This window comes from Lissotriton vulgaris, chromosome 4_1, assembly GCF_964263255.1.
Source record: "Lissotriton vulgaris chromosome 4_1, aLisVul1.2, whole genome shotgun sequence".
NCBI classification, from domain to species: domain Eukaryota; kingdom Metazoa; phylum Chordata; class Amphibia; order Caudata; family Salamandridae; genus Lissotriton; species Lissotriton vulgaris.
The window spans coordinates 1,502,848,280-1,502,992,458 of record NC_141691.1 but is presented as its reverse complement, the minus strand read 5'-3'; the positions used below and the strand labels follow the sequence as shown (position 1 = coordinate 1,502,992,458).

The 144,179-nt window shown below is 45.0% G+C and overlaps 1 pseudogene; it reads right to left on the bottom strand.

Annotated features, from left to right (window-relative positions):
• Window positions 1–42,339: 42,339 nt before the first annotated feature.
• Window positions 42,340–133,087, bottom strand: LOC147724153 (uncharacterized; annotated as a pseudogene).
• Window positions 133,088–144,179: the final 11,092 nt, after the last annotated feature.

Sequence of the window (144,179 nt, the reverse complement as noted above, 5' to 3'; positions counted from 1 at the left end):
TATGTTAAAAGCACATAAACAGGCTGCTTAAAACTACTTGAAGGCAGCAGTGCAAAGTTAACGTAAAAGAAACGACTTCAGGCATAAATTTAGATTGAATAAAATCGTTTTCCCCTTAATTTATTCACTAAGAACCCCACCCTCTCCGCCCAAACAACACTCCCCACCCCTCTCTACAAATAAAACTGACCCAAGCCCCAAAACTCAAAATGTCCTAGAAAAAGTCCCTCCAGTCCCAACTCCCTTCCCACCCTCTCCACTCAGACCCAACAAACAACAAACCCCTCCCATCAGTAATTAAGTACATTTTATTTGCATAGATGATTAAAACTGTTGCAATAAAGAAAAGAAAATATATATATATACATATTCATTAAAAGATCTGTCATGTACATACATAAAACTTGTTCCTTCATAATGGTATGTCTTTAAAACCATGTTAATAAACTTGCTAATTTTGAAAGACTATTGCAGCATGTCAAAAAATAAAAATTGAGCGAAAGGAGGGCATTATGGATGTCGGTCCCGAGTTAGTCCAAGCTCTGCTTCAATCGTGGAGAGCTGGCCCTCAATGGTGTCCTGCCGCTGCAGGATGTGGCGTAGCAGTGGCCTGTTTTCAGTGTGGTGGAGGTGGCTATCCCATGCCTGGTGGGTGGTCTGGGTGGTCTGGCTGGACCACCAGAAGCAGATGTATTGATAAAAAACAAAAAAAGACAAATTGTAAATAATGCTTTGTGCAGCCAATTGTTTTAAATTACTTTGTTGCACCGTCGCAGTACATTTCTGGTCCCCTACGGCCATTAGAATTTATTTAAAGTGATTATGATTAGGAGAGTAGAAGAGTCACAAGGCCAATTTTATGTTTTACCCACACATGTTTCCAAACATAAAAAGACACTGACTGTGCAGCAAAAAAGTATTTACCAGCAGAGAATAACATCACAGGATTAAAAAAACTGTGATTTGAATAATTTTTTCTTCTAAAGGCTTTTCGAGTAACTATTAACAGAGTAAGACACTGTACATTGAAAAATAAATGACTTCTTATTAATGAGTATGGCATTATGCACTATATTGAGTACCAGTTGTGTGTAGTGCTAAAATATTGAAGCCATGCTCATTGCTAGCCAGCGCCTCGGCTAGTTTGCTACTGTGTGCAGCTGTAGTTGACAATTATCAATCTTTAATTCCAATGGTCCTCTTCGCCAAATGCATTTCTCCTTCTGCCCTGTCTGCAAAGAGGCGGATGAATAATAAGATACTACATCACACACCTCACATGTGAAATGCGGATATTAATATATTATCCTGTCTGCCGAAAGTAGATGTTGAGGAAAATGAATCTAATGGACTGCACTACAAGTAAAGGAACGGGCTGTATACATGTTTTTGGGCACGTTTGTCACTGTGTATCCCATTCTTAACATCAATCATGCACTTACTCCTACTTTACTTTGTGGCCTCGCCGGCTACCACGTATTTCATAAATATTCATTTGCTGGGCACTAACCAAGGAAAGGAAACTTGATTTTCTCTGCTGCAGGAGGTAGGGTAGAAGGATTAGACATGTAGGGTAGAGCTTTTTTTATATATATAATGGAGGGGCCACTACACTGATCATCAACTGTAGGAAGACCTTCGACCCTGGTCCCAGGCCTTTTCTCTCCCCACGGCTCTGCTCCTCCTGTGCTGCCGCTGAGCCCTCCTTCCCCTCCAGGAAGGTGTGCGAGCCACTGCCAGCTCTTCATCCTGTGGGTTCTGTGCCCTGCCTCCTCACTGCGCCCATAATAATTGTCACAGTTTTTTACTTTTGTGTCGTTATTTTACCATTATTGTGGTTACTATCTGCACTGTATTTTTCCACTCCCTCCATTTCTGTGTAGATTATTGTCTCCCCGCTGCGCCCCTATTATGCTTACTGTCTGCTGTGTTTTCTTCCGCTTCTTGTTTCCTCATTTTGTCACGCTCGATTGCTACTAAGCTACGTTGTAGCTGTGTTGCACTTTGTGGAGCTCCTGCCGCTGCTGCCCCTGAGGCCCTGCACCCCTGTTCGCGCTCACTCGCTCCCCGCCTCCCAGTTGCCGTCCCTCCCCTACTTAATGGCAGCTCCTGCGCGGTCGCACCGATCGCAAGGCAAGCCTGTCCGCGACCAGCACCAGGAACCCTGGATCCTTAACCATCCATCGCTGCAACACCAACTTCCTCCTCGCACTGAACCCTGGAAAGACACACAGACTGCAAACAGGCCTCACCGAACACGACCCACGGCCATTTCTCCTGCCTCTGCTGCCACCGGACCTTCACCACCACTCCGAAGCCCAACACCACCAGCACTAACACCGGCCACATCCTCAGATACATCCTCCTGAACGTGCTTTCCGCACACAAGCACGCAGTGATAATCTGCAACCTAATTGACTCCCTTTCACCTACCGTTGCCTTCTTCACGGAGACCTGGATCAACACCGCCTCCGCCCCGGACATCAACACTGCCATCCCGGACAGTTACAAGATCCAGAGGAAGGAACGGCCCAACCATCCGGGAGGAGGCCTCACCATAGTCCACAAAAACACTCTCCGCCTGACCACCTTCAGCAAGATCTTCCCCTCCGCCGAGCACCTGCACTTCCAGATCAAGACCAAGACCATACTCTGTGGGACACTCATCTACAGACCCCTCAACCCCGGACACCTTTACCACCACCATCACCGACTTCATCACTCCCCATGTCATAGCATCAACAAACTACATACTCATCAGAGACCTCAACTTCCACCTCAACAACCCCAATGACCCCAACTCCACCATCCTCCCCGACAACCTCGCCAACATCGAACTCAACAACACTCCAACACACAGGGCAGGGCACACCCTCCACCCCATCTTCGCCGCAGGAAACAGCGTCCACTTCAGCCACACAACAAAACCACCCTGGACCAACCACCACTGCGTCCATTTCACCATTGAGAAACCCAAAACACCTAAAACAGCCCTGCGCCTGCCACAACGGAACTGGAACAAGATCACCAACAAGCAACTGAACTCCACCCTCTCCCGAGACAACCACACCTGAGCATCAGACGCAAACACAGCAGCCAGAGAACTCCACACGTGGATCTCCATCTGCTTGCCCCGATTTGCAACCTCGCCAAACAACGCACCAGGAAAGCCGTCTGGTTCGCCACCAACCTCCAAGAAGCCAGACACACCTGTAGACACCTGGCAAAGAACTGGAGGAATGCCAAGACAACCTACAGCTACTCCACCTACAAGAATGCTATGATGGACTACCACAGCCAAATCAGAACAACCAAAAGAAAGTTCATCCACAACAAGATCCTCACCAACTCCACCAACTCCAGGGAACTCTTCAACGTCATCCAGGAATTCACCAACTCACGCAGCGAAGCCACAGACATCACCCCATACCAGGACCTCTGCGACATATTCGGAACCTTCTTCCACCTCCAAATCAAAACACTCTACGACAATTTCACTGACCACCCACAAGGCACCTCAGCCAGCCATTCACTTCAACAAGACACCAGCCAGCCCACCATATCCAAATGGATGCCAATCACGACCAATGACACCGCCACAACCATGAAAGGCATCCGCTCAGGGACCCCCACCGACCCCTGCCCCCCACACATCTACCACAAAGCCACGGACACCATCACACCCAACTACAGCACACCATCAGCACTGCCTTCAAAACGGGCACTTTCCCAGATGACTGGAAGCATGCTGAAGACAGGCCACTGCTCAAGAAACCCACGGCAGACCCCACCGACCTCAAAAACCACCTGCCTATCTCGCTTATCCCCTTCGCAGCCAAAGTGGCAGAAAATGCAGTCAACAGGGAACTGACACAATTCATCGAAGAACACACTATCCTTGACCAATGCCAATCCGGATACTGAGCCAACCACAGCACCGAAACCGCCCTACTCGCCGCCACTGATGACATACGCACCCTCTTGGACTAGGGCCACTCCATGGCCCTCATCCTTCTCAACCTGTCTGCAACCTTCGACACCGTCTCCCATCGCACACTAATCACCAGACTACGCGAGGCCGGCATACAAGGAACTGCCATAGACTGGATCTGCTAGTTCCTCACCAGAAGAAGCCAAAGGATCAGACTACCGCCCTTCCTCTCTGCCCCCACCGACATTACCTGTGGAGTGCCACAGAGGTCATCTCTGGCCAACCTCGCAGACATCATCAGACAACACGGTCTCAACATTGTATCCTACGTCGACGACACCCAGTTCATCCTCTCCCTCACCAAAGACCCCACCACTACAAAACTCAACTTCCAGAGAGGAATGCAAGAAGTGGCAGTTTGGATGACCAACAGCTGCCTAAAACTCAACGCAGAGAAAACAGAAGTCCTCGTCCTCTGTACCACCCCTTCAGCATGGGACAACACCTGGTGGGCCACTGCCCTCGGAAGCCCCACCTACCCCCCTCAGACCACGCCAAGAACCTCTGCATCGTACTCACTGCAACAATCACCATGAACCGACAGGTCAACCCCGTCACATCTAGCTGCTTCAACACCCTCCGCACCCTCCAAAAGACCTTCAAATGGATCCCCCCAAAAACAAGAAAAACTGTCACCCACCCATTCATCACCAGCAAACTAGACTACGGCAACACACTCTACGCCTGAATCAACAAGTCCCTACTCTACAAACTGCAAACAATACAGAACACAGCAGCCTTGTCCTTGGCATCCCCCGGCACAAACACATCAGACAAACACCTACGGTAACTCCACTGGCTCCCCGTGGAGAAGAGAGTCACCTTCAAAATCCTAACTGGCACCATCAAGTGCCTACACAACAGTGGACCCAAATGCCTCAATGACAGAATAACCTTCTACGTACCCAAAAGAAACCTTCGATCAGCCAAACTCGCACTGGCTGAAACCTTGCGAATTCACAGAGCCAGAGCAGGTGGCAGATCATTTTCCCTCATCGTAGCCAAGACCAGGAACGAGCTACCGGCAGACATCAGATGAACCCCCTCCCTGAACACCTTCAGGAAATCCTTCAAGACCTGTCTCTTTAGCTGAACAGAGCAGCACACCAATCCCCCCCCAGCGCCTTGAGACCATCCATGGGTGATTAGCACGTTTACAAAAACCTGATTGATTGATCAACCCATCATCTTTGGCTTATTCAGTTAGGGTACATTCAAAAAGGGAAAAATCCGCCACCCCCTTTTGTACCGCTTTTGGCCGCCATAAGTGTGGCAGGGTATGCTCAGACGTGAGTCCCTTGCTCACTTTGCCACTGGATTCAAGCAAGCCGGGCTGAAGACGGCTGGAATGCCAGAAACCAGTCCTCGGAAGCTTGTTTCCGGTCCAGGGAAGACATGGCTTGGCAGTTCAGGCAGCACTGTTCCCATGAGGCACAGGGTCAGACTGATTTGCATATAGCCATGTCTGAACTGGGGTGGCAGAGTGGGCTAAAGAACGGTGATGGATTAAACCCAGATCTTTTGACTGGGTGTGAGTGTTTGATTGATTCAGATGCTCCGTCCATCACCATTCCCTTTTGTACCGCTTTTGGCTGCCATAAGTGTGGCAGGGTATGCTCAGACATGAGTCCCTTGCTCACTTTGCCACTGGATTTAAGCAAGCCGGGCTGAAGACAGCTGGAATGCCAGAAACCGGTCCTCAGAAGCTTGTTTCCGGTCCAGGGAAGACATGGCTTGGCAGTTCGGGCTGCACTGTTCCCATGAGGCACAGGGTCAGTCTGATTTGCATATAGCCATGTCTGAACTGGGGTGGCAGAGTGGGCTAAAGAACGGTGATGGATTTAACCCAGATCTTTTGACTGGGTGTGAGTGTTTGATTGATTCAGATGCTCCGTCCATCACCACCCCCTTTTGTACCACTTTTGGCTGCCATAAGTATGGCAGGGTATGCTCAGACATGAGTCCCTTGCTCACTTTGCCACTGGATTCAAGCAAGCCGGGCTGAAGACGGCTGGAATGCCAGAAACCGGTCCTCTGAAGCTTGTTTCTGGTCCAGGGAAGACATGGCTTGGCAGTTCGGCTGCACTGTTCCCATGAGGCACAGGGTCAGACTGATTTGAATATAGCCATGTGTGAACTGGGGTGGCCGAGTGGGCTAAAGAACGGTGATGGATTAAACCCAGATTTTTTGACTGGGTGTGAGTGTTTGATTGATTCAGATGCTCCTTCCATCACCACCCCCTTTTGTACGGCTCTCAAAGTTAGACAAGCCAGGCATGGAATAATGGTCAATAAAAGACATATGGTGTTGGTTGGCAAATGCAATGGGAGTGGGACCTCATACTTTTTTTTCCAGCCTTGCTGCACTGTCATGGGAAACTGATGGTATACTGTGACTATAAATGAATGAGTCTGCAGCACACTACATTGATGGGGGTGGGGGTAAACTATGATGACCATGGCCACTCTCTTGTGAACTAAACTGTGTTAGAGCATAAGCAGGAAAAGGAAAGCCTTCTCAACAAACATACATGGTGATTTTTATTTATAATACTACTTTACTGGGGCCGGCTATATGAATCTTCACGATAGACACCACCAACATTCCAATCACCCAAGATTCTACGCTAAGACGTCTACAACTATCATTAAATGTCTTACTGGGATCAGCAGAGCCCTCAGCAGTGGCGCTGGCGGTCAGCGCCGGCTGACCACCTTTTCCCGGGTCCTCAGAAACGTCCTTCTTCTTGCACCTGGGTGCTGATGAAAGAAATTAAGAAGATAAAATAGATTAGTGAATTAGTTAATAATCTTCACAAAATGTTTTATGAAAAGCAAACACAGTCACATACTTCACTAAAACAGATCACCTATAATACTACTAGTTTCGACTTGAGTCTATTGACTGTCTTTAAATCCATATTCCAAATCACCTTAACAAAAACTACATTTGGAACTAATGTACTGCAGTGAATGATCTTTGATTCTCTCCCATTTATCAATACCCTTGATGGACCATCTCATTTTTTTTTTTTTGCAATGCATAGATGCATACTTCACATCACTGTGAATTCAATTAAATAACCTGGAACTGTACAAGCTGCATAAACAAGTCACAGAGAGAACGCGCTATTCACTGATTCACTATAGTTACAGGAGAACAGTCTGCAACGGCTTCTTAATTAATCAACAAAGACAGCGCCTGATGAGTGTGATTAAGTAGCGCTGAGCACCTACCTAGCAGAAACTAGAAACTGGATCACACAATAATATATCAGCGTAAACTAAATATAACTTACCTCTGAGTGTAAGCAGCATGCTATTCTGAAACAATGTTAGCATTGTAGAACACAAACACAGCAAATACTTAATACTCACTTAGCCCCGGAATCTCAATGCCTAGCAGGTTGAGCAGATCCTGCTCCCAGTCCAGAATGTTCACCCAGTGGTGTGTCAGCTGGTGGGGGGGTCGTTGAACCTGGCTGATGCACCACACACACCGACAAACCTTCCCCGAGCGCCACCGATTCTCCAGCGGGGGGAAACGGCTACCGGGCCTGCTTCCTGCTGGCAGCGTAGAGGGGAGGTGGAGCTGCACAAAAAACCTAGTGCCGCCACCTCCTCCTCTCCAAAGATCGCTCTGGGCTGCACACCTGGGAGGTGGCGCTGCCTGCAAGGAAGTTGTCCCTCTACCATGGTGCTGGGGAGGGGGGTAGAAATAAGAAGGAAAAGGAAGGGAAAGTAAAGAAGAAAGAAATAAGGAAAGAAGGGGAAATAAAGTCAAAAAATCATGAAAACATGAAAAAATGTACCCAAAAACCTAAAATACACATAGACACACACTACTATAAAAATAATAATTAGGGGTAGAAAAATATAAAGGAGGAGGATTAGAATAATGAAAGACAGATAACCTTTAGACCCAGCATCATAACAGTGAGCAGAAAAGCAAGATGGCCATACCCATGCGGACTGCATGGTGCTGTTCGCGTGCAATTTAAAATGCGAGAACACACTTGAGAACCACGTAGTACCGCTCATGCATGATTTTGGAGCATGTGGACATACTCCACATTCATAAACTCAGCCCGTATGTGGAACTCAGCATAGCGCGGTAGAGTTTTTTTTTTAATTTGCAGAATTCTGCATAATAGGACTCTGCAGACTCTACCCACCCCTAGTCAGGAATTTGCTGAAGGCAGGTCCAGACGATGTAGGGGAACCTTTTATGTCCTTGAGGTTCAGATCAGGGGACCAGCAACCTAGGCCTTTGTGTCACTCTAGAACTCTAGGTACAAGATGAATTTGCAGGTCCAATTCTTCTTCCTAAAGCAAAAGGACAGCAGGGCAGCAGTCCCTTTAGAGCAGCAGTCTAGCATAATGTCAGTCCTGTAGCAGCACAGCAGTCCTTCCTGACAAAGTAGCCACAGGTCCAGAAGTGTACTGAAGAGTACCTCTTTTATATCCTCGTGTCCTGGAAGGTGGGAGAAGCTTCTAGACCAGGGGTCTCCAACCTTTTTTGTAACTAGAGCTACTTATGTTCTTTGCAAATGCTCCTGAGCCACTAATATTATTAGTATTGTAATAGAGACCACGTCAGACAAAATTATGATAGTGGCCACCCTATTCAGGATTACCAACAGTGATTACTTCAGTGCATCATGATGAGTTGCCAGCACTAGTGTAAAAAGGTTTTTTCATTTTGGAATGCCTCCACATGGGTATTACCCAGCAGCTTTAGCTGCAATGTGCCAGGACCCAGCGTAATATTACATGATTTTTCATTCAAATATAAGCTTTAAATACATTTTGGAAAATTCATTTTTCTTTAAACATCAGCTTACGAGTCCTGAAAACACTCACAATTTCATTGGGAAGACACACCTTTCAATTTTGGGATTCATATTTCAATTCAACCAAACAAAAGCTTGTAATTTAGTATGGTTTGCTTCACACTGCAGAGCTACTTGCAGGTAGCTGGAGAGCTACATGTAGCTCACGAGCTACTTATTTGAGAGGCCTGCACTAGACAGTGGCTTTGAAGTGCATGGAATCTGCTGCCTCACTCGCCCTGGCTCCAAGCTGGCTGAAGTGACAGTGCATGGTTGTTAGGACCTTTGTGTGAATTCTGATCACAGGTATTCAGGTGTAAGTGGGGCCCTGCTCAGTTCCTCTTCCCCATCTTGCTAGCAGATGTCCCTCACAGATACACCTAATCCCCATTGTGTGGCTGTCTGGTAGGAATTTACAAAGTCGGTCAGTTACACCCAGTCATGTGACCTAGGCTAGGCCATGGGCACAAAGGGGCTAAGGGCAGAAAAATGCCACATTTCAAATGTGCCATTTTTTAAATTTTGGTAAAAAAATCGGCTTCACCACTAAATAGGGCTTTTCATCCCAATTCTAAAGGCACCAACATGAACTGGTTTTCTCTTCCCATTTGGAAATCACACTTATACAATGTAATAATTCAACTTGTTAGTACTGTGGTTAATTATAGGTTATCCGGCACTCAGGATTCAGATTCGCACTCTATATCAATAGTTATGTATTTGTACGGTGCTCAAAGGTATGGAAAACCACATAAATTCCATAAACCGAGAGACGAGTCCCTCACCACAAGAATTATCTAACTCCCAAGCACACGTAATTATGTCAGCTTATTACAACCTATTCAGACCAAAATATGTAAATTTTTAGACACAAAAGCACACGTAAGTCAATAAATTTAAATTCCAGGTCAACTTCTTGCTTTGTTTTTAATTTTGATTTTTCTTCAAACAGCACCACTGCCAACGTGTTTCGTCGCTACAAGTAGTGGCTCCTGCGACTTTCTCAAGGCTGCATAGAATAAACATACAAAAGGGCTATATATTATTTCATCAACTTCTCTGGACAATTAGTGTCCCCAACCACAATAGTGAATGCCGGTTCACCAGGACCATTCACCAGTTGTGACATATCAAATTAGTTAAACATCATTCAAATTTTCTTTAAGGTGGCAATAAGTGATTCCAGTATGGTTCAGGATATCTCAATCTTATTCCCCTAAAAAAGAGCCAAGGAGACCAGTAGTGAAAGCGACTAGGTCAGAGTGTGAATACAGAGTGACTCGTAATAAAGTAATTCTAATTAGTAAGCAAGTATTTCATGCATGTTAGAGGAAAGGAGAGCATGAGGTGTTATAGGTTTAAAACTAATGGTATTGATTATTATTTATCCATAAAATAACGAGAGATACCTAGTTGTTTCCGTTTGCGTGCTCTGTGGAGAACAAAATTCCACATTACAGATGATACAATTATATGAAGCTTATCTATTATCTATAGATATTGGTCATTGTCAAGGCACCTACTTTAAGTGTGGTGATAATTCCAACCCACACGTGGGTTCCAAGTATCCAAAATCGTGTCCGTATTGGTGTTCTTACACTCCGTGTTAGGTTTTCATCGAGAATTTCTGTAGTATAAAACGTCGTTTTTAATTATTTTATATCTAAAGCGTCCCAAGTTAGTTATTAATATTATAGAGCATCTGCAATAGTTTTCTCTATACAACGTAAATAAAGAGACAATGACGACAAGGCATCAAATATAGTGCTAAATTCTAGCGTTCGCAAACCAAATAGAGAATGAACCCATAACGTTCTGGGGATTATACCATAATTATGGCTTTAAATAATTATGTCGCCATATAATCTAAACTACGTATATACCATATAGCCTCAACGTTCCACAATTGTTTCTATTAAATATTACGTGAACGCCCCTTTACCATAGTATTGAGGGCAACATTTATTTTAGTTCAAAACCAAACAAATTGGTATATCGGAATTAACTTGTTAGGTGCCGAGAAAGGAACAAAAGAATTTTAACATGAGTTCTTTTACCTTTCAATTCAGCTAGAGTAACGCTATCTCCGTGTATTCCCTCGCCATATCTGTTCCGCGTACGCGGTAGACCGAGTCCATCCGTCTCTAAATCCTATTGGCTCTCCTATAAAACCATCTCTGATTGGTTAAATCTTACGTGAAAATTAAGAAAGGACTGTGTATAAAGATATCATGCTGCCATCTTAGTGGCTTCTGAATTGAACCTGGCAGTTGTACGATGGAGCCCTTACTGAACTGGTTTCAAACCGAAGAATAGGAGACAGTGCGGCGTAATCTGGATACCGCTGTATCTTGGTGGAGGAATTGACAGCAGCTTGATCGCGACCCCGAGACGCGCAAGCAAAGATCGGCCAGCGTGCTTGAGACCTGAGACCGTGTGAGAAAACGTTGTGTCTCCAGGTGAAATAAGGAGCCATAGGATATCTGAATTAGAGAGGGACAGGGAGAAACACTTGCTACTGTCCGAGATAACAAGGTCCCGCTACAAGTATTGGTGCTAACAGATCCCCGAGATAAGGCCTTCGGAGTCACTGTCAGAACTAGATTGATTGAGCCCTGATGAGAGTCCGTCAACTCTGCTCACGGACTCGAAATGCGTCGGCATCAATGAAAGAATATATGAAGGATACAGAATTCATGTCTGAGTCTTACTGATTAATTTGTTTATATTCTTCAATTGTTTTCCTTGAACGTGTCTCTTTCATTGAGTTGAAATATTGATTATGGTTTATTGAGTGTTGTTCCAATATGTGCAGAGATTTATCGTTTGCTATCACTCAATATCCGAAAGGTGTATTATATAATTGTGTGTTTGTAACTTATCTTGTGATTTATATTCCCTTGTTGTATTACTGTATAGTAGTTGTTACATGTTGAGTGTCTTTCTCAGGCAATCCGTCTGATCTTATGTGTCAAAATTTCTAAAGTAAAAGGTAAAAATAAATATACCGAACAAATCTGAAATTCAATTTTGATTTGTTTGCTCGCAGTATAGAGCATTTGAGAAGTGGTGGGGTTGGCATCTGTTTTTTCTAAAAAATTGTGTATGGTCCAGCCGACCCTACGTCCCGGGACCTATCTCCTTAACTATACAAAGCCATCTTAGTGGTGTCACCTAGATGGCAGAAAATATTCCCTCGCATGTGTTGCATTTAGTTAGTAAGAGTTGAATTCAATATCGTGATTTGTGAAATCGTAAGTACGTTTTACATATGAATTTGGCAAACGATTAAAGACAAGTCTCAGTATTTCCAATACTTATTATACAGTGTGTATAAACGCTACTGGGTGAATATGTATTGTCAATAAAGAGTCATTTTGATAGAGCAAGGGAAATATCTAGAACCAAAACAACTTTTCCTCCGCAATACAGTTAAAACTATACATTTACAGAGAGATAGGCCATTTTTTACAGATGTTGCATACAGTGTTCTTAATATTACCAATATTCATTTATACACTCCGTAAAATACAAATGCCTATTTACATCATTGTGACAACATTTATTGCAACAATATTCATCTGTTGTCACCCAAAAAATAATGTAGCTCATGATCAATATTTAAAATGCATTCTATGCTACGCCTTTTCAATATCCACATTGCTTCTCTTCTGCGTAGCATAATTTCCCTATTTCCCCCTCTTGGGTGTCTTTGTATATGATCTATCCCATAGTATTCAAAACGTCTATTAGATGTTTGTAGTGTACAGATCGACATGTGTGCAGCTAGGAGATATCTCATGTCCCCAAATTTTACTTCCCTGATGTGTTCACAAATTCTTTCCCGTAGGGTCCTGATTGCACTGCCAATGTACGTTTTCTTACACTTACATTCCACAGCATAGACAACATATTTGGTGAGACAGTTAATATTGTGTCTGATCTCATATCTCTTCATATTGGGGCCTTCAAAATGAGTAATTTTGTGTTTGGCCCATTTGCAAGCTGTACATTGTCTACAGCTAAGAAAGCCTTTACCATGTTCTGTTAACCAGTTAGTATTACCAGATGAAATTGGATAACTAGGACTTAAAAAGTCCCTAAGTGTGCGACCCCTCTTATAGGTTATTGCTGGCTTATTGGTTATGAATTTATCCAAATATTTATCTGCCCGGAGTATATGCCAGTGTTTCTTAAGAATCTTAAGCACAACTTTCGACAAATCATTGTATCCAGTGATTAGCCTAATTTGATTCACCTCCTTGTCTTTTTTAGGTGGATCCTTCAGGGTTTCCTCCCGTCTGATCTTATCAATCTTGGATTCAGCTTTCTTTAGTCCAGTTATATTATAACCCCTATTAAGAAATCTTCTTAGGGTTCCTTTTTTCTGGTCTATAAAGTCTATTTCTGTGCTGCAATTACCCCTTATTCTCATCAATTCCCCATAAGGGATGGCATTTATCTGATGCGGTGGATGTGCGCTGGTCGCATGCAGCAAAGAATTACACGCCGTTTCTTTTCTAAAAGTCCTGCTCTCAATTTTGTTCCTTTTTATGAAGAATTCAACGTCCAGAAAGGAAATTTTGTCTCTACTGTGGCAAGAAGTGAAGGAAATGTCTAAATCATTTGTATTCATGTATTCAATAAAACCTACAAGTTTATCTTGAGAACCCGTCCATATCATTATGCAGTCGTCTATATATCTTCCCCAATACAAGATTGAGTCATTCCATGGTTGGCCCTCCAGACCCCAGATCCTTCTCTCCTCCAGCCAACCCATAAACAGATTAGCATACGAGGGAGAAAACCTGGAGCCCATCGCCACTCCTTGTCTTTGTCTGTACCATTTCTCTTTGAAGAGGAAAACATTATCATCTAGAATGACTTCCACCATCTCAATCAGCATTTCTGAGTGTTTTAGTGCACCAGCTGCTCTCTTGTTAAGCATACTGCTCAATGCTCGTAGTCCATGTTCTCTTTTTATACTTGTGTACAAAGATGTCACATCTAGTGTGACAAGATACATATTTTCATCCCAAACCAAATCAGATAATATACTCAAAATGTGTTTAGTATTGCATTCACTACTGGTCTCCTTGGCTCTTTTAGGTGAGTAAAGTTGAGATATCCTGAACTATACTGGAATCACTTATTTCCACCTTAAAGAAAATTTGAATGATGTTTAACTAATTTGATATGTCACAACTGGTGAATGGTCCTGGTGAACCGGCATTCTCTATTGTGGTTGGGGACACTAATTGTCCGGAGAAGTTGATGAAATATTATATAGCCTTTTGTATGTTTATTCTATGCAGCCTTGAGAAAGTCGCAGGAGCCACTACTTGTAGCGACGAAATGCGTTGGCTGTGGTGCTGTTTGAAGAAAAATCAAAATTAAAAACAAGACAAGAAGTTGACCTGGAATTTAAATTTATTGACTTTCTTGTGCTTTTGTGTCTAAAAATTTAATTATTTTGGTCTGAATAAGTTGTAATAAGCTGACATAATTACGTGTGCTTGGGAGTTAGATAATTCTTGTGGTGAGGGACTCGTCTCTCGGTTTATGGAATTTATGTGGTTTTCCATACCTTTAAGCACCGTACAAATACATAACTTGTACTAATTCTTGACATAGGGGGCAGCTAGGCAGGCACGATGGCTACTTCAGAGATAGACAAGGTAAATAGAGATAAGGAAGCTGAGGATCTTTTCAGTCATATTTCAAGCAATAAACCTTTAAGCGCAATCCCACAAGCTGGTCAAAGCTCAAAAGTAGAAGGCATGAAGGATAAATTTATTAAATTGGAAAGATTGAGAAAGAGTGAACAATCTAGGTGGTGGGATGCGGCCACCTTAAAACAATACATCAAAGTAAAGAAAATCCCCAGGGGACTCAGATCCCAATTAATTCCAACTTATGAAGACCAGGAGGAGGACTTACTCCTCGCATGGGAGAGGGAACTGACGTATAACTCTAATAGACTAATGGGGATCTTAAAAGAGAACTGTGAGAGAAAGGTCAAACAATTACAGATGGAGATAACAATAGTTGAAGGAGAGATTACTAACCTGAATTTACCGGAGGTAGCGGACAAGAACTATGCCCTTTTGAATAAAATTATCTTTCACCATGTCACAGACATTAAAATTCTTAAAGCTAGGAAACTAAGAAGAGATGAATTAGACTACACAAATGGAAGGGTCTTCACATTTGCACGGAAATATGACCATATGGTACCTAGAACCAAACAACAAGGTGTAACTGACAGTAGATCTGCCAGTTCTAGCTCCACTTCCCTTGATACGGCACACACTGAAGGTAGCGAACACAAGACTAATACCAATGTAAACAGTAACAACAGTTTTTTAGTGGAAGTGAAACGAATCAAGAGAGGGAACAGAGAAATCAAACGACCAGTGTTGGCAGGAAAACAAGGAGGGGCACAAGAGGTGGACGCAGGGGAAGAAAGACAGGGTGTCAGGACCAGATCGTGGACCCAAAAGAAATAAATGATGTAGACATTATAAATTTATCTGATGTAAGTTTGTCTAATGACGCTTGTACTGTGCTCAGAAAAGGGATGAGCTTCTGTCCGAATTCGTTTGGAGATATTTGTGAACTTAAAGTGGACTTATTTAAGTTTGTACGACGTTTGAAGTTGAAAAAACATTTTGAATCTGTGACAACTAGCAATAAAGAGATGCATAAGAATTTGGGTCTAATAGTGCCTGATGAAATGACTATACAGAACATTTTGGATACTAAATTGTTACTATCAGTAACTGAATGTGAGGATAAAGCTATAACCACTGAAATAGTTATGAGAGACTTAGACATTAATGATGATTATGGTATATCTAGTAAGTTAAAAGGGAAATTCAAGTGGTCCCCTACACTGACATCTGGCAATAACTTAGAAGTATTTCACAAATTGGTACTAGCGGATTTAGACAAATATGAAGATAAACACAAGATAACAAGACACAAACAGGATAACTTGACATGGAAAGAGAGACAAGCACTTAAAGATCTGTGTAACAATGAGAATCTAATTATAAGAGAGGCAGATAAGGGGGGCAATATGGTAGTAATGAATGTTAAGGACTATGATGCTGAGCTACTTGCCCAACTCAACAACCCGTTATGTTATGAACCTTTGACAGGTAATCCGATATGGGCCCTAACGGAATATATAACAACACAGCTTAAGCGGTGGCATGGCTTGTGCCTATTGGATGATGATGAACTGAACTACTTAAAACCCAATAAGCCAAAATATCCATGTATCTATACGCTACCAAAGGTACATAAGGCTATGACATTTCCCCCTGGCTGACCGATCATTTCTGGCACGGGGGACCCTACAGAAGGACTTTCAGAATATGTAGATGTGTTCATTAATCCTCTAGTTAAAAACTTACCTTCATATATAAGGGATACTAAACACATTTTGAGTATATTATCTGATTTGGTTTAGGATGAAAATATGTATCTTGTCACACTAGATGTGACATCTTTGTACACAAGTATAAAAAGAGAACATGGACTACAAGCATTAGCAGTATGCTTAACAAGAGAGCAGCTGGTGCACTAAAACACTCAGAAATGCTGATTGAGATGGTCGAAGTCATTCTAGATAATAATGTTTTCCTCTTCAAAGAGAAATGGTACAGACAAAGACAAGGAGTGGCGATGGGCTCCAGGTTTTCTCCCTCATATGCCAATCTGTTTATGGGTTGGCTGGAGGAGAGAAGGATCTGGGGTCTGGAGGGCCAACCATGGAATGACTCAATCTTGTATTGGGGAAGATATATAGACGACTGCATAATGATATGGACGGGTTCTCAAGATAAACTTGTAGGTTTTATTGAATACATGAATACAAATGATTTAGACATTTCCTTCACTTCTTGCCACAGTAGAGACAAAATTTCCTTTCTGGACGTTGAATTCTTCATAAAAGGGAACAAAACTGAGAGCAGGACTTTTAGAAAAGAAACGGCCTGTAATTCTTTGCTGCATGCGACCAGCGCACATCCACCGCATCAGATAAATGCCATCCCTTATGGGGAATTGATGAGAATAAGGCGTAATTGCAGCACAGAAATAGACTTTATAGACCAGAAAAAAGGAACCCTACGAAGATTTCTTAATAGGGGTTATAATATCACTGGACTAAAGAAAGCTGAATCCAAGATTGATAAGATCAGACGGGAGGAAACCCTGAAGGATCCTCCTAAAAAAGACAAGGAGGTGAATCAAATTAGGCTAATCACTGGATACAATGATTTGTCGAAAGTTGTGCTTAAGATTCTTAAGAAACACTGGCATATACTCCGGGCAGATAAATATTTGGATAAATTCATAACCAATAAGCCAGCAATAACCTATAAGAGGGGTCGCACACTTAGGGACTTTTTAAGTCCTAGTTATTCAATTTCATCTGGTAATGCTAACTGGTTAACAGAACATGGTAAAGGCTTTCATAGCTGTAGACAATGTACCACCTGCAAATGGGCCAAACACAAAATTACTCATTTTGAAGGCCCCAATATGAAGAGATATGAGATCAGACACAATATTAACTGTCTCATCAAATATGTTGTCTATGCTGTGGAATGTAAGTGTAAGAAAACGTACATTGGCAGTACAATCAGGACCCTACGGGAAATAATTTGTGAACACATCAGGGCAGTAAAATTTGGGGACATGAGATATCCCCTAGCTGCACACATATCGATCTGTACACTACAAACATCTAATAGACATTTTGAATACTATGGGATAGATCATACACAAAGACACCCAAGAGGGGGAAATAGGGAACTTATGCTACGCAGAAGAGGAGCAATGTGGATATTGAAAATGCGTAGCATAGAATGCGGTTTAAATATTGATCATGAGCTATATTATTTTTTGGGTGACAACAGATGAATATTGTTGCAATAAATGTTGTCACAATGATGTAAATAGGCATTTGTATTTTACGGAGTGTATAAATGAATATTGGTAATATTAAGAACACTGTATGCAACATCTGTAAAGAATGGCCTATCTCTCTGTAAATGTATAGTTTTAACTGTATTGTGGAGGAAAAGTTGTTTTGGTTCTAGATATTTCCCTTGCTCTCTTAAAATTACTCTTTATTGACAATACAAATTCACCCAGTAGCGTTTATACACACTGTATAATAAGTATTGGAAATACTGAGACTTGTCTTTAATCGTTCGCCAAATTCATATGTAAAACATACTTACGATTTCACAAATCACGATATTGATTTCAACCCTTACTAACTAAATGCAACACATACGAAGGAATATTTTCTGCCATCTAGGTGACACCACCAAGATGGCAGCATGATATCTTTATGCACAGTCCTTTCTTAATTTTCACGTAAGATTTAACCAATCAGAGACGGTTTTATAGGAGAGCCAATAGGATTTAGAGACGGATGGACTCGGTCTACCGCGTACGCGGAACAGATATGGCGAGGGAATACACGGAGACAGCGTTACTCTAGCTGAATTGAAAGGTAAAAGAACTCATGTTAAAATTCTTTTGTTCCTTTCTCGGCACCTAACAAGTTAATTCCGATATACCAATTTGTTTGGTTTTGAACTAAAATACATGTTGCCCTCAATACTATGGAAAAGGGGCTTTCACGTAATATTTAATAGAAACAATTGTGGAACATTGAGGCTATATGGTATATACGTAGTTTAGATTATATGGAGACGCAATTATTTAAAGCCATAATTATGGTATAATCCACAGAACGTTATGGGTTCATTCTCTATTTGGTTTGCGAACACTAGAATTTATCACTATATTTGATGCCTTGTCGTCATTGTATCTTTATTTACGTTGTATAGAGACAACTATTGCAGATGCTCTATAATATTAATAACTAACTTGGGACGCTTTAGATATAAAATAATTAAAAACAACGTTTTATACTACAGAAATACTCGATGAAAACCTAACACGGAGTGTAAGAACACCAATACGGACACGATTTTGGATACTTGGAACCCACGTGTGGGTTGGAATTATCACCACACTTAAAGTAGGTGCCTTGACAATGACCAATATCTATAGATAATAATTAAGCTTCATATAATTGTATCATCTGTAATGTGGAATTTTGTTCTCCACAGAGCACGCAAACGGAAACAACTAGGTATCTCTCGTTATTTTATGGATAAATAATAATCAATACCATTAGTTTTAAACCTATAACACTTCATGCTCTCCTTTCCTCTAACATGCATGAAATACTTGCTTACTAATTAGGATTACTTTATTACGAGTCACTCTGTATTCACACTTTGACCTAGTCGCTTTCACTACTGGTCTCCTTGGCTCTTTTAGGGGAGTAAGGTTGAGATATCCTGTACCATACTGGAATCTCTTATTTCCACCTTAAAGAAAATTTGAATGATGTTTAACTAATTTGATATGTCACAACTGGTGAATGGTCCTGGTGAACCGGCATTCACTATTGTGGTTGGGGACACTAATTGTCCGGAGAAGTTGATGAAATATTATATAGCCCTTTTGTATGTTTATTCTATGCAGCCTTGAGAAATTCGCAGGAGCCACTACTTGTACTGACGAAACGCGTTGGCTGGGGTGCTGTTTGAAGAAAAATCAAAATTGAAAACAAAACAAGAAGTTGACCTGGAATTTAAATTTATTGACTTACTTGTGCTTTTGTGTCTAAAAATTTACATATTTTGGTCTGTATAAGTTGTAATAAGCTGACATAATTACGTGTGCTTGGAAGTTAGATAATAATTCAACTTCTATGTTATCCTATGGGAGGGATAGGCCTTGCAGCAGTGTCACATGAATTTAATAGTTTTTTTCTACAAGGACATGTAAAACTTAAAAAAACGTCCCACTTTTTAAATACACTACAGGGAATATCATAGAGGTGACCTAAAAAGGAAGATTTGGGTCTGGCAAAAAGGTTACTTTGCCAGGCAGACATGGCAGTTTAAAACTGCACACACACAGTCTGCAATGGCAGGCCTGAGACATGTTTAAAGGGCTACTTAAGTGGGTGGCATAATCAAGGCTGGAGGCCCACTAGTAGAATATAATTTTACAGTCCCTGGGTACATGTAGTCCCACTTTTCCAGAAACATGTAAGTAAATTAAATATGCCAATTGGGTATAAACCAATCTAACAAGTTTTAAGGAGGGAACACAAACACGTTAGTGCTTGTTAGCTGTGGTAAAGTGCACAGAGTCCTAAAGCCAGCAAAAACGCACAGGTGCAAGGGCAATGCAAAATCTAGATAAGATATACCAAACCTTGCATGGCTCGGTATATCCGAAGTAATGCAAGACAGCTCAAGAAACTGCCTTGCATTACTCTGCCCATGGAGGCGTTCCATGAGTGGAGTGAGTGTAGGTGTACCTATACATCCACCCATGGATTCTCAAGTCAAAATTCTACGCCTCCCCAGGGAGGCTTAACAAGCCTACATATGTTTATTTCTCCTTGTTATTTCCTCTTTCTACATGTGCTGTATTGTGCAGCACACATGGAAAAAGGGTAATGCTTCATAGAATTGTTTTTGTGCAGAAAGGTGTACCTTCCTGCACAAAAAATCCTACCTACAATGCAGGCAACCTTGCACCATGGTGCAAGGGTGTCTGCATTGGGGCTGGACAGCAGCTTGTGCACCAGCGCAGTCAGAGAGTCGGAATGTCCGTATAATGTTAAATACGGCGCATTCCTTTCCTCTCCTTTTCACAAAGCGCAGTAAAGTGGCTTGCTGAGTTGCATGAATATTTGATGAATATGCCCATAAACATGAGCATGTTAGGGGTCCCTACTAATCAAGAATCGGATACTCATTCATGTAATGGAAAGACCTCACAAAGCCTCCTTAACTCTAGGGCAGATGTGGCAAGCAGTCAATGCCTAAAGCAGGGGAGGTGGTGCAGGGTGATTCCAGGAATCACTGCTGAAAAAAGATGTCAATGTCCAGACAGAGTTAAGGATAAACAACACTTTAGTAATAATTCATGAATGTATAAATATATTTACAATAAAAATGAGAATTCATATGGAAGAAAGTAGGCAAAGCCCAAGAATCGATTAAATGATAATGCAGCACAATTTATTAACCCCTTGCATGCTGGTGACGGCTCCCGTCCGTCATGGTACACAGTGCTCGTGTGCTGATGACGGCCGGGAGCCGTCACGACCACGCCCCCGATCGGAATGTGCTGCACAGGAGCGGAATTCCGGCCGCGGGCAAGGGATTAAAACCAAAGCCTAAGCGTTGCCCTTTGCATATAGTTCTTGATCATAACACGATTAAGACCCTGGCCACAATCCTGAATGCAAAAACCAACATACTGCAACAATGCAGTACATAACATACTGTAAAGGTTCCCAATGTTCCGAAATATTTAGTGGTCGTAATCAAAAACTAACTGCAATCAACTTTCCTCAAAATGATACAAGTCAATTGTTGATACTGTTCAGGAGCCTAGGGGCTTATTTACAAGGTGATGCAAACGTGGCAGGGGCCTTGGAAATCTGCCCCCTAGAGTTCACTAACACCTACAACAATAAATAAAGCAAACGAGGGCGAACCATTGACAGTGTACCTGATAACCTGCAAAAGAACGGGCAGTGTCTTAAAGTTTGGAGAATGCATTTAACAAACACAAAGAGGCAAGACTATCTCCTAGATTTATGGTTAGCAATATCAGTTGCCCATAATGGGGATAGTTTACTACCAATGAACCCCAGGGGCTCTGGGTCAGCCACCACTCACTCAGTTGGGACCACCGTGAGAGACGAAATGGGCTGGCTCTTATTTCAGTATCAGAAATTATCCCCCGGGTGGAGTTACTGCATTCCCAAATTTATAATCATGATGCCAATAGACCAGGCTTATGCAGATGGGTATAAGGTGGGTCTACACTCATAAGAATAGAAGTATACATTGTTTTGCTGGACAGAAGGGTCACCAATTCACTGGTGAAGATCACCGGAGTATTATATAGATCAAAAGCAGATATTCCCACACTTTACAATTGTACATACAAAGCACGCATTCAACACAAGAAGCATTTTGGTGATGAATAATTGTAGTCATTTTACCTTGGAAGGATGAGCGACTGAGTGGTCCAGCTAGGATTCTAACCTGTGATTCATGAGGTCCTTCCGGGGATGCACTAGTCAACTGAGCCACCATACCCACCTTTGTGCACATTCACCATCACCAAAGTCTTCTGGAAAGATCTTCTAGTAGCCATCAAATGCAGATTGAGCAACTGAACTATATTGGCTGGTAATAATGGAACCCATCTGGAACTTGACTGAATTGCTCTCATCTTAGGACCAAACCTACACAATCATTCAAAAGGCGCATATTGCAACCAAATGCAATGCAGCTTAAATAACATCAGTCTTGAATGGCAATTGTGAATCTTGGGAAGTCTCACCACTGACTGATCAAAAAACATGACTGTAGCTTTTTTGTCAGGAAAAGCATACACACTTAAAGCCAAGACACCATGCTTCAAATGGACACAAATCGCATGGAATATAAATAAGTAAGCATCATTCTGTTTTTCACCAGGATACAAGAGACAAGATGTTGTTTTTTTAAACGTTTTTTTTTCAAAGAAAGCGCGGATCATTTCCACCATCTTCATTCTCAGCTTACCTGGGGCCTTTGACTAAAGCAGGAATATACCTGCTTTGGAATAACTGACGGCAGTCAGACCATCGTCAACATTCAAATCAAACAGACGTTTGCGGATTGCGTCGGCCAAAATAAGCTTGGCATCTTTGATGCCCAGAAAAGCAGAACATTCTGACTGTAAACCAGAGCAAGAAGGCGGTAAGCCTGTAACAGTAGTAATCTATTCACATCTGCCGAATTCACAACACGAACACATATGAAACTTATTTCTCACACTCTAAAGCAAAAAGAGAGGACAGCAGATCAAACAAGTAAAAAAAAAACCTGACGGATAAAACAAGCAGCTTTGCTTCTATGAACAGTGAGACGTCTAAAACCCGTTTTCTGTTTGTTTCTTCACTGACGTCGTGAAAGGAAGCAATTACTTCACGGCCTATCCCCTGTGTGTCTTGTGGTTACTCCTCGTCTTCCTGCATGGATTGTCAGATCATTTGCCATGGTTGGGGAACTTTCTCCTACTTTATAGGAGTTGCATAGAACGGTGCACAGACAAAATATCGACTCCAAAATATCGACTGGACATAATATCGACTTTTAAATATCGACTGGACAAAATATCGACTGGACATAATATCGACTACAAAAATATTGTTTTTAAGGTAAGTGAAGTAATATCGACTGTATAAAATATAGATAGCAAAAATATCGAATTTTTATAATATATCATATTTTATAGTGTATTTTTATGTAATAATATGTGTGAAAAGTGTGTATTAATGTTATAAATAATTTTATTAAAAGAATTTTGTTTTTATAATAATTGCGTAATGTAATTCTGTAGCGGGTTGTGGGTTTATAGGGGAATAGGATGGGAAGTAATTTAATTATAAATAATTAAATATGTAAATTAATTAATTGATATTAATTTAAAATTAATTGTAAATTAATTTATATGTGTTCATTAATTTAATAGTAATTGCTAATTAATTAATAATAATAGATTAATTGGTAAATATGTAAATTTTACTAATTTAATGCAGTAGCGGGTTGTGGGATTATAGGGGAATAGGGTGGGAAGTAATTTAATTTATAATAATTAAATATGTTAATATATTTATTGATAGTAATTAGTAAATAATTGATAATTAATTTATATGTGTTAATTAATTAAATAGTAAATGTTAATAATTTTATATTAATTGATTAATTTGTTAATATGTGATTTTTACAAATTTAATTATTACAACTACGCTTTCCAACGCTTTCCCTACTGTTGCACCCACTGGAGTGGAAATAGTAATTTTAACCCCTACGCTATTCAAAACTTTCCCTACTGTTGCACCCACTGGAGTGGGAATAGTAATTTTTACCCCTACGCTATCCAACGCTTTCCCTACTGTTGCACCCACTGGAGTTGGAATAGTAATTTTAACCCCTACGCTATCCAACGCTTTCCCTACTGTTGCACCCACTGGAGTGGGAATAGTAATTTTAACCCCTACGCTATCCAACGCTTTCCCTACTGTTGCACCCACTGGAGTTGGAATAGTAATTTTAACCCCTACGCTATCCAACGCTTTCCCTACTGTTGCACCCACTGGAGTTGGAATAGTAATTTTAACCCCTACGCTATCCAACGCTTTCCCTACTGTTGCACCCACTGGAGTTGGAATAGTAATTTTAACCCCTACGCTATCCAACACTTTCCCTACTGTTGCACCCACTGGAGTGGGAATAGTAATTTTAACCCCTACGCTATCCAACGCTTTCCCTACTGTTGCACCCACTGGAGTTGGAATAGTAATTTTAACCCCTACGCTATCCAACGCTTTCCCTACTGTTGCATCCACTGGAGTTGGAATAGTAATTTTAACCCCTACGCTATCCAACGCTTTCCCTACTGTTGAACCCACTGGAGTTGAAATAGTAATTTTAACCCCTACGCTGTCCAACGCTTTCCCTACGCTTGCACTCTTTGGAGTGGGAATAGTATTTTTTAAATTTCTGGTATTGTACGGTAATATAATAGTGTCTTATTTAATTATAGTATGTTACTATATATATATGTTTTAACAAATATGATTGTAAAAAATTATTTTTATTAATTTTATTTATTATTTAATTATTATAAGTTAATTTAAGTATTTTTAAGTATATTTTAGTAATTAAAATTTAATATTAATTTAATTTAACACTGTTTTTAATAAAGTCGATATTTTTTACAACTATATTATTGTAAACGATATTTTGTACTCAATATTTTTGTACTTACCTGTTTGTAGATACAAACTCGATATTTTGACTGTCGATATTTTGTCCACGCAAATTTTTGCAAGTCGATATTTTGTCCCTCGATATTATTTCAGTGATCCGAATAGAACCTCTACCATGCCTGCCTGTATCCAGTACGTACTGGCGAGCACCTCTCTTTTACTCAGGTGTACATTTCGGATGCAACGGCTGTCATTCTGCTTCCTCCCAATACACACAGTGGCGCATAACGGCCACACTGCACCCATTTCCGGTACCGTACCATACCTTTATACATGTATTACTACACACAGCCAACCGACATTGTTTTTGTGGTGGTTGTTTGCCGCAGTTTTATTACTCATGCCATACGTCATATTTGTACAACGCCCCTTGATACCTTCTCAGGCAAGGGTCATAAATCATTATCATACATTATCACAATTAGTTATCGCTACGGGTCATCTGGACATCCATAAATCGTGGGTCATAAATCATCGGGTATCATAAATCATTCTGTCACACATCGGTCATCAACTTGTCATAAATCGCTCTGCCTGATCGTCATCATTGGTCTGTCATAAAACATTTGGTCACAAAGCTGTCATCATTTTGCTATCACAAATCATTCTGCATGGGCATCATAAATCATCAGCCATGAATCATTGGTTAGTCTTTTGCTCATTTGCATATCATAGGGTCGTAAATCAGCCTGACAGCTTGTAGATTGTTCTTTGTTGTTTTCCACGCCCCTTTGTGTGTGGGGATAGCCTTTTCCCAGAGCCAGGCCCAACTCGTTACATTGCTAGTCTCTCCTGCGCCCTGCCGTCTGGCGGTTGTTGGGCTAAGAGTGCCGTCTCTGTTTGCTACCCTGATTTTTCGTCAGGCGTACTCACCCAGCCGTGAGGCATCTGAGAGTGAGGGGCCCTCCTTCTACACACTGCCCTACCGGTGTGTTTCCTTAACCAAACCAATGCACCTATTGTTTCTGCCACGCTGCCAGGGAGGCTTCAGTCTTTCTGCGGCTACCCCTACCCTGTGTCATCTCTTCGAGCCTCTGTTCCTCTTTCTGTAGACCTGCAATGCTTTTGCACCACTCGAGCGCTGGGGTATCCACCTCTAGCTGTATCTCCGGGAGGCTGACGTCTGGTAAGCTCTGATGTCAATCTTCCCCACAAATGCTATGGTGTGCTCTGCTCCGTCCTTGTCATTCTGCGTGGCACTCTTGTGTCCTGATTGGAGTCTTACAGCACCGTCTCCTCTTGCCATGGGTCATACATGAAATTAGAATTTGGGACACAGTCAGATGCCGCTTGTGGAGGCGTGATACACCATGTTACTTACATGACCTCCACCATTAGTATCACATTATCCCTGACACATTCTTTTACCACATAACTGTGCATTTTTCTTGTGGCACTTTCGCATTGGATATTTTATTTTCATACCATCCACTGCACTGTCATTATACCTTACTGGGGGAGGAGGAAATTCCAAATAGGCACCGCCGGGAGGAGCGGGGACCTAACCTTCGTATTGCTATGGGCTCCTCTGTGTGGTATGATGGAGCTTGAGGGCGCGCCCGAGCCCCGTGCTTGTCCAGCCGCCAGTGCAGGTGGGGGTGTGTAACTACTGCCTGCGTTGTAATTTATTTCTCCTCTGTTGGAACCATCTCACCCTATGCTGCTTGTGCGGTCCCTCCGCTGTGCCCGGTTCAGGTGCATGCTCCTCCTTTCTTACTCACCCCACACAGCGCACGCCACTTTACTACTTGTTTCTTATCTTAGAAGGATGAAATCCTGAGTAGACACTGCCGGGGTGCAGAGAGCCACATATATGTGTTTGTAAAGTGCGCTTATGCCGGGGGAGGGGGGGGGTCCTAGCACTGAATGGCAGCTGTTTATTGTCACCCCGTCTCCAAGGTACTGATTTTTCATACTGCTGTGTCCCCTCACTATGTTTACCACAAACCATCTGCAACACCGTGGACTGGTCGCCCAGGGACCCGCTCGAGACATCTGCCTCCTTGTTAGCTACAGGTCTTGGAAGCTGCTCTAGGTTGTGTTAGTACATTCTAGTACTAAAATGTTAGACTCTTTCGTATACATGTAACCCCGCTGAAATGTGCATGTTTCTATTTTTTACGAGTTGGCCCAGCCGGTATCCCAGGGAACAGAATCCCGCCTATTTGTAGAGTGCATGTCCACCCCCATCTAGGCACTGGTTACAGGTGTTTATTGTCGCCCTCCTCCATGGTACTGATTTAGTATCAGCCTGCATAATATCCCTGCATGTTACCTGTTCTGTGCAGCTGGCCTCCTAACCCTCAGTGCTGCATGCCCTGAATAGACTGAGACCCCTTTCGCTCCGATCGGCCTAAGAACACTTTATCTGTGACTTGAAACACATGCTCTAGGACTGTAGGCTGCTTTAAGGCTAGATTTGCCACAGCACCGTTAGGGTTTCACTATTGTGGTAGCGCGCTTGTATTTAGAACTGTTCCTGGGCCTCAAAGGGTGCCAGCCCTTAATCAGTGCTTGTTGCAGCGGTGTTCCCCACCGTTACCCAGCCTTGGTGCAAATACCTTGCACAAGGAAAATCGTAGGTCCCCAGGACCTGACTAGAATTCGTCTGTCACTGGACGCCCTATGGTGACCTGCCCCCTGCGTGGTCCTATTCAACCATTAGATTAGTGCGTTCGACTGCAGGAACAGCAGGAGGGGCTATTATTCTTATTTCTTACTAGCAGTTCAGTGTTTCTATCAACCTCCTCGCCTAATTGTGGGTGGAATATATTCCAGCCATAGCCCCTCGTGTTACCGAGAACAGGAAATGTCAGACATACTTAATTAGCTGTTAACTCTCTCGGATGTCACCAAAGGGGAGGCTTCTATTAGCGCTGGATGCCTGCTCCGCAGAATAACTCACTTTAATATCAAAAACCCAGAAAAAAATTCAAGCACACAGCAACTGGAGGTCTCCCATCCAAGTACTAACCAGGCCCAACACTGCTTAGCTTCTGAAAACGGGCGAATTCAGGGTGGTAAGACCCTAGGCTTTACAGCTAATGCTTTACTTGATTTGGCATCTATAGGCACCGAGCCCTGAGCCTTCAGGCGCTACGTGGTTGCTAGTACCTTCCTTCCCTGACTGCATCAGTCTGCTTACAGAATTAGACATGTTCTGGTGTTCTATACTAGACCCACTGCAGCCCAAATGTTTACTTTCCCTATACCATGTTGCTACTTAGGCACCAGCAGGTCGAACAGTATTGTACAGCACACTGACACCTTCGGTGAAAATCCGCGCTATGTCAAAATGCACAAATAAATAGCAGCTCAACTTCAAGGAAGCTCGTATTTCGGGTTTGTATAAAGCAAAGGCCGAGCGCTTCACCTGGGCACCAGTTACATTACACATGATATCTTCCTTTTCAAAATGAATACTATATATGCATATTTTAAATCCAAGACTCGTTTCTGCCTGGGAAGTACCGGGGCATCTTCATTGTAGTGAAACTAATATTCCAACTTAGACAACGATCCCTTTTCAAATTAAATACTATATATATATATATATATATATATATATATATATATATATATTTTCCAAACCCAAACTCGTTTATGCCTGGAAAAAACCTGGGCATCTTCATCTGCTATTGAGGCTCAGCCTTTCTAACGCTAAAGTACTGCGACTAAACTTGCTAAGCTGCGACACGACGCTGCGTGCATGCCTCATTTAATAGCTCTCCTTCATTCAGACCATGATAGCTATCGAAAATGCATTTTTACAGTACTTGAACATTATCCTGCACTAATTGCCCATACCGTAAAAGTTTATATTCATAGTCGTACGATCCACTTCTTATCCCCATTCTGCTTACAAAGTGTTTTCGAAATGTGCTCAATCCCCGCTCCCGTTTCCCAGCGAGTGTTGATGGTCTATGCCTCTGGTGGATGAGGTTGCAGTCCTATTTTGATTCAAACTTACGACCTTTGGTTCACTGAGTTCCCGCTTTAACCCATTGTGGCCACCGGGGTCCCTTTATCTGTTAGTTGGGCCTGCACTTTCAAAACAGCTGGGTACCCCAACCCTCTACCAGTGGCGGCTGGTGACATTTGAAAGTGGTAGGGCATAAAATTATTGTCCTAATGCGCCACAGCGAGCGAGCGAGCCGGAACAACCTACAGAGGGTTCCTTGTATTCAAACACACAACGATCAATCCACTCATACATGCATTTAAACAACTTCATTCCTGGGTCTGCGCGGGGGTCCAAATACGTAGAGTATATCGCATGCATTGCAGTGTGGTTTTTGTGCTTGAAGGCCCCGTGTGGTTGTGTTTTCTGTCTCCACATCAAAATATAGCACATAACAACATAAGTCTATTACAAAATCAAGCACTGGCAAAGCCATTAGGTCTGCCATTTAATGGTGTCCCTTATCCGTTAAAAATTTGGCACAACTATTGGTTTCACAAGGGATTCAACAATTAAGTTCCTAGCAGCTGCACGGCCATGGGGTGGTCATGAGAGCAGTCCACTAAGTCACAGGTGTGACTAGTTTTCAGCACTTTCGCAGACCTAAAGATGGGGAGAGGTATTTGGAACTCTGTGTGCTGTTGTTTTCAAATCCAGGCGTCTGGGAAATGTAGTCATTGGAAACAAACACTTCCTCTTTACTATGGCTTCGTCGGCAGCAGTAAAGCTAAATCTGCTTGTTCTGCTTACACTTTGATTTTGAGGTTTAAACCTTAATACAGGATTATGTACATTGGCAGGTGGAAACTCCGTAGTACAGGATTATGTACATTGGCAGGTGGAAACTTTCATTGACAAGAAACCCTTCGTTTAAAGATCTTAGGTCTTATAATTAATCAGGGTCACTACACCGTAAACTGTCATACTTAAAACGTCATGCATTTCATACAGAAAATTAAAACTAGCAGTTGCTGTTAATTGCTACGGAGTGCCGTACAGACTGTTACTTTTCACACCTATTTCTTTTTCAGTCACGCAGAACATATTGCACAACCTTATGTATATCTTGTTAGCACTCGTATGACACTTTCTCTTGTACATATAAATCAACCAGGCCGAAACAGTACTGATTGGTACGGGACAGCCAATGCCAGCCTTTTCCACCGCCCGTCGCTCGACGTGCAGAGAAGCCTGAGTGAGGTTCCCAGGCCTGGTCTAAGTGTGATTAGCGCAGACTTGTTAATTCAACCCCTGGCCCTGGGCCATTTGTGCAAAAACGTTGTGTTACTCTCTACACACTCCATGGGCTGAAACCTTTCTGTTGGCTATTTCGACGAATAGGTTTCAGCCCAGACAAGAACCATCAGTTTTTGACGGGCGGGAGAACCAATAGAATCAGAAGGCTGTCCTGTTAGATTGAATCCACTGGGGGTGGCGAGGGCAGACTATTGGAAGGTGGGGGGAGGAAGGTGTTCCCAGAAAGTGAAGTGAGCACTGAAGGGGGGGGGGGGGTGGGTTAGGCCACAAACATCTGAGCCCTGGAGGAAATTCCTGTTATCCAATCACAGCCTGATCTAATTACTCAGTATGGATAATAAAATGTACGTGCCATGTGGTCAGTGAGAAAAACAGCACGTGTAATGAAACCGACTGGGGCCAAAAATGCCAATGCACTGAATGTTTAATTTGCTTGCAGACCAGTACTCTTCTTGTTAAAAGCTGCTCATGATTTGCACATGGGGGTCTCTGCCTGACAGGTCCTGGTTGGTGAGAGACACTGAACCGGAATACAGCCTCGAATGGCTGAGACTTTTGAAAAGATTACACCCATCACTTCGGAGTTTTCCTCCAAACACCATGTTTTAAGCGGGGTGGGCCCTGTAGGGTTTCATTCCTGGCAATAAGTAACAAGCATTAAGCACGGACAGCGGGGGGGGTTTAAAGGCACACGGACAGCGGGAGGGGGGCGGGTTAACGGGCACACGGACAGCGGGAGGGGGGGCGGGAACGGGCACAAGTTACAAGCATACCGTGCAAAGCGAAACATTCACAACAAGAGGCAGCAACGAGACACACAAAGACTTAAAACAAACAGGGAGAAATATAAACAAAATGCTGCTTACCTGATCGCAAATAAAAACACCACCACTCCGGCTAAAGGCACTTCGAAAAACTCGAAAACAACATGGTTAAAAAAAAAAAAACACCGCCCACCGCCGCAATGACGTGCTAAAAGGGGCTGGATGAGAAAAAATCGCCAGAACACCCACGAGTCGCCTCGCAGAATGACGGACGCCTCTCTCTTCCAATGGCTAGCCTCCATTTATGGAGCTAGCCAATGGAAGACAGAGGCGGGACAAAGCCCACATGCTTGTAAACAAAAGATTTCACCTGCGCGAAACGCTGCTTGCGCAGCTTTTGACAGGTGAAACCTAAAAACCGCCTGCAGTTGCTTCCCGTGCACACGCCCTGTGGGAGCCAGAGTGCTTTGTCTGGGCACCTGCCGCCCCACCGACGGGCGTCCAGCCTGGGGAGTTGCGCAAGTATATCCATCTGTGTGGCCTGTGCGAGCACAACAGCACAACCCGGTCCACTGCACACGCCCCATTCTCTCCGTTGCAGGGTCTGCCTGCCTGCCGGCTAGAGGTTGCCCACTACAAAATGCCCTTTTAGAAGCCAGCGGGTCAACAAAGTCAATCATTTGCCATCTGCCTTGCCCCCTGCCACTGCTGCCCTGTTCCAACTGGTTCGTCAGCTGTGTGGGAAAACATAACTAGTGTGCTTGTTGACAGTTGTGGGGAATTGACCACGTTTTCTCACAACATTGTGAAGCGGCAGTTAAGGGATTTGAACTTTCAACATGCTAAACTAATGATTCAAGCAGTACACTTTCACCAAGTGGGCTAGGCTAATTCAGACAGGGGCAGATTATTATTCCAAGGGGCCGGGCCCGCTGTACCGCAGTGTGCTCCGCTGCTGTTTGCAGTTCAACACAGTTCTAGGGGAAAGTGGCATGCAGCGCCGCCACTCCTCGCTCTTTCAGCCCGTACCTTGCCACTGTGGTGGCACCGGCTGCTGATAGCCTCTTCCTTCAACTGCTGCCTGGGGAGCTGGGGGTCATGCCTGCCTCTCTCGACCTCGGGCCTCAGTCCATTCCGCTCCGACTTTCCATGCCCCAGCGGGGGTCGGCAGTCCTCTGATGATCACTCCTCGACGGCAGCACGACAGCAGATGGGGGAAAAACGGCATCCTTACACAATCTAGCACTCAAAATTCTTTGATGCCGCTCCCCCAGCTCCCTGATGAAAATGGTGAGCTGCCCAGGGGGAGCGTCGCCTTATATCCCTGCTCCCCTCCCTTCTTCCCTTTGTTCTTGGGGAGGGGGAGGCCCTCTGGCACTTTTTCGCTGTGCGGCAATTCGTTGTGGCGCTAACCTGCGCAAACCGGATTTGGTGCTTGTGGGCTCGGGCGGCCGTTAAGGCGTCGGCCCTTGAGGCCCCCTTCAGGGGCAGCCTCTGCTAGCAACCTCGGAATAGGACGAGATAAGAAGAGCTCCGCTCTAGTCTCTCATCCACATCTCTCAGCTAGCTACTCGTCCGCTGGTGCACTTTGGCGCATCATCAGGCGCATGAAGCATTATATAAATGCAGTTACAATCCAGTTGACACAAGCAGCAATAGCATAACACCACAAACAGGGTGTTTCAACTTACATTCAATTGACCATTCCTCCTTTTATTTTGAACTTCTTTTCTTTTAAGCGCGATGCAGTAGCTAGGCAACCTTTTAAGTGATTTGTATAACCCCAGGTCTTTTCAATGGGAAAAAAACTAGGGGTGCTCTAAAAGGGGCATGGAAAACCTCTTAAATTAGTGCGGCTATCCAATTAGGGGCGTGGGCTAAATCATGGCTAAAGCACATTGCCAAATCCAATAGCTCTAGCACCAGGTGTTTTGGACTATGCTCGTGTGTACAGTAAGCTTGCATGCTTATTTTGGACTCGTTCTTGGAAGATACTAATCCTCAGTGGCAGTGGGACGGTGGACGCTGTTGCGGCGCTTGGGGTCTTGCTAATTTTAAAACTGTGTTGTGTTTTCTAACTGTGTGCACTCTTTACTTGGCTTACCTGCTGCCTTCTTCCTATTCCATCTGCCTGCACCCCTAGCCCCGGTCCGGATCGGCAGTGTGCCGTTACTCTGAGGGCTGACGGGGTCAGCAGGCCGCCATCTTGGGAGGGCAGTCTAGGCTGGGTCAGCACTCCTGACATCATGCTCGAGACCCCACTTAAGCCCAGCCTCATGCGCACGCACAGCGGACACTAATCCTCAGTGGCAGTGGGACGGTGGACGCTGTTGCGGCACTTGGGCTCTTGCTAATTTTAAAACTGTGTTGTGTTTTTTAACTGTGTGCACTCTTTACTTGGCTTACCTGCTGCCTTCTTCCTATTCCATCTGCCTGCACCCCTAGGCCCGGTCCGGATCGGCAGTGTGCCGTTACTCGGAGGGCTGACGGGGTCAGCAGGCCGCCATCTTGGGAGGGCAGTCTAGGCTGGGTCAGCGCTCCTGACATCGCGCTCGAGACCCCCCTTAAGCCCAGCCCCATGCGCACGCGCAGCGGACGTGCGCAGCAGGCGCGACAAAAGCGTGCCGAAGTTGCGCCTAAGTTAAGCCCGTCTGCGCCCGTCCACGGCCGGCTGGGGCAAGGGGCACCCCACTATGCCCGTCTCCTCTCCTACTCTGCTACACAGCTCTGTTCGTATCAGGATTCTTGGCCACTCCACCCCGCCACTCTCACATGGGTTAAGGAACTTGGTGTGGCCCGTGCTATGCCCTCTTCCTCCCTCCCTGCTACCCTGCCTTCCTTGTTTTCCTCCCCCTCTACCCCCTCCCAACCCCTTTCCCTTCCCAGCTCTACTCTCACCTCTACCATCTCGGCCTTCCTTCTGAACACTAGGTCAGCGGTAAAACATCAATTGGAGTTATATAACCTCTTGGACTCCTGCAAGCCGGATCTTCTGTTTTTAACAGAAACCTGGTTTCGGTCGGACTCCTTACCAAACGTGCTGGCAGCTCTTCCCCCCCTACTTTGTCCTCTGTGCCGATCGGCCGGAGGGGAAGATGGGAGGGGGGGTGGCCTTGATTGCTCGAGCTGGTCTTCATTTTCAGGAATAATTCTTACGGGGTAACCCAGTATCCCTGAGAACCTGGGCGATAAAATAGTAGTTTCAACAATGGTTCCTTCGGGTTTACCAACAATTGCTTTAGATCATGCAAGCATCTACCATATTGGTCAATACATAACTTTGTTAATTATTATGCACGTTAATTACCTTTAGAATGCAAAACCAAACCAAGAAAAAGGGTCAGGGTGTTTTTAATTATTCAGTTATTTTTCATTTTTTGTTTTTTGACTGACACCTTAGATATAAGCATAAAATACTTTTTCACACGGTACAAAATAAGGCGCAACAATTCTGATCAGTGTGCAAAGTGACATAACGTGAAATATTGTGACATTGTGACATATAAGTGAAGTTCTATATACAAGTGAATGAATAGGTATGAAAAAAGAACAATTATCAAAGGACAATTCCTGTTTTTTGATACTAGAGTCCAACACGCTATTTTAATTAGCTTTGGTGTATTGGGCACGGTAAATAGGTCCTTGTGATGATTGTGTCGACGTTTCGACCCTATGGACACCTTATTTGTGGGTCTCTAGCGGGTCTTCTTCAGGACGGGGACTGGGAAGGGATTATTGCGCCAGGTCTTCTTCACACGGGCATCCCAATATTCTACTTTTTAGGGGTGTCCTCTGTGATCTTGAATCTATAATGAAGATCTTGTACTTAGTCAGGGTTATTCTTATTTGTTGGTTGCTTTTTCTTTAATTGCAACAGTCGCTATTGTATCAACATTCATTCGTCTATGCGTATGTCCACTAAGTCCTTAGACAGAGGCGATGTTGCTGTCTATTTCAATCATGACGCCTCATATTCATTACGGGGTTTCATCCACGTACTGTTTGCGTTCCTCCGATGGGGGTCAAACCGGTCCGCTCGGCTAAACAGTTTCGAGTGGCTGAACGCGTCTTCATTTTCAGGTCCTCTCCTCCCCTCCCACATTAGCAGTTGACTGCTTAGTAGTGTGCTCCGCTTTCTTTCAGGTTCCTATCACGTGTGTGTTGGTCTATCACCCACCCCAGCCTATCCCCGGTTTTATTTCCTGCCTTTCATGACTTACTGGCCACATTCGTAGTTAATAATGCATCGGTCCTAGTTTTAGGGGATTTCAATATCTGGGCCAACGACCCGGCGGAGGACGCCTTGTCTAGAGACTACTCTCATCTTTTACTTAGCCTTAACTTTGTCTCACAGGTCCATACCCCCACCATTCTCATGGCCACACTCTGGACCAAATCTGGACTATTAATGTCCCGATCACCGCCCCCTCCGTTACTCCGTGTGCATAGTCTGACCATTTTCTGATCTATTTTTTCTTAGACCTCAGCCTAGCAAAAAAACCTTCCTTCCCCAGAAATACCTGGGCTAGGAATTGGAGTAGAGTGGATATCCTTTCCCTCTGTGCCTCTTTGTCAACCTCGTGCCCGGATCTAGCTGGCCTTGCCCCTCTGCCTCAAGTAGCCACGCTCAACAGTTGGCTTTCGATGGCTTGCGACCAAGTGGCCCCCATGAAGCGCGTCACGGTTAGACGCGCCCATGATGCCAATAAGTGGTTCTCCCCTGGCCTTAAAGCAAAAAAATTGGAGGTGCGCCAAGCAGAGTGCGCTTGGAGGCTTGCCTATTGTTCCACTCTTAAAGCACGTTACACGGCTGTCCTTAATGAATATAAAAGGGACATCCTCCACGCTAAGACCGAATACTTCTCGGGGAGGATCCTTGCAGCAGAGGACCAGCCAAGAGAAATCTTTGCCACTGTGCTTGAGCTGGCCTCCTCTGATAGGATATCCCTCAAACCCCCCCCCTCTCAGTTTCTGTGCGACTCCCTCAAAAAAATTTTCGTTGAGAAAGTCGCATTGATCAAGGCCAACATACCCCCTCCGTCCCCTTCCTTCTGTGATCCCCAGCCTCCCCCGAATAGATCTACCCTTACCCATATACAGCCGTTGACCAAAGAAACCCTTCTTCCTCTCCAGGCTCGTGTTAAGTCAGGATCCCCTGCTGATATTTGTCCAGCTCACGTCCTGAGTAAAAAAACTTCTGATTCGTTTTTGCCCCCACTCACCTTTATGAATGATTCCCTCAGACAAGGTATAGTCCCTACCCCTCATAAAGCGGCCACCATCATCCCCATCTTAAAGAAGCCTGGGGCCGACCCCTCCCTCCCCGCAAATTATCGGCCAATTTCCCTCCTCCCTTTTCTGGGCAAGGTCCTTGAGTACTACGTCACCCAGGTACTCAGCTCCTTTGTGGAGGACAGTGGGTATCTTGCCTCTTGCCAGTCAGGCTTTCGCCCTCGACATTCGACCGAGAAGGTCGTCATCTCGGTTCTGGACCAGCTCAGGGAGGGGTTGGATACAAACACCCCTCAGGCCCTCGTCCTTCTAGATCTGTCCGCCGCCTTTGACATGGTTGACCATTCAATTTTTTTGTCCCGGGTCAAGGCGGCGGGCTTGGGGTGCTCGATACTGGCCTGGCTTAGCTCCTTCCTGAGCGACCGGACCCAGTCCGTCCATCTGGCTGACTTTTCTGCTCTTCCTTGCAAAGTGCAGTACGGTGTCCCCCAAGGGTCCTCCCTTTTCCCTTTATTGTTTAATTTGAATATCTTTTCTCCTGTTTTTGCATTACAACAGATGGAGGTCACGTGTATAACTACGCTGATGACCTCCAGCTTATTTTTAATCTTTCCTCCTCATCAGCCGGTATCCACAGTTTCCAATCGGTCATGCTGTTTATTCGGGATTGGATGAATTGTAACCAACTCAAACTCAACCCGGATAAGACTGAGTTAGTCTTGACCGTTGGCAGCGGCAGCCCCTGGTCCCCTACCTTTTGGCCCTCCTCTCTCGGTCCCCCTCCTTCTCCCTCAGTCTCAGGCAAAACACTAGGTATCACATTAAACCAACATCTCACACTTCACTCCCAGATCAGTTCTGTTGTTTCCTCTTGTTTCTTCATTCTTCGCACTATCCGGAAGATTTCCAGGTTTTTTCTCTCCCGGTCCTTAAGTTGATCCTTATGGCGATGGCTCTATCGTGGTTGGACTACGAGAACATCGTGTATAACGGTGTTCCCGCTTATGCCCTTCAAAGCCTTCAGTTAGTGCAGAATCAGGCGGCCCGCCTGATCCATGGTTTACCTAAATTTCACCATGCCACCCCTTTACTCAAAGCACTACTCTGGCTGCCTATTAAAGAGCGGGCTCTCTTTAAGATGGGCTGTATGATTTTTCAAGCTCGTGCAGGGACGGCCCCTGCTTTCATCTCCTCTGCAATCCAGGCCTATCACCCTACTAGAGAGCTGCGCTCCTCTTCCAAATGCCTCTCTCAGATCCTCGCTTTAAGAAACGCAGAATGGGAATCTTGAAATTTTCCGTCCTGGCCCCATCATTCTGGAACACACTCCCGCTCACCATGAGATCGGCTACCTCCTACATGGAGTTTCGTAGAGCCCTTAAAACTTTCCTTTTCCGGCAAGCCTTTTCGTCCTAGGCACCCACCTTCCTGCCCTTTGGATTAGCATCCTCCAGCGCCAAGAAACCGCATGGTATACATGTGCTTTATAAATTCTTTTAAATTCAAATTCAAATTCAAATATCATAGCAATCTGGGAGTTCAGCCAAATGGCACATGTCCTTGTATTCCTGGAAATGACAGATATATATTTGCCAGACTTTTATCTCTGCTCTCATCTACGTGAACGTTTTAATTAGTAACCAGGTGTATTGCTGATAAGCAGGTTTGGCAATTGAAGTTTGTAAGTGTGGTATAATTGTGAGGCCCACAGATTTCTTTCAAATATTTGGGGAATGTAATAGTATCGGCGATTTTTTGTTAATGTATTGTCCCACTTCCTGAATGTCTGCACATTCCACAATCCTGAGACTTTGGCGGCAGTATGGTGCCTTTCAGTGCTTGAAATGGAAAAATAGAAGTGCAGGTACTCTGTAGACGAATACCTGCTTGCATCTGAGAAGTGCCGGCACTCTCCAATTAAAAGTATTACTTCGGTCTTGAAGTGCTGGTACTCTCCCTCTCAAAATAAAAAAGTGCTGGTATTCCGTACCGGGCAGTACCAGCCCATTTAAAGCACTGGTGCCATTAGTTCACATGTGTGTAGTGGACTTGTGAAGTGCAGACCTAGTTACAGATCAGAGTAGTGCTGGCCATGAGGAAGGCCCTTGGAGTGAGCTCCTTCACAATGAACGTCGGTACTGAGTGTTAGTTGGCAGAGTGCTAAAGAGCACTAGTGAGAAGCGAGCAAAATGAGTATGCGCACATTGATGTGCATGCTCTCACGGCAGTCTGCAAAAAAATGAACTGCCTGTGCTAGGCCATAAAACAGAGCCCGATAGGAAACTGTTTCGAGGTCCCCTTTTAATATTAGCCAGTGCTCCGCACTCGTGGGACCGTGCCCTCTTTAAGCCCTATATAACCCTAAACTAGCAGCCCGTCCCGACGTTGTCCGGGTATGAATTGCTGCCGACAAGTAGTATATTGTTTTGTAGGATTTCGTTTTGATAGCATTTCTTATCTGTGACAGGCCTGTGAAATGCTCAGATTCACAGTGCACTGCTGATGCCCTTAAGAGTGCGTGTTCAGTAGTGTGTGAACTCAAGTTTCCCTACTTTATTTTTCCTTGCAAAATTATATAGCGCAAACTCGACAACATGGCATGAGCACAATTTACATTACAGAAGAACACATTCATTTGTGGTAGGCACGGGGAGACAAAGCGATTTGCCTACCTTCACAGGATGTTGAGCTGATGCAGAGATTCGAACATAGCTCCCCAGCTCTAAAGTTCGCAATTCTAGAACTTGTGGCGGGAGGTGTGTCTAAAAGTGTATGTCGGTGCTGGCCATCAATGAGAGACTTGTGCATTTTTCAAATCGGTGTTATAAAAATATGAGTATGTTGCTGGTGATGTGGGCCGCCGTGCCACCAATGTACTTACCGGGGGAGGTTAAACACCCATAATTCTGCAACTTTCTTTCCGCATACCATCACTCCGCATACTTTCTTTACGAAAGTACCATGACTCCGCAATGCCATTATAACGCATGGCATTACATTTTATATGCTTTTACCACGCATACATTTACAACGAAATTTGTTGTAAATGCATGAATGGTAAAAGCATGCTTTTTTAAAATGTTTGGATAAGGTAAGTATGGGTATAGGGTATATGTTTTGGGGTACTTAGGTATGTTTTGGGGTGTTTGAGTATAAGGGTTCAGATGTAGTTTTGGGTTATGGGGTACAGGGGTAGTTTTAGGGTTTAGGGATAGGTATGGGTTTTGGGGTACAGGGGTATTTTTAGGGTTCAGGGCTAGGTTTGAGTTTTGGGGTATAGAGGTATTTTTAGGGTTCAAGGGTAGGTTTGGGTTTTGGGGCACAGGGGTATTTAAGGGTTCTGGGCTAGGTTTGGTTTTTGGGGTACAGGGGTATTTATAGGGTTCAGGGCTAGGTTTGGGTTTTGGGGTACAGGGGTATTTTAGGGTTATGGGGTAGGTTTGGATTTTGGGGTACAGGGGTATTTTTATGGTTCGGGGCTAGGTTTGGGGGTACATGTTTATTTTTAGGGTTATGGGGTAGGTTTGGGTTTTGGGGTACAGGGGTATTTTAAGGGTTCAGGGTTAGGCTTAGGTTTTGGGATACAGGGGTATTTTAGGGTTCAGAGGTAGGTTTGGGTTTTGGGGTACAGGGTTATTTTTATGGTTCAGGGCTAGGTTTGGGTTTTGGGGTACATGGGTATTTTTAGGGTTCAGGGGTAGGTTTGGGTTTTGGGGCACAGTGGTATTTTAAGGGTTCAGGGCTGGGTTTTGGTTTTGGGATACAGGGGTATTTTAGGGTTCAGGGGTAGGTTTGTGTTTTGGGGTGCAGGGGTATTTGTAGGGTTCAGGGCTAGGTTTGGGTTTTGGGGTACAGGGATATTTTTAGGGTTCAGGGGTAGGTTTGCGTTTTGAGGTACAAGGGTATTTATAGGGTTCAGGGCTAGGTTTGGGTTTTGGGGTACAGGGTATATTTATAGGGTTAAGATGGGTTGGTGTTTAAGGGTGTTGTGATATTTTAAAGAGTACGGGTGGGTTATAATTATGGGGTGCAGGGGTATTTAAAGGGAGCAGGGTGGACACCTGGTGCTGAAATGTACAGAACCTGGTAAGAAAAAACAATGAAATATTGGGCATACCGCTCGCTTTTTTTTTTTACGTAATCCCGCGCCCCGCACACGCCCCCAGCAAACGCCCACAGCACATGATATGAGACATGGCATGAAGGGCGGAACGTACCACACGCCCCTAGCGTTTGTCACGCCCCCAGCACACACCCACAGCACAACGCAGACACGCCCACAAGGGACTACTTTGCTGGCACGATTCTTTTTCCTTGTAAATGTATATGGTGGGGGTCTGCCTAGCCTATGTTCTTCTGGTGCAACTGCCCTTTCCAACGCTGTATTGGGTGTTGTGATTGGTGCTGTGGTTCCTGAGATTACCCGCCTCAAACGTTTGGGCTCTCTCTTTATTACATTAGTATAGATAAGCTTGCAGGCTTGTTAGATGCTTTTATGTACAATTTAGGAAATTACATGCTTTTTTAATTACTATTGTGTTTTTATAGACTGTTTACCATAAAGTAAAGCAATGCAATTTTTACAGTCTCAAACGTACATGTTGTTTTTATCCTGGTGTGCACATGCTTGTTACCTGGAGTTGCAATCTATTGCCATAGATAGAACAACTATATAAACAAAATGGACTGTCTTCGTGCATAATATCCTGAGGGTTATGCTCGCCACATGGTGTATTTAGCGTGTCCAAGTTCTCAAACTAAGACATGGTCATATCTTCCTACCCTGCTCAAAAAGGAAGATTATCCTGGAGCCATTCTGAAGTCACCTGATGACTTCAGCTGAGCTATTCCTGTAATTATCTGGGGAAGTCATCCCAAACCATCCTGAAGTATGCCTATAGGGCAGAATATTTAAATGAGATGACTCTTACTATAATCACAAAAACTACTCTAAAGATGGTGTTCTGATGACTTCCACTGGCAGAGAGTGATTACCTTTTACATCCATGAATACTAATTAACAACTTCAGGATGAGTGAGAATTACTCCAGAATGGGCTCTAGCAATGTAGGGATGACTGTGGATTACTCCAGGATGAGTCTACAACAATTTCAGGATGACTGTTGATAATTCCTGGATGATCTCATTACTGCTTCAGGATGGAAGTTGTTTACTCTGGGATCATCATGTGACAATTTCAGGATGAGTGTGGATTACTCTAGGATGATTTAATAACAACTCAAAAATGAGCATGGATTACTCAGGATTATGTTAGGACAACTACAGAAAGAGTGTGGATTACTAAACCATGACTACATAAGGACTTTCATATGATTGTGAATTACTCTTGGGGGTTTTTATGCCAACTGCAGATGACTCCCAGATGATTCAATGAATAAATTAGAGCGGCTGCGGATCACTAGTAAATCATTAAGGGTTGGATTACACCTTGACAATTCCATGTTGCTAGCGCATTAGTCGACTGCCAGTATTCCCTTGCAGGGTCTCACTATTAGTTTAGGAATATGGATTTGCTGGTAGGGAAATATGTAGAGGACCACCTTCTCAATTTACATTCCTGTCAAAAACAAGCCACTTGGATGTAATATGCCTTCTTTACACAATACCATAAATTATTTGCAATGCCATGATTTCTAAAGTAAAGCCCAGATTTACAAAAGTGTCACTGACCCTTCCAGTACAAAAAAAACTATGCCTAGACAAACTTGAAAACTTTCCCCATTTTGTGTGAGTGTTGTATTAAATACCAATTTGCGTTGGTTTGTAAATCCTGAAAAGGTTTTTGCGCCAAGACTGCATTATAAAACTTAAGCAACCCAAACACAAAACTTCCATAAATGTGGTTGTAATTATGAGATCAATATTCTCCTGCTTTTGGAAAGATTACTTTTTAAATTATACTCCGAGAGGCGGGCACCTGTATAAAATAAATCTGAGAAACGTTCCATATGGCTAGCTTTGTGCTGTAGAAATACTATATGCATACAAAAGTAGTGGTCTGCAACAATGCTATACTTTGCATCAGATAAGCTTAACAACTTGTGCTGCTACCCCCATACTCCTGACTCACTGGGATTTGCCTTACTTTGAAGTACAGAGCATTATCTGAAGCAGTTTTACATAGTGACCAGCAGCAAAAGACTGAACATTAATGGTTAAAGGAAAAAGCATCAAAAGGGATGTGTCAACAAGTAATATTTATTGATCTAAAGCAAACATTTGGCCCCACGGGGACTAGGATTCCAAACAAGAGAACATAGAGAATGTCCAGGACACAGTACAAGAGGGGGAAAAAGGCCAGAATACTAATAAAAAAAGAACAAATAGTATTAAGGAAAACCCGCAACTTTGTTGTATGTTTCAAGATTCTGAGTTTTCTTTCGTCCACTTCTGGCATTGCAAATCTTTATAGTCAGCTTCCTTCTCATAATTCTGTTGTCGAATGATGAATCGCAGTTGGCCCTGCACACAGAATTCATGAACTCTGGAAAAAAAGAAATTAACATACATCAGTATTATGTTTCCACCACTATTTTAGGTATTTAATAGGGCTAGGCTGCCTTCAAAATGTTCCAATCGCGTTATTTCATATAGTGTGCCCCAGGAGATATGGATAGAAGAGTTCATAAGTTTAATATTAAGGGCACTTGGTCAGAGAGGGTATAGGTGAGAGCAAGGCATTGATGAAGAGGGGGGCAGGAGGTGAAGAAAGAATGTTTCTTTATTAACAAAGGTATTTCAACTTGTATGGAATGAGCTGCCCTGATGTAAAATGTTTTGAAGCTGGGCCTCCTCCAAAACTTTGCTTATGGCGACTTGGGGCTGCAGGAGTGGTCGGGGCTAAGAGCAGAGGTACTTTTCTGTAGCCCAAAATATGCAATAAACTCGAGAATTATGAAAGAGCAAATATGACTAATTGACAGCAGAAATTGAACACAAAACACCACAACATAACCGGGGAGTTTAGCCCCCCATGCTCCTTGTTCCTAATGCAACTGTACCTGTTGCATTAATGATAGTTCCAGCCACAAATAGCAGGCTGTGTTCTGCCTTTTTCGTCCTTTTGAAATACTGAAGTACTTGAAAGAAAGATTGATTCAAGTACTGATGTGGAGGTGTTGAAACAAGCATATATGCCCTAGTCATGTTCACCAGCAGTGGCAGCTGCCAGCTATTGGGAGTGGTGAGTGGGCAAACCACTGCTGGGAACACAAAACAGCAGACTTAGCCAATCCTGGCACTGCTCTCATACTGTGGAGCATCCAGCCAGCCACTACTCCTGTACTCTGTTGCCAATCTGCGGCAGAGGACACACCCTGTATCTCTTTGGGATTGGACAGGCTGGCTGCTGCAGGGCACACAACAGTAAAAAATAAAATGTCAAAGAGAACTTTTTACTGGAATTTTTATTTTTTCCTGCGCAGTTTGCAGCAGGCTGGGGTGTGTGGGCGTTGCTCCACGTCCAAGTGAAAAAACTACAGGTGTTCGCCAGACGCTGTCATGCTTCCTCTGGAAATAGAAAGCATCCAAAACCAGATTCAATTTACAAAACCATTGTGGAGGCAGCCGTGTTCGGCCTGAACTCTACTTGCAATATTCATACTTTAAAAATAGTATAAGAAACAACCATACTGACCAGAAATTCAAATCCGAGCTTAAAACCAAGTGCTAGGAAAAAGGCAACTGATCAAATTATTGAGAGAGTTGATCAGGTCTACATAAAAGCTATGAGCACAGTGTTTTATAAGTGCAGTTTGCCATCACCCATTTATCCAGTTTGAGACCCACACCTGGAACTTCAGATTTCGAAATTAAATCCCAACTCAAGGCCTTGATAGATTTATATGCTATTTGTAGTACAAACTAAGCACAAACTCTTAATAAGTTATGAACCCACCGCTCTTTTGCAAACTGCTGCTAAGCATGATGGAGCCCTTGTACATTAATATGATAAAAGATCACATATGCAAACATATTGAAACACCGAATATAATGTATTTTTGATAGTCCTAGATTAACTGAATGTTAATTTGAACATTTGTAATGTCTTACCTAATACTACATCAACCTTCTCCTCATCAAGAACAGCTGTTCCAGCACAAGCTTTTGTTATGTCTTTTGCGGATGCAAGTTCTTTCATAGAAAAAAGTATTTCTCCAACACCATTTAGAAGAAAACCTGTACTCTCCCGAGCTGACTTGGCTTCCTCCAACAGTTTGTGTAATTCTCTCTGGCAGTTGAACAGTTCTGAACTGTGAAGGATCATTTCAATCCTTCACAAACTGCTGCAGATCAGTCTGCAAAATAACACAACTACTAACTATTTGGCATCATTTTAGATTACATAGTAAAGAAATAAACATAAAAATATTAGAACTCGTGGTTTTTGGATGTTAATTTTGCGTACATAGCTAACAATCTAAGATTTGCTGGATTAGCTCCATAAATATAAAGCAGCCATATAGAAAATCCATTACATGCAGAAAGATTTGAAAGTCTCGTCATGCAGTAAATCTACAAGGTTTGTCCTATATAACCTTTATTTGTGCAGAACGGTTACAAATGACAACACAATTAGTATGTCAAAACAGTGGGAAAGAAAACAAGTACCTTTTGTACCATGAATGATTGACTGCATACTTTTGAGGCCACTGTATATGTTAAGTTCCTTGAAATTGTCAAAGCAGACAGCGCAGCTTGCAATTTCAGTATAGCACATAACACAAGTATTCCTTTTAGCAATACATGTGTTATGGGTGGGAAAAAAAGGAATGTTAATGGAAATTTGCTGCAGTTTACGGGTTTAGGTAGAATATCAATCACTTATCTTTTAAGTGTTTGTTTGCGGCTTGTAAAGCATTCACTACTTCGTGTAACCCTACACACTTGGGAAGGCGGGATGTTTGATCTCTTATCTGATTACTCTAGATCTAAATCCCCACTTAGGTCGCCTGAATCTTTGTTGCCTGTCATAGAGTAAAAAGCAATCCACTACCAGGTTAATCAAACCAATAATTGGCACGACTCTGAAGAACCACTTACCACGGATCAGTTTTAAAGTTTTATTATAAAGCCAAAGTTAACTGGAGATACAAGCATCTCAATAAAAGGTTCATCAGGTATACTGGCACCAAAACAAACATAAATTCTCTGAATGATCTTAAGCGACAGAAAAATATCACTAAGACCAGCTCGAAAATCAACAGGTTTACAAGAATAGACACAAGTTGTAATTTAAGCGTCATTTATAACAAAAGAAAAGAATCAGGTTAGACTGTCCCTACACTAGACTAAGTGACATCCCTACTTAACAAAATCTTGAGCTAAAAGGTGTCAGCCGTGGTGACTTCCAAATAAGTTCACTCACTTTCCCTTAGTCTCTGATGTAATTCTGTGCATTGCAGTCATGCCCTCTCTGCCTACCCATCCGCTCTCTAAGGGTCCTCAGGCCATCTGCTCAAACTCCACCCCAGGGTGCTGTCCCTAATACAAAATCACAAGTATAGTCGAAACGCCCTTCAGAGACGCCCCTCACGTACACATCTCACGTGGTTTCGGGTCTGGCTTTTTCCATACTGATACTCCTCTGGGCCTCTTGTTAGCGTTGACCTTGCTTCCCAGGCTTCTTCTCCGCTCGCCGGTACCCCCCATTAAATTCCAGGAACCTCCTCCAGGCCTGTGCCTGTCTCCCCGGACAGAGCTCTATTCATCACTCTCTTGATTGGAACCCCCTCGCACCTGCAAACAGACACCCATGAATTGGGCCACAAATTCCAACCTTCAGCTATCTATTCAGGTCGTAAAACTTTGAACATAGATGACAATTTATGCCTAACGAGACTCGATTTTAACTAACACGTGCAGATCAAAGAAGCAACTTTATCTTTCCAGGCCTACTAAATTACATTGCAAGAGGCCTGCACTCTGTGAACCTTTATTTCTTAAAACTAAAACAATTCTACTTAATACACTCTGATTATATGAAAACACTTCTACAAACATGATTTTTAACGCATGATCAATAATATTCTAAAATAATAGTAAAAGTAATAATCCATCGGATGTGAACTGCAAAGGCACGTTTTCGTTCTTCATACATTGCCATGAGGCCTGCATATTTCTACGTTTAGCAGCATCACATTTTCATCTGCAGCAGCTACATAACATGGAATCTAATAACATTCTAGCATTTCTAAACATTTCTACAATTAGTTTCACACTCTAAGATATGCATTCTACACTAATTAAACACTCATGAGTATATGTATTTCTATATTTTCAACACTTCTAAATGCTTTACTAAATTCATGCATCTAACTTGTAAATATGGTGCACTTATACATTTTTTCTCAAATTGAGCTCTCTCAGTTCCCCCCTTTGATGACCTTCAGGGGTCATCACCATCACAACACCATCATTGAATTGAATCAGACAGAACTTGTTGCAATGCTTCCTCGTTTTATCATTTCTAGAGCCCTCAGACTCCTGTACTGGTTATCTTGCATCGCAGCCAGTCTCTGCTCCTGTTCTCTCATGGATCTTAGCAACCTATTTGCTCTATACCATTGGTACAGCCTCACTAACCCCACAATATGATTACACAAATCACTATTATGATAATAGGCTTTAAAATGTACCATATAAAGCTTTTCCCTAGGTTGGCGAACCAACCTCCAACTTTACCCATTCCGTGACCCACTTTTTCCCACACATTTACTCTTGTCAGATCTTCTATTTCCCGGTGTATCTCAGTAATATTTCGTATGTACTTCTCAAGAGGTTTTGAATCGTCTGGAATGTAAGTGCAGCATTCCTGGACCTTCAAAGTCTTACAGACTCCGCCCTCTTTTGCTAACAGAACGTCTAGAGCAAGTCGGTTTTGAAGAACCATTGCCATTATCGATTGCATCTCTCCTTCCACCAGCATTAAAGGTCTAGCAGTACTGGCAGATAATCTATCTACAACTGTTGCCAACCTCCTGATCTTGACATCATTCAGTATTAACCCCAGAAGAGGGAACATAGCGCCGAATACATCTCCAACTACCTCGGCATCGCCTACATCCCTTCTCCCTCTGGTCTGAGCTTTTCCCTCTATGATTTCTAAATTCTTAGCATGATATATTTTGGGGAAAACAATTGCCAAATAGCATGAACCGTACCAATTGTCTGGTAGTTTCACATAGGCATTTCTTCCACAGACAAAATACACATTTGGGATCACTTGCATCCCCTTTAAGAAATCCTTCGAGTAGTATTCTAATTGGAAGGCATGTTCACAACTTACTTCTCCCACGAATACATTTTCATAGTAGGTCTTGCCTCTATGTATACATAGCTTCCCTTTTTGTGTTCGATCTAAAGCTATTGGACTGTTACTACCCTTTCTTTTTGTGTGACTTCTCCTCCTCAGTCCAATCGGTTTTCCATTGGCCAGAAGCCTTTAGAATCTTCTGCCTCCTATATCGGTCATCCACCTGCCCTATAAACTTTTTCTCAATTTCTGATACCTTGCAGGTCAAATTATTTCTTCGGGCATGTGAAGTATCTAAAGTTCTCCAAGGAATGAAAAATTTCCCTAATCAATCCTCACTTTTATAATAGTCCCACTTATTTAGGTGCTTATAGTTCGGGACTTCTGGTAATACTGCATCAAAATTTGAAAAATAATATTCAAAGCTATCTCGTCCATAAAATACACTAAGCAACAAACTTCAGGTAATCCCATAAGTCAATGGGAGATGATGATACCTAATACCTTCGTCTACAGAGGCTGGTAACTGCATACAAACGTAACAGTCTTTCGCTTCCATAACATCAATGTATTCATACAACAGTTTGGCATAGGCGTTCGACTTAAAGTTTCCCTGTGACTCATCTACATGTAACCTACGAGCTTCTGCTGTTAGTAAAGCCTTCTCCTGTATTGCATTGTCCTCCTTTTTACTAGCAGTAGTAAGTTTTGATGTTACCACAACCTTTGCTTCTGTAGCTTTCGTCTCGTTCTCATGTCCCACTATATATGATACAGTGACTACTAAAACTATAAGAAGAATAACTTCCGCCAAAAGTGTACCTATTATACATTTCGCTTTGCGGTTCGAGTTGCCGGCCTCCATGTTCTTCAGACAGTGTAGTTTTTATTCTTCTTTCCAATGCAAAGTCCTTTCTTTTATCTCCTCAACAGTCTCTTTTTGTTCATTCAATCTTCCTTGAATTACACCTTGGGAAGCTGGCAATCTCTCTTTGAAATCAGTCTTTTGAACCGCAACAACAGACAACCCTAACCCTTCTCCGTCAACTAAATGGAATGGTCCCTAAATTTTCTCTTCTTCCACTGGGCCCTAGGTTATCTTCTCAATCTTATTTATTTACAAAGTCTTTAGGTGTCTACAATGGTGTGTGTTCCAGCGGCTCTAATAGCGTATTCTAATATTTCTAAGCGAAGAATGGTCTCCTCGATTGCTGATACTGTTGTACCAAACGTCGGAAATTCTACTCTGTTTAAAACCAGTTCTCGTATTCGGCTCAGGTAAGGAGGGTTGGGGATAGTGAGTGTTAGTAACCCTTCAGCTTCAACTCCAGGCACCAACAACGCTACTTTCAACTTGATGATGGGGTCAGTGCTGATCACTGTCACCTCCCTCACCCTCCCGGATATCTGTGCACACGACATCTGCTGCTAGGTAGGTCCACTCAGGAGTGGCGTATCTTCTGCAGGGTACACGCACCCTCCTTGATCTCCTTGGGCCCTCCGCTTCTGAGTTCTGTGCACCTTCCTCCAGGTCTGAGTCTTCGGATATAGGAGCAAGGGTTCTCTCTGGAGTTGACTTTAGGCTCGGCCTCCTTCTCCTTTCAGGCCACCTGGTCTCTCCACGCCTTGTTCTCCTGCCTCTTGTCCTCACACCCGACTCTTGATCACTTGCAGCTTGATCAGGGTCTGTTTCGTACTCACAGCTGCTTTCTCCTTCTGTGGCAACGTCAGTTTCACTGTCGTCTTGTCCTTCCTCCACTTGGTCTGACACGCTCCCAGCTTCCTCCGACATCCCCACAGCTTGGCTGGTCCCCTCTATCGATTCTTCGTCCACACTTGGATTTTCATCCGAGAGAGGAGTTGTTTCTTCCAGGGGTGCTGGAACTCTCCGCGTATGGGAGGCGTGAATCCAGTTGGGCAGCCCTCCGACCTTAACAGCAGTATTCGATGTTAAGATGATCTGGTAGGGTCCTCGCCAACGCACGTCTAAGCAATTCTTTCAGACGTGCTTCTTCACCACGACCCAGTCACCAGGGCACAGATCGTGGCACAGGTCTTGGGATGATGGGATTTCAGCAGCCTGCACCTGAAGAGACACAGAATGAATGGCATCAGAAAGTCCCTTGCAATAATCCAGGATCAGATCATCTGTGATATTCAATAAAGCTGCAGTTGGAACTGATGGCAGTCTCATAGCCCTCCCCATTAACACTTCATGAGGAGAGAGACCGGTTCTCCTGTCTGGTGTGCTACGTATGCTCATAAGTACTAATGACAGTGCATCAGGCCAGCTCAGAGATGTCGATGAACACACTTTAGCAATTCGGGACTTTATCGTCCCATTGATCTGCTCCACAATTCCTGAAGCTTCTGGTCGGTAGCTACAGTGCAGCTTCTGATCAATATTCAATGCTGAGCAGAGCATCTTCACAATTTCGCTGTTGAAATGCGTTCCCCTATCTGATTCCAAAGAGGCCGGCACCCCGAAGCGCGGTATTAACTCCCTAAGCAATAATTTTGCTACTGTGAGTGTGTCACACCTACGTGTAGGATAAGCCTCGACCCATCTGGAAAATATACAGACAACCACCAGAACGTATCGGAGGTGGTTACATTTTGGCATTTCAATGAAGTCTAGTTGCATCCGGTTGAACGGACCCCCAGACCTCCCTATGTGACTCAACGTGACTGGTGTTCTCTTTCCTACGTTCAGCTGTTGGCAAGTTACACATCGCTGGCACACTGCTTCTGCGGCTACTCTAAACTTGGGGTTATACCATGTTTGTCTAAATACCCGAAGCATAGCATCTCTACCTAGATGTACCGGGCCATGTATCTGTCTTGCCATAGGACTCACTAACTCATTTGGTAACACTGCCCTTCCGTCTGCTGAAACCCAAAAGTCCATTTCACTTTTTACACAGCCTGCAGTTTCCCATGTCTTTTTCTCAAAATCTGTTGCATTCTCTTGTATGCCCTTTAAATCGTCCCAGGTGTCTACAGTTTCCAACATCATAGTTAACTCTGTCTTTTCCTGTGTCCCTCCTACTTCTACCTCTGTAAAAGAGTATCCTTGCTCTGCACAATAACGTGCAACCTCGTCTGCGTATCTGTTTCCCTGGGACACAAAATCAGTACCTTTGGTATGGGCTGAACATTTAACAATGGCAATAGCTGCCGGACCTTGTAATGCTTCTAACAACAATCGTACAAATTCCCCATTTCGAATAGGTGATCCTGAAGAACTCATGTAACCTCTTTGAGACCACAATTGCCCATAGTCATGAACTACCCCGAAACCATATTGGCTGTCGGTGTAAATGGTGACTCGAATTTTGCTGCCTGCTATACAGGCGCGGGTCAATGCAATGATTTCAGCTACCTGAGCGGAGTGTACTCCTTCCAGGCAAGCGGCTTCCACAACTCCAGTAATGGTGCAAACAGCATAAGCTGCTCTCAACTGACCGATATTGTCTCTTACACATGAGCCATCAACAAAAAAAATTTCATCTGGGTCGGTCAATGGCTCATCTACAATATCTGGTCTTGGTTTGGTGCATAGTTCAGTCACATCAAGGCAATCGTGATCTTCACATTCTTCATCTTCTATATCATTTGGAAGTGGCATCAAAGTAGCAGGATTCAAGACAGAGCATCCCTTAAGGGTCACGTTCTCTGCAGCAAGAATAACTCATAGCGCGTGAGCCTGTTATTGGTCAAATGCTGTGTCTTGGTCCTGGTCATTAACAGTTCCACAGAATGAGGTACATACACCACTAACTGGTGTCCCATTACAATACTTTCGCACCTCTCAATGCTGACACCCGTTGCAGCAGCGGATTTGAGACATCCGGGCAACGCTGCGGCTACTGGATCTAAGGTAGCCGAGAAGTATGCAACTGGTCTACGGGCATTTCCATGAATTTGGGCTAGAACCGACAAAGCACAACCTTCTCTTTCGCAGCAGTAAAGCAAGAACGGCTTTTCGTAATCTGGCATTCCCAGAGCAGGAGCACGACACAAGTCCTCTCTCAGCTGCAAGAATGCCATCAAACAGTCCTTGTCCCCTGGTACCGGATCACTCACCTCCTTGTGCGTCAGTTTTTGCAAGGGTTTTGCTTTCAGGGAAAAGTTAGCTATCCACTGTCGGCAATACCCAACCATTCCTAGAAACATCCTGACCTCTCTTTGTGTCGTTGGCGAATTCATTTTCATGATCGCCTCTATCCTGTCTGGTGACACTTTCCGTTTCCCTTTTTCAATCCTGTGACCAAAATACTGTACTTCCGTCAAACAGTACTGTAACTTGCTCGGTGACACCTTGTGTCCGTTCTCAGCTAAGTGATTCAGCAAGGTGATGGTGTCTATTTTACAAGCTTCCTCGGTTTCTGACGCAACAAGTAGGTCGTCTATGTACTGGACTAGAACCGAGTTCTGTGGCAGTACTAGACTTTCAAGATTTTTCTTCAGCAGCTGGTTGAAAATCGATGGGCTTTCTGTATACCCCTGTGGGATAAGACACCATGTTAATACGTGATTTTCCAGCTTAAATGCGAAAAGAAATTCTCTTCTTCTAATGGGATAGAAAAGAAGGCCTGGCAAAGGTCTATCACTGTGAACCACTCAGCTTGGAATGATATCTGAAACAATATCACTGATGGATTCGGTACCACTGGACAGCACAAAACAACTATGTTATTAATCTTTCGGAGGTCCTGCACTATTCTGAATTTCCCACTAGGTTTCTGCAAACCCATAATCGGGGAGTTACATGGACTACCCACGATTTCCTTCAGTATTCCCTGCTTAATCATGGAGTCAATCACGGGTTTTATTCCTGCAATCGTCTCCGGGGTCAATTTGTATTGTGGCGTTCTTGGATATTCAACATTTGGTTTTACCATGATTTTCACTGGTTCCACCCCTTTGATTAGTCCTATCTCTTCCCCAGTGAAATCCCACACTTCAGATGACACTGTATCTCTTAAGTCCCATGGAAGCTCTTCCACTGTCAAGGTAGGATACAGCTCTACGCATACCCTTGAGTTCGCAACCTTAAAATCGGCATCGTCGTCGTTAGTCTGTACTTCCACTCATTGAGGTGTGCAATATATCGTACAATTTAGTTTGCACAATAAGTCTCTTCCCAACAGACACACAGGGCTAGAGTCAAAGACCACAAACTGATGCTCATCGCTGTATTTCCCTATTTTCACTAATACTGGCTCCGTCAAAGGACTAGTTATTCTTCTATTTACGACTCCTACCACTTGAATGGTTTCCCCTGACATTGGCAGGTCCGGAACCACTGCTGATCTCAGAGTGGATCGAGTGGCCCCCGTGTCCACCAAGAAGGTCGTAGGACACCCTGCTACTTCGGCTTCTACATACGGTCCCCTTTGGTCCTCCTCTAGAACTGCCCCGAGGGTACAGTCCTCTGTTCTACTCACACGCTGTCCAGTCAACGGATCAACATAATAACACTCCTCTCCTCCTACAAAAAGTGGCATCTGTCTATAGGTCTTTCCCCCTGTCGCTATTCTGGGTGGTTGAGGGAACTGGGCCCCCTTTGACCACCTTTCCCTTGGGTATTGTTCTCCCTTTCCCCGTGCTGCTCTGAGCTTCCTCGTCCTCTAATTCTAATTCTCCATTTTCAGGGTTATAGGGACACTCGCGTTTCCAATGTCCCACCTGGTGACACTGGTGACACTTTGTCGTCTTTTTCAAGGTAGCCAGGTCTACTCTAGTCTTAGGATTTTCCTCATTGTCCCTATTCTGATTATTCGACCTCCTTCCCAGGGTCCCTGTTCCCTGTGGCTGCTGTCCACCCTTTCCAGCCGACTGCATCTGAACCAACATCAGCTTTTCCTTAAGTTTTTTTGCTTTAGAATCAATTTCATCACTACAATACCTTGCATATCTCAGAATTTCATCTAACGGTTTATTTTGCCAACAAATTAAATGTTGCTGTATCATCAAGCAAATATCAGGTCTCAATCCCAAAACAAACTTTGACACAAACTGTCCTATATCCTTGGGATCCATTACATCTAGTCCACTGTATTGTTTGAATGTTTTCAGTAATCTCTCATAGTATTCATGGACTGTCTCCTTGGGTTCCTGCCTAGTTCGGTCTATCTTCACCCAAACTATGTCCTGCGGTGGCACCTTATCTTTCAGCCATGTCATTACCCTTTCGTACTTCTCCATGACTCTTTCAGACGGTCCATTGGTCTGAGCATCCCTCTCTGGTTCAGATGTGGGCCATTCTACACTAACCTTGCATGCAGTCCATAAGTCCCCTGGAACTACGATATCAAATAGGGTGTTCAAATCAATCCACAGTACATTAGAGATTTTTACAAACCTCTCTACCTGCTTGTACCACTCCACGGGGTTCTCTCTCAGTTTAGGAAAGGAATTGGTAAATGCAGCTAAATCTCCCCTACTACATGGCACATGCACATAGCTCCCATTCGCTATTTCTCGCAAAGGGTAAGCTTCCATCCTCTGTAGCCATCCCTCTGGGGACATCACAATTTTGCTCCGCCTGACGGTTCCTTTCTTGGACCACCTTTCTTCCCACTTATCCAAATCTCTCCATGTCCTTATCCCTGTAATCAGTTCTCTGATGTGTGTTTTCAATCCAATTGTTCTCCTCTCTTCGAGGTCCTGATCTGAATAATGCAACCTATGGTTACCCTGTAATGCCTTTGTTCTCGACAAGTCTACCATGTACTTGTCTGCTAATTCAGATAATTTCTCATGTACTGCTCTCGCTTTCCGAGTGATATCCTTTGCTATGAACAGTACCTCATCTTGTTCATACATGTCAATCCTCTCTAAAGGTAATGTACCATCTATTATCTCATCCAAGTCAGATTTTAAACTGGCCACATCTGGCCTTCTGGCTTTTATCTCAGCTGTCAATGAGCGATTTTTAGAGGATCCATTGACATCTCTACCATCCCAGCTCCGAGCCCTACGCCTGGGCTCAGGTGAGTTATGGGGAGTCCTCCCATGTTCCCATCTTTCGAGGTCCCATGCAGTTCCGCCCCCTCTTGGCATGTGATGAAATGATACTCTATTTCCCACAGTCCCACTCTGTCTGTTCTGCTTGGTCTCCCTGAATGCATGATAGGACCTTCCATTGTCCTCCCTGCTTTCACAATTCCCTTGCTGCCTCGTATCACTCAACACATGGTAAGACCCTTCGCAACTCCCCATGTTCCCGCGATCCCAGTGTTGTCTCTTATCGCCAGGTGCATGGTGAGTGCACTTAAAACTATCTCTGTACTCTTATGTCCTTCGGTCTCCCTCACTGTGAATGAGACGAGACCCCCTTCCACATTCTGCACTTCTATCCTCTTGCTCCTGTCCATTTCCATTAAGGGAATGACGTGTAGCCCCTCTATTCTCTTGACTTTTGCCGTCGCACTCCTGGCCGCTTTCGCTAGCCCCACAGTGAGACAATGTTCCATTACCTCGACTTCCCCATTCGGCTTCCGCCCCTGACCTATTACTCTGGGTTCCCTTGTTAGCATCCCACTCTCTCAAGTCAGCCCTCAATTCCTTAAAGGACTTCGGCCGTGGTCCCCTCAGATCCATTGGTCCTCTCAGACCCCCCTGATCTATTATGGGATCCCCTGCTTGATTTAATGGGGTGCGCCAATCTCTTGGTCCTTACAACTGCCTTTGAGAATTAATCATATTGTTCCTGTTTTCCATTTCTGCTCTCTCCCTGTCTAGCCGTACCTGTTCCTCTACTAGTGCTTTCTCTGGGTCATAAATTGATACTATAGGCCCTATAGTAACAGGTACTTGGAGAGCGTCTGGCAATTGGTAGGACTTAGCACGCTCCATTTCTGGCACCTTTTGTACCACGAACCTTCCGACTACCCTCTGTACTGGACTAGGCTGAGATATTTCCTCACCTTTGGCGTATTCTCTATCTGCTATAGGAGGTGGTCTATACTCCCCTGTACCAAACCCATCCCTCCTTTGGAGCTCGGCACCTTCCATCCCTCTATAGTACGGAGGCGGTCTGTCTATCAACAACCTATTTATCAGACTGTCCTCTGTCTCGCTCTCATCATCCTCCTCTGGTGGTTTCTTGTCTCCTGTGACTTCTATCACTGGGTACAGTTTATCTACTTCAATTCTCTGCACTCTCCACTTTTTAGCTTCCTCATCCCATTTGGCATCCTGCACTGCTCTTACCGATCGTCTCACTCTTTCTTGACGCCTGTTCTGGTTCCGGTCGTACGCCACCCTAAACCACGCATTAAGGGCTTCAAGCTGTGTTGGTCTGGGCAGAGGTCTCGTTGAGGTCATAACTGCTTTTAACTGGTGCAATGCTACTAATCTAAACGTTCCATATTTCGGAAACGTCAGTTCCTCGTTCCCCTCTGTAATCTTACTCCACTCAGAAATCCACAGTATAGTATGCAACCCAACATTTGTAGCCATATAATGAGCTGGTGTACCCTCTGGCGGGGCCTCTTCCCCGTCAACCGATTCTCTCTTTTCTCTCTTAAAGATCGCTCTCAAGCGCTTAAAACACTTCATGATCAAATCTACAATTTTCTACTTCGCTGCGTTTGTTTACTTCCCGATGACAATCCACCAATCCTAGCGCGGTTTTTTGCTAACTGGCCTATCACAGCGCGGCTCTTGACGACCGGCCTATCCCAGCGCGGTCTTACACCAACCGGCCTATCACAGCGCGGCTCTCTCTGACGTCACTCGTCTCCCCTTCGCAGCAGTTCCCCTCCTTTCTCAGCTCGTATCCCGGTCATGCATGCGTCCCATTCATACTCTGAAAAATGATTACTTCCGACCAAGCGATCAATTTTCTTGACTGTACGCCCACAGTCTAACTGTAATTGTCACCTCAACTGACGAAATGTCTTTCCGTAGACGTCCAGACAATCGCCTTAACTGATAGGTTACTTACACACAGTAACTTCTGACCAGCGTCCGTTACTCATACAGTCACTCTTGCATTCCCCCTATCACGGTCCAGCGGGCGATCAATGGTACCTCATGACCCCCTTCACAACGGTTGACAATTACTCTGGATGTCCGATACACCCGAACCACTTAAGCTCTTCTCTGAACTTAAGATTTTCACCAGGTTGCGCCCGCTCACAACCCTGCCTCAATCACACTACAGGCATTCAACTCCGCATGACATTACAACACAAATACAACACAAGACACCGCAATCTAACAACACATGACCCTTTATACTCACTCTCGACCGACTCTGCTGCTTTTTTCTCTCTCGCGCCGTCAGCACCTTCTTCGGCAGGTGATTCTTCCTCTGGTCATCTGGATTTCTAGAGGCCTCGGGGTAATGTTAACCTAGTCTAGGTCACCTTCCTCTAGAAGACAACCATCCTATATTGCTACCAACTGGGAAGGCGGGATTTTTGATCTCTTATCTGATTACTCCAGATCTAAATCCCCACTTAGGTCGACTGAATCTTTGTTGCCTATCATAGAGTAAACAGCAATTCACTACCAGGTTAATCAAACCAATAATTGGCACGACTCTGAAGAACCACTTACCACGGATCAGTTTTAAAGTTTTATTATAAAGCCAAAGTTAACTGGAGATACAAGCATCTCAATAAAAGGTTCATCAGGTATACTGGCACCAAAACAAACATAAATTCTCGGAATGATCTTAAACGACAGATGAATATCACTAAGACCAGCTCGAAAATCAACAGGTTTACAAGAATAGACACAAGTTGTAATTTAAGCGTCATTTATAACAAAAGAAAAGAATCAGGTTAGACTGTCCCTACACTAGACTAAGTGACATCCCTACTTAACAAAATCTTGAGCTAAAAGGTGTCAGCCGTGGTGACTTCCAAAGAAGTTCACTCACTTTCCCTTAGTCTCTGATGTAATTCTGTGCATTGCAGTCATGCCCTCTCTGCCTACCCATCCGCTCTCTAAGGGTCCTCAGGCCATCTGCTCTAACTCCACCCCAGGGTGCTGTCCCTAATACAAAATCACAAGTATAGTCGAAACGCCCCTCAGAGTCGCCCTTCACGTACACATCTCACGTGGTTTCGGTTTTGGCTTTTTCCATACTGATACTCCTCTGGGCCTCTTGTTAGCGTTGACCTTGCTTCCCAGGCTTCTTCTCCGCTCGCCGGTACCCCCCATTAAATTCCAGGAACCTCCTCCAGGCCTGTGCCTGTCTCCCCGGACAGAGCTCTATTCATCACTCTCTTGATTGGAACCCCCTCGCACCTGCAAACAGACACCCATGAATTGGGCCCCAAATTCCAACCTTCAGCTATCTATTCAGGTCGTAAAACTTCGAACATAGATGACAATTTATGCCTAACGAGACTCGATGTTAACTAACACGTGCAGATCAAAGAAGCAACTTTATCTTTCCAGGCCTACTAAATTACTTTGCAAGAGGCCTGCACTCTGTGAACCTTTATTTCTTAAAACTAAAACAATTCTACTTAATACACTCTGATTATATGAAAACACTTCTACAAACATGATTTCTAACGCATGATCAATAATATTCTAAAATAATAGTAAAAGTAATAATCCATCGGATGTGAACTGCAAAGGCACGTTTTCGTTCTTCATACATTGCCATGAGGCCTGCATATTTCTACGTTTAGCAGCATCACATTTTCATCTGCAGCAGCTACATAACATGGAATCTAATAACATTCTAGCATTTCTAAACATTTCTACAATTAGTTTCACACTCTAAGATATGCATTCTACACTAATTAAACACTCATGAGTATATGTATTTCTATATTTTCAACACTTCTAAATGCTTTACTAAATTCATGCATCTAACTTGTAAATATGGTGCACTTATACATTTTTTCTCAAATTGCGCTCCCTCACACTCCTTATTCAGACAGGAACCAGGGCCAACAGAATACCTTTCACTTGGTTAATAGTGGACAATGAGTTATATACCATGAACCCCGAACTCATAGCATATAGGGAGAAATTAAAAGAAATACTAAACTTGCAAGGAGCTGCCAAACTCCTGTGGCTAGCCCATATCAAACAATGGCTATTCCGTCTTGGGTTGGATGAGCTTTGGACTCATCCAGAGATCGCAGGAAGTTGTTGAAGGCTAGCTATGAGGAGTATAAACTATCACAACTCCATAGCTGCCCACGAAGAGGTAGACTAACTACTAGCTTTTTAGAAATTAAAGATAGAGTAAGCTTTGAGCCGTTTCTGGACGATATCCAACCGACCGCGGCTAAAAAGCTATACCTGCAGTTCAGGTATGGGACCCTTCCTCTTCGAAGCTTTACATATAAATGGGGTGACATGCAAAGTGTAAACTGTCCGGCGTGTGACTGCATTGAAGAGACAATACCGCATGTCTTTTTTAACTGCCCCGGATACCAAAAGGCTAGGAAACAATGGCTGGTCCAGAGCTGCAGGAATCTTGGAATAAGACATTGTTCCGAGGCGTTTAGGATACTGAAGTATGACACAAGTATTCCGATAGTGTATGCGGTAGCGGGGTTTTTATGCTCAATGTGGTGCACGCGTAGGTCATATTTGAAATTATGAGTGAGGAGCCATAAGCCCTCCCCTCCCCGGAGATGAATTATTCTGTTTTATCAATTAAGTAGTAGTTGGTCTCTGAAAAAAGTAACAAACCCTGACAGTTTTTAAAATAGAGAATTTTGATTTATATAGAAAGAATCAAGTTCTGGTCATCCTTTAAAAAAAAAGCCTATTGGCAAATATTTGTAGGTAATTTATTATATTTATTAGGCTATTTGCACATCCCGTGTATTGAGTATTATAGACTGCTATGTACCAACCCTTGTTTCTTGCATTCCACCATGACAATTGATATCATATGTATTTCTCTTTTTTAAGGTGTTGCATAACATTTTTTTTTAATGTGTTGTTATTGTTACTGCTGTATATCATAAATGTATTTTCTTAATGACTGTGCTTTTGAGGCCATGTTGACCGAAATAAAGTTTTTGAATGAATATATACCATTTCCTTAGAGCGAAAGCAAATCATAAGTAGACCATATAAGTGGAAATGCAATTCCCTATGCATCTTAAAAACATAAAACATTACCCTAGTGTGAAATTATAGACTTTCCTCAGTTATCAAATGAACGGATTCTTCATTGTCCAGAGGACAAAATTAATTTAAAAAAAGAAGACAAAGCAACCATTAGGCCAACATTTATACTGTACAGTTCAAATAGTTGCCAATTTATTTATTCACATTTTAAAAGATAGGTATATGTTCTTTGTTGTTGACTAAATAATGCACTATATTAATTCTGTGTTGTAATAAGAATCAAGTCTGTTTACAGTGAGAACAGGTAGAAGTTATGTAGTTATTAAAAATAGGTTTTGGCAGCAAAAGGCTTGTTACAGTTACCAAGAAAAAAAGTCTGGCGTGTAGGCTTAACCATATTCAATTGTCTATAAAAGGCAGCACTCATCTAGCTCTATTTACATCATGGTCAACCCTTTTGTTGCTTAAAAATGGGTCATGGCAGGGGGTATGGTTCATATCAACATCTGTGACTATTGTTGCAGTTAGAAATTCACTGTAGGCCAGGCTATGTGACTGCAAACCAAAAAACATTGTGGTGTCAAAACATTTGGTGCCAAGTTTACCATCATTTTTTGATCTCCGCTGCAGGATCTAGTAGGTGTTACTCCATTGCTAGAAACAGCTAGCTCTTGTGTAGGAAATAGTTTTTGGGGTATTAACTGGTGAGGTGTTGATGGGAAGGCATGTTTTCATCCTTGATCCTTGAATTTAAGAGAAGACTCTAAGACAGTTTCATTTTCACATTCTACTGCTTCATATTTATTTGTAGATTTTGGCTGAAGAACACTAAACGTCCCTGTTGAAAGTGCCAGGTTTTCAAGTTTCACCAGTTTCATCTATATTTTTGGCCATCCATTTACAAAGAATTTTACTGGGATTGTCCAAAGGTAGAGATTCTCCGTCTTTTCTAAAACAAACTGAACGACCGTGAGCAAAAAATAGGACGTTAAATTAAGCCATGATTATATCCTGCTAGATATAAAAATCGAAAATGAGTTTGCGACTGTTTTAAGTTTTAGAAGTATGGTACAGAGCATGTCACAAACTGATTCACATATTATTTAATTGGAGAAAAGTATCACGGAGGTGGGCAGATACAAACAACCTATCTCTATCACCAGATTTTGGACAGTGGAAAACATGAACTATCAGTAAACCGAGAGGAAAGCCAGTAATGTAAATCCTCATTTTACACCCCCTTCACAAATGGATGAATTTACACCTATATTATGCTGATATTTAAGTGAAATCTTGTGGCATTGGGGAGACTTTTTAGGTTCCACCTCCACAGCGCTTGCACCGCACTTGAGAAATCTCTTGTATTTAATATATCTTAAACGGGGGCTTTTATCAATTCCCGTTGCTTAATTACTGTGTTAATTCGCTTTGGTGTGGAACTTTTTTTTTACCTTCCCCTGGCTGCAGGCATTTACATTACTTCTACTAAAGCTGTTCACCCTGTTTAAGACCTATTCAATAAGATAGATCTCTTCCCACAGAAAAGGCAGACAGCATGCTGCAATGCTTGCTTTTTAATACTTAGTTGTGTAAAGCAGATAGTTTAGCTTTAGAACGTTTGTGGCCTTTCCTATTCATGCTTCAGTACCTTTCTTTGCACTTTATAAGCATTATCAGATTGATTTTTTCAACATAATCTATTTGGTCATAGTGATCAAATTCTAAATGTTGTAATAAACATTGCACATTGCACATTAAAAATAAAGTTAAATATACAAGAGCTATGCTATATTTTACTACTAAACAGGCAGCCACAAGTGCAGTTACCTTGTAGACAACAGGGTCATGATTTGAATGGTGCAGCAGGTGCAGTGGCACCAGTCCCAAAAGTTGTCATACTCCTCTAAACACCTAATATTTCTATATTTGACTACTAAACAAGCAGTCAAAAATGAAGTTACCGGGGAGGAGCCAAGATGGCGGACGGGACGGACGTGTGAGCGCCCGGCTCCCCAAGCCGTCTGCTTCGCATCGATATCCTGGCACTAATCCTTGCCTACACCGCGCTACGACGATGACAAGAACGCGCTGAGGACAGTCGCTTTCATTTGCGGTCCCCGCCGGCCGTTTTGGATGAAGACTCGGGGAGCTAGCCGATCACCGGGGCTGCCCACGAACCCTGTGCCGATTGCCGCCGCTGGACACTGGTGCTCTTTGCCGGGAGGACGGGCTGTGGAGGTACCGGTGTCTGGGACTGACCCGATTGCGGAAGATGGTCGGAGTTTATCCTGTCCCTTGAGGTGCGACTCCAGTTGGCTGAGGAGTGTATGCTTGGGAGACAGGATCCTTTTGTTCCTCACTTTCCACTTCTACGCTGCTCCCGTCCTGGGCGGACTCCATCTTGCGGCGTCCTCTCAGTCGTGCACTACCAGTACCCACGGGAGACGAGAGGGCTCTCGATATGCATGGCCCCCTGCACTGGTAGCCGCGTGCCCTTCCGTGGTGAGACGATGGCTCTTCTATAACGGAGCCGCCCCCCTCCCTCCAGTGTGGATCCGCGGGAGAGATGGCAATGGCGCCTGCCCTCCAGCATGGACAGAGGGCTGTTCCCTTATCCCCAGTTTGCGCGGACCTGCCTGCACTTGACCCGGGCGATGATCCGAATGCGACATTGTGCGGAGCGGATCGGCTGGTGATACAGATTGACCTGACCTGTGGCGATATCCTTGATGCCCTTGCAGACCTACGGGCAACATGGCGGCGCAATGCTCAAGAGCTGGGAGGTAAGATCGATGAAGCTATGCTTTCCATAAAGCGACCGAGGCTGCCTGTTTCCCTGCTGCCTACGTGTGCTTCTACAATGGATACAGTGTTGCTGCATGTGCGAGCGGAAGATCGAGGTGTCCCTTGCTACAATGTTGCGTGCCTCCCCACCGACGCTGCTACTGCTACAAAGTCCCCCCTCACTCCGGGCACTGTGACTCTGCCTGAACAACTGCTATCAGAGCTCCGCTTATCGCCCTCCCAGTTGTTTGCCCCCTTCGAGGGTTTTGCCATCAGAGCCCTCTTTCTACATTGCCGAAGTGAGTGTCATCCTGCATGGCAGGGGGGATTCGTCATTTTGGCTGCTGAATCTGTTGGTGACTGGGAACACTCGTCTTCTTCTCTGCTGCTCCTTCCATGTCGAGAGCGGCCATTTTGCTCCTTTGTTCTGCCGGACATGTATCCGCTGAGATGGTCATGCTTGGAGAGATTTCGTCGTTCTGGCCAGGGTTGATGGGGCCCCTCACTTCGGCTTGCTTGACCGGCTGGCGGAGACCTGGACTGTTCTGTGTTTTGCTATGCTGATTGTTTTGCACTTGCAGCCTTTACCCATTTGAGTTTGCGAATATTCTGTTCTGTTGTGTTTCTTGCGGATGGGAGGGCGGTTCTGTATGGGCCCGGGGTTCTAAGTGTGAATGCTTTACTAATAGTAGCTGACCTTGTCACTCGCCCGCTACCATGCCGGGATTAGGGTAATTCATAACGCTATGGCTTACCGGGTGGGCTGAACAGGGATTGGATCCGCTTTGTATATGTTGTGAGCACACATTGTGAAATGACTTCTTCCATCTACTTTATTGTTGCAATTTACTACAGCACTGCTGCTTTCGGAGTAGGAGGTTTTCAGTGTGGGACGCAGTGGATGGCCGAGGGTCCCGGGCGCTCTGATGCTACGTAGGCTCCTCCCCACCTTATTCTTTTGGGGGGTTTAGATCAGAATAGCTTATTCTTTTCTCACCCCCTATATCATAGGTGTTAACGTTTTTCTTTTCTCCTTTCATTCTTCTCTTGCTCTTCTTTCTCTTCTATATTTCGGGTTTACTGGGCGACAGGCACTATGCTGGGGGGGGGGGGGGCAGGCCATAGCCTCCGCATTGGTGTAGGGTGGGGGGTAATTTAGTACTTCTTATTAGTTCTATGGGCCTTTATTTCTCTCTTGTGTTTCTTGTGCTTTTTCTTTGATTCGATTCTGGGTCCGGGCTTGGGGCTGGCTGAGTGGGGGTGGCGCTGAAGGGGTGCGTGCTTGCCGTGTGATTATCCTACTGTTGATTCGTACCACCTCACTGCCTGAGTTTTTAATTCCATGGTTGCTTTCCGACATGCTGCCGCTTCCCGTGATGTGAAGATATTGTTTGGACTCGAATCTCCTTGGGACTTATTCTTCGCTGCCTTTTTTCCTGATAAAATTATAAAAAACTTTAAAATTAACCTTCATTCCTCCTATCCCCTGGTGTCATGGTTCTCCTCAGTGGAACATCCATCAACTGTTGCTATTTTGCCCGATGACGCCGGGGGGCCGCAATGTTTGTATCAGTGCTCAAAGTATCGTGGCCGGCCTGATGGTTGTAGGCCCATATTTGTTCTTCTTACATGCACGAATAAAGGTTTTCAAAAATTAAAAAAAAAAAAAAAAAAAAAATGAAGTTACCTTGCAGTTAACAGAGACTTTATTTTAAAGGAGCAACAGGTGCGGCACCAGGGCCAAAATGTCTAGGGACCCCACCAACCCCAAATCACTGCTAAATTTTACTTGTAAACAAGGCGGTTACAAATGCATTTATCTTGCACACAATAGGGTCATGATTTGAATGGTGCAGCAGATGCAGTAGCACCAGAACCAAAAGCTCTAGGGACCACGTTAAACACCTAATATTGCTATATTTTACTACTAAACAGGCAGTCACAAGTGCACTCACCTTGCAGACAACAGGGTCATGACTTGAATGGCACCGCAAATGCAGTGGCACAGGGCCCAAAGGCTGTCAGAACGTCTCTAAACACCTAATATTCCCATATTTTACTATAAAAAAGGTACTTGCATTGTAGAAAAAAGGGGCTTGATTTTAATGGTGCAGCAGATGCAGTGGCACTGGGGCCAAAAGTTCTACGGACCCCGATAAACACAGAATACTGCTAAATGTTAGGGACAGTCACAAGTGCAGTTATCTAGCAAGCACTAGGGCCATGATTTAAATGGTGCTGCAGGTGCAGTTGCACCGGGGCCAAATGTTGTCAGAACTCCCCTAAACATATTTTGCTATTAAAAAAATGTACATCCGTATTTGTAAAGCGCGAACTACTCACCCTTACAGGTCTCAAGGTACTGGGGGCTGTGATGGAAATTAAAGCCTACCAGAAAAATTGAGGGGTAAACCCAACGTGTTTGAAGCGCCTGACAGCTTCACTATGGGTGTTTAGTGGCAGCCCTGGGAGTTGAAGGCTGTGTTCTGCCCCAGCTCCAAGGAAGCCAGTGGTTAGGTCTTTTCTTGCTAATTACTGCATGAGGCTGGATCAGAGCCCACTCAATTCAAGTGCTCTGTGAGGGGGAGCAGAGTTTGTCTCTGTGTGCAACTGCGCTGTGACTTTAGCCAGGCCTTTGAGTGGGATGAAAAAACTGTGTGGTTCTCTCAAAGGGGTGTGGCCTAGAACACATTAGGTAAAAACCTGTGCTCAGCATAGTGTGCCACCCATCTTTTGTAGTTTCTGTCATTGCATCCAGATCTATAATAGAGCAAGTAGCATCACACCTACAAGCCAGGACTTTTGGTTTTGCCAATGGTTATTAGTTGCACATGATAAATAAGTAACAACTATGGCTTTGTTGCCAGCACTGCGACGAGCACTGCATCACTTCGCACCACAGCCCTGGTCTCACTGATGCCCCTGGAATACCATCACTGAGCCGCTGCCTGCACCGCGACCTGAGGGCACCACACACCACACTGCTGCACTTTGCACCTCAGCTCCGATGCCTGCGACGCTGGTGCTCCCGAATTCAACTGCTAGGAGTTTGATCTGCAACGCGTGTGACTTCAAAGGCCCTACGACCCCTGCACTGACCTCCTGACCCAATGACAGCGGATGCCAGCCCTATGGGGCTCATCGAGAGGTCGCCGACACCCTACATTCCTAAAGGTACTGTTCTGCAGGTCTTCCCGACACCGTAGCTGGCCCGCAATGCGGCGGTCAGCTAGAATTTTTAGGATTTGTTTTTCACGACGCCATGATAGCCCCAGACAGAACTATTGATTTCAAGGAACCGTATTTCATCTCTGTATGTATTACTGAAGATTTCTGAGAACTGTATGGTGGATTTTTTTCATTTTGGTCTTGTTTTGGATCTTTAAAAATGTTCTATATATTTCTAAACTGGTGTGGTGTCCTTTTGTAGTGTCTTCACTGTATTACTGTTGGTTATGTGAGAATGCTTTACACACTGCCTCTAAGATAATCCTGACTGCTTGTGCCAAGCTACCAAGGGGGTGAGCAGGGGTTATTTTTGGAGTGTAACTCCCTTATCCTGACTAGAAGGAAGGGTCCCTACTTGGAAAAAGGTGCAAACCCTTGCCAACTAGAGAACCCCATTTCTAACATTGGTTGTCAGCGGTGCGGATAGGACTTACGTTTGCACTTGACTTACAGTGGTTGGTGTGCACTACTACCATATTTCCCTGTTTACCTTTGGAATTTGGTTAGTTGTTGCACCTGTGTGGCCTTGGCAAAATGGAAATCAAATTTTGGCACCTGCACATCTACAAGATGAAGGAACTAAAAGTATTTTGCAAATAAAGAGGGCTACCTGTGAAAAGATCCACAGGGCAGGATCTTGAGGCAGCCCTGCATAGCTTTGAGGTGCTATGATGGGTGGCAACACTATCAGATGACTCTGAGGAGGAATCTAATGGAAACATTATGGAAAAGATTGGCTCGGGAGGAGAGGAATCGGATTCATGCTTGTGACTGGAGACTGAGGCAGGTACACAGGGAGTGCGAGGAGATAAAGCGAACCTTAGCTGAAAAGGAAAAGTGTGGAAGTCAGGGAGTGAGATTGGCTGGGCTGGAGGTGGAGTCAAACTAAGATGGTGGCAGCAAATTTGGTATGTCCAGTATTGACAAGGAAGATGTGCACACGCACACAGACTTGGTGCCCTGCTACAAGGAAGGGATTGATATCCTCAAGGGGTTCAGGTGTATGAGGTTACTCCAGTGGTTCCCATAGTCCCTGAGGGGTATTGGGGACCTGACACAGGGGATCATATTCCTGGTGGTGGGAGGGAAACTCTACTGACTCTAGATAAGAGGTGCAGGGAGAGGGGTTCCCCCATGGTAGAAACCCTGGTAAGTGAATATGGAGACCAGCCAGAGGAGTATAGGTGGAGGGACAGCAACAGTCAGACACTGTCTCACCAGTCTGGTGAGAATGATAAAGGCTACTTTTCTGAGGCACTGGATTGTTGGGTGAAGGGTAGTTTGGTTAACACCTGTGTGGGGCTGTATGATTCAGTTGTTGGTGAGCATATTTTAAGTTCCTGTTTTCCAGAGTTATTCCAACAACCTGTGGAGTGTGAGTTCTTTGACCCCAGGGAGCTCACACTGGAGGCAGATCTTTTGGTGGATTCCAGAGAGCCTGAAGAAGCATATGGGGATGATCCTGATGGAGGTGGCTCAGGTGTTCCCCAACCAGGTGAGGTAGGGGAGGTTGGTAGTGACGCAGCTAGGTCCCAGTGTAATGGGATGGGTGAGGGGTCCCATGTCCTGTTTCTGAGGAGGAGTGGGGTGGGCTGAAACCAAAGGTGCCTCAGACCCCATCCCAGAGTCTGGTTGGTTCAATGAGAGAACACCAGGAGGGGGGGGGGGGACTCGTCTGTAATGGGAAGCCAACCACTGAGGGGGAACCTAAGGTGTCAGGTGAGCTGGGGGGCTGCTGTAATCAGCATCCTATCAGTTCTGGTGTCTGGCAGCTCTGCTCCAGTAGGGAGGTTGCCTGAGTCCAGAGAGAGGGTTGAGGGGGATACATTCCCCAGTGGAAGAACCAGTGGGTCAAGGGTTGCCAGCTCTGAGGTCAGAGCACCCCAGGACTGACCCTGGTGAGGCCACCTCTGGCCTGGGGGTCTGCCTGAGGCTGTAGAACTGCACCAGGCAGACTCTGGCACAACTCATGAGGAGTGTTCTTCCCCTCGGTGGTTGGTGTACTTCCCTAGAAGTCCTGAGTTGCCAGACACAGGTCCCGCTTAAGGGTACAGACCCTGGGTTGAAGGACCAGGTTCAGGCTGCCCCCCTGTACTGGAGAAAGGAGCAACTGCAAACAGTGCCCCTACCAGTTTGTCTTCTGGGGGCACCGCTCCAGGTGGGAGGACCGGGTGTGGGAGAGCCCAACTCAGTTCCTTGTCCAGCCACAGGGTACAGACCCTGAGCTGGTATACCAGTTGCAGGATAGCATCTGTGAACTGGTGGAAGAATTGTGCAGAACACCTGCCTCGGGTGCCCTGACAATTCAGGAATTATGGGGGACTGCCCCCGGTGGGGGATGCAGAGACCCAGGGAGTGGGACAGGGTATTGGAGAGCCTTCCCCCATCTCCTGGCCAGCTGCAGGGTACAGACCCAGGGGTGGTGGCCAGTGTCAGGATGACGTACCTGACCTGACACGAGGAAGAGTGAACAAAGGGTGCCAGGCACCTGGGGCTACCGCCCCCCACTCTCTGATGGTACAGAGATTAGAGAGCCCTAAGAGGCATAAAGCCTGGGTCTCATCACTGACATCTGTCAATAGCCACTGGCTTGCTGACCTGGTGGGCAGAGTGGCCCCTGAAGGACCTGAGTCACACCCAAGGGGTGGGCTGGACCACACCACTGTGTTGGCTAAGTGGGTACTGTCAGTCTGTTGGGACACATATGTGAGCACAGTAAATTTAGGTGCTGAACAGGTGAGGTCAACAGGCAAGGAGATGGGTTCTCCATGGGTCAGCTTAGTGGGCCCTGAGAGTATGGATAGAGGGATCCAACTAGGTTCAGGAAGACATAATACGGGAATAAACCCCTGATGTTGCAGGCCAGTTTCCATGTTCTGTTGCCCCAAGCAGGGAAGCCCATCAAGGAATGGATTGGTCTTCCCTGGCTTTAGGCTCGAAAGGGGCTGTGTTGGAAAAGGCCCTTTTTGCAGGGTTATCTCCAAACGTTTTGCTTCTTCCTCCTATTTTTTCCTGACCTGTTGGTTTTTGGACTCTGTGCACTTTACTTCTGCTATTCAGTGCTAAAGTGCATATGCTCTCTTTGAAACATGTATTATGGATTGGTGTTTCCATGATTGGCATATTTGATTTACTGGTAAGTCCCCAGTAAAGTTCACTGAGAGTACCAGGGCCTGTAAATCAAATGCTGCTAGGTGGACAGCAGCACTGATTGTGCCACCCACAGAAGTAGCCCTATAAAGGTAACTCAGACCTGCCACTGCAGTGTCTGTGTGCAGTCTAGTTCTGCCATGTTGACATGAGGCCCTAACCTTCCATTTTCATACATGTGAGTCACCCCTAATGTAGGCCCAAGGTACCCCTGTGGGCAGGGCGCAGTGTATGTGAAAGGTAGGACATTCCCTGATGTGTGTAGCATATCCTGTTAATGACATTCTGATAATTTCGTTTTTCACTATTGAAAGGGTATATGGTCTATAGAAAAGCATGTGAGTTAATTTATAACATCTAATAAATATAACTTTTCTTTGGGCCCAGATAGGAAAATAACGTTTAGTATGCCTGAACTCTAAAGATGCATCTTTTAGTAAAGGTGATTTTTACATTCTGCTTGAAAATACCACTTTTAGAAAGTAGGTATTTTCTTGCTTAGTCATCGTGTGTGCCTCTGCTAGGATGTGTATTGACTGTCTGGCTTTGGAGTGACAGGTGCTGGGGATGTACCGTGGTTCCAGAGAGTCTGGGTGAGTTAGAGCTGGGCTGAATAGACCTGGGCCACATTTAGAGCAGTGGGAGGAGATTTCCTTACACCTGAATGGGCCTGGTCTGCTGTAGACAATGCTGTCTCCGCCTCCTGCTGGGCCAGAGAGGACCAAACTGGTTTGGACTAAGCACAGACACTCTCTGCCTGAGAGGACAAAGGCATTTTGAGAATAAATATTGGGGCCAGACCCCAGAACTTTAGAACTTTTTTGGACCAAGAAAACTGCCAAGAAGAAGAGCTAGAGAAGCTGTGAGGAGGAACTACCACTTTGATGAGTGCCTTGCTGTGTTGGCCTGAAGTGGCTGCGTCTGTCTTGGGCAGTGAAAGGACTGGACTGAACTTTCTGCAACTTCTTTATTGAGTTTCTCAAAGGGCGTGAGGTAGAGCTTGACCCCTGTTCAAAAAGTCTCAGGAACAGCAAAGACTTCAAGTTATTCTACCATCAGCATTCTGAAGCTGTCCTGGATGCCGCTGCCGAACCGTGTTGTGAAGACACCGCAGAGGGCACCACTGCACTCCGTACTGCGACCCTGGTCTCACCAACTCCACCACCCAACGCAGCCACTGAGCTGCAGCTAGCACCCCAACCTGTGGACACCGTACTTCGTACCGCCTCACTTCACGACTCGGCCTTGGTATCCCCGACGGCGCCGCTCGCTTGCACCGTGGTTCAAGGGCACCGCTCATAAGTTACACGACAAACCGTCCTCTTACCGCACCACAGCCTTGGCTCACCGATGCTTGCGCTATTGACTCCAGTTCATCAGTCGACAACAGAGCTTCAGCAATGATGATGATGCTGCTTGCACCATGACCTGCCAGCACCGCTTCAAGTACCGCATCACTTCGCACTGCATCAGTTCCCACCACAGCCCTGAACTCACTGAGTCCGCTGGATTACTGTTACTGAGATGCTGCCTGCACCACGACCTGAGGGTACTGCATGGCGCACGGCTGCACTTCACGCTGCAGCCCCAATGCCTGCTGATGCCGGTACTCCCAACTTCAACCCCAATGAGTTCGATCGGCAACGTGAGAGACTTCAAGGGCCCAATGACTCTTGCACCGACCTCTGGAACTGGCGCCTGCGGACGCCGACCCTACGGGGCTCATCGAAAGGTTACAGATGCCCTACATTTCTAAAGGTACTGTTTTGTGGGTCTTCCCGACACCGTAGCTTGTCCGCAACGACGCAGTCAGCCAGAACTGTTTGGATTTGTTGTTTACAAAATGGGGTGAGCAGTGGTTATTTTAGAAGTGTAACTCCCTTATCCTGACTAGAAGGAAGGGTCCCTACTTGGACAAAGGTGCAAACCCTTGACAACTAGGGACCCCCATTTCTAACATTGGTGTTTAGATTTAGGCAGTTGGTCTTTATCCAGTGGGTGATTTTCAGTCATGCAGGCATTAAGCTTGATCTGAGTGTCTTGTTCATGAGGGAGAGAAAGAGCTGCATGTCGTCGGTGCAGGAGAGGCTGTTGCTTTTGTGAGAGCGGATCATGCATGCATTGAAGAGGATCAGGCTCAGGAAAGATCTTTGTGGAACTCCACATATGAGTTTGCAGGTGATTGAGGTGTACTTTGTCAGGCTGACTGATTGAGTCCTTCCAGTCAGGAAGGAAAAGATCCATCAAATTGTTTGTCCTTGGATTTCAATGTCGTGCAGATGAAGATGCACTAGGATACTAAGTTAAATGCTGCAAAGAGGTCCAAGAGGATAGGGGCCGTCGTGTTTCATCTGTCCAGAGCCATTCAGATATCATGCATGGCTGTGATGAGAGCAGTTTCCATGCTGTGATTGGATCTGAAACAGGCTAAGAGGTGTTGAAGAGTTGGTGGTTGTTGAGGTATTCAGTGTGGTGTCTTTTAAAGACTGTTAATGAAGACCTTGGAGAGGAATGGTAGCAAGGAGATAGGTTGGTAGTTGGCAAAAATTGTAGGGTCCACAAACGTTTTTTTCAGCAATAGGAGTACAGCTGCATGGTTCCAGAAAGAGGTGGAGGCATTCAGAGTCAGTTTGAGCATGGTGCTGATGGGTTTCAGTCCTCTGGGGTTAATTTGGTCCAGCTGTGGGCTGAAGTTGCTGTAAATGGCAGTGATTTTGTTGCTGAAGAATTGTGATAGATTGTTGCATGTGTCCTCTGAAGGGGGTGATCGAGCTGGAGTTGACCGATGGTGAGGCAAAATTATTCACAATGGCGAAGATGTCTTGGCTTCTGATGGTGGTAGCATTGATACGGTGTGCTAGAGCAGCACGTTTGGTAGTCTGGGTCATTTGGTGGTAGCATCTTAGGACAGATTTGAAAGTCCTCTTGTCTGCACTGTTCCATCTCTTTCTCTATTTGCTCGACAGTTATTTGAAGTCATGTTTCATAAGTCTGAGTTCTTCTGTGTATCAACTGGCCTGCGGTCTATATCTTTTTTTTTGCTGCCTTTGAGGGGGCGAGGGATTCAATTCAGGAGGTGATCTAATTGTTGAAATTCGTGATATGCTACAGGGAGGTTGTTGCTGTGTTTGGGTCTGTGGGTGTTGAGCGTGGTGTTCCAGTGCTTGTCAGCAATGCTGTTTCAGTTTCAGCAAGCAGTCTGGCAGTGGTGCATGTGTATTGGACTGGGACGGGCGTGCTGAACTTGACAAGGGTGTGGTCTGTTCAGTGGACTGGCTCATTGCTTTGGATGTTGTCAGAATTTGGTGAAAACGGAGTCCAGGAGATATTCAGCAATGTGGATAGGGTTTCTCATTGGGTGAGGCCTATGGTTCCAATGTCTTCAATGAATGCTCTTTAGTTGGGGTTGGCTTGGTTTTCCACGTTTAGGTCATCAAGTAGGAGCAACTTTTCTTTTGGTCTCGCCGGACAGGATAAATCTAGTGTTTGGCTCCCACCCAGCTGGGAGCAGCTTTTTTTCAATGCTCACACCGGGTGGGAACACTTTATAGTGTTCTTGAGGATAAGGTCCCTGGGACACTAAAACATTGGGCCCCAGGGAACGGGATCCCCTGCGCCGTTCTATGACTTGGGGAGTGGAGCTTCACACCCCGTCCAAAATAACTCATCAGGTCCTGGGCCAGGGGTCCATGCCACCTCCCCAAAAGATGACATTGGTCTGGTCCTCAGGGTCTGTATAGGGCTCTGGGAGGGGACTGCATGGCCCCTCCGCAAAAAATAAACTTTGTGCCGACCCCTCAGGCCATGGCAGACCACAGGGACTTCTATTTCAAAAGGGAGGACTCCTTTAAAACATTTTACTGGAACGGTTAAAAAAATATAGCATTTTGGGTTCCTGCAAAGGTACATATGGGACCCCCAACTACGCCAAAGTTGTCAGATTGTCCCTGCCCTGCCCCGTGTGTTATTTTAATTATTTTTTCTAGATGGGGGACTGAGCCCCTGAGCACCAAAATGGCTGCTGATGTTGACAGTGAATAATTAGATCTAATATTTTATTCTGTCGGGTCCGTGGATCCTCCACCATCTGAAATATGCATACATTTTTAACCTTAATTCATAGAACTAAACAGATTGACACAAAATTACAAAACACACACTTTCTTGGTAAAGATCTAGCTTTCTGTCTAATTTGGTGTAATTGCATCCCACCATTTTTTCTGTAGCACTGTTCAATTTCCTTATAGAAAACTGCTTGGGGAAAACAGATTTTGGGACCACCCCTTTTTCTAGAACTCAAATGATAGATGACTCCAAAACCTTCAAGAACGGAGCTGAGGTGGAAATTCGTAAAACTCAGAAGATTTGTGAAACTGCGCCAAAGTTATTAGAAAAACATAAAAATACATTTTCCATGGAAACGTGTTCCTAACTATAATTTCTCAGTGGTAATAACCAATATGGAAATTACAATATTGCTGAGGTGGCTCTCAAAAAATAGGTCTCCATTCTAAAAAAAAACAGGAAAACTGGATATAGGATCAGGTTGGGTAGGAACACTGATTTCTACCATATTCTGGCTTTTTAAATTAAGCTGACCCCATGCAAATGGTCCGCCAGCTTGGGTTTCAATTAAATTACATAACGGTGCTAATGAAATTTCCACTGGTCATATCATATTTTCTTCAAGGAAAATACATTTTTTGACTTAGTGGATGTTTTGAGCTACTATGTCAAGACACAAAAAGGCACTGAATTAAAATAAACGTTATAGAAGTTATTCCATACATGATGTTGACCACCACTTTCTAAATAACTATGAATTGCTTAGGTGCTCAATCTAGATTAGGCAGTAGTTAGGGTTAAAATGTGGCCAATAGGTTCAGATCAGGAAAGCTTGGATCAGTTTGGAGGCTATGAAGTGGCATTATCAAGTTTTGTGGGTTGATATCAAATTGTTTCAGCATATTTGTGAGACGGTGGCTCTTTTTTCATGGTCACCCCTATTTTATGCTGATTTGCATTGCTGGATTTTGGACTCCGCAAAATGGGGCACTGCTGTCCAGTTCTCAATGCATGTTCTCTGACTCCTAAAACATGGAGACATTGGATAAAATGTAATATTTAATTTCTTATTAAGGTCATATCATCTGCTGCAGGAAAAAACACCAATGGCATGGAAAGTAAAATATCACATGTAGATTGCAGAACTTATTTTGCCATTCACTAAGGTGTCAAAGAAAGCATGGCTTCAGGCCTGCCTGTGTAGCGTGATTCTTCCAGCTGTTAAATCTGCAAGTACAACTGTCAAAACAAGAATTTTTGATAGGACAGGAACCCTACTTTTAAATATTAAATATGTCAGCCCTAATTAAGCCTTGTAGCCCACAAGGTAGGGTGTCTGGTATATAAAAGTGGCACATGCAGGAATTCAATGTCGACATGCACCTAAAGTTATGTTCACTGTAAAGACTATCCCATCAGTAAGATGAAAACTCAGAATAAAACCCTAAACCTGCTACCTTTGGATTTTGAACCACGACAGAGAGGATTTACCCACTATTTGAACAAAATGATTCAAAACATATTCATTAGTGAAGAATGATTTTTAGTCAAATATTAAGGGAAAGTAACTTTTAAAAAGTCACACTTTATCTGGCCTTCCTGTGCCTCCAATGGGATAATTGGCATTAGCTTCCTGGTAGATTTACCTACCAGTGTGACCTTAATGATGTATGAAAATGCTCTCAGAGCAGAAACAGTGGCTTTGGCCTTTTCACAGGAAGAACTGGGTGTGAAGTGTGTGACAGCTATCAGTGCAAGAACTTGAAAAGGACCTAGGTGAGTCCTGTCCAGTGTAAAGGGAGACATGGGAGAAATGGGTACCCAGTTTGGCACAAGCGCAGTGGAAGGGTGAGCTAGTCACAAAACCAGTTTGGTGTTGCTGAGGAGGCAAGAACTGCTTCCCTACACACACCCCTGGTTGGCACACAAGCTCCCTTCAGGGGTAGAAACATTCTGCCATCTTGGATTTACCATAGAATAGTGCACTCTTGGATATGGTGTAGTAAGGCAAACAGGGTGTGCTGTAAATGACCTTGGTAAAGTTTTCCTAATTGGTTAGAGAGTCTTCAGGAGTCACCCCCACCCACCAGATATTAAATCCTACAACAGATGCACCTCCCCTGTAGCTTCTCAGAACCCTCCCTGGACCTTCGGAGGACTATATCAGCTAATTAGAGACTTGTGTAGAGACTTAAAGGCCAGTAACTTCTCCCACCTATACCCAGGAATAAGAAGTAAACTCCAAGGGTCAGTTGCAGCATTTGTTACTGAAGTCCCCAGCTGACCAATAGCAACTATAACCGGACTGTATCCTGCTGGTAGCCTCTGTTAGAGTGAGCCCTGGCACCTAAGTGTCCCTGAGCTCCTGGGTGCCATAGAAGTGACCAAGAGTAGCAGCTCTAGAACCTCTGAAAAGATGGGAACATTTATTGATGGAGTGTTAGAGGGAACTCAGAGCAAAGCTGGACGATTTTGAAGTGACTTTGTCAGATACATGTTCAGATTTGTCCCATTGGAGGATTTTGAGCTCCATAAGAAAGACTATGTCCGAAGGTAGAAACCTTGACCGGGCAAAGGTTCAAAAAGTATCTGCACAACGTGAGGGTGTCTGCAGCTTCAAAATTATAATTTGATTTAAAAAATCTCTCACCAGAGTGAATCTGTTTGGTGTATCTGACCACTGCTCCATCACGGTCTGCCTGATATTACTCCTAGGTTCCTGACAACCATGAACAGTGACTACTGAATAGTGTTTTTTTGGAGTTTTTTGCATGTATCTTATATATCTCTAGCTCACTTTTTGAATTCCTTTCATTTTCGTGCCATTTTACTCACCAAATGTTTCTCTATTTCTATTAACTGATTGAGTTGTGTTTTAACTTTTTTACTGTTGTTTACTTCTAAATACTTCACACATTTTATTACGTTAAGCCTCTCAGCTCTGTGCAGAGCTATCAGGATAATGAGGCCAACTTTAACTTATTGAAACAGTGTTTTACCCCGGCAAGGTGTTGGTTTTGTTCCTTGCAGTGAACCCAAATCCACTTCAATTCATAACTCACTTTCCTACAATATTTAATTAGACTTATTTTACATTGCAAATATCCAACTCGTTCTGAATGTAATGAAAATTAAACTCTAAAAACAGTTAATCTACACCATCATAATCCTTAGAAATGCAATGAAACACTAATTTGATTGAGCACTTTAATTATCTCCTCACACCCCCTGATCTCCTGGGTATCGTAGCGCTACATCGCTGACTGCTGTTTGTGCTTTTAAAAGTATTCATAGCGATCTATCACTTGCTTTGCATTGCTCGACATACAAATTGTTTGTGCTTTAAAAATTTTCATAGCGCTCTATTGCTCGCATTGGAATCAGTGCCTGATTGTGTCGGTGCCACTGCCCATTGCGACGTTACACATTGTGCCCCAATCTCACCCTGTTTGGCTTTGTTGTTGTTGCTGCCATTTTGTTGTTGTGCCGTCCCAGCCCGTCTCTCCACCCCGCTCCCGCCTCCCAGCTGCTCCTCCCTCCCACTGATAGTATAGGTGAATCCCGTTCTCGTGCAGCGCTGTGACCATCCTGTCCCGTGCAGAAGCGGTTGCTCCTCTCACCCCCTGATCTCCTGGGTATCGTAGCGCTACATCGCTGACTGCTGTTTGTGCTTTTAAAAGTATTCATAGCGATCTATCACTCGCTTTGCATTGCTCGACTTACAAATTGTTTGTGCTTTAAATCACTCATAGCGCTCTAATCACTCGCATTGCATTGCTCGACTTTACAAATTGTTTGTGCTTTAAAAAATTTCATAGCGCTCTATCGCTCGCATTGGAATCAGTGTCTGATTGTGTCGGTGCCACTATCCATTGCGACGTTACTTATTGTGCCCCAATCTCACCCTGTTTGGCTTTGTTGTTGTTGCTGCCATTTTGTTCTTGTGCCGTCCCAGCCCGTCTCTCCACCCCGCTCCGGCCTCCCAGCTGCTCCTCCCTCCCACCGCCCCCTCTCCACTATCCACTTATGTCAGATGCACTTGCGCGTAGCGTTCACGCGCAGCGGAAGCGCCCCATGCGCACCGAAGGTACGCCAAAGGTAAGCCCGTCTACGCCCGTCCGCGCCTGGACCGCACCCAGCGCCACACCCCCTGGTCCTCGCAAAACCCACTCCACCCGCATAACGTACGACGCCGCAACCCTCTCAGCATTTAACTCCGGCCGACTCCCAAACTGCTACCAAGCCGCCCCTGGACACATCCATGGACCCTTCACCTGCCACTCTTGCAAGTTCGACTGCATCAAGACCCACACCAAATCCACAAACTCCAAACAGAGCTCTGACTATAACCACTTGAAGTGCATCCTGCTCAACACCCGCTCGGTCCACAGACACGCCATTGACCTTTGGAACCTACTCAACACCACATCGCCGGACGTCGCCTTTCTAACAGAAACCTGGATGAACGCCTCATCAGCACCCGACATCACCATAGCCATCCCGGACGGCTACAAGATCATCCGAAAGGACCCCATCAACCAGACTGGAGGAGGCATCGCCATCATCCACAAGAACACCATCGGCATCACGACCAGTTCCGACGATAACCTCGCTGCCGCCGAACACCTTCACTTCCAGATCCACACCGACCCCAAGACCACACTCAGAGGCACCTTCATCTACAGGCCAACAGGACCCCGCACACAATTCAGCGAAGACATCACTGACTTCATCAGCCCACACGCCCTCCTCTCCGAGGACTACATTCTACTGGGAGACCTCAACTTCCACCTGGAAAAGAACAACAACAGCAACACCACCACCCTTCTGGACAACGTCGCCAATCTCGGACTCAAACAACTTGTTAACACCCCCACCCATTATGCCGGGCACACGCTCGACCCAATCTTCACCTCCAGCAAGCACATCTCCTTCAATCACACCACAGCTCTCCACTGCTGTGTCCACTTCAGCTACAAAAAGACTACGTCCCACAACCCACTCAACCAATTCCCCGCAGAAACTGGAACAAAATTACCACCGACCAACTCTTCACATGGCTTCTCCAAAACCCTCCTGCAAAATCTTCGAACCCAAACCTTGCAGCCACCAACCTCACACAATGTATCAGCCACAGCGCTGACGATTTAGCACCCTTGAAAAAACATCAAATCAAGCAAGGTATCAAAAAAGCCCCCTGGTTCAACGATGACCTTAAGAAATCCAAGAAGTTCTGTCGCACCCTCAAGAAAGCCTGGAGAAAAAACCCAACCACTGACAACCTGACCACCTTCAAGAACGCCACCCGCAAACACCACCAACTGATCCGATCCACCAAGAAATCAGCATTCCAGGATCGACTCGACAACAACGCCCACAACAGCAAGGAACTATTCAACATCGTCAAAGAATTTACCCACCCCACCGCCGGCACCAACGACATCACTCCCTCCCAAGACCTCTGCGACTCCCTAGCCTCATTCTTCCACAACAACATCGCTGACATACATAACAGCTTTGAAGACCAGTCCACCCCACCCACCTCCGAACTAAAACCCCCCTCCAACAACCTTTGCGCCTGGAACCCAATCACCACCAAAGACACCATCCGCCTGATGAACTCCATCCACTCAGGATCGCCACCGGACCCAAGTCCCCACCACATTTTCAACAAAGCAGACTCCATTATCGCACCCCATCTCCGAGACGTCATCAACTGCTCCTTCAACTCCGCTACCTTCCCGGAATGCTGGAAACATGCCGAACTCTGCGCCCTTCTGAAGAACCCCACAGCTGACCCCACTGAACTTAAGAACTACCGCCCCATCTCGCTCCTCCCATTCCCTGCCAAAGTCATTGAGAAAGCCGTCAACAGTCACCTCACCGCCTTCCTCGAATCCAACAAATCCCTCGACCCTTCACAGTCCGGCTTCTGAGCCAAACACAGCACCGAGACCGCCCTCATCGCAGCAACAGACGACATTCGAACTCTACTGGACAACGGAGAAACAGCTGCCCTCATCCTACTTGATCTATCAGCAGCCTTCGACACAGTCTGTCATAGCACCCTCATACAACGCCTCAGCAACGTCGGAATACAAGGAAAAGCATGGGACTGGATCATCTCGTTCCTCGCCGGAAGAACCCAGAGAGTCCGCCTCCCCCCTTTTAGATCAGAGGCCACCGAAGTCATCGGCGGCGTACCACAAGGATCATCACTCAGTCCCACCCTCTTCAACGTATACATGAGTCCCCTCGCATCCATCGCGCGCCAACACAACCTTAACATCATCTCCTACGCAGACGACACCCAGCTGATCCTCTCCCTCACCAAAGACCCAAACATCGCCAAAACCAACCTTTACGAAGGGATGAAAGAAATAGCCGAGTGGATGAAGAACAGCTGTTTAAAACTGAACTCGGACAAAACAGAAGTCCTCATCTTAGGTTCATCCCCTTCCACTTGGGACGACTCATGGTGGCCACCGGCCCTGGGAAACGCACCCATACCTACGGACCACGCACGTAACCTGGGCTTCATCCTGGACTCCTTCCTCTCGATGACCAGACAAGTCAACGCCGTCTCATCACCATGCTTCAACATCCTACGTATGCTCAAAAAAATCTTCCGTTGGATCCCCACCGAAACAAGAAAGACGGTCACCCACGCACTGGTCACAAGCCGACTGGACTACGGAAACACCCTTTACGCCGGAACCACAGCCAAACTACAGAAAAAACTCCAACGCATCCAAAACGCATCAGCCAGACTCATACTAGACATCCCCCGCCAAGCTCACATTTCCCGTCACCTGAAAGACCTCCACTGGCTCCCGTTAACAAGAGAATAACGTTCCGTCTCCTCACCCACGCACACAAAGCCCTCTACGACCTAGGACCCGAATGCCTCAACACGCGCCTGTCCTTTTACCCCCCCCGCCAACTGCGATCGTTAAATCAAGCCCTCGCCGCAATTCCACGCATCCATAGATCCACCATGGGGGGAAGATCCTTCTACTTAGCGGCCAAAACCTGGAATTCTCTCCCGACCCACTTCCGCCTTACACAGAACCACCTCTCCTTCAGAAAACAACTAAAAACTTGGATATTCGATAAGTAAAGTACCCCCCTCCCTCAAGCGCCTTGAGACCTTCTGGGTGAGTAGTGCGCTATACAAATGCTAAACTTGAACTTAAACTTGAACTTGAACAATCTGTTCTTTTATTTTGCTTTGTACATTTTTATGATTAATGTCAACCTTGAATGGTTGATGGAACCCTTAAAGAACTTGAATTGATCCCACCTGTACCCAGATAAAAGAAGTGGACTCGAAGGGTCAATTGTAGGCTTTGTTCCTGAAGTCCTCAGCTAATCACTTCCAACTGGAACTGGACTGTACCCCGCTGGTGGCCTCTGTTGGAGCGAGTCCTTGCCCCTAATTGTTATCTCTAGTCTTAGAAGTGACGAAGAGTAGCTGCACCGGAGGCTCTGAACATTTTGTAAAATGCTTGGATCTCCAAGACCTGCGCAGTGTCACCGGGACTTAACAAAAAAGGTGGATGCTCGTGAAGTAACTTTGTTGAATACACCGTGTCCTGTTGGAGATCAATGAGCTCCATAAAAAGACTACATCTGAAGGTAGAAATCGTGACTGGGCCAAAGTATCTGCCCAAGTGAGGACTTCAGCAGCTTCAAAATTTGATTTTGAAAGTGAAAGGCATGAAGCTTTTCCATAAATTCCACGGCTCAGCAGGATCTCGTCTAGTGATTAGCTGGCTTTGAGAGGACTTGGGCAGATACAGTCTGCAACGTTGCTCCGCTGGATGATTTTGATTTACATTCCAAAGACCAACTCAGAAGGTAAAATCTTTCACCTGGATTGAACCCGCTTGGTGTATCTGACCTGCATTCCATTGGGTTCCGCCTGAAATTGCTTCTAGGTCACAGTCCTTAGTAAACAGTGACTACTACTGTTTGGTGCATTACTTTTCCTTGGAGTCTTTTACCTTAAGCATGATTGTATCTCTGGTTCCCTTAGTTGTATTTTTTTATTTTTTTTTCATTCTACTTACCACATTGTTCTAAATTTGTATTTTGTTGCGTTTTTACCTTTTAACTCTTTTTTTCAGTGGTAAAAGCGTCATGCATTTTACTACGTTAAACCTGTCAGCTCTGTGCCAGAGCAACCAGTGGGATGAACCAGGTTTAAATTATTGAAACTGTGTATTACCCTGACATGTTGGTGATCTTATTCCCCATTGTGCGCCGCATTGTAAATGCGGTGCACCATGGGTGGTGGAGCTGCGGCGCACAATAACTGGCGCATCCGGGGATGCGCCAGTTATTGTGCGCCGCAGCTCCACCACCCATGGTGCACCGCATTTACAATGCGGCGCACAATGGGGCAAAAACGGCACAGAAGCGTGACGCATCTGTGCCGTAAAGGTGGCGCATTGCTGGAGTTGCGTCGCTTCAAACATCAGCTCTCATACGCCTTTACTACTGTTAACAGTCATAATATTGTGTCACCCTAACTTATATCGCTCATCCTCTGACTTTCGACTTGATATTGCCCTGGATCTGTCTCATCATGTATCGCATAAGTAATGGAAACTTACATCTTATCAGCAGTGCCAGGTAATAAATGAACAATCTATAGGCATGAAACTGCAATAGTCTAATTTTTTTCGTTCTTTGGTGCGTTAGAAAACTGTTTGGTGCAGACGGTATCTAAAGACCCACACATACGAGAGTTGTAAGTCAGGGCTAGAGGACAATAGAATCATCACAACAATAGAAAGACACTAAGGCCTTCAGAGAGAGAAAGAAAACAATGCCAATCACGATTAAACAATGGCGAAAACCGGTGAGGGCACTCAAAGGCACTGAATGGCGAGGAATAGACGCATACACTACAAGAAGGAACACGAATTGCTGGAGGAACATGGAAGGGACATGTTTGGAAGGAAAACCTGATCAACCGAGTGGCCTTCAAAAATGCAGACTCTGGCGCTATCCACTGATCTTCAAATCTGGAGCTATGTTACCCGTCCTGAACTTTTTTTTTAACTGTATCTTGGCACAGCAACTCTTCTAAAGATTCAGGCGACATAAATTTCTTTAGTGCTAGTTTACAAGGAGTATACACAATAGCCACTAAAGAACATGAATCTGGCAGAATGTGTTTTGCATATTTTCTACCTGGTACCCAATTTTCTGTCAAGGCATTTCATCCACTTTAATGTTGTATTGTTCTGGTCTGTAGATAATTACAAAGATATATAATTAGCAACATATGATGTAGTTTATATTGTTGCCTTGGGTTCAATTCTACCAGAGTTTAATAACTGTAGATTTGGATGATCAGTATATATGGTCACCGCAAGTAGGACACCTAGCAGGTAATAAAGGTAATTTAGAGCCTAGCAGAAGAGGAGCAACCACCAGAAAAATTGATGCCTTATTCACCACCCTTGGAGTTATTCTGCCTCACTTAGAAGTGGATGAATCTCTAGGTTAGATTCTGTGTCCCTGAAGGTGAAACTCCTTCATACTGTGTAAATCAGCCATTGGGTCACAGTGGTGGAACTCCCACCTTATTTTAAAGTGAGGCACTCACATTGGATTTCATTGCCTGTGACTGCCAGGCCAGGCATGGCAGTCCAGGGCAGGTTTTGGACACAATGCTCCAGATTCTCGAAGGTGCCACAGAACAAAGTGCAGCAGCCAACAAGCATTTACAATGCAATGGTTTTGCCTTTGTTAAAGTTAGAGCTATTGGCATTGCTCTTGACATTATTTTTATTTACGTTTTTTTTAAACATAAATAAATGGCATTGTCATTTACAATGCCACTAGCTTTATCTCTCGCAAATGACACACACAAACACGCACAGAGCCCCCCCACACACACACCCACACAGAGACCCCCACACACACAGCCACACAGAGCCCCCCACACACAGCCACACAAAGCACCCCACACACACAGCCACACAAAGCTCCCCACACACACAGCCACACAGAGCCCTCCACACACCCACACAGAGCCTTCCACAGACACCCACACAGCACAAGCAGGCAACAGGGGCACACGGAGGCACAAGCAGGCAACAGGGGCACACGGAGGCACAAGCAGGCAACAGGGGCACACGGAAGCACAAGCAGGCAACAGGGGCACGAAAACGGAGGCACAAGCAGGCAACAGGGGCACACGGAGGCACAAGCAGGCAACAGGGGCACACGGAGGCACAAGCAGGCAACAGGGGCACACGGAGGCACAAGCAGGCAACAGGGGCACGAAAACTGAGGCACAAGCAGGCGACAGGGGCACGAAAACTGAGGCACAAGCAGGCGACAGGGGCACGAAAACGGAGGCACAAGCAGGCAACAGGGGCACACGGAGGCACAAGCAGGCAACAGGGGCACACGGAGGCACAAGCAGGCAACAGGGGCACACAGAGGCACAAGCAGGCAACAGGGGCACACGGAGGCACAAGCAGGCAACAGGGTCACGAAAACAAGCACAAGCAGGCAAAAGGGTCACAAGCAGGAATTTAGACGGGGCTGAAGTGGAGAACGGTCAGTAGGGAAGTAGTGCGGCTCGTGCAGTGGTACCAGGCCGAAAGGTGAGAGGGGCTGTCTGCACCCCAGTTTGGACAGTTTCCACTACCTAACAGGGATTGGTGGGAGGGGGGCGTACTTCTTGCTTGCTTTAGGGCTGTTACTTCGGGGACGCAGTGCACGCTCTTGCCTGCTGCCTGCTGCCACCAGGACACGACAACAGGCAGGGAGAGGACAGGCTGGGAGAGGGCAGGGAGGGGACAGGCTGGGAGAGGGCAGGGAGGGGACAGGCTGGGAGAGGGCAGGTTGGGAGAGGGCAGGCTGGAAGTGGACAAGCTGGGAGAGGACAGGCTGGTAAAGGTCATGGAGGGGACAGGCTGGGAGAGGGCAGGCTGGAAGTGGACAGGCTGGAAGAGGACAGGCTGGGAAAGGGCAGGGAGGGGACAGGCTGGGAGAGGGCAGGCTGGGAGTGGGCAGGCCGGGAGAGGACAGGCTGCAAGAGGACAGGCTGCGAGAGGACAGGCTGCGAGAGGACAGGCTAGGAGAGGGCAGGCTGAGAGAGGGCAGGCTGGGAGTGGGCAGGCTGCGAGGGTTTAAGTGTGCATGTCATGCTGGATAGAGCAATGCACCAGTCTAACCTGACAAGCACAATTCACCTCAAGGAGCTGGTCAATCATCAAGCTTCCATTCATGACCCCCCTCATGTTTGCCCACTGCAGCAGGCTGCAATAAAGCAGGGAATCGTTGCCAGAGCCATTCCGTGTACACGCAGTTAAAAAAAAAAAGAATTAAAGCAAATGAACTTATTAAAGTAAACTGGTGGCACGGGCACCAATAGAAACTGGGGGTGATGCCCCCACGCCCCAACAAAGAAATCACCCCTGGGTGCACGGCAAGGCAAGCAGATGAAAACAGCTAAGTTAAGTTGAACCATGACAGCCTAGAAACTGGCAACAAACATACTGGTGACCATAGGCCTCTAAGAGGCTGAGTAGATAGTGATGGGGTGTTACGGGCCATATTGGGATTACATGAGACACAGGAATGCTGCTCCCCTGGTGTTTCCTACCCAAACATTTCATAAATGAGAATATGGTGTAGTCATTGTAAATCACCTAACAATTCCTCATTTTAAGGGTACCCACAGTGTCTGACTCTGCTTACTGCCACATTTCTGCATCTGGGAATGTCAAATACCCACGGTGTCAGTAATTCCAGGTGTATATATTCTGATGCAATGAGTTCAACTCCCTTGCAATGAAGGCCCAAGTTTGATATTAATCAATGTTCTCTCTCTTTAACACTATACAAAACTAGGTTAAACCGCCTCACCACATTATTGTCTTTCTGGAATATTGAAAATGTTTTCCTCATTCACTAATTCCTGTCTGATTGATATAAAATGTGGCTTTAAACTTACATATAATATTATGGTTTGTTCGTCTTTCTCATAACCTTATCTTGCAAGTTTTTCATTCCTTTTGATAGATTGTATCCTGTGATTCACTACATTCCCTGTTTTTTCATTCTTTGGGGACAATATTTACACTCTTTTCTAATAATGGTCCACCTATAATTGTTTCTGGTTCAGAAATCTTGTTGGTAGAAAAATAAGAGCAGGATTGATTATGTAAATCCCTCCTCACTTATTAAAAGAAGTTGTCGACACTGCCGCGGAGCAGGTGTAAAGAGGCCCAAGCCACCAAACGAAGGGTGGAATTCCTGTGTGGGAAGTGCAGCTGCTGTCTTAAGCCCTGCCCTGCCATTCCAGGCGCCCACCCTTCGGGCGAACATGCAAGATATCCCTGCACAGAAACCTTCCCATGGTGATATATGTCTGCTCTACTGGAGGCCTCTGAATGCCTTCTTTATTTTCAGCAAAAGACCCGAATAATTTGACAAAATCAACCTCCCTCAAAACAACTACAATTATCACCACAACTCCAGCAAAATGAAAACAAGCGGGTGAGAATCTTAAAGGCTTTAGCTGTCCGTAAAATACAAATATTTTTTGTCTAAGTGTTTCTCGTATTTTCCCTGTGAGGGACTGTTCAGCAATATGGTTTAATAAGAACTGCAGTGATGATAAAATATGAAATGATGAGTCTATAGTACCACAATAAGGCTGTAAAATCCACAAACAAGTTAGAGACAGAAGTCCTAGGCTATTGGCGCCCTGCAATCAGTTACTTTTTTTGTAGCAGATGCAGAAAAGGCAAAGGCAGGATGATCCCTAGAATGTTTCACAGCCATAATTGGAAATGCTTTCATCCGACCCCATGTCGAGATTTAACCCTGGTTCGAGCCTCTATACCGTCTTGCGACAGCACTTGCCTACTAGAATGTCGGGAAGAACTGGACTTTCCAGCAGGGAGGCACCGTACTCAGACTCCCCTGATGAGGAAGTTGTTTTCTAGAGCACTGTCAAAGCCACAAATGTGATTTACCTAGATGCAACTAACTCTAAGATAAATATCTTAACCAGCCCCTGGTAGTGCTGCTCGGCATATCCAGCTCTCTCACTGTGAACCACTCACATAGTTCACAGTTCTCTCTGCAGGAATAGGGAACTGAATCGGCTGGCATAGATTTTCATCTGCTGATTGAAAAAGTCGTTCCTATGAAAATTGCAAAACTGCCACAGGATTCAGATCCACTCATTGTGGATTCAGAACAAGAAAAATGTATCCAGTGTCCTCGGGTCATATGTGGCACCTTCACCCAGCAGCGGTAGGGGGGCGGGAACGGGAGCCGAGGCAGCGGTAGGGGGGCGGGAACGGGGCCGGGGAGACACGGAGAGCGAGGCAGCGGTAAGGGGGCCGGAACGGGAGCCGAGGCAGTGGTAGGGGGGCGGGAACGGGGCCGGGGAGACACGGAGAGTGAGGCAGCGGTAGGGGGGCGGGAACGGGAGCCGAGGCAGCGGTAGGGGGGCGGGAACGGGGCCGGGGAGACACGGAGAACGAGGCAGCGGTAGGGGGGCGGGAATGGGGTCTGGAGACACGGAGAGCGGAAGAGGGGGTGGGAACCGGCAAAAAAAAAAAGCAAGCACTCACCTGGACTTCTTCCGGGTGCCTTCAATGCCGGACCAGATTCGGGGGCGTTCCCGAGAACAGGCTTTCGGCTGACGTAGCCAAAAGCCAAAAATTCTTGGGAACGCCCCCGAGTCTGGTCCTGCATTGACGGACAAACGTGTCTTCCAATGGCTAGCCTCCATTTATGGAGCTAGCCAATGGAAGACGGGGCGAATTCCAAGCCCCATATACTATATCTCATTAGGTTTTTTCCTAGCACATGCGTACTTCGTACGCATTGGCTAGTCAAAACCTAAAAAGGCTGTTCTGCGTTGCATGACAGGGAGAGAGCAGCAGAGCGCAATATTCACAGAGCTCTCTACTCCTCTTTCCCTAGCTGCTGCTGATTTCAGCTGCCATGCGCCAGGCACACACCTTAGTGCCATAGTGCTAGGGTGCGTGCCTGAGTCTACCATGGCTTTTGTACAGGAAGGCTACCCTTCCTGTATACAGTACTATGGCTAGACAAGTGAAAGCCTTTTGCTACTTTGTATGTGTGCTGTGCAGTGAGGCTCACATGCAAAGTCGAAAAGAAAGGAGAAATCAAAACATTTTTCCTTTTAACACCTGTTTTCCAGCTGCATTAATTTTTGGCACTAAACCCTGTTTTCTAATTTTAGTAGATAGGGTTTCATGTAAAAACGCATCAGTGGTTGCATGGGAATGCCCATGTACCACCCATGTAAGGCCCACTTGTGGCAAAGTATTGCAAAGTAGCGTTTCACAATGCTTTGAAGTACATTTGGGTACTGTGCATAACAAGTTTTAGTGACGCTAACCCATCACAGAATGTTTGAGAATCCCCCTTAATGGTTAATACAGAAGTTGAAAATGCCCTGCTTTTGAGGTCCATTTACTTTTGAAATATTGAAATAAGCCCCTGCTTTGTGTGTTTGTCAGAAATGGCAAAAAGACTGCTGAGCAGGCCAAAAAGCATAGTACATGCTCTGTGACATGCCAGCATGTTTATAATTCTTTGCTGCGGAACAAAGCAAGGTTTTTTGGTTTAGGAGGTAAATGAAAATTTGCTGTACAGGAATGAGGAATGTTAATGGCAAGATCCACTGAGGGCGCAGACAAGCACATGATGACCAGAAGCAAGAAATAAAAAGTCAATGCACAGCGGGACAAGGAAGGTACATGCATCAGTGTCAGGGTCTTTAAGAAAATAAGGTATGTTGGTTAATTTTCTTAATTCCCTGCGGAAAAAGCAACTTCACCAAATAGCCACAGTGCTTCCCTAAACACATTAATATGAGGGAAATGTGTCAAGTGACTTCCTATGGAAGTTCCAGTGAGGAGGAAAATCCCAAAAATGGGAAAAACCTTCCTTGACAGTCATATGGCTCTTGTTTGAAAAGACTAGAACTGAAGTAGTCCGCAAGGCACCAAACTCTTCTTGACATCAGGAAAGTGAAAAGAAAGTGAAAGTGAATTTTCTCTTTTTGCCAAGGGCTAAATGATCTAGATGTGCCTGTGATTTGGCATGTACGAGTTTTTAAAACATTATAAATGTGAATAGTGCTGATATCAATCATAGTTTCAGGCACATTGCTTTGTAGCATAGACAACATTGTTAGGGAAGAGAACAGCAAGTTCCTGGGGCAGGTCTTAGTGGATTTGGCTAAGAAGGGACGCTTTGGTGTGGATCTGGAATGTAAGCCACGCCCTACTCCACCTGCCTTGTTTGTGATCCATTTTCCTGGTGAAGAAGGAGGTGTTCAGTTGCTTATGTCTCTTGCTTCCCAGCTCACCTACTCCTTTGTTTGCAGCCATCCCTGAGACTCAGGAGAGCCCATGTGGACACTCAAAGGTGCGCAACTTCCTCAACAGAAGAAAAGGAAGGGTGAAATAAGAATACACCATAAGGAAAACAGAAAGACAAGATAATTAACATTTTGGGCAGAACATATTGGGCCACATGCTCATCTGCAGTAGGCACGCTGGGTTTCGGTTGCTTGTTCAGGATGGGAACCTGTAAAAGAAGAAAGTAAGGAACAGATTAGAAATACATTTCTGAAAAGCACATTTTACAAAGACTTTTGGGTTCAGATTTTATTTAAGACACTGTTTTATTCAGAGCTAGTGCTAGTGATAAAGACATGCTTTGGGAATTTTTGAAGAGATAATAAAACACAGCTGTGGTGAAAGATTGTAAGCGGCCATCTATAACGTGAAAGTTGGACTTCCTCTTTAAGCATGGTGAAGTTAACATTCCATCAGAAATAGGTCCTAACTTTGAAAAGACTATAGAAAGGGTTATTAAAAGAAGAACTAGTGCATGCATTCATTTTTAGGTTAAGCCCTGAGCCAGAAAGCAAGCGCTGCTCTGGGGTTGATCTGTGGTAGTTTACTATGTGAGGGAAGCCTCGCCCACTCCCGCACATCTTTTTCATTGGCTTGCGTCGTTGCCCTTCCTCGACACTGCCCTCCGATTGGTTTATAGACTTGTTAGTCCCTCCTTATGACAGCCATGTTCTCATTTGTATCCTTCCTTGGCTAGTGCCCCTTTACTTCGAGTGTTACACAGTATGTGTTATTTAGATTATGAGGTCTTTTTTCTTTAATGAGGTTCTCTTACTGCCCGTGCCTTCTCCCCCCCCTCCCACAGTAGTCCGTGCCGTTTAGGCCCTCTTCACCCCTCCCACCCGCACTCCAGTTGTTTGTGCCTTCTTGCCCCGCCCACCACCCACACTCCTGTTTGCAATGCAATAGGTCTCGTGTACATGCAAGTCCAATTGCATTGCAAATGCTTGTTCTGATTTGTTTTCCACCGCTGACCTGCTGAGCGCGTGGTGACCCGGGAGCCTGCTTTCTCCCAGGTTCACTTCCATGTCAGCTCTGCTGCTTGCCCCATCGAACGTGCAAAGACCTCCCGCTTCTACCTGCTGGGACATTTCTGCGCCCACCTCACCCTCTCTTCTCACTGGCGAAACAAAACATGAATGGGCCTCCCTGCAAGGTACGTGGCGGGCCTCCTCCGGGCTCAATCAGGAACTCACCAACCAAACGCTGTTCTGAGGGGCCTCCCTGGAGCTTGAGGGCCTGTGCTACGTCCCTGTCTCTTCTGCCATTTGATTATCTGCCGTACTTTCCTAGCCTTATTTACTGCGGAGAGCCACGCCAGTTCATTGAAAGTACAGTGCGAAGTCTGCTGCACCCAGACCGTGCATAAGAACTTTACCAGTAGGTGACCAGATCATTCACCATATGTCGGCAGAAACGGCCTTCTCTAGGATAAGGGATGGGGTAAAAGATGTATTCTGAAAAAGAGGGCTTCAAAATAGTTTCCATTCGGGAAAGACGAAGCAAACTCACTAACGAAATGTAGAAAATCTGTGGACATGCCCAATGCAGGATTTCCAGTGTAATTAAAAGAATGCGGATGCCCGAGGCCACCGTAGGGGGCCACTCAGGAGGGCGGCCCTCTAGTGCCTTTGGGCTCCCCCCCTTTTTCTTCCCCCCTTTTTCCACCAAAGGGGGGTTGGCTAGGGAGGAGTTTCCTTGGGGTCGTGGGCGTGCCACATCACGTCCGGTGCACCAGGCAGGGCGAGGGGTACACAAGTCCCCCTCGCCATGATTTTGGTCTCTTTTGCACCAGACGTGCCGTGACGCCTGGCGGTGGACACGCTGTCTGCCTCGCGATTGTTGGGGCAATTGTGATTGCTGCTGAGGAGCTCGCAGACTGCCGGTGAGTGCGCCATCTCCCTTCCACACCCCCCTGGACCATGCACTCGGGGGGCCCGATCCCGGGCTCACCTTTAGGTAGGAACTTGAGTGGGTAGCAGCCCGGGGTCGGGTTGGGAGTCGAACGGGCGGCTAAAATTGCAGGCTTTCCTATAGGGGATGGTCAGCTCTTTGTGGCTCTTGGCTGGGGGCTACCAGCCCCCAATGGCAAGAGAAACCTTCAGGACTTGGTGGGGGAGGGGGCATTGGTAGTGACCCCCTCCCTAGCATGGCAGAGAACATTCCGGGCGTCCAGGCGGAGGGGCAAGGTGAAGCCTGTACCGGTGAATTCTAGAGTGCATGCAGGAAGGCCTCGGTCGCGATTCAAGGCCACCTTGGTCAGGGCACCTTTAATGCCCCAGCCTCCCCCCCCTTGTGCACATGCGGTCAGGAGCGAGGGGGGGGTCCCTGATGTGTTGTGCTGGCAGGCAGGGCAAGTGGGGGTGAAATTAAAGGTCGCTGGCCCACTCTCCTCCCAGCTTATAAGGAAAAGCAGACTGCCTAGGGAGGGGCGCTCCCGGGCAGGCATGGTGGGGGAGGTCGTGACTAGGGGCCTGAACGCCATTTTGGGCCTGTATGTCGGGGACGCCGTCCGAAGATGGCGGATGGTGCCAATGCTTGGCCACTGGCTGATGGTTTTCATCCCCCTGGCCGGCGAGCGAGTGATTCGCGATGACGTGGGGCATGACACCATGAGGAATATGATGTGGCTAGTGTTGACCTCATCTGACCAGCACCACCCTTCTCCAAGGCCTCCCCACCGCCCCACACCCCAGCTCTCAAAGTGTTTTGTCCTTTCCGGTTGCACCATAGTGCGTTTGACTCATCCTGCCACCCTCCCTTTATGAGAAAATGGCATAATACGGGTAGGAAATGACTTACCAGGCTACTGTTCGAGTTCTCCAAGCGGGGCTGGGATCTCGTGCAACCACTTTCCATGGGTGGTCGGGCGGCAGCATGATGCTAGTTTATCCGCATTCTCATCAGGTGGTAGGGGGCAGGCACCGACAATGTGCCTCGGGCCCCCCGGCGCCACCAAGAGTTACAACTATATCGCGGGCTCTTACTCGCCTCGAGGACTTCCACAACTCAGCAGGCAACTGGAGCACAAGCTACCTCCCACAAACAGCGGCAGCATTGTGCTTCATTCACTTGTGCGACATGCGGCAGGGGGCAGGCACAGAAAATGTGCCCTGGCCCCCTGCACTGCCGAGACACCAACATTACCGTGGGACTCCAACTTGCCTTGGGGAGCTCCGCAACACTCCAGCCACTGGTCCCAGCCCTCGCGGGCCGTACATCCGCTTCCATCTGCAGGCCCCGCCCACAACCAGTCGGGCCGTTGGCCGCGGTAATCTCCGGTAGGTGGCGGCAATGAGGGTTAGGCTCCCTCTGCATACCCTGCCTCTCCAAAATCAAAGTTATCCGCAAGGGTGAATTCCCGCCCCTCTCCCCCTTCTTTTGCCCCAGGCAGCATTCGGCCGCTCATTGTGTGGGGGCTGGGCCCCCCCGCCTCTACCCTCCTCGTACTCCAACTAACACTGGTAAGGAGTTCATCCCGATGCGGGTGCGGGCGTGTCGGAGCTCGGCCCCCCGTTCTTTATTCGATTTGCCCAGTCACAGGCAGCTTGCTCTACCTCCGGACGCTGCTTTGACTGGCGTGAAGGGGAGAGGCTGTGGCTTTACAACCAGTGCTGCCAACTTTTGAGCTGGGGCACCAGGTTGAGGAGCCTCGGTGCTCAGATTCTTGTGGTTTTGGCCCAGAAAAGCGGGTTTTCACTCGTGCAAAGTGCTGCCATGGGATTTGGAGCGGTGGGCGTTACGGGGTCCAACTGCCAATGTGGGTTCTCTGGAGGAATGCTTCGGCGGCTATAGCCGGTCTCCAGGGCAGCAGCTAGGCGGGTGAGGCTATGGGGCTCACCAGGGAGTGCTCAGCCCCTGCAGCCCTACAGACCAGCGTTCTAGGCCCGGAGGTCCAGGGCGTTTCACAGTAGGAACAGTAATGATACATGAGGTGAAACCGATAAGCGAACAAATTACAAAAGCAAACGTTACGTTCAGGAGGCAATAGGGACACAGTGAGCAACCAAAATACAATAGTTAGCAAACCGTGCATTACAGGGGAAAACAGTTACATGTGTGCAAGTGACAAAAGCGTACAAAGACTATTAGAGGTACAATATGGCAATAATGGGTTGTTGGTCGAGCTGGCTCCGTGATCACCGGAGGGCAATCGGGTGGCACAATAAAGGGGCATGATCACCACACCAGCTGTTGATTCTGTGACCCGCTGAGCTCACCCCGTGCGTGCGCCCAATGCGCTGTGCAGCACTCCTCCGCTTGCCCTGCCGAGCAGGGCACAGGCGTGGGGAGGGGAGAACAACATGCTCTGGTGGTGCAGGGCGTAGGAGGCTTACCACAGCATTTAACATGCAAGTAGTAGCGTAGCGGTGGAACACCACCACCACAGTCGCCAGGAAAGGTGGCGGCTGGTGCTCCTCTGCTTGCAGATCGTGTGGGCAGAGTACTGTGTCCGTGGAGAGTACATCACGGAGGGCGACCAATGGGTGCTAATCAATAAATCGAATATCACTTACTTCCCCCAACCTATGTATATGATGTAATTTACCTGTTTTCCATCTGCTGGGGCACGCTTGGATTCTAGCTGAACAAAGCATGGCAGCTTTTAGGCACAAGATCACAAGTGTTAATGATGTTGTGCGAACGGCCAGGGTGACACTGTGCACGGGATGTCAAACACGCTGGTATGAACGTGTGCCCATTTGTGGTGGTGGGCGCGATGCACCCTGGTCATATGGTCGAGGGCCCAGTGTATCACAAAATGCTATGCAAAGGCACAGCCTGCCCGCTGCAGTGCTTGGTAATGTGTGGTACTTGACGTGCTCCTGCTGGCTTAAGGTGCAGACAACATTAATATTCCTTGAGAATGTTACGCCACACAGGAAATGTATTTAGATTGTTGGGGCAACTTGTGGGTCGGTCAAGAATCTCGAGTTTCCTAACCAGGTGGATGTCTTGGCCCCCTGCACTGGCTATAGCAATACATGGAAATGCGAGGGCCATTAGTTGGGAGTACAATAGGCGGAGCATTTAAGCACTTTGCGTGCTGATGACGTGAGTTATTTTGGGCACAACTGGGCTGATGTAGGGCTTATAGATTGGGCTGGCCACGGCCCTTCCTGCCCGGGTATCGAAGTATGGGGACAGCCACAGGGGCAGAGCTCCATGGGAGCCACTTCATGTACCATGGCGTGTTTTGGTAAGGCACAACATAGCACAAGACCTGCAATATTGTACATCCTCCAGTTACCTTCAGTATACCTGCCCGCCATTTCTCACATTATTGATTGCTGGACTTATTGTGCTTGGTAACATTGTTTTTCTTACAGGGGCATCATGTAAAGGTTTCGCGCTTGTAACGATAGGGCTAAACATGTGCAGAACGTGACCGGGGGTCAACGATGACAACACAGCAGTGGTCATTGGGTCAGTAACACAGGGATTGCCCCGGAGCGCATTAAAATGTGTCTTTCTCTTGCAGAAAGAAAAAGTAAATCGCTATTGAGGCAAGGAAGCTGGCGGAAATGCAAATATAGGGATGAACAGCAGGGATTAGTAGCAGGTATGGGTCGGCAGGCGGGGTGTGCAAGGGAGATAGCTTCTGGCCCACAGTTGGGGTACCAGAAGCATAACGAGGAAGTACACTGATGGTTCACGAACCGCACACCATGGTTTCAGCTAAATATTTGTTTTCTCATCCTAGTCCCCCAATCCATCCTCGCACACAGAGGACTAACCGCACCTAATTTTGCACACGTCGCACCGTACGTCCACATATGCGACCACACTTTAAGTAAGTATAAGGGAAGGGGGGGTCACGGAGCCGCTGCAACATCAGGGGACTTAGAGATCTCCCCCCAAGGTGAACAACTCGGTGAATCCATCACGCTGATACAAACATTTTCTCCTCAGATTGGGGTTCCGTGTGGCGGTCGAAGTCAGCATGGACAGCCATTGACCCCCTCCTTTTTCCCGGAGACGTCCCATGTCGAGGGCACGATGCCGGGCACTTCACGAGAAGCGAAATGGGTGGATTCTCTTGTGATAGCCAAGGTTAGAGGCCTGGCATGGGCTAGCAGCATTATGAACGCTCCTGAACGGGAAGATTCGGGGATCGTCAGCGCTTCGTCCACTCCAGAGCAGCAGGCCGGCGCAGAGACTGGCCCCTCTAGACCCCAGCGGGTCCGCAAGCCCACGATCAGGGACTTCCCGCAAGACTCACTGCCGCCACCTTGGAGCTGAACAGTGCTGACCCTCAAGGAGGTCTCGGCACCGTCTGTCGTTCCTTCGCTCCAGGGGCTGCCCACCCCGACGGCCGGTCCCGCTGCCCAAGGTAACCACGCCACTAGGGACCATCTAGCTAAACTCTTGACGCTATGAACAATTTCATGTCACGGTTACAAGCGGACATTGTTGGCACCAGCCCAGCGAAGCTAGGCAACAGCATGAGGGGAAAGGAAGGGGCCCGTTAGCAGCAGCAACGGTAGGGTCAGCATTCGAGCCAGTGGGACAGATGGGGGTCCCTGCGGCTGTGGGCATTGCTGAAACTACTACCTCCGGGGGGGAAACCATTGTGACCGCACCCGTCTCGCTCCTCCCCAATCATCCAGCAAGGTTCTGCTCCCTGTGAACATCAGCGCGGGGGTCACTTCAGTAATGTCCACCATTGTACCCGCTCCCTCACCCTCCATGGTCCAACAAGTTACCACCGCCCACTGCTGTCTGGGCTATGCTCACTGGCCCAGCAGGTGCCCCAGGCAGCCAAAGAAGGGATTTGGAGGAGGGATTTTATAGACATTTTTACCCTGCTCATGTTAGGCCATGAGGGCTGGGACGCAGGGAAGATAGGGGCGAACGAGGACAATAGAGAAGTAAGACACCAGCCTTGGCCAGTAAAGAACATTGTGAACTGGCTTGAGGCTTTTTCCATCCTAGCTTCTGTAACGATGGAGAAATTTCCAGAGCAGGGCCCTGGGTTAATGCAGTATTCCATGTCAATACGGAAATTGGCCATGGAGTTGGGGGGAAATGGCTGGCTGAACTATGATAGGGAGTTCAGGAGGATGATGTCCCAGTGTCCGAGGATGGGTTGGGACCAAAAAGAGGTCCAGCTATGGTGGAACCACATGGGGATCCCGGCACAACAGAATAGGGGCCCCCAGGTGCATACACAAGCAGGCCGGGCTCTACCCAGGGGATCCTCTCTTGCGGGCGCAAGGGGTAAACAGGCATTTCACGGTACACACAAGGGGGGAGACAAAGAGGAGGATTCAGGAGGTCCCCCCAGGTACATGCCACCTTTTAAACTATGGATCATGCTCCTGTGGTAGGAGGTGCAAGTTCAAGCACGCATGTTACACATGTGGTGGGCCTCACCCTGCGTTTTCCTGCCACACTAAGCAGGGCACCCAGCCCGTCGGAAACGGCAGGCAACAAAGTTGAGGCTGTATATTACCAGTACCTCTAGTCCCCCCGCCACCCCTGTTCGCCCGCCCTTGTCCAATATTGTGTCCTAGCAGGGTGCTCAAGAGTGGCCTAACTCCAGGTGTAAGTGCGGCATCACCGCCTAGATCACTGTGCCGATTCTGTTCCTCGTCGTTAGTGCACTCCACCTGTGGCTAGAGATCAGGTCAGTCAGAAAGGTCCCTTTCCCCTGTAGAATCTTGAAGTTGAACAAAAGTTGAGAGCACTGAGGGAACAGTCCCTGGCACCAGGTAATAGGAACACGTTACCTGGACCAGCTGGCCTCAGTCAATAAAGTGGCCGATGCCTTGGGCTTGGCTGGGTTACCCAGGGAGGGCAAAGTTCAGGCTTTTGTGGTTGGGGCCAAGAAACAGGGTAGAGCCACTCCTGGGTATGTGGACCTTTGGCTGTAGCCTGCCACCATGTTAGGTTGTGGAAAGGGCAGGACCCTGCTTAGTACGTAATCATCAGGGCGGCCCTGAGATGGGCCTAGGGTTCCTGGCAGCAGGTCCCCACGCCACTTTACAAGACCACAGGCCTTCTGGATGTCCTATGGGTTGTTACTCACTTGCCCTTTCAGGCTTCCCTTTTGCAGCTGCGCATTTAGTGGTACCGCGCCATTTAATGATTCATGCAGGCAAGGGGCATTTAACCAAGTATAAGATAGAGCGTTTCATAGGGGTGTGCTGGTACAGGGCAGGCCTTCACATTATATATGCCTTTGTAGGCATTTGTGTTGTAGAAAGTAGTTTGCAGTGGGTGTGGTAACAGGGTTTGCTGCGTTTTGCAGTGTTTGAGTGCTGTGGCACAATGGCTTTGAATCATAATAAAATACTGAGTTGAAGCGTGTCCTTTTGTTTATCAGGGTCTGGAGGGGGGGTTATTGGGCACTCAGCCATCTCCAGGTTAGCCCGTTGGGCATCAATCTGGTACTGGGTGCGTGAATTTGCAGAGACAAAGTTGAGTGGTTGGGTTACCCTGGAATGAGAAGGAGCACTCGCGAGCTACGCTGGGGGTCCCACCCAACTGTTTGGTGTCACATTATGGGGGCAACGACTTCACCTCTTCGGGGAGGACTTTACTAGGATAAAACACGACCTGGGGGAGGTCAGCAAGCACATGGGGCAGTGTGAGCTCTGGTGGTCAGAGATTGTGCCACGTAGGGTGTGGCACGGGGCGAAACCTTGCGATGTGGTCGAGCACTCCAGGAGATGCGTCAACAGCTCCATGCACAAGCACAAGTTCACTGGACAGAGGGGCCTGGGATTCATTAGAGACGAGATGATCCAAGAGAGGGTCATTTGATATTTTTTAGCAGATGGGGTACACCTATCACCAGTAGGTATGGACTTGTTCCTTTTAGACTTACAGGAAGCTTTAGCACAGAAGGTTTGCAGGTAAAGACAAGAGCGGTTTAGTGGGGGGCCCTGGCAGTGAGGGTGGCCGCCTCCAGGACTGTGGAGGAGTTACAGGGCGATCTGGAAGCATATGGGTAGAGAAGGGTACCTCAGTTCGGCACATAGGGGTGCCAGAGCCTAACTCCAGGGGCCTCATGGGAGGTTCCTGGAACCTGTGTCGGTACCCCGTTAGTCCTTCGGGCGGTTGTGGGCCTGAGCAACCAGGTGCTTGCCTAGCTACGCTCCGCCCTAAAAGGGGCGTGAGCATAAGAGACCAATGGTCATGTGATCCTGGAAGGGGATTACCAGAAGGCAGTGTGGAGAAGTGTGGCTCACTGGTTAGAGCGGCAGACCCTGATGCAGAGATCTGACCCGGGATCAGGGTTCAATTCCCGTCGCGGCAGGGTCTTGGGCTCAATGTCCGCGGACCCGATAATTCTCGCCACGGTGACTACTCTAATCATGGGTCCTACTCTGCAACTCTGGGCAATAGCTTGCTTAATCTCCACAAAGGCCCTAATCGCTAAGGATGCCTGGCTTCACCTTGGGGTGCCAAGGAGTGGGTGCCTCACAGGAACAGGCCAGGACGGGTTCCTCAGCGGTACAGCGCGGGGACACACTAGCTAGTGTAACCAGGCGCTATATAAGCTCAGTTACTTACTTACTTACTTACATAGGTGGTTCGCCACGGTGCTGCTTGGTTCATCAGGCGGGCAGGTGGCGAGAAGTGAAAAGAAGACGGTTGACTTTAATGTTCTGCACCTCGTGCCAGTTCCAAAATCAGACAGTCCCTCGCCAACAGCCCTGGCAACAACCGTCCTGTGTTGCAACTGTGCACCAGATCCTTCAAGATTAAGTTGTTTTGGGCGTGCGTTGGGAAAATCAAAAAATATAGGGAAAGATAAACGTTGCATAGCGTCCCCGCGTCCCTGTAGGTCAACAAAACCCCGTAATGACAAATAAGCAAAAGCTGAACGTCCAGGATGTAACCCTTACCTATGAAGTGATCCAATTCCGTGCTCCGTGAGCGAACAAGAAAAGAGATTTTAGGTCACATCTGAGAATTTTAGATCATGACAACCTCTTTTGTTGCTCTCGCTTGTAGTTATTTTTATGTCCGTTTGTTTTTTCTTTTCTTGTATTGTGATATGAAGTTTAGTCTACTTATTTATGATTTATATCTATGTACTTTCAGCCCTGATGAAGTTCTCGGCAAGAGAACAAAACGCGTTGGTTGGACTGTAAGGAACTTTTAATCCATGCATATGAAATAAAAGACTAAAAGAATTTAAGAATCAAATCTGGTGATCTACTCGACTTCTTTTTCACGACGCACGCCCAAAACAACTTAATCGGGCAGGTGGCGAGAATGCTGTCTGCCTTAGATCGCCCGTAAGCTAACCCACAAGATTACACAATGTTGTATGTAATAAACCTGAAGCAATTTTTCCCAAGTTAATACTTGTGTGGTGTGTATTTATTTGCGGGATGGGGGGGTCCTGTTGGCATGATGGTACTATGCGGCTGCCCGAGGCCACCATAGGGGGCCGCTGAGGAGGGAGGCCCTCTAGTGCCATTGAGCTTCCCCCCCTTTTTCTCCCCCCCCTTTTTCCACCAAAGGGGAGTTTGGCTAGGGAGGAGTTTCCTCGGGTTCGTGGGCATGCCACGTCATGTCCGGTGCACCAGGCAGGGCGAGGGGTACATAAGTCCCCCTCGCCATGCTTTCGGCCTCTTTTGCACCGGACTCGCCGTGACGCCTGGGGGTGGACACGCTGTCTCCCACCCTACCTCTTACCCAGCGTGTTGGCATAAAGGGACAAGGCATGAACTTTTTAATGTTTTATTTTATTGTTGCAGGAGGAGTTACAGGGCGATCTGGAAGCATATGGGTACAGAAGGGTACCTCAGCGCGGCACATAGGGGTACCAGAGCCTAACCCCAGGGGCCTAATGGGAGGTTCCTGGAACCTGTGTCAGTGCCCGTTAGTCCTTAGGGCGGTTGTGGGTCTGAGCAACCGGGGGCTTGCCTAGCTACGCTCCGCCCCGAAAGGGGCGTGAGTATAAGGGACCAATGGTCATGTGATCCTGGAAGAGGATTACCAGAAGGCAGTACATAGGTGGTTGGCCACAGTGCTGCTTGGCTCATCAGGCGGGCAGGTGGCGAGAATGCTGCCTGCCCTTGGATCGTCCGTCAGCTAACCCACAAGATTACATAACGTTGTATGTAATTAACCTGCAGCAGTTTTTCCCAAGTTAATACTTGTGTAGCGTGTATTTATTTGCGGGATGCATGCTAAGATGGGGGGGGGGGTCCTGTTGCCATGATGGTACTATAGACAAAGCTAGATGTTAATAATTTGGCAGTGGGTACTGAAAAGGTACATTCCGCCCTCCACTGGTGTGAAATGTTGAGGCACTAATTCTGATTCAGGCTTGAAATGGAAACCTCTGAACTGTCTGGAAAGGCACCTGAGTGTCATAGTCTTAAAGTGTACTTAGCGGTATAACAGCTTGGGTTGTTATCGGAACTTGGTAGGTCCCAAAGCGGTGCTGTGCTACACTAATTGCAGAAGGTGCTGCACAATTTGTGATAACACAACAGAGAGACCTACGCTGCTGGGGTTTTCACTCGAGCTCTGAAAATTCTTGCTGGAAGGTGTCAACCCCGACTCTTAGTCCCTGTAACTGAGCTTTGGCCACAGACCTGTCATCAGACAAAGGGAATCTTACAGAGCCCATATTCCTCACGTACCCACACAAGTAAAACGCTTCTGTCTGTAATTCGTCATACACATAAGCGCGCCCTGAATTGACCGTGAGCACATGAGGTGGACACCCATGGAAACCGGTCCCTGCATTCGAAAGTTGTGCTTTTCACAACATCACAAATGCTGGAACTATTCTGCTATGTCCATATATGCTGTTCTTTATCAACAGAAATGGTAAAAAGACAGGGAATGTGCATGCTAGGTGCATAGGCCTTTCCCCTGCACATAGATTTACAGGTGCTCTGTTGTGCTGTTTTGGTGTAAAAATTAGCCTCTTAGAAATAATGGACTATTTATTACAATGTTTTTGTAAAGAGCTTCTTCACATAGATGCATTAAAGCGTTGATCATTATAACAATAATTGCATATTGAGTACGAGAATATGAATAAAGAAAATATGTTACACAGAATATTAACCATAAAGTTGTTAGGTAAGAGGGCAATGAGAGGGGTACGAGAGATTAGGTTTAAAACACATCAATACAATTATTGAATATTTTACATCCAGAATATTATTAGTCAGAACCTGTACCTTTATTTCGTTCTGTGGCTGCAACGCACACCTTGTAACTGTGATCTACCGAATTTTCCCCATAGTTTGTCACTCAATTTGCAGTTTTTCCCCAAAATATTTTGTTTAGATCAAATGGATGAAATTAATTCTGCCAAAGAACGTGCTGCATAATTACGATAACCTTGTTAGATTATTTAGATACATTTACCACATAATTATAGAACCCCTGGCAATGGTTAAGCTGTACAGAGTTGTTTGTGGGCTGTCGTTATTCTGATGTATCTGTATTTTATAAGGAAACAGAGGTTGAGGAATAGCTCACATCTTCCCTTCTTTAATCCATATCAATGAATCTATCCCTTTTGAAACGCTACACTAGAAACCGGCGAGTTCAATAGCACAAACTTACCACAATTAACTCACACAAAAAAATAAAAGCACACATTATAAATTGTGCTACCTATTTAACTCTAACCTTACATTCCAGAATAGCCTGCTTCTTGCTGCAAAGTTCCTCCAGGCTTCATCAGGGGTAGTAAGCGCTACATAAATGTAGTTTACATTCCCTAATATTTTTCATATTTCACAGCTCTTTATGGAATGTGGTTTTCGATAGCACTTGAATTTTGTGCAGTAAAACAGCCAAACATAATGCTCATATTCCATAAAACAGTCCACGTACCTTTGTGTGTAACATGCACATATAGATAGTTACATTAGTGTGCATAAATACTTTTGCAGTTCATTTATATGTACTACGAGAAGTTTTTCAGCCTGTAAGTAGTTCCTTTCTCAATTAAGCCTAGAAGCAAAATGTGATTGAGGCCTCTTTAAATGGGCAGTTCTGCTATGTGTAGGAAGCTCTTAAAAGGGAAGGCTTTCTTTCTCTACATAGTGCAGTGTAGACGGGGCAGAATGCCGGTTGTCTAGTGTGCCTGTCTGCCTCCTCCCAGCAACCAACCCCCAGCACCCTCCACCTACAAGATAGATGGCAAAAGGCAGGTTCTCTGTGAATGCCAAGATCACAGGATTGTCCAGCGCCCCTGGGGGTCTTGCATATGGGAAGTGCAATATGGGCGTGGGGCGGGGTTGAGAAGAATTCCAGGATTGCACTGAGCAGCGCCACCTAACAGCGCGTTCCTCGTATGCAACTGCTAAAGGCAGGCTTTTTTCACTTATCTTGCTGGGCTGTTCACACCTGTGTATGTCCCGAAGCAATGATCAATTTCAAACAAACCAAGGCATGTCTGGTATGTGTTGATTCTCCCCTAGTGTCCGTCCACTGCGCGTGTGGTCCTTCAGGAACCATTTCCCAACCTCCACCCTCCCATTGTTTATGCACTCCCATAACAAAACAAAAAAACTATAACACACAAGCATTAAAACAGGCAGAAACACGTTGTCAGCACTGAAAGGACAAAAAAACAAAAATAAATTTTGAATGGTAGTTAACTTTTCAATTGGTTCGTTCAGTTGTACATAATGTCTTCTTGGTTATATATAAAGTAACAAAAATGCTTAGAACACTTTATTTTAACAACTTTTTAACGTGCTGCACAATAGCAGGCCCGGACTGGCCGTTGAGTGCACCGGGCAATTCCCCGGTGGGCTGCATGGTTGGGGGCCGGTTTTGGGCCCCTGGGGCCGTTTTTGTTACAGGGCCGTTATGCTGCAAAAACGGCCCTGTAACAAAAACGGCCGAAAACCGGCCCTGCATAGAACGCGGTCGCACCTCTCCCCCCTCCCCTCTCCTCCCGGAGGGGGAGAGGGGGGCTGGCCGAGCACTTTGCCAGGGCCGGTTCTGGTTCCCAGTCCGGCCCTGCACAACAGCCATGCTGCTCTACAACATAGATTAAAGACATTAGCAAAGCAAATAGCCACGGCTAAATACTTATAATGTCCCAAAGGCGAGACTTATTGGCTATGTCAATGCATGTTTTATTTTGAATCCCTGGTTAAGGAGTACCAGAATATGCTGTGCTGTTTTTACTTTTTGCTGTATATCTTTTGAAAACCCTAATAAAAATTATTTGAAAAGAAACTTGGCTGTGAATAAAAATGTAAACTGGGAAACAAACCAAGTAAAGGAAGGATTGCAGGTGCCATGCAAAACCACATAATAACCAGAATTTTTTGATTTTATAGCTATAGAGAACATTTCAGATAAATCGAAATTGGAATATCAGGGTGATCAGAGAAACAACAGGTTTGAGAGGGCTGAAGGCTAGTGGGGAAAAGCAAAAGAACAAGAGTTAATAGGGGGAGTAGGGGCTTCCATCGGTGACAAAGGTGCAGTGGAACCAGAGCCTAGAGGTCTAAGGTCTAAGGAGCTCACTGAACCTTGAATATTGATGTGTTTTGCAATTTAAATAGCACACAGGGGGCCAATATCCTGCTTTGCCCAATCACCTATGACACATTGAACAAGCCACTGAGAAGGAGTTAGAGTGATTAGGCACCAATAGTGTTTTTGTTTTGTGAGAAAAACATGTCCCAGAGAGTAGACCTGAGACAGACTGAAGGAGGACAACAGTTTGAAATAGAGGAGAATACTCCATGAAGATCTCTCTCAACTTGTCGCCCTCATATCCCAACCACCTTTCCCCTCTTCAACTGACCACACCCTTTAGTAGACTTCAGTTAGAGAGTGGACTAAGGCACTAGGGCATGACTAGGATTGGCACCACCTTAGTGTTTTAGGTCCTGATAGAGAAAAGCAAAATATTCATACCAATAAATCCAGAAGAAGATCAAGGGGTTGAAAAACATGACGAAAAACCGAGGAAAAATACATTGTGATGCATCTTCCTCGTGTGACAGTCTCACTTATATATGATTAAAACAGGAAATGCCATTCCAGGTAAGCACTCAACTTCATCTTAAAATGGGAATTTCAAGTAATGGTCAGTCCGCAAACTTGGAAAGGTCTGGTTTTAAGGATTGTTCACTCCACTTTTTAGAAAGTCATGGTGTACGCTTGGTGATCGCAGAAAAAGCTCAAATTGGATATCCTCCATTCCACGCTGTATTACAGGACCACACTGTCACCTTTCATGCCTGGTACTCCAAGTGGGTTATGGAACATCCATCTGGGGGAGCACGAGTGAAGAGCTGTCAGAACAGTCTGGCCCCTATATGTGTGTAGCATAATGTTTCAGAAACAAGTGGCCTATAGCACAGGAGTGGTCTTGTTTAGGTCTTGGCTAGGCAGCGTATGCGCTGTCTCGTCGAGAGATGGTGTATAAACTATAGTGGGGGAAGCTCCGCCCACTTTCCAGCCTTATTTCTGATTGGTTTCAATCATAAATGCTGCATTTTGATTCGTTTTCAACTTCTAAGTCCCTCCTCCTGACAGCCATGTTGTCATTCATATCCTTAACTGGCTATTGGCCCCTTTACTCCAAAACTATTTTTGGCCCTGTGTTACCCACGCCCCCTCCTGCAGTCTGTGACTTTTTTTGCCTACCCCCTCATTTCCCCTCACTCCAGTTCGTGCCTTCCTGGACCCCCACCCTCCTGTTTCCAAAGCAATAAGACTCGCGTAAATAAGAGTCCTATTGCATTAAGAAATGCTTGTTTGTTGTGGGATTGGCTGGCTGATTGCACTCTTTTTTGGTGTCCCGCTGCTGACGGCTTATTTTGCCTGTCCAAAACATGGCAGTCTATTTAACACAAGCGCAATACAAGCATGCAAATGCTTCAGTTCCCCAACTTGTTTCTTCCTTCTTTTACCAGTGAATTGGCTGTGTGCAGTTTAGATATAATTATAAGCATTTTAGCGTCTCCATAATTCCTAACGAGGACGATGCCATCATAGTGTGATCTTTCTTCTCATATTAAACATAGCTGTAGGGTAACTTTAAAATAGGCCACGTATAGTGCAGATATAATTGTAATCGCTTTAGCGCACGTTCATCCATCAAAGGTGGCGATGCCATTTGAGTCCTCTCTCTATCTTTCTCTTTACACCCGGCCGTAGGACTCGCACAACGCCACGTTTTGGAAAGTAATCTCTTACGTTATAACACTGTATTTAAAAGGACTCCTAAGACGTGTCTCGAGTTTTCCTGACCGGTAATCCAGAGGCAGACGGACACCAAAAGACGCATAGTAAGTGAGAAGCGTATCGCATTTCGCTAGACATCTATACGTTATCATCAAGCTTTTACATCTGGGGCATTTGTTTTGAATAGAACAGCACGGGTCATTATTCAGAGCGCCGTGACCCCGATTAGCCAAACTGAAGTAGCCACTAAGCTCTAGTAAGTGTACACAACTATGGACAATTTGTAAGGTAAGTACTAAGCCAAATAATACCAGACATGAGGCTATTAGAGCATACAAAATAAACGGCATACCAAACATAAGATCCTAACATACATATTTAATAGTATCGATGATGAACTGTGCTGTATTCTGATACCAGAGCCAACCAAGGTTATTACTGTAATTATTGGCTGTAAGAATTAAAACCCCAATATTTAATTACCATACAACATTAGCAGGTACCACTGTATATCTCCAAATGCCAGCCAACAACATAATATTAAATATCAAGGGCATTTGACTCGAAATGAACAACATGGTGTTTATTGAAATGCATTTATCTTTATTTTATGGGTTTTAGAGTAATAATATCATCATGTGTTCATCTCCTTGATTTAAAAATTATTCTTCTGGCAGGGTCACTTTAAAACTGACACACACACACACACACATGTTACCATCCTTGTGGGGACTATGTGTGAATACCTGCATTGTGGGGACTAACCTTTCCCAATGTTTATACAGCACACTAATAACAGAAAAATGTTTGAAAAAATTCATGATACAGGATCCTGCTTCAAATTTGCAAATATATTGTTATTTACTCGCGCGCACAACACCATCCTTGTGGGGACTTGAACACGTGCTACCATCCTTGTGGGGACCTTGTCTGTAACACTATTTGTGATTGAATACAGTCGAAGGCACATGGCTAAGTGTTTATTTTAGCAACAATATACACAAACAACATTATAATCTATTCATATATGAATTGCTACATATATTCTAGGGGTATACATTAAAGGCAGATTCTGTTAATGTGCCAGTAAATGTCATATCATGCTAAAAGAAAATGACTTAAAGCGGTGTTTAACCTATTTATTCGTGCTCGAAATCTTAGGAGATAAGAGAACTAACACATAAGGAAATTAACATATGGAACCAAGGAATCTGGTCAAGTGTAACCCAGAGCTTGATTAGCTGCTAACATTTTTGCCAAAATAGATGTTCAAGTCCCCACAGAGATAGTGGGTGAAGATCATTGTGTTTAAGTCTCCATTGAAATAGTGTGTACATTCAAAGCTTAAATCCCATTATAAAGCGTGTGAGGCTAATGATGTTCAAGTCCACACAGAGGTTGTGTGTAATTATTGGAAAGCTGAAGCCCCCACAGAGATGGTATGTTATTATAGCGATGTTTAAGTCCCCACAGAGATGGTGTGTTATTATAGTGATGTTCAAGTCCCCACAAAGATAGTGTCTTATTACAGTGTTGGTCAAGTCCCTACAAAGATAGTGTGTTATTACAGTGTTGGTCAAGTCCCCACAAAGATAGTGTGTTATTATACCAATGTTTAAGTCCCCACAGAGATAGTGTGTTATCATAGCGATGTTTAAGTCCCCACAGAGATAGTGCATGAAGTCCTCATTAAAATAGGGCCCGATTCACAAAGGTAAAATTAGACAAAAAGTCTAACAATACAACTTTTTTCAGTATTCACAAAGTTAAATTTAGACCAAAAGTCTAACTTTACTACTTTTCAATATTCACTAAGCCAGATACAGAGAATGTGAAGCTGGTGATGTTCAAGTTAAAGCAAACACAAAGAGATGATGGAGGCAGTGCTGAAACCTTTCAGTCACTCACCCCACTCACAGATCTGAGTTTAATCTATCATCGTTCTTTAGCTCACTTCGCCACCCAAGTTCAGACCCAGCTATATGCAAATCAGTCTTGACCCTGTGCCTCATGGGAACAGTCCACCCCGAACTGCCAAGCCAGGTCTTCCCTGGACCGGAAAGAAGCATCCTCGGACAGGTTTCAGGTAATGCCCCCTCATCTACCAGGCTAGACTGAATCCAGTGGCAAAGTGAGCAATGGACCCACGTCTGGGCATACCCTGCCAACTTAGGGTGAACAAAGCAAACACAAGGAGATTATGGATGGAGTGCTGAAACTTTTCAGCCACTCACCCCCAGTCACAGATCTGGGTTGAATCCATCATCGTTTTTTAGGTCAATTTGCCACCCCAGTTCATACCCAGCTATATGCAAATCAGTCTTAACCCTGTGCCTAATGGCACCCCAGGTGCTTCAAGTCGAAACAGAGATTGCATTTAATTAGAGGAATGCCTAAGTCTCCACAGAGATTATAGGTTTTTATAGGGATGTTCAAGTCCCGACAAAGATAGTGTTTTATTATAGTTTTTTTCAAGCCCCCACAAAGATAGTGTGTTATTATAGCGAAGTTTAAGTCCCACAGATATAGTGCATGAAGATGATTGTGACTATGTCCTCATTAAAATAGGGCCCGATTCACAATGGTAAACTTGGGTGAAATAAAATCTAACTTTTCTACTTTTTAGGTTCAACCATGTAAACTTAGACCAAAAGTCTAACTTTACTACTTATCAGTATTCACAAATCCCCATACAGAGAATGTGAAGCTGATGATGCTCAAGCCAAAACAGAGCTTGTGTGTAATCACTGGAATGCTCAAGTTTCCACAGAGATGGTGTGTGACTATAGTATTACCACAGTTGCCAAATAAAATGTGTGTGATTGTAGACATGCCCAGGTCCCCACAGAGATAGTAAAAGATTATAGACATGCCCAGGTCCCCACAGAGATACTGTGTGATCATAGACATTCCGAGGTCCCCACAGAGATAGTGTGCACATATAAAGATGTTGAGGTCCCCACAGAGATAGTGTGCGATTGTAGACATGACCAGGTCCCCACTGAGATAGTGTGTGATTATAGAGATGTCGATGTCCCCACAGAGATGGTGTGAGACTATAGTATTACCACGATTGACAATGAGAATGTGTGCCATTACAGACATACCCAGGTCCCCAAAGAGATAGAGTATGATTAAAGACATTCCCAGGTCTTCACAGAGATAGTGTGTGATTATAGACATGCCCAGATCCCTACAGAGATAGTGTGTGATCATGGACATTCCAAGGTCCCCAAAGAGATAGTGTGTGATCATAGACTTTCTGAGGTCCTCACAGAGATAGTGTGTGATTATAGAGATGTCGATGTCCCTGTAGAGATGGTGTGTGACTATAGTATTACCACTATTGACAAAGAGAATGTGTGTCATTACAGACATACCTCGGGCCCCAAAGAGATAGAGTATGATTAAAGACATTCCCAGGTCTTTACAGAGATAGTGTGTGATTATAGACATGCCCAGATCCCCACAGAGATAGTGTGTGATCATAGACATTCCGAGGTCCCCACAGAGATAGTGTGTGAGGATCTATGTTGATACAACGCATGTTATTACAACGCATGCTTTTACAACGCATTTTTTACAACGCAAAAACTTTTACAACGCATGTATTTACAACGAATGTTTTTACAACGCAGGTACCTTTACAACGCATACCATTACAACGTAAGTATTGGTAAATATATATTAATTTTATAATCGTAAATTAATTAAAAAATATATAATTTAATGTAATTTAATTTAAATGTAATTTTAATTTATTTTTACCCTGTACCCCTGTACCCCCAAAACCCAAAACTGACCCTGAACCCCAAAAATACCCCTTTACCCAAAAATTAAAAACTGACCCTGAACCCCAAAAATACCCCTTTACCCAAAAACTAAAAACTGACCCTGAACCCCAAAAATACCCCTTTACCCAAAAACTAAAAACTGACCCTGAACCCCAAAAACACCCCTTTACCCAAAAACTAAAAACTGACCCTGAACCCCAAAAATACCCCTTTACCCAAAAACTAAAAACTGACCCTGAACCCCAAAAATACCCCTTTACCCAAAAACTAAAAACTGACCCTGAACCCCAAAAATACCCCTTTACCCAAAAACTAAAAACTGACCCTGAACCCCAAAAATACCCCTTTACCCAAAAACCCAAAACTGACCCTGAACCCTAAAAATACCCCTTTACCCCAAACATATAACATTTAAAATATAATTATATACTTACCAATACTTACGTTGTAATGGTATGCGTTGTAAAGGTACCTGCGTTGTAAAAACATTCGTTGTAAATACATGCGTTGTAAAAGTTTTTGCGTTGTAAAAGTTGCGTTGTAATGGTATGTCGTTGTAAAAGTTGCGTTGTAAGTGATGTTTCCCAGTGTGTGATCATAGACTTTCCGAGGTCCCCACAGAGATAGTGTGTGATTATAGAGATGTTGAGGTCCCCACAGAGATAGTATGTCATTATAGACATGCCCAGGTCCTCACAGAGATAGTGTATGATTATAGACATGCCCAGATCCCCACAGAGATAGTGTGTGATCATAGACATTCCGAGGTCCCCACAGAGATAGTGTGTGATTATAGAGATGTTGAGGTCCCCACAGAGATAGTGTGTGATTATAGGCATGCCCAGGTCCCCACAGAGATAGTGTGTGATTATAGAGATGTCGAGGTCCCCACAGAGATGGTGTGTGACTACAGTATTACCACGATTGACAAAGAGAACGTGTGTCATTACAGACATACCCATGTCCCTAAAGAGATAGAGTATGATTAAATACATGCCCAGGTCCTCACAGAGATAGTGTGTGATTATAGACATGCCCAGATCCCCACAGAGATAGAGTGTGATTAATGGGATGCACAGGGAAAGCACACATTTATAGTGTGTGATTATAGTCGTGTACAAGTCCTCACAGAGATATTGTGCCATTATAGTGATGTTTAAGTGCCCACAGTGATAATGTGTGATTACTGTCATATTCAAGTCTCCACAGTGATGTGTGTAATGGTAGGTATGTTGAAGAACCCATACAGATTGTATTAGTCTGTTGGCTTATTAAATGAATTAATCCACTAGAGGGAATTGTGTTTGACCACTCTCTCACATGTGTGAATACTGGTGCTCCCACTCAGTCTTTATTCCTTCCAAGGTCTATACAATAAGTATTATTTACTTGGATAGCAAAAAACATATGGTATTCAGCAACAAGATACCCTCAGGTGTGAATGTGCACTTTATATATGTGCATGAGATGATATGATGAGATAATAGTGGTACTAAAGCCACCACTAGAGATAGACTGGAATTATCCCATATCTTGAATCCGACTTCATATGCAGCATTAACTGATTTAAACTGTGTTCATCCTGGAAGGTTTACACATCCTTAAAAATCCAAGTATCAGAGTTCTAATTTTCTTTTCTAGCTCCCATTTATCAACATTAGTCTCCATTAAGAAGATAAAACTGTATTTCTGATTGCAATAAACTCCCCATTCTGATTCACTCTGACACGTTAGGATTATTACAATAGAGAAATTGAATTAAGAACTGGCACATCTTTATAATTTTGGTCTCTATAATTCAAGAATTAAATGGTCCTCTTCTCACAAAGCTCTTCTATCTCTCTCAAAGTATTTCTTAAAACTGCTCTTGGGGTTCTTTCTAGCTAACCAGGCTCACACTCTATAAATACCTGTGTGTGTATATATATATATATGGCATGTGAACAAGGGCAACTAGGCCCGAAATGCGTCATGGCTGTTTTAACTTCCATCTACAAGCTGCAGTAAAAAGAAACTGTCACCTGAATTGTGGTCTGTCTCTGTCTTCGCTTTGCCGGTCTGAGGAGATTGGAGGTAGCGACTGGGAGCATTAATTTATATATATATACTTACTTTGTATATATACTTACCTGGATCACCGCCCTTCCCTGGAAGCAGTGGGACTGCTGTCCGTTGACAGACCATACCAATGGAGAGACGCCTTTACTGTAACTTACGTCTCCGGATGCACTGTGTACGGGGAGACGAGCGGTAGGAAGTGAGGGCTGCAATGACAGTTATTGCCCAGTACAAGTGCCGGTTCAAGTCCAACCACGCTCGATATCAGCCTCTCGAACGTGAGACATCCAAAAACTGGCTGATAGTAACCATTCCCAAAAACGCAACGAACAAACTGCATGATGGGAAATGCAGTCCTTACAACACTTTTTGGGCGTGACTTAGAGCGTGAGTAGGAGGAACACAGCCTACTTTAGGAGGATGACCTAACACTTTGAAACCAACTGAGTACCACAGTGCCAGAGGCAACTGAAGAAGGCTATCGCCGAAACGCCTCTTGCCAGGCTCCGAACTACTACAATTGCAGCCACGCCGTGTCCCCTTCTGTCTACTCAATTGAGGAAGATGTTCTTTGAAATATTAGCGTCCTGCCAATGTCACGCACTGGGGACCCTTTCTTAAAGTATCACAGGATAATTGGCACTTACCTGGATCGCCGCCCTTCCCTGGAAGCAGTGGGACTGCGGTCCGTTGACAGACCATACCAATGGAGAGATGCCTTTACTGTAACTGACGTCTCCGGATGCACTGTGTACGGGGAGACGAGCGGTAGGAAGTGAGGGCTGCAATGACAGTTATTGCCCAGTACAAGTGCCGGATTAAGTCCAACCACGCTCGATATCAGCCTCTCAAACTTGAGACATCGAAAAACTGGCTGATAGTAACCATTCCAAAAAACGCAACAAACAAACTGCATGATGGGAAATGCAGTCCTTACAACACTTTTTGGGCGTGACTTAGAGCGTGAGTAGGAGGAACACAGCCTACTTTAGGAGGATGACCTAACACTTTGAAACCAACTGAGAACCACAGTGCCAGAGGCAACTGAAGAAGGCTATCGCCGAAACGCATCTTGCCAGGCCCTGAACTACTACAATTGCAGCCACGCCGTGTCCCCTTCTGTCTACTCAATTGAGGAAGATGTTCTTTTAAATATTAGCGTGCTGCCAATGTCACGCACTGGGGACCCTTTCTTAAAGTATCACAGGATAATTGGCACTTACCTGGATCGCCGCCCTTCCCTGGAAGCAGTGGGACCTCTGTCCGTTGACAGACCATACCAATGATGAGACGCCTTTACTGTAACTGACGTCTCCGGATGCACTGTGTACGGGGAGACGAGTGGTAGGAAGTGAGGGCTGCAATGACAGTTATTGCCCAGTACAAGTGCCGGTTCAAGTCCAACCACGCTCGATATCAGCCTCTCGAACTTGAGACATCCAAAAACTGGCTGATAGTAACCATTCCCAAAAACGCAACGAACAAACTGCATGATGGGAAATGCAGTCCTTACAACACTTTTTGGGTGTGACTTAGAGCATGAGTAGGAGGAACACAGCCTACTTTAGGAGGATGACCTAACACTTTGAAACCAACTGAGAACCACAGCGCCAGAGGCAACTGAAGAAGGCTATCGCCGAAACGCGTCTTGCCAGGCTCTGAACTACTACAATTGCAGCCACGCCCTTTCCCCTTCTGTCTACTCAAATGAGGAAGATGTTCTTTGAAATATTAGCGTGCTGCCAATGTCACGCACTGGGGACCCTTTCTTAAAGTATCACAGGATAATTGGCACTTACCTGGATCGCCGCCCTTCCCTGGAAGCAGTGGGACTGCTGTCCGTTGACAGACCATACCAATGGAGAGACGCCGTTACTGTAACTGACATCTCCGGATGCACTGTGTACGGGGAGACGAGCGGTAGGTAGTGAGGGCTGCAATGACAGTTATTGCCTAGCACAAGTGCTGGTTCAAATCCAACATGCTCGATATCAGCCTCTCGAACTTGAGACATCCAAAAACTGGCTGATAATAACCATTCCCAAAAACGCAACAAACAAACTGCATGATGGGAAATGCAGTCCTTACAACACTTTTTGGGCATGACTTAGAGCGTGAGTAGGAGGAACACAGCCTACTTTAGGTGGATGACCTAACACTTTGAAACCAACTGAGAACCACAGCGTCAGAGGCAACTGAAGAAGGCTATCACCGAAACGCGTCTTGCCAGGCTCTGAACTACTACAATTGCAGCCACGCCGTGTCCCCTTCTGTCTACTCAATTGAAGAAGATTTTCTTTGAAGTATTAGCGTGCTGCCAATGCCACGCACTGGGGACCCTTTCTCAAAGTATCACAGGATAATTGGCACTTACCTGGATCGCCGCCCTTCCCTGGAAGCAGTGGGACCTCCGTCCGTTGACAGACCATACTAATGGAGAGACGCCTTTACTGTAACTGACGTCTCCGGATGCACTGTGTACGGGGAGACGAGTGGTAGGAAGTGAGGGCTACAATGACAGTTATTGCCCAGTACAAGTGCCGGTTCAAGTCCAACCACGCTCGATATCAGCCTCTCGAACTTGAGACATCCAAAAACTGGCTGATAGTAACCATTCCCAAAAACGCAACGAACAAACTGCATGATGGGAAATGCAGTCCTTACAACACTTTTTGGGCATGACTTAGAGCATGAGTAGGAGGAACACAGCCTACTTTAGGAGGATGACCCAACACTTTGAAACCAACTGAGAACCACAGCGCCAGAGCCAACTGAAGAAGGCTATCGCCGAAACGCGTCTTGCCAGGCTCTGAACTACTACAATTGCAGCCACGCCGTGTCCCCTTCTGTCTACTCAATTGAGGAAGATGTTCTTTGAAATATTAGCGTGCTGCCAATGTCACACACTGGGGACCCTTTCTTAAAGTATCACAGTATAATTGGCACTTACCTGGATCGCCGCCCTTCCCTGGAAGCAGTGGGACTGCTGTCCGTTGACAGACCATACCAATGGAGAGACGCCTTTACTGTAACTGACGTCTCCGGATGCATTGTGTACGGGGAGATGAGCGGTAGGAAGTGAGGGCTGCAATGACAGTTATTGCCCAGTACAAGGGCCGGTTCAAGTCCAACCATGCTCAATATCAGCCTCTCGAACTTGAGACATCCAAAAACTGGCTGATAGTAACCATTCCCAAAAACGCAACAAACAAACTACATGATGGGAAATGCAGTCCTTACAACACTTTTTGGGCGTGACTTAGAGCGTGAGTAGGAGGAACACAGCCTACTTTAGGAGGATGACCTAACACTTTGAAACCAACTGAGAACCACAGCGCCAGAGGCAACTGAAGAAGACTATCGCCGAAACGCGTCTTGCCAGGTTCTGAACTACTACAATTGCAGCCACGCCGTGTCCCCTTCTGTCTACTCAATTGAGCAAGATGTTCTTTGAAATATTAGCGTGCCGCCAATGTCACGCACTGGGGACCCTTTCTTAAAGTATCACAGGATAATTGGCACTTACCTGGATCGCCGCCCTTCCCTGGAAGCAGTGGGACTGCTGTCCGTTGACAGACCATACCAATGGAGAGATGCCTTTACTGTAACTGACGTCTCCGGATGCACTGTGTACGGGAGACGAGCGGTAGGAAGTGAGGGCTGCAATGACAGTTATTGCCCAGTACAAGTGCCGGTTCAAGTCCAACCACGCTCGATATCAGCCTCTCGAACTTGAGACATCCAAAAACTGGCTGATAGTAACCATTCCCAAAAACGCAAGAAACAGACTGCATGATAGGAAATGCAGTCCTTACAACACTTTTTGGGCGTGACTTAAAGCGTGAGTAGGAGGAACACAGCCTAATTTAGGAGGATGACCTAACACTTTGAAACCAACTGAGAACCACAGTGCCAGAGGCAACTGAAGAAGGCTATTGCCGAAACACGTCTTGCCAGGCTCTGAACTACTAAAATTGCAGCCACACCGTGTCCCCTTCTGTCTACTCAATTGAGGAAGATGTTCTTTGAAATATATATATATATATTTATATATATATGTATATCTTCACAAATGCTGTCTTTGAAGTTAAATTGGATTATTCCAGAGATTTGAGTGCTGGTCCATTCTTCATGTGAGAAGTGGAATTTTTCGATTGTTAGAGGCATGATGTGGCATTGTCTCAAACCAGCACCACTGGTGATTAGGAAGCACTCCGGAATCTATAAAACCCAGGTTGCAATATATATGCACATAAACCTTGTTTAACAACTATAAACATTTACTGTGTTTGGGAGAACAAATTCTGTAAGTGGATTTCCAGAATCAAGCTAGCAGTCCTTTGTGCAAGACTAGAAAAAAATCAAGTTGGCAGTGGTACATCCGCCTTTTTATAGGAAGACACATTCTCAAAATGTACCCAGGTGAAACATGGGAAACTTTCACAAAGTTGAAACATCTATTTGTTCAGCCTTTTATTTAGAGTGTAAAATAGAAATTCTTACACAAGGCTTAAACATTCTCAAAAGTGCCCATGTCAGCTACAAATGACTTTCTCAGCATGGATGGTCTCGTTATTTGAAGGGCAAATCATATACAAGAGTCTTACAAATTGTATTCCTGAATTGAGCTGTTATGCTCATAATGTAAGAGTACAGAAAGTCACTTTGGCTGACATACAGATGTCTTTTTATGGGAATAAAAACCTCAGAATGTGCCTAATTTAATTATAGAACTCTTTCATAATGTTAATAATTTTTTTTGCTGATTGAGTCCAAATGTTGTACTTCGGTATGTGTGGGGTATAAAACTAGGCTTCCTAAAAGAAGCTGGTGAATCCTTTGTTCAGGAATAGAGAAGGACAATTTGATAGTCATTCACTAGCTGTTTTTGTGGGAAAAGAAATCTTAAAATGTGCCCATGTTAAAGATAGGAGTCCTTCACAAAGTTGACAGTGGGCATTTTATACATAAAGTCTTAAACACTTTGGGTCTCATTTATGAAAAGTCCTGCATCGCAGCGTAAAAGCAGCGATGCAACACTTTTCTGTGGGCCCTTCTTGCGACTTGATGGATGTGCCACATTTATTGTATGGCACACCATGTCGCAAGGAATGGCAGATACCACAGGAATCCTGGCGTATCTGTCGGCGTGAAACCCACGCATTGCTGAAGTTGTGTCATACGCATGATGCAACTCCAGCAATGCATGGGGAAAGCCTATTCCCATTGCAATGCATTACCCTTATGCCTGCTGTGAGGCAAGTGTAAGGATGTGACGCAGGACCGTCCTAGAAGTGGCACAGTGAAATCTGATAGATTTCACTGTGCCACTTCTATGAGGCTTTTGCGGGGGAACATCCACCCTACGTACATTATACCTGTCGCATCACTGTAAATATGGTGCAACATGGTGCATTATTTATGCCGCTGCAGCCTCACAAAAAGGGACACAACGGCGTGGCAGAAGTGTAAGAAGGGGCTCATCAATAAGCTCCTCATTTTGCAATTAGGTTTCGGTTCCCTTTGTGCCGGAGTAGAGAAAATGACTAATAGTTCTGTAACTACACTTTTCATGAGAAAAGGGACACTTTCAAAATTGGTACATGTTAAATATGGTGAATGAAACAAATATTGATTCCAAAATATCATGTGACAAATGTGTTTTCAGAAATATCACCACTGCAAAAATATAGTGGAACAGAATAACAAAATTAAGAATGCTGGTTTTATTGTATACAATATGGTAATTAAGACAGTTGTTGCAGTTAATATGGTGTACTTTAATATACTTGTAATAAACATTGTTTTTTATAAATATATATAGATATATAGATATATATATATATAGATATTGATCTATATATACTTATAATATCAGTAAATGTGTCTTACCTTAAATATAGTTTGCAATTTTAAATGTGTAATTTAAATTTTAAAAGGCAATGAAATGGGTCTGTTGGCTTCGTGGACTAATGTGTCCACTGCAGGGCTCTATGTTCAATCTCATGGTCATAGGTTCAAATCCGGTGGGTCCACTCAGGCTTAAAACCATCTAAGGTCGATACAATGAATACTGTTGGTTAACAATAAACATCTGTTAGTGCCAAGATGCTTAGGACTTAATGCGCAATCTACAAATACCTATGTTAAGTAGTTTGTCATTTAATAGTGGGATATTAGGTTTTTGGGGGAATTTGGTGGGAGGTTAAATACATTTTAACAAATTTTTTTATATTAAGTAATGTAAGGTAAAATCAATATGTAAATGGTTAGTATATAATGTTTGATTTTTTTTATTGTTTCATTTATTTGGGTATAATTTCAGATTTTTACTTTATATTTTGTATAGTATAATTAGTTATAGCTAATTTAGCAGCATGTCAGTTTGCAGGGGAATAGGGTGAGAAATTATTTCAGTGAAAATAGTTATTTAAATATTTAATCCATTAATTATAATTTTTTCATTGAATATTTAAAAGGAAACTTTTTTATTTAGACTATGCAAGAAATATTTAGCAACATATCAGCAAGTGTATAATATATATTTTTTAAAGGTTTCATTTATTTTAATTTTATTATAGTTTTATCAATTTATAATTTATCTTCTTGGTGTTTGTGTTTTTTTCAGTAGTAGCAAGAGAAGCGAATTCTACATAGGTTTATTTAAATATTTCATTTAATTATACATTTGTTTTGTATATTTATAATAAATTGTGCATTTTATTTAAATTTATACAATATATAATTTCTTGTTTAACTATGGTTCATCATTTTATGTTTTTAGGTATTTAAATATATTTTTTAAATGACTGTATTGGTATGATATATATAACTTTTCTGAAGTCCAACACTTTCCCTACTATTGCTTAAATTGAAGTGGGAACAGTAAATCTAGTCCATCAAACTCCTATGATTTCCTTAATTTTGAATTTGACATTGTGTGCAAACTAAGAGCATTCTATTTACCGGAAGACTGCAGGGAGGGTTGGGTCTCGCCCGTGACTGAGGCTTATGGCTCTCTTTCCAGACTCACGCTGTCATTTTCAGTCCTCTGGGCTCCCGTAGGGTGGAGTGGGGATGCAATCTTGGCCAGCAGCCCTTTTGTCACGCAGGTTATAAAAAGAGAACCCACTCCAATGAGTGCAACAGTAAGAAAAGTGTTGGATAGTGGGAGGATACAAATTACTATTCCCACTCCAGTGAGTGCAACAGTAGGAAAAGTGTTGGATAGCAGAGGGATAAAATGTACTATTCCCACTCTAGTCAATGCAACAGTAGGGAAAGTGTTGGATTGTGGAGGGGTAAAAACTTACTATTCCTACTCCAATAGGTGCAGCAGTAGGGAAAATGCTGGATAGCGGAGGGGTAAACATTACTATTCCCACTCAAGTGAGTGGACTAAAATGGCCCTCCAGGGGCCCAAAACTGGCACCCGACTTGGCGGCCGACCGGGGAAATGCTCTGTATCTGCTACCGCCAGTCCAGCCCTGCTCTAACCCCTCCAAAAACCAATGCTTTCCCTACGTTACTGAGACTGAAGTGGGAATAGTAAATCTAAACAACCAGATGTTCAAGACTTCCCTTTCTGTTGCTTAGTGTTTTCAAACATTTTTAATACTTTTGTGTATGTTTCTAACATTTTGATTTTAGCAATGTTTATATTAAAAATGTTCTTATAACTCTTTTTCTTTATGCACTATAATAGTTCGAAATTTATGCACATATTTTTTAAAATAATTTTTGGACATTTGTTAAATTATTAAAGTTCCTTAACTATAAGTTAAAATGGTTTTATTTCTGAATTTACTGTACAGTATAACTAAATAAAACATGTTTTTATATGTGTATTTAAATATCTAAGGGGCTGATTACGATGGCGGGTGGATCGAGCTATGGTCACCGCCGGCCCAGCGGGGGCAGTCTGCCCGCCATTGTCACTGCAAAGACCCCCCCACCATATTATGATGGCTGGGAGTCGGACAGAAAGACCATCCGCCGCTTTTCCTTAGTTACTGAGACTGAAGTGGGAATAGTAAATCTAAACAACCAGATGTTCAAGACTTCCCTTTCTGTTGCTTAGTGTTTTCAAACATTTTTAATACTTTTGTGTATGTTTCTAACATTTTGATTTTAGCAATGTTTATATTAAAAATGTTCTTATAACTCTTTTTCTTTATGCACTATAATAGTTCGAAATTTATGCACATATTTTTTAAAATAATTTTTGGACATTTGTTAAATTATTAAAGTTCCTTAACTATAAGTTAAAATGGTTTTATTTCTGAATTTACTGTACAGTATAACTAAATAAAACATGTTTTTATATGTGTATTTAAATATCTAAGGGGCTGATTACGATGGCGGGTGGATCGAGCTATGGTCATGGTTTTATTTCTGAATTTACTGTACAGTATAACTAAATAAAACATGTTTTTATATGTGTATTTAAATATCTAAGGGGCTGATTACGATGGCGGGTGGATCGAGCTATGGTCACCGCCGGCCCAGCGGGGGCAGTCCGCCCGCCATTGTCACTGCAAAGACCCCCCCACCATATTATGATGGCTGGGAGTCGGACAGAAAGACCATCCGCCGCTTTTCCGCCGGTTGACTCGTAGAACGGCGGAAAATGGGTTTCATATGGTGGTGGTGTCTGGAAGACATTGCCATCCATATATCGATGCAGGCTCAGAGCACCCTTTCCATGGCTGCATTGCTACCACGGAAAGGCTGGCTGTACCTGCTGTTGGGGGCCCATTGTGGGCCCCCATGGTGTTGGGGGTGCGCATGGGTGGTACCTATGGTACCCCCCTGCTTTTACATGTAAAATGTGGCAAGCAACATGCGGTGATGGTCACGTTGTGCATGTAAAAGTACAACATGTATACTTTAGAGTGCGGCGGGTGCTGCTTGAAGCACCGCCCGACGCAATGTAAAATATATGGGATGCGCCCGCCAGTGTGGCGGGCGCATCATAATTTGTATGGCAGAACCACCGCATCTATGGCGGGCGGTCCCTTAGACAGCTGCGATGGAGGGCGGACTTTGTCCGCCCGCCATTGTAATCGGCCCCCAAATTAGGTTAAATGCTTCTCCGTTCTCCAAAATGCTCCCTACTGTTGAAATCACTGGAGTGGGAACACAAATGTTTACCCCTCCGCTATCAAACACTTTCTCTACTGTTGCACATATTGGAGTGGGAATAGAAATGTTTACCTCTCCACTATCCAACACTTTCCCTACTGTTGCATTGACTGGATTGGGAATAGTAAATGTATCCCTCCGCTTTCCGAAACCTTACCTACTGTTGCACTCATTGGAGTTGGAATAGTAATTTTTACCCCTCTGTTATCCAACACTTTCCCTACTGTTGTATTGAATATTTTGCTTATGATTTGTGTTTATACGTAATGTATCAGTTAATAATTGATTATGTACATTTTAACTGTTTTACTTTGTATTATAATCATTGTGTTTTATTTGAGTTAGTAATGAATTTAATTGTAAGTGTTTTGGAAATGTTGTCATTGGTATTACACTTTATCCATTTTTTGATGTTAATTTAAAATAAAGAATTTGGTATCTATCTTATCATTTTGCAATTTTGTTGAAATTAAGCAAGAAAATAATATTATAAGTAACATAATTCTTTTTCATTTTATATTTCAAAATTGTTTCATATGTTTATCAAATAATAGAGTAATTATGTTTCTATCAAGAACAATGAATCACTTTTTAACAGGTATAAATATGTTGTTTAGTAAATAAGTAGGTCTTGTATTCTTACATGTATTCCTTTTAAAGCCTATTTTATTGACCATAGTTGAACTAGTATACCTAACCCGTCTAAAGTCCAACTCTTTCCCTACTGTTGCTTGCACTAGAGTGAAATAGTCAGTCCATCTCTTCTGAAGTTTAACACTTTCACTACTGTTGCTTAGTTGGAGCAGGAAAAGTAAATCTAACCCCTCAAAAGTTCAACACATTTCCTTCTGTTGCTTAGACTGTAGTGGGAATAATGACTGTAACCCACGGCCGGACTGGGAACAGAAACTGGCCCTGACAGACTGCTCAACTGGCATCCCCCGGGGGGGCGCGGCAGAGCTGTTTGCCGAGGCTGGTTTTGGCTGATTTGGTTACAGGGGGCCGAAATTGTACCTATGCTTCGAAACCGGCCCGGTCAACAAAAATGACCCTCCAGGGGCCCAAAACTGTCCCCAACCTGGTAGCCCACCAGGGAAACACCCAGTGTCTGCTACGGCCAGTCTGGCCCTGCTCTAACCCTTCCAAATACCAAAGCTTTGCCTTCTGTTGCTGAGACTGAAGTTGGAATAGTAATTCTAAACACCCAGAAGTCCAACACTTTACTTACCGTTGCTTAGATTGTTTTAAGATATTTTTTTATACTTTTGTTTGTTTTTAATATTTTGGGTTTAGCAATGTTTATATGAAAAAAAAACAGTTTTTCTTTATGCACTATATTAGTTTGAAATGTATATACACTTTTAAAAAATATTTTTGGGCATTTGTTAAGTTATAAAAATGCTATCGGTATACGTTAAAATGGCTTAATTTCAAAATGTACTGTACAGTAGAAATACATGAAACATGTTTTTATATGAGCATTTTAATATCTAAATTAGGCTAAAAGAGTCTCCGCTATCCAAAACTTTCCCTACTGTTGCACTCATTTGAGTGGGATAGTAATTTTTGCCTCTCCGCTATCCAACACTTTCCCTACTGTTCCACTGATATATATAGGTGTGCCGTCTTCCCAACTAAATAAATCACACTTCTCACCTGCCCCCGGGTCTCCTCTCTTCTTCTGCGCAGTGGTACCAGGATTGGGCTCCAGGCGAGAGTAAGCAGGTAAGCAGGGATTGTCTTATATATATATATATATATATATATATATGTATATATATATATATATATATATATATATATATATATGTTACATTTTCAGATAATTTAAAAATTATAAAATAAATTTAAGTTAGTTAATTAATTGTTTTAAAGTAAATATATATATAAATTATGTATATATGTTTTAATTTTTTAAAGCATGTTTATCTGTTATATCTGTTAAAAGGTATATTAAATCTAATTAATCTTTTTAATAAATGTTATTATTTTATATATTTAATATTTATTATTTTATGTATATATAAAAGGCGATATTTTGCACAACTATAAACACACATTGTATTAAACAAAATCTGGGTATTTTGGGCAGACTTATGAGCCTCAACTGATCTCTTCACTTATCTGAAGCATTTCTTTATGGTATTCAAGAACTACTTTACCTATGTATACCCTTGTTGCATCAAACCGATTTTCCCCAGCCATATACTAACTATCATACCGAGTGGCTCCTTGTGCTCCATCCATCTTCAGATTGATCAACGGGTCATGATACATGTAGGGCTATGAGTCGGTAAAGTACCCCTTACTCATCACTCAATCGTATAGCCCAACTCGGCTGTCTTTCTTGTGACTTATCCTTATAGTAAGAATGAGTTGCATTCACTGAAGTGTCAACTGAAATTATAAGGTTAAAGTAACCATTATCACATAATGTTGACTTCTCTACTGAATAAAACTGAAGAGGTTCCACAGCGGTGTCACTCCTTCATGCCAGGTAACTCCCTGTCAGCCAATCCACATGGGTGTAGGTCCCTAGGGATCACAGACAGACAGACAGATATACAAACAGATAGACAGACAGATAGATATAACTTCTTGTCACACAAAAGCTGGTTACTTGTGGCAGAGAAAGTAACATGTTTTGTCTTGACACTCCTTTTTTAACCAATGGAAACTGTGAAAACACCTAAGTGGACATAATGATGGTGGCTGTTCATATAATAAGGAACAATTTTTTGAGAGCAAAAAGGGCAATCTCATGCAGCATTTCATTCTATGCAATACCTAAATTGCATTTTTTAGACTATTGTCGTTCTATTTCTGTGTCTTTCCCATAAATTAAATATTGTACATTCTTCATTCCATTTAATTGGTAGTCTAAAAGATTTTAGTGACTGTATTACAAGGTAAGGTCACATAACCACACCATTTAAATAATCACTCTGCTGACAGGACCCTTTCACCAAAATCCACAAGACCACTCCTCAGAACAGGGATGCATGCAAGTCATTGTAAAATCTGCAGGTAGCTAAAGTATCCATTAGAAAGATTGTTAATGAAGGTAAGACATTTGGGCATCTGGTGGGTTCTTCTATTCACACATTTGTCATCTTCTGAGAAGCACCAAAGCGGTACCTCCAAGAATGTGGGTCTAAAGAAGTGATCACTCCATGAAGTCTCCCAGTAAACTCCCAGCAACATGACAGACCTTCATTGCAGACTTCAGAATCAAGGCAGCCAGCTGTTGAAAATGTGTAATGAAGTTTACATCACATCCTGACAAATTTCCAGAACACTCCTGGACAATTAAAGTAGAGAAGTTCACACTTTTGAAATGCACCTTGATGACCACAAGGGACCTTTCTTGTCATGAGAATGTCACACCTTACTGAACTTAACAATCAAGCACAAAATAGTCCTGTTCTGGAACGTCTGAAGACATCAACAGAGGTCTGTCAAAGGGGTCAATCCAGACCTGCAGTATTAACCTGTATTGCAGTACAGGGAACTGATAGCATTAGTGCAGCAGGTGCAGTAGCACTCAGACTCATCATTATGAGTCTTCTGTTTCATCCCAATCCCAGCTGAGTTTTACCACTAAGCGAGAGGGGCCCACTTTCCTTGATTGCATAAAGTACATTGGTGCCTCTGCTACACCACTGAATCACATAATGAGACATCCCTAGAACTTTCACAATATAGAGTTGTACTTTAGTCCCTAGTTCAGTGCAATACCAGAATGAGATATTCAAAGAGGTCTTACAAAACGGTGAACAGTGTTTTGTTTGCATGCTAAACAACGCATGCCATAACAATGAGGTTGTTACAACGACTGCGTTGTTATTTTGCATACCATTACAACGCAAGTAGGAAGACCAACTTGCGTTAGGGGGAAGACGGTGTTGGATTTAAAATCCAACACCTTCCCCAGTGTCTGCACAGACTGGAGTTGGAATAGTAAATTATACTATTCCAACATCCAGGTCCCTCTAAAAGGAAGTCGTTCTTCCGGCTTGCATTGTAACGGTATACGAAATAACTATGCTGTAGTTGTAACAACTGCGTTATTATGGTATGGGTTATAAAACCATGCGGAAAAAAGGCCTAAATTCTTACAAAACACCTCAATCAAGATTTTCAGTATGATCTGCCCTTCCACTGAGACAGAACTTTTAAAATAAGTCTCCATACTGTATTTACTGGAAACTTAAAATTAGACATTTGAAGACTTTAAAATGCAAAGCACTTTAGCTCTTGAAATTTGGTATGGAAAGTTCTACGTTAATATGTACTGATTACAACATTCCATTTCCTAGTACAAGCCAGCATCTCATTCTAACACGGGAGAGAGGCCCGAATATTAACATCAATAATTTTGTGGAAAAGCAGAGACCATCACAAAGTCTGTGGAGTTGTAGGACTGTTCATAGAATGTTGCCAGCATTGCAAAAATACTCCTGCACACTCTTAATTGTGATCAATCATTCTGGTGAATTAGATATTTTCAGTTTGAATTTTTTTAAACAAGTAAAAATAAAATGCAACTGATCAAAAGTAAACCCTACTGAAAGTAAAGACTTCAGTATAAGTGACTCGGAGATAATTATAAGTGAAATTGCATTTTTCTCAAACTTTGTTGACTCTCGATCTGGCAAACATTCCGTATCAATTCAGTGGCCTACCTTCAGCAACATGCCTCTGACAGTGGAAGGACAATTGGAGTTTAATAAAATTCACCAGTTAAACCCTCCTGACATGTTTGCCAAAATCCCAATATAGGCTGAAACAGGAGTTTCCGTTTAACTTGTGACTACAATTTTGAGCAACTGTAATATATCTTCGGTGTTTTCACCAGGCATGTTTCGGCAGGAAAACAGGACAAACTGCATATGGGTAAAAAGTAAAAAGTGGCAAAACATACAAAATGAAAAAAACAACAAAGAGAGTAAGGGATTCTCCACTGGTGTGGAAAGGGGTACTCCTGGTCCCCTAGACCTAAATCTATATAAACAAAATGAGGAGTATCACCAATCGACCTGAAGAGGTGCTATTGAGAAAAGGGGGGAAAGGGGAAAGTCCAAAAGAAAGGTGTTCTTTTGTTAGAAGACCCCTCACTCACCAACCTGGTTGGTGACATGCTTCATCATTGGGTTTCCACCCGGACGACCGAATGCCATCCGGGTGTGCTGCGACACCTGATTACAGTGGAGCGGGTAATTTGAGGAATACAAATCAATACAGGGTGGAAGCTTGGGAGATTACTCAATTGCTAGAGAGTTAAGTGTTACACACTTAAAAAAGAAGTCTGTCTAGCCTCTCTTATTTCTCCTCCATATCATTCCTTAGATGATCGCCAAAAGACAGTCTCCATTTCACCCATCTATCATAGGCTCCATGCTCCCTGTATGCTTTCATTATCATGATCAGTGCTTTAATTGGGAAGTTACTGTCTGTCCAGTCTGGAGTACTTCCACTTCTTCAATTTTTAAGGTAGAATACCTGCACTTGCAGCTCCTCTGTAATGCATTTAATTAGAGGGTGCCAACATTTATCAGGAGCAAACAGGCACTATAAATATTGAGTTCCTGCGCATCTGCATTTCCGTTAAAGCACTGCTTTGGATGACAATGATTAAAACTCAGTCCCACAAATCTGACCCTTAAAGGAACTGAGAATGTGGAGGGTGTCTATTGGAGATTCAAAGACAGATAGGGTAAAAAAATTAAGAAATGTCAGCTGTGACCCTAGCTCAAGGTAGTATAGTAAGTTGAGCTGAGACCTGCAGCCCATACCTATCAGCCTGACCCTGCTGCCTACCAGTAGGAAAGTGGGTTTATGTTGCTGTAACACCCACACTTTTTTCCAGAACTACTGCTGCACTTTGACTTGATGTGCCCTAGGTCCCTGCCAATCATGTTCCCAGGTCCTGTATTCTTTCTCCAAAAGTAACCCAATTGGCATCTCTTGCCACAGGTCAGCCCCTGGTAAATGGTACCAGAGGTACCCAGGGCACTGTGACCAGGGAAGACCTCTAAGGGCTGCAGCACGTATTGTGCCACCCTTAGAGGCCCTGTATCTTTACACACACACACACACTTGCAGGCTGTTTGTTTTGGTGCAGATCAAAGTGAATAGTCGACATGGTGCACAACCCTGTATGCCATGCCTACAACCCACTGCCCTGAGATAGGTCAGCTACCCCTCTATCTGGGTGCACTATACCAGTGGTGAGGGTACAGACGCATGAGCTCTGTACCGCTACAGTGTCTAAGTCCATTCTTAAACATTTATTTATTTATTTATTTTTTAAACTTATAAAGCGCAAACAAATACCACGAATGGTGTCTCGGCGCAGTAAGTGCAGTGCTGCCATTAAGAGTATATGGTGCTGAAAGTTTGTCATTATGAACTCCACAGCACCATAATGGCCATTGATACCATAATTTGGTATCAAACTTCTCAGCACATTAAACCCACACTGATCCCAGTGTGGGATTTATGACAAATGCACATCTTAGAGATGCCCCCTGAAAAATGACCGGCCTCCGGTGGGTTCCCTGACTGGTACACACCAGCCTTCCACCACAAGACATGTTTCTGGACCCCTAGGGTTGGAGCCTTCGCTCCATGAGCCCAGAAACAAAGCCTTTCCTGGGCGGCGATGTTCACACCTCCCCAGGCCAGGGAGAGCCATTTGTGGCAGAGGAGTTTCAAAGACCTGGCAGCCTTTGTAATGTGACCCCAGCCTCTCCTGCTAGCAGGAGTAGGCCCCCTTCCTGTCTCCCCCTTTTCAGCAGGAATACTGGGAGATAAAACTAACCAGCCCAGAAGGTGTGCCCACCTTTGCCAACTCCACCCCTCAGGGGGGTGAGGTGAAGCCCACTCTCCAGTGCCAGCCATCTTGCAGATGGCAGGCACTCCCAATCAGGATTAAGTATTGTGGGGTGAGCACACCAAGGGTGTAGTCACCCTAAGGTCAGTAGCCCATTGGCTACTGACCCAGAGACCCCTAACTGCCCCCTAAATACAGTATTTAGGGAGACAGCCCTGAACCAAGAAAGCAGGTTCCCACAACCTATGAAGAAAAAGGATGAAAGGAGACGCCCAGCAGCGGAGACTGCAGAGAACAACTGACTTAACCCCAGCCCTACCGGCTCATCTGCAGTTACCAGAGATTCTGCGCCACAAATTGTCTTGTCCTGCAGCCCGTGACCTCCAGAACCCCTGGGAGGACTGACTGCCTTCAACAAAGACCGGATCTCCTGTGAACAGCAGCCCTGTTCCAAAGAAACTCAGAAACAGACTATGAGCCTGATGAGGACAAAAAACCCACACCTGGCACCACCGCTGCTCCCGACGCCTAAGTCCCTAGTCTGAGTGGCCCATTGGTCCCAGCGAGGTCCCCCAGCACTCCCGAGTCCATGTCCACCATCGGTAGACCCCTCCAGGACTTCCCAACATCACCTGCAGCCTCTGCATGGAGATCCCCCAACCGCGAGTGGCCTGGTAAGGTGAAATCCTACCTCAAAAGACACCCCTGCCTCCAGCTGCCCTGCACCCTGGATAAAAGAACCCAAGGTGCACCTACATCCTAGAGCCCTCCAACTTACCTGCCCGGCTGTTGGTTCCTCCGGGAAGTCTTCCTGGACCGACCCTGCAGCTAAAAAACAAAAATGAAAATCGCTATTGAAAACAACTGGGCATCCAATGCCAAAACAGCACCTTTCACCCAGACGCTGCAGGTGCACTTTGTGAGTGAAACCTGATCCCACTTTGCCCTGAGCCTAACACCAGGAGCTTGGCTCCCACAACCAAGTGGCCTGCTCGTCAGCAGTCACGAGCCGGAGGCCCCCTATCCCCCATTCGATAACATTGTGCCTCAACACTCTGCACCCACCACCCTGCTGCCACTGAGGGTGTACCAAGAGGTAATTATGGACCCTGGGGGACCCCTGAGTCTTCCCCAGAAACTCAACTCCCATTGCCAAAAACTTACCTTTAAACCGATAACACTATTTTCCTTCATAGGATAACATAGTCTGTTTTTCTTGGAAAAGTTTCAATGGGCCAGATGTAGGTAAATACTATTTACCTATTCTCAAATCCCGAATTTTACCGATTCGGTACTTAAGAATAGGTAAATAGTATGTAGGTAATTTTTGGGTAAATTTGACGGAATCTGTAAAATTCGGTATTTACCGAATCGCTATTTACCGATTCGGTAATTGCCATTCATTCCTATGAGCCTGGAGGCCCATAGGAATGAATGGCAATTACCGAATTGGTAAATACCGATTCAGTAAAATGAAGGACACATTCAAGGGTGCCAGGGTGTCACTCTGACACCCTGTTGCACCCCTGAATCATGCTTGTGTGCAGATGTGGCACACATACATGCCCTAAGGCAGAGGTCTTCAAACTGTGGGGCGCGCCCCCCGGGGGGGGGGGGGGCGTGAATGGGTTCCCAGGGGGGCGCGAATGGCTCTGTAATTGCATCTAAATGAAGATGGCCTGGAAGTGCGCTGCATTTCCAGGCTGTCTTCATTTACTTCAAGCCCTTGTGAGAACAGTGATCAGCATGCCATGGGGCGGAGGTCAGGAAGTGTGCTGGAAGGGTCAAAAAGGTTGCTAAAATCAAGACATTTATGTATTTTTTAACAACTGGCTTTTCAAATTTCAAAGCACCTGATGCCACATTTCTTGCCCCAGCAATTTTCAAAGTATCAATAAAAATGCCAGGATAACTCCAGTGATTAATGTTCTTTCTGGGGAGAGACTGCAGCTTTGTCTGGAAGTGGAAGTTTCTTTTGACTCATCATAGTGCAGAAGGTTAATATGCCTGCTGCACAGATCATGTCCCATTCAGATCACAAAGTACATACACTATAAATAGGTCAATGGGTTATGGTTTTTCTCAGAGATCTTTTTGTTACTTGCAGTTTAAAAGTTAAAATACTAATATATAGCTGAGTGCTATTAACTGTCACCAAAAAGCTGCATGCAAATTGCAAGGAATATATTACAGCTAAATATTTTTTTGACCAGTTTTTCCTTATCCTAATATTGCAAAAAGGGTTCATTTGGGTAGAAATCAAGTCTTCTTATTAAAGAAAACCACTCTCAATGGTGTTACATTTTAAATTCTGAATTTGTGCTTTTCAAGACCAAGGACTCTTAAACTATACTGCCTACCAGTATGCATGACATGTGACTCCTACAACTTGTAGGCTGCTGTCTTATGTAACATTTCCCATACACGGATTAACACTTGTATGATTGTCTCCGTGCAACGTATGTGTGATGTAACGTGTTCTGACACCTTAAACTGGTATGAGTGGTGCTATAAAACTAAATTAATCTAAAAGACAGTGGTAATGGAGACTTGGGGGGTATTGTCAAATGGTGGTAGTGAGGGAATCCATGGCGAGGTGGTCATTGGGGGTGTGTCACCAAACATTGTTGCACAGGGTGCCACCAGGACTAAGGCCGGCCCGGAGGCCTTTATTACAGAAATTTTCTTAGTCCCGAATCTTGTGGTAGCAGTTTTTTTCTGCTTGAATCATGATTATAAGAAATGTGGTAATTACAGAACAACATTGTTGGTAAATTTAATTGTTATTTCCTATGAGGTTTAAATGCACACCACACAAGGAGGGACTTGCAGGGAACTGGGTGGATTGGTAGGTACTGCCCTCTTCACCCCGGGAGATTTGGGAGTGGTAATTGCTTCACAGCACTCAATTCACAACCAAGCAGTTACTCTAGGGAAGCACTGAGCCTACTAGCCATCTCTGGTACAGGGACAACAGGCTTCAGCAGGAGGTTGAGCACTGGGAAAGAGCTGCAGTCAGAGAAAGAGGTATTAGTTATAGAGGTCAAGCTCATCAAAAGGCACCAAGGACGAGTTTAGAGGTAACAGGGAAAAGAGCAACGGAAAGTAAGAGGAGAATGGTGGAACGAAAGGAAGGCTGGCTTGGTTCAGGGGCAGATAGGCTGATTTGGTGCAAAGAAATATTGGAGTCAGGAGAAAAGGTAAAAGGGTTTGTCACCAACGGAAGTTGTCAAGATGAAGTTAAAGAAGAAATTGTTAAAGGAGGTGGGAATTGTTTAGCGGCCAAGCGAATAGTTAATGTTTGTTTGAGTGCTGTGAGGACATATTAATCTAAGTGGCAATAAGCAGATTTTTTTTTGTACCTGAGCTCAAATGGCCTTATGACAACAGCAACAAGGTGTACGTGGTGATACAATCCCAAATAATGTTTGGGAGATTAAATGGCTGCTGAATCCACGCTCAACATATTTAAAAAACATGGCAGAAGACCCCAAAAGAAGTGAATTGTGCAGCAAAATAAACCGCAACATACATAGAACAAGGTTCACTTAAAAACACAAGTGTGCAACAAAATATATTTGTCTTCCTGTACTGCACAATAAAGCAGAACTTTCGAAAATACATAAATCTGTCCTCCAGAATAGAATGTTTGTAAGTACTAGTTTACAGCACTGAAGAATTGGATATGCAGTACTATGCAGCAGATGATGGATAACGTAGCAAATGCGGTAATATAAGTGGCTTTTTTTTTCTTAAAAAAAGGCCATTCATTAGTGAAGCAGGTACTGCTGCCAGGTGTGTAAGTGGCCACTGCTGATTATCAATAATTAAGCAGATGCAGAAGGACGGGGGCCTATGGGTTTGAGGGGCCCACTGCATCACAGTTATCACTGTCTACTTTTAAAGAAGAGGCATGGGAGCTTATTCTCCTTTTAAGCATTAGGACCGAGGGCACTTTTGCAGAAAAAAGGGAGACCTGGTGTGGGAGCTTCATGTTTTTTCTTTTTAAATTTTTTTATTGAGAGTTCGTGAACACATATCACACAACAAAATACAATTCATTCCAGATACAAAATGCGAGATACGGATCCGGCATACATAAATAAATAATGGTCGCGAGTGCATCATTAGCTACCAATAATCTATAAAGAAAGAAGAGAAAGGCAAGACTCTAACTAATTAAAATAAAAAGTAACCATTCTTGCTTTTCGTATCTCCACACTCAATCAATCAATCAATCAAGACATTTATACCGCGCACTACTCACCCGGAGGGTCTCAAGGCGCATAGGGGGGGGGGGGGGTCTGCTACTGCTCGAACAGCCAGGTCTTGAGCTTCTTCCTGAAGGAGAGGTGGTCTTGGGTCAGGCGCAGGTCGGTCGGGAGGGAGTTCCAGGTCTTGGCGGCCAGGTAGGAGAAGGACCTTCCTCCTGTTGTCGCTCTTCGGATGCGGGGGACGGCGGCGAGGGCGTGACTGGTCGATCGGAGATGGCGTTTGGGAGCGTAGAAGTTGACGCGGCTGTAGAGGTAACTCGGGCCTTGATCGTGTAGGGCTTTGTGTGCGTGGGTGAGGAGACGGAAGGTGATTCTCTTTTTGACGGGGAGCCAGTGCAGGTCTCTCAGATGTCCGGAGATGTGGCTGGTTGGGGGATGTCGAGGATGAGTCTGGCTGAGGCGTTCAGGATCTGCTGGAGTCTTTTCTGGAGCTTGGCGGTGGTTCCGGCGTAGAGGGCGTTGCCGTAGTCCAGTCGGCTGGTGACGAGGGCCTGGGTGACCGTCTTCCTGGTCTCGGTGGGGATCCACCGGAAGATCTTATGTAGCATGCGCAGGATATTGAAGCAGGACGAGGAGACGGCGTTGACTTGTCTGGTCATGGAGAGGGAGGAGTCTAGGATGAAGCCCAGGTTGCGTGCGTGGTCAGTCGGTTTGGGTGCGGTGCCCAGGGCGGGGGGCCACCAGGAGTCATCCCAGGTGGAGGGCGAGGAGCCCAGGATGAGGACTTCCGTCTTGTCTGAGTTCAGTTTCAGGCGGCTGGTCGTCATCCACTCGGCTACGTCTTTCATCCCTTCGTGTAGGTTGGCTCTGGCGTCGGCGGGGTCGTTGGTCAGGGAGAGGATCAGCTGGGTGTCGTCGGCGTAGGAGATGATGTTGAGGTTGTGTTGGCGTGCGATGGCCGCAAGGGGGCTCATGTAGACGTTGAAGAGGGTGGGGCTGAGCGAGGATCCTTGGGGGACGCCGCAGATGACTTCGGTGGCCTCTGACTTGAACGGTGGTAGGCGAACTCTCATGGTTCTAGATAAGGGAGAGCTATACAAAGTATTGGCCCAGGGGAGGTTTAGCATACGGTACAAAAAAGCCTATGGCTGAACAGTTGATATCACACTCGACTGACCCCTCATCCTTGCCGCCCTCCAAGTAGCCACTGGTGCCCAAAGCCGTAGCCCCATCTCTCTTGTTTTTAAGCCCTTAAGTTCATATAGGGCTCCCTCAATGTTATGGATACCAAGGAGCCTGCATAGCCACATTTGAAATGTTGGAGCCTCTATATCTTTCCAGGCGGCTGAGATTAGTATTCGGAGTACAGCTACTGCTATGAAAACTAAAGCTTCCTCCTCGATCCTTAGATTTAGTTTAATATCGCAGCCAATAATCAATAATGCTGGGGATAGATTTATTTTGACATCTAGCAGCCCCTCTAAAAAGGCCACGATCTCAGTTTTGATTAGCTCCAGTTTCTTGCACCCATAAAACATATGTACGATATCTGCGGGTCCTTTACCACATCTAGGGCAATCACTATCCACCCTCTTCCCCCATCAAACAGCTTGGAGGGCGTATAATATAAATTAAATAAAGTTTTAAAATGCTTTGCTCTAAGATTGGAGGAGCGCAAAAATCTTTTATCAAATGACAGGGCTCTGTCCAGATCAGTCTCTGGGTCCCCCAATTTCATGGCCCAGGCTGCCTCAGTCTTAACCATATCATCTGGGGACCCTTCCATAAGAATTTTGTAAAGTCCCTTAATTCTATGCCCCCCTCCCTTCAGATAATCCAGAAGTGCACTTCTTTTTTCCAAAATTATTCGGGGTCTTACTGATCTAATTGTATTAACCACCTGAAGATATTTATATTCTTGCCCTTCCTGTAATGAGTATCGCATCCTTAAATCCTCCAGTGATCAACAAACATCCTTCACCATTATTTGCCTGAGTGTAACAACGCCTTGATGCTCCCAATGTCTCCAGAATCCATCCTTACACAAGTTTGGAAAAAGTCCAGAGTTCCAGAGAGGAGTATGATGATTATACCTGGGAACTCCGATTACTTTCTGCACTGATGCCCATACCCCCACTATGCCTTCAAGCAGTTTATATCGTGTTTTCTTGTAGTACCTTTTTTCCGTTCTCCTCAGGAGTACCCCAAATGCTTCATTACCCAATGCCAGCTGAAATATGGATGGGATATCATCTTGACCCATCCCCAGTCCCGCCCCCCCCTGATCAAAGAGTATTGCCATTTCTGTGAGGAGACAGGACCAGTGATAATTCCTGATATTTGGCATACCTAAGCCTCCCCTTTCCTGAGGTAGAGACATAAACGTGTTTGATCTTCTGATCTTGCCGTATTGCCATAGGAATTTCATATAAATGGCTTTGATTTCCTTTATTAGTTTATCTTCTATTTTGAATGGGATGGATCTGAATTTATACAAAATCTTGGGAAACATAGTCATTTTAATGATATTGGCCCTACCTATTATCGATAAATGTAGTGTATCCATCCTTTTTAAATCCTGTTCCATTGATTTCAGGAGCGGTGTAAAATTATCTCTGATTATATTCCCTCGATGTGAATTAGGTGTTATACCGAGGTACACCACCGAATTAACATACCTAGCATCCAGTTTAGTTATATTCTTGGAGCACATAACTTGGGTCTTAGCCTCATTTAGTCGATATCCTGAATGTTTCCCAAACAGACTTGTCATAGTCACTATTTCCCTCATAGCAGACTCCGGATCAATCGTAATGACGGCTAGGTCATCAGCATATGCGAGCAATTTTGTTTGAAAGCCTTTTATGACTACAGGTTTTATCGCCGTATTGGACATTATTTGAGTTATTAATGGGTCGATATACAACGCAAATACACTGAGTTCCTGTGGAAACCTGTCCAGGCGTGCCGAAGATGGCGGCCGCGTTGCGCGGCTGAGCGGCAGCGATCTGTAGCGGGGACATGGAGCTATGAACTATTCTGCCTCAGAGCGGACAAACAGTAAATTATGTGAGAACAAATGATTACCTACCGGTTGACGCTGCCATCTGTCTTGCTTCAGAGGACGCGACAGCTGGAGTCTCGATTCGTCTGGAGTCGGAGTCGGAGTCGGGCAACGCGGAAGCAGTTTGCGGAGTTCACGGAGTCAGTGGCGGAGCGGACCCGGCGTGCTCACGGTCATCCTCTGCAGTGGAGAGAAGCAGCGCTGCCGACCCGAGAGGATCGAGCGGTGCAAAGTGATCTGCTCCAGGGTCATACAGCGAGTGTGCTGGATGGCCCCAAAAGCTAATGCCGGTGGGAAGGCTGTGAATAAGAAAAAGAATGTGGGCGAAATCATGAGCGCCCCTGCAACAATCGATGGCAACTCCGGACGGATTGTGGAGCCAGCGGGGAAAATGAAGGCTTTGACTCCAGTTCAATCTCAACCCCCGGCGAAAGAAACCAGGCCACCAGCGGTCAGGACCCGCCAAACCACCGCTAATACCGCAAATATCAGCATAGTAGAGTTGTTCGCCCGCAGTGGTAAGGAGAAAGGGGGGAAAGCTCCTGAAATTGAGACTGAAGTAGAGGCTGGCGCGCCTGGGGGTGAGACAATGTTGGAGGTTCAAAACGACCCTGGCTGCAATGAAGTCAGCCCTGTAGATCAAAAAGGTATCGGTGGGTCTGATCCCACTGATCCCACTACCATAGACTCAACCATGGCTCCGGTTAATGAGAGTAATACTCAGGCAGATATTGGTGCTGTTATCCCTGTTTCAGCAAATGTAACATTAACGGAACGCCTGGAGGGTACGGGAGACAGTGCTTTTAAAGACTGTGATATAACCAAGGTCAATCCCGCTTTAATCAGTGCATCAACCAATGGCATTATCTCAACTGAGGAGACGGCGGTAGCTAGCAACACTGAGAGTGAGAGGACTCCCAGTGAATGTTTCCACTCTGTGGCCGAAGAAGCAGACTGGTCTGAGGATGAGGGGGAGCACAGTTCAGACATAGATGGAAGTAACCTAGAGTCAGACAGTGACCCAGAGGAGGACCTCCCCGCAACGGCTGTGAAACCAGGGACTTCCTTCAAAAAGAATGATCAGAAGGGGTTGGCTTGGGACCATTCACCTACTACTTTGCTTCAAGGATCCCCTAATCAAGATCAGGACCATGAGTTCACCCAACGGTCTATATTAGAGGCAATTCACCAGGAAATAATCGAGCATCTGGAGGAAACTAGGCAGGATAACCGTAAGTCCCAAGCAGCCATGAGGAAGATAAAGAGTGTTGTGAGGAAACTTTCAAAAGCCTGTGCAACGGTGGATGATAGAGTGTCGAATCTTGAAGAAAGAGTGGTCTCCACTGAGGCTGAGTCTGCTGCTGCTACCAGTAAGGTGGAATCGTATGGGGCTCAAGCCCAGGACTTACAGTGGAAGCTGGAGGGCCTTGAAAATAGGCTCAGGAGAAATAACCTAAGGGTTTTGGGGATCCCGGAAGGCTCGGAGGGAGGGGATGTGAGAGCCTTTATTGTTAAATTGTTTGCACAAGCATTCCCTGAATTGGCGAGCTGGTAGTCAGAAATTCAGCGGGCACACAGAACCCCGTTCAGGATAAATCGAAACCCAAGGGAAGGAGACAAACCCAGGGCAATTTTGATATTTTTGGGGAACTTCATTTTGCGCCAGGCCATAGCAGAAAAGGCTCGACCTGATGCTAGGAGAACAAGCGAGGGGCTATCATTTTTTGTCAGACCTGATTTCTGCCATGTTACGGTAGAAAGGCGTTGGAGGTTACGCCAACTGATTAAGCCCTTCCAGGATAAGAAAACTCAAGTCTACCTTATAAACCCGGCCCAGCTCAAAATATTCCATCATGGGAAGACATTGTATTTCTCGTCAGAAATCAAGGCGCAGGAATTTTTGGACTCCATATAACTTCATTTTGAATTGTTTTTCTTTCACGGTGGGTCTGGGTACGCGGATAGCTAGATATTAGGATGTATTTGAAGTTATTTACACATGAAGGGATATGATGCTAGAAGTTGCACATAGCGCAAGACGGTGGTAATGGAAGGGAGTTTTTAAGGTCAAGGCGATGAATGGAATTGCTAAGTGTTTGATACCTGTTATTTTTGTTTGGTTATTGTAAACATGAACTCTGAGGCTAAGGCCATTATGGCCAGTAAGCAGTATATTTTGAGTCCTCGCTACGACGCTGCACCCATCACATACACAGACCTAGTCTGAGCACCCCACAGAAGAGGGTGAGCGGCCGAGGGGCTAGGGTGGTGGGGGGGCAGTTGCTGCAAGGGGGGAGCAGGAGGGGGAGGAGTGGGATGGGGGGAGTAAACACAAAAGAAAAGAGAGCACGTGTCACTAATTCACACACAAATTCAATTGTAAATATGCAAAAAAAGAGGTTTTGTAATTATGTATCTAATATGTTTCTTTGTCGTTTGAGAAGTTGGCAATGTCTGGTTCAGGAGTATGCCTAAGCTTAAGATTGGCTCTATAAATATTAATGGGTTGAATGACTGGAAGAAGAGGGGTAGATTGAGGAATATCTTAAAACAACAGGTATAGACATCCTTGGGTTACAAGAGACTCACTTGCCATGGAAGAAAAAGCACTGGCTTAAGTTAAAAGGGTTTGAGATTCTGTCATGCTCTTCTCAAACGTCTACCACAAGGGGGGTAGCTATCATTGGGAAGTTGGGCCTGGGAGGCATTAAGCGCTGCAAGGCAGATGCTCTTGGCAGGTGGGCTGTATGTGAAATGAATATGGGATTTACTGTCTGTTCAATATATGGAGCCAATTCGGACGATCCTGAGACCTTCGATCTTATAGAGAAGGAATTGATAGATTGGCCAGCCCCAATAGTAGTCTGTGGGGATCTCAATATATCGGCTGACTTTGCTAATGGTACCCCATATACTGGACGCAAGCCCCGGGTATACAGAGCTATATCCTCGCTGTTGCAGTCACATGGGTTGAGAGATGTCTGGGGTAATAAAGAAGCAGGGGATACTGGGTTCACCTACTTCTCACACCCCTTTAACAAATATTTTAAACTAGACTACTTTTTCGTATCAGCTACCGAATTGAACAAGGTTAACATTTCCAAACTCCCAATGATAATGTCCGATCATAACCCTTTGGTAATGACAATGGATGTCAATCGACCTACGAAAGGACCTAGACCCTGGACTTTTGATAGAAAATTACTAACCGACAGTGTTTACATAGAATATATTAAAAACTGGTCACAGGCCTTTTTCGATGCCAATAGATACAGTGCCTCTCGAAGTGTAGTCTGGGACAGTTATAAGGCAGGGTTAAGAGGGGAGACCATTAGCTATACTAACAGGCAGTGGAAAAGGATTAATCTGGAAAGGGAGCAATTACTGAATAGATTGACTGAGGCAGAAGGGCAACACCGAAGAGATATATGTCAGGGGCGGCAAGGATTGGAAAGTCTCGAGAGGATCAATACCATTAAAGCGGGATTGCAGAACCAACTGGCCAAAAAATCAGCGGCAGAATATCATATACAGAGAACCAGGATATATGAAACAGGGGAACAGGCCGGGAGGTCATTAGCGCTGCGTGTTAGACAGGCCACGTCAAAAAATGTAATTACGCAAATAGAAGAACAGGGGAGAGTATACGAGGAACCATCCAAGATTCTGGAGGTCTTTAGAAGGTATTATCAAGACCTATATCAGGAGGAGGTGGTGACAGATGCCCCAATTACCAACTGGGGAAGTACAGGTGTAAGACTGGGTCAGGAAGAGAGGGACGTTCTCGAACAGTTTATCACCATGGATGAGGTAATAGAAGGTCTACAAAGTTTGGCATTAGGAAAGGCGGTGGGCCCGGATGGGCTACCACTTGAAATATATAAGTGCTTACGGGAGGAAATATCCCCACTTCTTCTAGACCTGTTTAATGGGATTATGATTACTGGCAAAATACCGGAGTCATGGATGAGTACCAACATCGTGGTGTTCCACAAAAAAAGCAAACCCAAAGAAAATCCAGGTCCTATAGGCCTATCTCCCTAGTAAATTTTGATAATAAGCTGTATGCTAAGATCTTGGCCACCCGCTTTGGGAGGATCATCGGGGCCCTAGTTTCGCCCTGGCAGCACAGGTTCATCCCGGGGAGAGGTACGACAGATCATATTAGAAGAGCGATTACCGTGTTTGATATCTGTGCTGCCGGGGGGGAGGGGGCCGCGATGGTCCTCCTTGATGCGGAAAAGGCCTTTGACCGGGTATGGTGGTCATTTTTGTGGAAGGTGCTGGAGGAGAGGGGGTTCGGACCAAGGTTCCGACAGGCTATCCAGGCAATGTATTCTACTCCTACAGCTAGGATCCAGTTGATGGGGGGAGTTCAGCAAAAATTAGTATAACGAGGGGGACTCCGCAGGGTTGCCCTTGTTCCCTCCTTCATGTTTTTTCTGAAAGGAACAGAGAACCTCATTCAAAATCGGAGAGATGGGCAGGCATGGTGGGGAAGAGGTAAAAGATGTAGAGGAGATAGCCTGCTTCTCAGGACTGCTGTTATCAATAATACAGCAGGTATAGTTGCATTTAGGTCCAAGAGTGTGAGGGGCTACAACACCGCAGTAATGGGGAGCGGTATTTCTGGGACCACACATGTTGTTGTTTGATGCATTTGCTGTTTTATAAGTATCATACTTAGTGTGGTTAATGAGCTATAGAAAAAGTATTCCTGAAATCATCTCATAAGCCCGTCCCTTGCACACAGCCATGTCCCTCCCGCTCCACCAATCATTGCCTTAAAGTTTTGTAGGGGGGCCCGACCTCAAAACATTTTGCTTAGGGGGGGCTCGGAGCAAAAAAGTTTGAAGACCTCTGCCCTAAGGGCATGTATATCTGCAAAAAACAACTTTCGAAGGAGGGCCAAGGGAACTATATTTACCGACCATTCAAGAGAAAATCCCTTATTAGCAATACTCTTAACAACAGTAGACTTGAAGGTCAAAAAAAGGGCCGATGGGACAGACACCAAACGAGATCACACCATAAACAGTTTCCACCTGTGGTAAAGAAACATCAAATACTTAAATAAGTCCTATCAGCCCACCCATGTGGCGGAACATCGTCATTTAGGACCTTCCAAACAAGGTCCACATGTCCAAGCCCAATGGTAGTGGCTTAGTCCCTTTAGACCATTGTTCTAAAGATGGATGTATCCTCACCACACATAGTACTGATAGAGTGCAGTGCTCAAAAAGAAATATATAATTGTGATTTAAAATGGCGGTCAAAGTAGAAAAATGTGTTTATTGGTATCCACCTTGACGTCAAGTAAAAAACAGTGTAATGACAGTGTGAAAATATCACTGTCCAGTATGCTAGTAAGATTAATTAGGCCAACATGTTTCTGCCTTGTTGGTGGTAATTCACCGGCATTCTTCAGGGCCAGGCTGGAGATATAGCTACTTCAAAGTACACTATCGTAAGTGTAAATGAAAAAACACATTTGTGGAGCATATAAATATTACTGAAATAAGCGAGGGTGGTTAATTCAACCACCCTACCGTATCCTCGTGATTTTTTTGGACAACGAGGAGTTCTTCCTGTAAATATTGAAAAAAACTAATGTCAATACCCAGTTACTTGAGGTGTGATATAAAGAAAAATAATACAGTAAAATCAATTTTCGGTGAATGTCCTCATTCATGTGACTACGCCAATCTCAATTTGTGACAGCGACAATGTTAATGTGCACTCTGATAGTTACACCAAACTCTTTGGTTAAAGCAATAAGAAAAGAATATTTTTCACTTACCCAGCTTTGTGTGGGAAGAATGCTTTACCTCACCCGGCAACGGCTCAGAAAGTGGGGCCCCGCTCTATTAAACATATGAAAGGGGACAAGTTCAGAAAAATCAAGTGTCCCCCTGGGGAAAATGTTCTAATAACTTGGTTGTTGAAATATGCCCATTGGGTCAAACACGATGTCTAACACAGGCCTGGCTGTGCACACTAAAAGATCTTATTGTAAATGTCACACGATTCACAATGTGCAAAAAGACGGGTCTATGTCATTATTTTAAAACCCTCTGGTCTAGATAACTCCTCATGTAAAAGGAAACAAAAAGGAATTATTTGTCATTTTCAAAGTTAGTGCAAAAAACTAATGAGTGCTTTCTTGTATATCTGCCACATGGCACAGTTGAAAATGCACAGATTTGCATTTTCAAAGGTATTCCTTATTTACCAGCAACTTATAGTTGGTGGTAAATAACGAATCCTAAAATGGGAAAACACTCATTTGAGTGATCCCTACATTGCAAATTCAGTAATTTACCGATTCGGTATTTTAAAGAATCGGTAATTTACCAATTCCTTAAAATACCGAATCGGTAAATTACCGAATTTGCAATTTGGCCACCTACATCCCAAATGCCCAGTACCGGTCGGTAACGGAGGAAATTCTGTAATTTCAGCCGTTACCGACCGGCATTGGGCAACCTACATCTGGCCCTAAGTGTGGAGTTTGAAAACCTAAAGAAATTCTGTAAAATTGTGCTATTTAACAAAAACGATGTTAATTACCTGTTTGCAGGAAATGTCCCAGTGTAGTATCCAGGTATACTACTCTGAGTATGAAAAGTTATCTAAAAAGTAAAATACCTGGTATTTTACTGAAAAGCCCATTCAAGTCTATGTACTGTATTTACAAAGCATTGCATTTCTCTGAAACAATACTGTAAGTCAATACAAAGTGCATATACAAGTACCTATGCAAGCTGTATTATAACTGTATATTCACTGCAACGTATTTATCCCTTACTTGTGCCAGGCTTGCTTGGTTCTAGGAAATAAAATAACTCTAAAAATATTTTTATACAAAAACAATTGTTCTGAGGTTCATTCTTTGAGTATGTGAATTCATTTGCTGACTGAGTGTGTACTACAAATGCTTAACAATGTCCTCTGATGCTGCCTTATTGCTATCTAACTTTATCTCTGCCTACCTTTGGGGTTCCACTGGACTCTGTGCACATATACCTCACTTTGAATGGAAATGGAAATGGAAATGGATGTGGATTTGTAGAGCGCGAATTGCGGGCCCGGGGGCGTCCAAGCGCTGGTAGTGACAGATGAGACCTTGTGAATGAATAGTATATACAGAGCCAGCTCCCTAAACTACCTCAGGGTTTTGGCAGGATAATCAGAAGTGTATGATTTACCTGAAGCTACAGGAGAGACTGAGAATTTATTCAGTCCCTCCACATGCACATTTATCTTCTGTCCCTGTCCTGTAGTTCCGGACTGAAATGCATTGGCAGGTGTCTTTCTCACTTAAGAGAAGCAGAGTGTGCCTGCCCATTCCAATTTAAATCTGTTAACCCTTGCAACAAAGCATACCTCAGACTGTGAGGCTCAGTGACAGCAGGACTCGAGTTGGGGTACCGGGCGGGTAGACAGCGCCCCCCTCACTTATTTTACCGGGTGGACGCCGTCCCCCCTGCCAAACACTTTCGGTGACAGCATCCCCTCACTTCTCTTTTTAGGACTTGTGCCCTGAGTGACAGTATTTTGTTGTAATTGCTTTCTTATTAAATCACAATGTTTGACATCACACAACCATTAAATAGAAAACTGCTGCTGTGTGACTGTCCTAATCACATACCACAGTGCCCTTGGAAGGAGGAGGCCCTGGGCAGTGACTCTTTAGCTCATCCCTTAAAGGTCTCTGAAACACAGAGTGCTCCCCGTAGACTGCAGCCCCTTGGGCAGAGAGCAAGGAGGTTAGTTGGAGGGAGTGAAGACCAGGCAGATATTCTGCCAATCCACAAAGCCATACGCAGTCATCCTTTATGAATGTCTCAACACTCACTTTTCTCTTGTCTACACATCCCAAACTATAACAATTACTTTGATGCAGATATAGGGAACACACCAGCTAACCAGCTGAAGGGGATTCAGTAGGTGAAAAGCTATAATGTCTGTGCTAAAAAGTCTTATGACAATTACATTATCCCCTTGCTTAAAAGCTTGCATATATAACCGGTACAGGAAAGAGTTAACTTTAAGATTTGTTGTTTAACATTCACTTGCTCACATCACATGATATCTGTCACTGTAGAAGAGTTCCCTAACATTGCTCTTACTCAACTCTGATTGGGTAGCGTATTAAGCAAAGTATATGGAAGAGCCCTTTACAAGAAGGGACTAGTATTGTTTTGCCCTAAACTCAATAGATTTGAATGCCTTGATTTCAGATGAACAAAGAAGGTGGCTCTTGAAGGAGAATTAGTACTTTGAACTTATTTGGCACATGATTTCAGTTGTGGCAGTTCAGAGTTTAAATTTAGTTTTGCTCACTTAATAATATCAATGACGAAACTTAGGTGGTGTACGTGTAGCTCTGTGCTTTCTTTGAGTTATGTTTCTGCAGCATCAGCTGAATGTACTACTAGCTATTGTAGCTAGGTCTGGTGGCTTAGTGGACTAATGTGCCCACTGTAGGAGCCTGTGTTTGACCTCATGGTCACAGGTTCAAATCCCAGTTGAGGTTGATAAAGTGAATATCATTCAATAGTTAAAAATAAACATCTCTTATTCAGCGCCAAGACGCTATCTGCATGCATGTGCGCTTTACAAATCCACGTCTTGATATTAGGGCATTACAGATGAACGACCCATAGATTCTTAATTCAGATGCATTACAGTAGAACTATCCCTTCAGGTACAGCTCTTGGATTCCAGGCTTGCAATGCATTCCTCACTCATAACACAATTATCCAGCCTTTTCCTAGGATAGCATGGCTTAACTTCAGATAAAATAGCCATACAGGGCACATAGGCAGTGTAGCTATCTTTGTTGCTGCAATGCTCTAATATATGATGCGGTTACAGAGAATAAAAACACTGCAGGGCGATGGATCATGTATGTTGTCCATCATTCTGAGAAATACAAAAAAGAACAAAATACAGCTTACCCAGAGTAAGTGGTAATAAGAAATATAAAATAAGCCCTTAATGAGAAAATTAGTTTGAAATGCTGGCTAGATCTTTAGAATAAGGGTCACTTAAGAGATATTTCCTTGAAATGTATGTGTGCCACCATGCTCTTCCAACTAAAGGTTAATATTTATGGCTGTTTTGTTACGAGGTTACTGATAGCACTTAGCACTCAGTGCCATCTTTAAATCAGTATCAATCAATCAATCAATCAGTGACACTTATAGAGCGCGCTACATACCCTTAGGGTCTCAAGGCGCTGGGGGGGGGGGGGGGGGGGCGCTACTGCTCGAACAGCCAGGTCTTCAGCTTCTTCCTGAAGGAGAGGTGGTCTTGGGTCAGGCGCAGGTCGGGAGGGAGGGAGTTCCAGGTCTTGGCGGCCAGGTAGGAGAAGGACCTTCCTCCTGTAGTCGCTCTTCGGATGCGGGGGACGGCGGTGAGGGCGTGGTTGGCTGATCGGAGGTGGCGTTTGGGTGCGTAGAAGTTGATCCGGCTGTTGAGGTAGCTCGGGCCTTGGTCGTGTAGGGCTTTGTGTGCGTGGGTGAGGAGGCGGAAGGTGATTCTTTTGTTGACGGGGAGCCAGTGAAGGTCTCTCAGATGACCGGTGATGTGGCTGGTTCGTGGGATGTCGAGGATGAGTCTGGCTGAGGCGTTCTGGATCCGCTGGAGTCTCTTCTGGAGCTTGGCGGTGGTACCGGCATAGAGGGCGTTGCCGTAGTCCAGTCGGCTGGTGACGAGGGCCTGGGTGACGGTCTTCCTGGTCTCGGTGGGGATCCACCGGAAGATCTTCCGTAGCATGCGTAGGATGTTGAAGCACGCCGAGGAGACGTTGTTGACTTGCCTGGTCATGGAGAGGGAGGAGTCCAGGATGAAGCCCAGGTTGCGTGCATGGTCTGTCGGTTTGGGTGCGGTGCCCAGGGCGGGAGGCCACCAGGAGTCGTCCCAGGCGGAGGGGGAAGAGCCCAGGATGAGGACCTCCGTTTTGTCCGAGTTCAGTTTCAGGCGGCTGGTCGTCATCCACTCGGCTACCTCTCTCATCCCTTCGTGCAGGTTGGCTCTGGCGGAGGCGGGGTCGTTGGTCAGGGAGAGGATCAGCTGGGTGTCGTCGGCGTAGGAGATTATGCTGAGGTTGTGTTTGCGTACGATGGCCGCGAGGGGGCTCATGTAGACGTTGAAGAGAGTGGGGCTCAGAGATGATCCTTGAGGGACGCCGCAGATGACTTCGGAGGCCTCTGACTTGTACGGTGGTAGGCGGACTCTCTGTGTTCTTCCGTCGAGGAAGGAGATGATCCATTCCAGCGCCTTGTCCTGGATTCCGATGTTGCTGAGGCGCTGTACTAGGGTGCGGTGGCAGACCGTGTCGAATGCCGCGGAGAGGTCTAGGAGGATGAGGGCTGCTGTTTCTCCATTGTCCATCAGGGCTCGGATGTCATCGGTGGCGGCGATGAGGGCGGTCTCGGTGCTGTGATTGGCTCGGAAGCCGGACTGTGAGGGGTCGAGGGATCCGTTCGTCTCGAGGAAGGCGGCCATCTGCTTGTTGACGGTCTTCTCGATGACTTTGGCTGGAAACGGGAGGAGCGAGATGGGGCGGTAGTTCTTGAGTTCGGTGGGGTCCGCTGTTGGTTTCTTGAGTAGAGCGCTGAGTTCGGCGTGTTTCCAGCTCTCAGGGAAGGTGGCGGTGTCGAAGGATGTGTTGATGATGTCTCGCAGGTGGGGTGCGATGACAGCGTCGGCCTTGTTGAAGACGTGGTGAGGGCAGGGGTCGGTCGGTGATCCGGAGTGGATGGAGTTCATCGTGCGGATGGTGTCTTCAGTGCTGATCGGGGTCCAGGCGTGGAGGGTGGTGGTGGGGGGTGATTGTTCGGTCATGGTGTGCGTTGGATGGTTGTTGAAGCTGTTGTGTATGTCCGCGATCTTGTTGTGGAAGTATGAAGCGAGG